We start from the raw sequence: 143352 nt of genomic DNA, 5'->3' as shown, positions 1-143352 counted from the left end.
TTCATCCCGGTTTGCAAATAATTTCATATTTCTTCTAGCTCCCTGACCTAATTATTTGACTGACTTAACAGTTCTTTTTCGTGATTTTCTCTTTTCCACTGTGTTTATAAGGGTCCTAAGGACCGCAGCGTCACTTTTTACGGTTCGAAATTTGAGTTTAAAACGACTTCGCAGTCGTTCCCGAGGAGGTCACTCATCGCTGTGACTCTCGGCTCGTTTAACCTCTTATGTTCTGTTTTTCTTATTTATAGTTAACTAATTAAACATTATTAATTATTTGTGTTTATGGCTTCTCAAGTTGTCTTAAGTGTGGCCCTAATCCCATTAATTGTCCGGACCGACACCGGTCACCAGAACAGTGAAATATACCAGGCTATACCAATAGGGGTGTTACATATTGATTTTAAATATAATTTCTATAATTATCTAAATCTAATACATTCCTATGCATGAAATACAACATGTTCACATACTTCAAACAATTCAACCAATATTCGCATAAAAGATAACTTAGAACACGCACGCATCCATGTATCACATGAATACATATATGGAAACTGATTCCCTATACAACTTTCTTAATCCAATATCTGCCAATGAGATTAACTCAAGCCAGACTTTTGCTTAATAATTCAAGTGTGGGGGCCAGCGAGATCAACTCAAAGCCGTACTCAACTCGACTTATCATATATAAGGATTGAGTCCCAGTGAGTCAAACTCTAGCCATAACTACCCATCCTACCTATATCCATATCCACACCATATTCATGCTAACACATACAGCTCCAAGTTATCTTAAAGTGACATCTACAAACAAATTCAATAACATATGCAGTAAAGGAGCATGCCTAGTATTTAATTAATCATATACATACATATAAGTGAGTGCATGAGCATGCATTAAATATGAATTAATAATATTGAAATTATAAATAAAATCAATATTAAACTCACAGTGCAACCCAATGCTTATTGGTTCTGCTGAGAAGAATAAAATTATTGATTTGGATCACCTAAGCAAATATACCAAATAACTATCAATAATAAATCGATAATAATTAATTAAAGAAACAAAAGACTTCCTAGATTTGTGTTAAAAATTCGGCAGAGTTTCCTCTATACCTAGGACCTAACCTCCCTGCAAGAAAATTTTCATTTATATCTCAACAATCCAAAGGACTCAGGCCCACAATAGAATACAACACAACACAATGGCAATTTGGGACTTACAAGCATCCTAAGCTATAACCAAAACTCTAATCTCCGGCTCAGTTCCTGAACTCTTTTACGGGCCAATTAAAACCACAATCTCAAAAGCTCTTACTAAAATATCATAATATAATTATAATCAAGTTAATCAATAAAATTTCAATTCCATATTAAATTTCTAATGAATATTATACTAAATTTCCTATCACAAAACTCAAATTTACCATTCAATAATCATATCAACTTATACAAATTCCTAACTTATATCTTCATACAATTATTAATTCAAACAATTCATACTCAAATCTAAATTAAAATATTCTACAATATATTCATATCACCAAAAATCCAACTAAACATTTATATTTATTTCCCAAAAATATTCTACAATGACTTAAAAATTTATTAAATACCATATACTATCTTAAAATAATTTTAGTTCCATCAAAATAATATATGGAACTTAACCCAATTCTTAATACCAAAATTGACAATTTGTCCATTCAAATTTATATAAAATATTCTAGCTATTAGATAAATTCCAAATTTTAATCATATGTCCAAGACATCAAAATATAATATCAATAAAAATTTTAGCGTCAAATTATCACTACATCATGAGATATCAAAATATCTATCAAACCCTTCAAATTTTGAATTTTTTAGAATAACTCTTACTCAGATAACTTATACAAAATAATTTATATCTCATAAATCACAAGTTTAAAATTCATCAAATTTTACCACAATAGCCTCAATATTCTAAAGATCATCATTGCCAAATTTTATAATTTTCTAAGTATTCTAACTATTTATTTTTCTCAAATTTCAGTAATCAAAATTTAGAATTTTAAATATAGACAATTATATTCAACAATTTATTTCTCCAAATCTAATTATTGAAAAATTATCAAATTTAACTATAACTTCTAGACATATAAACCTTAAATATATCAAAAAAATTAATGGTGAAAGATACACCAAACTCACCTAGATGGAAGACAAAATTGTTGCCTTTGCTCAATCCCTTTTTTTGCTCCTATTCATCTCCTTCCTCCCTTTCTCTTCCTAATTTCTTAATTTTCAGACCACTCTCCCTCTTTTCCCTTTGTTGACGTCCATCTTTATTGGAAAAATCTAAAAAATTCAGCTACCGTCTCCCTTATTCCCTTCTTCTTCTTCTTCTTCTTCTCTTTCTCCTTCTCTTTCTCCTTTCTTTTCCTCTTTCCCGGTTCTTCTACTCTCCATTTTTTTTTCTTTTTTTTTATAATCCTAGAGAAGGGACTGCCAGCTGTCCCTATTTTTAAACAAATTTTATTTTTGGTCCTTGAATTCTCCAAAAATCATATTTTCCACTCCAAAACTTTTAAAAGTTTACTTTTAGGTCCACAATTAAATTAAATTCTTTTCCCCAAAAGTTTATAAAATATATTTCCATTCAAATAATAATCATACTTAATATTTCTTCAAAAATTGGGGCGTTACAAAAAACTATAAAAAATATTATATGTCAAACAAAAATCAATAATATTGAAACTTATTGATATAAGTGTCAATAGATAATTTTATCAAATAAAATTAAAAAATCTAATAAAAATTAACTAGAAATTTAGTATCATATGAAAATTTACTAAATTGACTTTATTTTACTATTATATATATGAACTTTTAAATTGTGTTAGAAAAAATTTAAAAATTTTCACGCTAATTACTTATATATGCTTTATAAAAAAAATTATATAATACTAAAAGTTAATTAATCTTGATAAACTCATGTATTTCATTATAAAAAAAATTAACATGAAAATATATGAACAAAAAAATAATAAATAGTTAAATTTATATATTTATAAAACACTTATAATTGTAAAATTATATTATAATAATAAATTTTTCATAATAAATTTCATCAAAATAATTTCTTATTTTATTGATATACTTTTATTTTTATTAACTTAATCTGCAAATAATAAGTGCACATACAACATAAATGCCATAAAGAATGAATAATACTAATAATAATAATAATAATAATAATATCATATAAAATTAATAAAAAATTATATATAATAATATTAAATTACGATACATATAATGACTACAAAAAATATGCAACGCACAATTAAAAAATATCTAATATATATAAAGTATAAGTATTGCCAATACTTATGGATTTATAATGAAGTAAAATTACCAAAAAAATTTTGAAATTTACATGTTTTATAAAAATATATTTGTTCGTTATAAAGTAATTATTTTATGAAAAATATTGAATTAACGTAAAAATAGTAACATTTGACACACACATGTATATAAACATAATATTTTTCATAAAACCAATATAATTAGAAATTATAATAAATTAGTGATGAATAATTTAATTTATATTTTTAGTATTAAATGTCAATAATTCAATTCATTATTATTAATTTAAAAATAATATTTTATTATATTATATTATTAAAATTAAAATTATATTTATTTAATTTTCATGAAGTTTTTTTTTGTTAATCTAATATTTTTTGTGAAATGATTATTTTGCAAAAATAAACATCTCTTTTCGTAAATATAAAAAAATAAAATATAAAAAATTTAATAAACTTATTTTTTTTGAAGTAAAGTAAATATGTTATAGAAGTTAAAATATTATTTTTTAATGAAGTATAACTATTTATAAAATAATTTTTTTAAAATAAATAATTATTTTTACAAATTTCATGAAATAAAATATATAAATATCATAAGATTTTAAATTTTTCTGTAAAATAAAATCATCTTATTTTATTTTAAAGCAATATAATCTACGCAAAGAATAGCCACGATAGAAAACCATACAGTACACAAAATTCTGATGGCCCATTTGGCATTGGGCCTATCTGGACAATGACATATTAATACCTTAGATCTTTTCTTTTATCTGCGGCAATGATTGTCCCTGGGGAAGAAATGATTGGCCATCCACCATCCGGCCAGCTTTACAATTCCATGCTGTAGAGCGGAAGGACACTTTTTTTTTTAACCAGAAATAGCATTTCATTGGTTAAATATAGTCACATTATTCAAAGCCCATTTACAATAGACATCGTAACTAAATAACAGCCCAATAAAGAAAAGGAGTCAAGTCCCTAAGAAGACAATAAAACTGCTCCTTATTCATCACATAATTTAGCATTGGCTTTTGGTGAATCGTGATATAATATAATATAATTAAATTTTTTATTAAATTTTAATAAAAAATTTAATTACATTACACTGCAATAGAATAATAAATGTATTAAACGTAATAAGATTTTACCACAGGAACAGTGCAAGAGCAAGTATATAAGAGATGATTCCAAGCGTTCAAAGCAAAGTTCCAAATATCCAATCGAAGGGCTATTATCATAAATATGAGGTAATTTTTATATATCATTTATTAAACATACTGTATACTATATTTAATGTATTTCTATTATTTGTATTTATAATTTTTAAAATTAAAATAAATTAAATATTATATTTAATAATTTATTAAATAATTAAATGATGTTAAATATATATTTCTTTAAAGTATAGCACAGCATTTCATAATGTTTGTCCAGTCATATTGATTAAACGTCGCATATGTCAAAAGGCATGTATAATATTTTCTTATATAGTAGTGTAATGGATAAAGCCTAAAACACATGACGCTGCAATGCCACATCTGATTCAATTACATATGACTTATAATTGGTTATTAATTATATGTTAATTCGTTAATGAATCCTAGTATGATTATGGTTGATTAGGTTTCGCGGAGAAAGAGGTGGGTAAGTGACTACAATCCTTTTGGATTTTACATCGAAAACATTGTGGATGAATATGTATGTATACTTGTAAAAGTTAGTGCACATTGAAAAGTACATTCTTTGCCTGAACTTATGTGGAGACTCAAACAGGATCATTGATTTTCCCTAAGCCACAAGAAGTGCGTAACAATCCGATTTATTTTTCTTTTATATATATATATATATATATATATATTAAAATTTTGATTATAATTTATTTCTATCTTATTTAAGGTACTAAATTAATATTTTCATAATAAAAATATTTCACTTTATGAATGTTATTTTTACATGTATTATTATTATAATTATTTAAAATTATTATTTGTAATTTGTCTTTATTAAAAATAACTTAAAGTTAAATTTATTAAATTAAAATAAAAATAATTAAATTTCTTTAGAGTATATTTATTTTTAATACTGCTAAAGTTTTATTAAATTTAAATATAATAAAAGAATTTTTGACCTAATAAAAAATATTTAAAAAGTTTGAGGACCAATAGCATAATTAAAAGTTAAAAAAAAAAAACCAGTTGCCTTTTTCTCTCTCCTTCTCCTCTCTCTCCCCACCCCCCCCCCCTGCTCTCTTCTCTCCTGTCCACTCTTTTCCCCCTCCTCCATTTTTCTGGCCACCCCCTCAACCACCGCTGTCGGCCAAGACTCCTAGCTGCTCCAGCAGGTCTAGCGACCTTCCCAGCTGTCACGACCCAACCTATGGGCCGGACCGGCACTAGGACCTGGGCCAGCCTAAAGCCCCCGAGGCCCGTAGTAAGCCTTAACTATTCATTAACCCAACTCTAAGGCCCATTTGGGCCCAATTTCAAGAAAACAAACGGACAGAGTCCGGCCATAAAATGGACTTTCCAACGGGGAGTTTTTGACTCACCCGACCTGTAAACACAATAAATACTCAATTGGGGAGCTCAGCTCACCCTCCACATACTCATCAACATAAAATAAATGGGAGCTCAGCTCCCTCATCCAATCCATCAACATGCATAACATATTTAAGTTTACAGGTCCAACATGATAAAAATATTACAGACCAATTTCAAATAAATCGCTAACACATGCGGAAATTCTAGGAGTAATTAAAATTACACAATATTGATAAACAACCTGCGAGGTAGAAAAGCAGGTTAACCCAGAACAAAATATCCTCCTGTGGCCTGTAAAAATTTTTGAACAGGAGTGAGCGTTCGACTCAGAGAGTAAAATATCAATCTTAACTATAATCTCTATAACTATCTGAAACTAATGCAACCTGTAGAGTGAAATGCAACATCAACATCATATTCACATCATAGCATCAAAAAGGTAATTTGGAGCACTCACGCACCCTGTCACATCATTCATAATATATGGAGTGATCCCTATACGACTCTCTTAAATCCAACTGTGCCAGTGAAGAACTCATTTCGGACTTCCACTTAAATACCAAATCGGGGTCCCAGTGAAGAACTCAAGCCGTGTCTACCCGAAGGACCGGTTCCCAGAAGAACTCAAGCCGTGTCTACCCGTCCTATCAATAGTCCAGACCACATCACACGCACGCCAACGCTCGCACACTGCTCCATATTTCCACGACAACACTCATGGCACATTATGAGGTATCATTGCAACATAAGTCGTGCCTAGAGTTTAACTACTTAAATTTATGCATATAAGTGATGCATGGACATGCTGAACATATAATAAAATCGAAATTATAGTTAAAATTAAAATTTACTCACAGACTTGACGACAAATTCGTGGCGGTGGGCGGAGGAAGAAAGGCATCTGACTCACGACAATTACATTACATCTATTTAATAAATTTGACTCAATACAAACAAAGAAAAATATCAAGTACGTCCTAAGTCGTGCCGAAAATCCGGCAGAGTCTCCCCTATACCTAGGACCTACCCAACCTGCAAATGGGCTAAAAACGCATTTCTATATTCACAATCCATATATCAACAGTTCAATCATATCACACTGCCCCTCCTGGGCCCATCAACTCAATCACCCATCACAATAGGCAAAATTTCAATTTAGTCCTTATTATTGATCATTTTTGCAAAGCGCCCAAACAAGCTCTAAAAATTGTAAAACTTTGCCCCGCGGTCCTTAGCAATATTACTAATCTATTGCAAAAAGATTCGTAATTTTCTAAGCTACCAAGAATATTTTATGGATTTTTAATCCTATTTAAGCACTAGAAAATAAAGTAAAAACAAGCTTCGGCTTTACCTTTGCCGATTCCGACTTGAGGCAGCGCTGGGGCGTCGACAATGGGGGCTAGCCAAAACCTCGGCCCAATTCGGAGACTTTTCGTAGCAGTGCATGCGGCGAATTTTGCGGACGATCAAGCCGAATTTCCGCGAATCGAGGATACCTACGAAGCCCATAACACGGGGTTAGTACATAAAATTTTCAGAATTTTCTAAGCTCATTTAATGCTCGAAAATACACCGCGGTTCCGTGGGACCCACCAAAAGCGGTGTCGGAAAAATTCGAAATTTATGTCGTTGCGAAGCTCTCGACGAATGGAGCGTGCTGGTGGCCTCGGTTTCCTCGTGGGATTCACGGTTTTTGAGAAATTTAGCCCAAAAGTCGAAATGGGCTAAAATCTTCCTGAGCTAAAATCGGACAATCCGCTCGATGGATTTCGGCGTTCTTGGTGTCTATGGAAAGCTCTTGCCGAGTAGATGGTTTTGGACACAAGACCCGGTCCAATCGGTGACCGGATCGGCCGGATTTGGCCGAGGAAGCTGAAGCGGCCTTGGCAGGGGAGAATCGCGCGCGTTCCGGCCGTTACGGCCGCCGGTGGCTGGCTGGGGCGGCCGGCGAGGAGGCGAGGGAGGCGGTGGCGGCAGGAGGAGAGAGAGAAAGAGAGAGAGAAGGGGAGTCGTCGCGCGGAGGAAGAGGAAGAAAAAGAAGAGACCGTCCGATTCGGCCGGTCCGATCCGATCGGTTCGAGTCTGCCGGTTCGATTCAATTTACAAAATTGTGAATTTTTACTCGCCTCGGGACCAAGCGAGGTCAAAATTCGAAAAATTCCAGAAAATTCAGAAAAATACGTAGACTCTAAATATATTTTTATTTTTGCCACGTGGTCTTTAAATTAATTTTTAAAAATCATCAAAGTTTATATTTTCGGAAAATCGAACCCGATTTTTAAAATCCGAAAAATCTCAAAAAAATTCCTAAAATTCAAATAAAATTAAAATGCCAAAAATACTCATAAATAATAAAATTTGGGGTGTTACACCAGCCATCGTGAACACCAACCAGCAACTCCCAACAACCAGCAAATCGAAGGGAGATGAGAGAGAAAGGGACGAGTGACCCGCCCACTTTGCCTGCCATTTACGGTTGTTTTCGGTAGCCATACTGCCGGCCATGGGTGGCAATGACTTCCTCACACAACTAGCTTTCAATTCCAACCAGCCTCGCCTCCAATAGTAGCCAGAGAGAGAAGATTTGCTGAGGAAAAGTTGAGAGAAAATGATATGCGTTTCACCGCTTTTTGACCACTTTTTTAGTGATTCGACTGTTTGATTGACAATTCGAGATTACCGTTGGACTTAGGACAACGAAATCTTCGAGATGGGACTAGCCTCGCTCTAATTGGACACCGTTTGAAAAAGGTGATCATCAGACTGTCCAGATCGCTTGGTGAGATTTTTGGACTTTTTCAATTCCTAAAAATTAAAAATAATTTTATGATAATTATTAACAATTTTTGGGATTAGTTTAGGTGTGATCAGATCGATGATAGCTCATCAGTGCTTGGGATGGTGTTTTCGGCCATATCCGGCTGCCCAGTAGCTCGTTTCAGAACGTGGCCAATATTATAATCAATCCTCATATTTTCAAATGCTCTGGACACGTTTCAAGCATCGGAATCAGCGTAGGTAAACCCAAACTCTAAATTTCCTTAATTACCTAGTATCAGGTTTAGAATAAAAAATTCATAAAATATTCATGGGTGATTAGGAAATTAAAATTCATTTTGAAATAGTCTTATAACCTTGTTAAAGACCGCAGAGCAAAATTTTAGAATTTTTAGAGCTAGTTTGAATGATATTTGCAGAATGTTAGTTTTAGGGGCTAAAATATAATTGTCCAATTTTATGATTATTGCATGGTTTGGAGGGCCCAAGAGGGGCCATATGATATTGATAGGATATAGATTGAAGTGTATGATTTAGAAGTGTTATTTGAGTCCTTTTGCAGGTTGGGTAGGTCCTAAATACAGGAGAAACTCTGTCGAATTTTCAACAAAATATAGGTTGTTTTTAACTCTTTTAAAGTTTTATTTTAAGTAAATATTGATGAGTTTGTAATATAATTATTTAAGTAAGCCGGACCAGTATTCCTCCTCTATCCAGCAACCGCAGTGACTTGTGAAGTACTGTGAGTAAATATTGATTTTACTTATAATTTTAATATTATTATGTATTCAAGGCATGTTCATACATTACTTATAGATATATGTACATAGTTATTTGTTAGGCACGCCTTGTATTGCATTGTATTTGATGACATTACTGTGGATGTTACTTTATGGCCATCTGGAGCTGCGCGTATGAGTTGGTGTGCATGTGGTGTGTATATGGATATTGGTAAGACGGGTAGACGCGACTAGAGCTTGATTCGCTGAGACCTAATCCTTATTATGGATAAGTCGGGGTAGGCAAGGCTTGAGTTGATTTCGGTGGCCCCCACATTTGGATATTAAGAAAGAGTTTGGCTTTGAGTTGATCATGCTGGCAGAAGTCAAAACTAAGAGAGTTGTATAGAAGATCAGCTCCCATATATATATATATATATATATATATATATATATGTGTGTGAGTATGGATTTGACACACGGGTGTGTGAGTGCTCCAGATTGCCTTTAGTGTGACTATGACTTGACTTATTTGAATTGTGTGAAGATGTTATATTTTATTCTTAAGGATGCACTAGACTTAGATATTTATAGAAATTGTATGTAAAATTAATATCTTACTCTATAAATCGAATGCTCACTCCTGTTTACCTCATTTTTCCAGGTTATAGGAGGGTTTTTTTTTTCTTGAGTTTAGCCTACTTCCTTCCTCGTAGGTCCATTAGCTGCTACATCAATATTTTATGTTGTTAATTTGAACTCTAGAATTCTACATGTGCTAGGATTATCTTATGTGGTTTGGGAATGGTAAAAGATTGTTATTTTGAAATTGTAAACTTAATATTATGCGTATATATTGAATGGAATAGATATTTATGATGGATGACGGAGCTGAGCTCCCATTAGACTTCATTGATTGATTGACTATTGTAAAGGTGAGCTAAGCTCTCCAAATTTGTATATTTTGTGATTACAGGTCGAGTGAGTTGAGAACTCCCCATTGGATAGTTCAATTATGGCCGGACTCTATCCCGTTGATTTATTGAAAGTGGGCTCAAATATGGGCTTTATGATTGAGTTAGAAATTAGTTAGACTTACTACGAGTTTTGGGGGCCTTTTGCTGAACTAAGTCCTAGTACCGGTTCGGTCCGTGGGATCTGGTCGTGACAAAATGGAAACCAAGGAAAAATCATTTTGATAATGAGAGTTACACTTGAACATGATCATTGGTTTTCCACACTTGAACATGATCATTGGTTTTCCACATTAAATAGTGGAAGAAGATGAAATAGATTTTTTTTTAATTATTATTATTACATAATCAGAGATAGGGTGGAGTTAAACCTGAATCTCTCAAGTCCAACCTATATGCAGTTATTGCTGGCCATGTCCACCATTGCAAAATACTTTATCGTCTCTAAATTTAGGTGGATGGGACTGTAACTAAAGTTGAATAATGGGTGGAAATAGAGATGGGAGCTGGCTAGATAGCAATTGTCAAAAAGTAGGTTAATTAAAAATCAAACACATTGTCAATGGGTTGAAAGAAGATTCATAAATATATGAAGAGATCGCCTTTTTCTTTAATTTTCTTTGCATCTTTGTTTTTGGACAGTGACAAATCCCAGAACCAAAAGTAGTGAGATACAGGAATTGATAAACCCTGCCATTAGAAAGTAAAATTTCAATGTTCCTTTCGTTTCTTTTATGATAATATATAGAGCAGGAGTGAGCCTTTTCTTTTATGGACTTGGTCCTGTTAAGGTCAGATCCTATCCTATCCTATCTTATCAAAACTCATATATCAGATTCAGAGGAATTTATGTGAATAGAGCAGCAAAACTGCTTGAGAATGCTTGGTTACGTTGTTATCGTTTCTTTTATTTAAAGTTACAGTTGTCTTCAATGAAAAAGAAGGTATGCACATACGTAGTTGTAATTATAGCAGTGCTTTGCTCATCTATATTTCTATTAATTTCATTTTTCTTATTTTTTTTGCATCAATTTCTCTTGTTCGTTGATCAGCTATGTACACTAATTAATAGCTTAACACCATTAAATATTCTCCATTCTTGAATTCCAATTATAATTATAATAATTCAAAACATATTATGTATTTATTTTTATCCATATACTTACTAAAAAAAGTTTTAATTGTTCAAACTTATTAATTAGTAGGGAAAGCCTGTGCTGGACCTTAAGTACAGCTGAATGCCCGAATCATGCATTAAAGAAATTGTTGTGGAGAATATATAATGATATGTTTGCAAGCTGGTGAGCCTTTGGATAATCTCCACATAGCTTAAAAGGTCACTGAATGGACGTAGACAATTTGGCGAGAATTATAAGATATTTTTGGTGTACTACCTCTTAATGCATCAGTCACTTTTATAAAGGGTAACAGTCATTTTTATGGGCTATTATGGTTAATCGACGAGGGAAATTTTTATTTAAAATTAATTTATTATAAATTTAAAAAATATATATTTAAAATTTATATATTTAATAAATAAATTTTATTAAATATTTTGTGTCTTGAGTCATATGTAATGAATCTAATTTATATAAGAAAAATTTGAATCGATGAAGTTGGGTATCTTAACAATAAGGGGAGGCTAATAATGATCTTTCAGATTTATCACTTTGATGCTTAGGTCAGTGGTAGATAATGGAGTGTGAAATAAATGTAGGAGAATATAAGTAAGCTAGGAAATCTAGGATTGGTTCACACCTAATATATATCTCAAGGCGTTATATAACTCGGTCCATCCAATAAGATGTTTTCAATTGGCTTCTTAGTGCATGTGGACATTGTGGATGCATATACTGAAAGCGTCTTGTCTCTTGCCACGCCTACTTTGTAGTAGGGTAGCCAGGGGTGTGCAGTTTTCGGTTTAAACTGAAAAATCGAACCGAACTGATTAATTTGATTTAATCGGTTCGATTTTAAAATTTAATCGGTTCGATTCGGTTTATAATTTTGATAATTTCGGTTAATCGGTTCGGTTCGGTTATTTTCATAAAAAAATAAAAAAAATCGAACCGAACCGAAATTATTAATATATATAGGAAATCAAAAAAATCGAATCAAATTGAATCAAACCGAAATCAAAGAAAACCGAACCGAACCTAAATATTTTTTAGTTTTGATTTCTAATTTTTTTTGTTTTTATGTTTTTATTATTTAGATTTAATGTTAAAAATATGAAATTTTATAAATTTCGATTTGATCGGTTTAAAATCGAACCGAACAGAAATTTATCGGTTCGATTCGGTTCGGTTTTCTCTTATCAATCGGTTCGGTTCGGTTTTTAAAATTTTCGATTTTCGATTTTCGGTTTTATCGGTTCGGTTTGGTTCGGAACCGAACCGACCGTTTGCACACCCCTAGTAGCCACTGCTCATCACTCTAGGTGTCAGTGCTATTTTGGGATCAATGTCTAACTCTGGATGTCAAGGTTTGTGAAAGCATGTGCTCCTTTAGCTTCTCCCTATTTGAGGTAGCCAAACGATCTAAGATGGCTTTGTATACACAACATCTCAAGCCTGGGTTCCAAACTCTACTAGAAAGGATCAAGCCATTTACAAAATGTTTAGATAGAGTGTACGGATATTTTTAAAAAGGGTAAAATAAGATATCAAAACCTTCACAACTTCACCGGTTTGATGAGTTGAAAAAGTGAAATTTTTGAAAATTTTAAACCTTAAAAAACCTTACTATTAAAAAGATCCACTATTTTAAAAATTATATTTTACTTTTAAAATTTTTTTCCCAACTATACTTTTAAGTAGGATTATACATGAATCGATTTAGATAATTCACTGTATTTTGTAAAATTAAAGTCGATTTGATAGCATCAAAACTGAACCTAACAAATTAAATTACAAAATCATATATGTTCAGTTTTCATATAGAGATGTGAAGAAAGATCTACACATGGTTTTTATTGATTTAGAGAAGGCTTATGATAGTGTTCCAAGAGATGTCTTATGGAATGTGTTAGAACAAAAGAGGGTATCTATTAGGTAATACAAGTGTTGAAAAACATGTATGAATGAGCAACTACTATTGTGCGCATAGTGGGAGGGGACGCAATAGATTTTCCGATCTCAATTGGATTACACCAAGGATCAACCATAAGCCCTTACCTTTTTACATTAGTTTTAGATGAATTGACGAAACATATACAAGAGAGTATTCCTTGGTGCATGATGTTTGCGGATGATATTGTGCTGATAGATGATACACGAGAAGGAGTCAATAGAAAGCTAGAGCTTTGGAGAAGTACTCTAGAGTCAAAGGGTTTTAAGTTAAGTAGAACGAAGACAGAATACATGCATTGCATGTTCAGTGAAGGCCAAACTGGTGATAGGGAAGGAGTTAGTTTGAATGGAATGGTACTGTCCCAAAGTAATCATTTTAAATATCTAGGCTCAGTCCTTCAAGTAGATGGGGGATGTGAGGAGGATGTTAGTTATAGGATTAAAGCCGGATGGTTGAAGTAGAGATGTGCCATGGGAGTTTTATGTGATCGTAAGATTCCCAATAAGTTGAAAGTAAAATTTTACCGTACAGCCATACGACCGGCTATGTTATATGGTGGTGAGTGTTGGGCACTGAAAGAGTCGTATGCGTCTAAGATAAGAGTTGCAGAGATGAGAATGTTAAGGTGGATGAGTGGCCATACTAGACTAGATAAAGTCCGTAATAAGAGTATTAGAGAAAATGTAGGAGTGGTGCCAATTGAAGATAAGTTGAGAGAAGTGAGATTGAGATGATTTGATCATGTGAAGCGTAGATATATGGAGGTTTCAGTTAGACAAACAGAGCACATTATATTAGAGGATAGAAAGAAAAAAAGGGGTAGACCTAAATTGACTTGGAGGAGAGTAGTACAACATGACCTAGAAGCATTACACATTTCTGAGGATTTAACCCAAAATCGTTTAGAGTGGAGAAAGCGAATTCATATAGCCAACCCTAAATTTTTGGAATAAAAGCTTAGTTGAGTTGAGTTGAGTTGTATATATTCAGTTTTCACATTAAGTGAATTGAGTTCAGTTTGGACAGTTTTTACTTAACATTTTTTAAACTTTTATAATTCAACTCTTATTAAATATTTTTTATATGCATATTATCATAAACTAATTAAAAAATAAATATTAATTCAAAATATATTATTTAGTTAAAAAATAAAAATAAAAAATAAAATAGATTATAAACTTTTATATATATATATATATATATATATATATATATATATATATATTAATATATATATATATATATATATATATATATATATATTAATTTTTTTACAACCTCATCCCCTTGAGCCGTATTAGTCATTTTTTTTATAAGTCATGAAGTAGAACAGATGTCATGATCTTAAGTGTTCTATATGTTCTCCTTATATCATATAACAATTTAATTATATCGACACCAGATTTATTCCTATTTTAAGTATTTATAATATTTAGGAAGTTTATATTAGAGTCTTGTATCCCATTATCTTAGGAAGTTTGCTAGCCAGTCTTTGTATAAACAAAAGCACGTACATGGTTTTATTTCTAAGTTTTTCCAGAAACTAACACAAATAATTAAGATTCAATCCAAACTTTCATAGTTTTTGCTAAATTATACTCAATCTTAATTTATCTGATATAAGTAACTAAAAAATATTATTGCATTTCTTTAAGCTAATAAAGCATGTTCATTTATGCACAAATGAGCTTCTAAAGTTCACAAAATACAAGGCTTTAAAAATTCTGAGTGGATGGTGCTCTCTCTCTATATGTATATATAATTTTAGTGGAATCTTCCCTCATTCTTTCTTTCTTTTTAGCTATTTGATTATGATTGAAGACTGTTAAAAAAAAAAAAAAGAAAGCTTGATTATGATGGAAGGCTTTACTTGCATTATTGCACAAACCTTGGTAAAGTAATCCATTCATGGTACCACATCAACTAGAGTAAAAAAATAATATTCAGCTTTCATATCCTCAATGCAATTCTTGCAGACTTCTCTATTTGTATTGGAACTTTACAGAATACAAGATTGAAAGAAAAAGAAAATAAAACGTTTCATCACCTTTTTTTTTTTTAACGTGAGTTTTCTTTTAATATTGATTTTTATCATCATTGTGGAAATAGAAGTGGCTATGATTTAAATGGAAAATTTTAATTTTTCTTTCTTAATTTATGAAGATCAAGAGAAAACTTAAAGATTATACATAGGTGATACTATTAAATTTTGGGACAGTGGTGATGGTGTTGTCTCCATTACAAATTCAACCTCAGAGTTCTTTAAACTTAAAAAAAAAAATATTGGTGGAGACACTTTCTTGACACAAAAGACAACAGTGCTACTCCCTCGCTATTATATGTACCCACATTTTTAGAAGTGGGCAACCAAAATTTGGACTGCCTAGCCCCAAGCAAAGGAAATGGAGAGCCAAAACCAGCTTCCACAATCACAGCGACCTAGCAAAGGCACCACCTTCCTTATGACTTGTTTTAATGGAATTAATACTTTAGCTGGTCTCTTCTCTCTTTCTCTCACTCTTTATTTGGGTGACACCCAAGTTTACTTGATCATTTTTCTGTGATATATATGCATCTACTCATTGCTAGGATTTCAAGAAATTATCTTTTTCCAGTTTTTCCTTGCTACTTATTTAGTACAGTGGCCTCATTTTTCCTGTAATGACTCCATTCTAGGCCTTAGAATTTGCTTTCCATTAGCTTTATCAGGATTCTGATTTAAACCCATCATTGTTTTTGAAAGTGACCAATATTTTCTAACCAATTTCTTATATTTAGTAATTAAGAACAGTGTTAACATATGAACTCCTGCTAAAAGTAGTATATAGCTGATTAAGCATAAATAATATCATTGTCCTTTCTTGCAGGTGTTGGGATCCTAGCAATTCCATATGCACTTTCTCAAGGGGGCTGGCTGAGCTTAATACTTTTGTTTCTGCTAGCAATTCTGTGCTGGTATACAGGGTTACTTCTGCAGCGGTGCATGGATGAAGATCCAGCCATCAAAACCTATCCAGATATAGGGTTGAGAGCCTTTGGATACAAAGGAAGAGCTCTAGTATCCATCTTCATGTATCTTGAGCTATTTTTGGCAGCAGTAGAGTTTCTGATATTAGAAGGTGACAATCTAAACAAGCTGTTTCCAAATATGGGTTTCAGAGTTGCTGGACTGAAAATTGAGGGTAAACAAGGCTTTGTTCTGCTCACTGCCCTTGTAATCTTACCAACAACATGGTTAAGGAGCTTAGGAATGTTGGCTTATGTTTCTGCTGGTGGGGTTTTGGCTTCTGTTGTGCTGCTTGGTTGTGTTTTATGGGCTGGTGCAGTTGATGGTGTAGGGTTCCATGAAGGAGATGTGCTTTGGAACTGGGGAGGTTTGCCTACTGCTATAAGTTTGTTTACCTTCTGTTATTGTGCTCATGCAGTTTTCCCAACATTGTACAATTCCATGAAAGATAGAAGCCAATTTTCTAAGGCAAGAGTTGGTGTTGAGATCTCTCTACCCAAAGTAACATCCATATTAAGTACAACAGTTATCTAACTCTCTTTGCCTCTCTCATTGCAGGTTTTACTTGTCTGCTTTGTTACAAGCACTGTCACTTACGGATCAATGGCAGTTCTGGGTTACCTTATGTATGGAGAACATTTGAGGTCTCAGGTGACGTTAAACCTTCCCATCAGAAAAATTAGTGCAAAAATAGCAATATACACCACTCTAGTAAATCCCCTGACCAAGTATGCAGTTATCACTACTCCAATTGCTAAAGCTATTGAGGACACATTTCGTTTAGGAAGCAACAAATCTCTCAGCATCCTCGTCAGAACACTAGTTGTGATCAGCACATTGGTTGTGGCATTAACCATTCCATTTTTTGGCTATGTAATGGGCTTTATTGGTGCTTTTTTGAGTGTCAATGTCTCAGTGTTGTTCCCGTGCCTCTGCTACCTAAGGATTAACAAAGCTGCTCGACGATTTGGGATAGAGCTGGTGGTAATTGTGGGGATCTTGATATCTGGGTCTTTTGCTGCCATTGTAGGTACATACACTTCTATCAAACAAATAATAAACCATCTCTAAAACTAACATTAATGTAATTGTTTTGCATAACAAAGAATGGCAGAAAGTTATGCAAGTTGAATGAAATTAAATGCAGAAAAAAAAATAAAACTACAATAAGTGTCCATCTTCATTATAATGACTTTAATGAAATTGCATTTCCTGAGAAACTTTCTATTCTGCTAGTAGAAAAGCTGAAGAGAAGAATCTCTTTCTTTGTTGGATTTAAAGAATATCCTAAGGAGAGCCAATATGAGTTCTTTTTCCATGAAAGTAATGGGTAAATTACAAGTTTTTTTTTTAATTTTTTTATCCATAAAGAGATAGAAAATAGATGGGTCAGTAACAGAAGTGGACCGCTGTTAAAACTATTGCAATTTTACCAGAGTCCTTATTTCTATATAATCCACACATATGCACACTTTACATTCGATGTGAGAATCGGAAGGACCAAATTACAAGTTGTTCCATTCGGATTTGTCAAAAAGCACACGCCATTCGATTAATCCTTCCATCTAAATCTCTGTTAGTGAGAACTAAAATACCTAAAATAACCCTAATTAATGTCTTTCCCTTTCTCTCTTGCTCGTTTTGCTATCTCTACCACTCTCCTTCTCCCTGTGCCTTTCTGTCTCCCCAAAATCACAATAACAAATCAATAAAATTCATGAATCCAACTAACAATTTTATTCAACAAATGCATAACATCACAATAACAAATAAAAAACTGAAACAATAAATTCACAAACCCAACAAATTCACAAAAAGGTAGGGAGAGATTAAAGTTCACAATCCAAAAGGTACAGAAATTCAATTAAAGTAAAAATTCTTCTCAATCAAAAGCCAAATTTTAATATTTTAATTTAAAAAAAAAAAAGCAAAAACCAAGAAATTGATCCTTAATTTGGGACAATCGAAGGATAACATGGAAATTCGATTGAAATTTAAACCCTCGCTATGTTTTCTTCCCTTAATCATATTAGCATGTCTTTCTTTGATTTGCTTGGGAAAGATAACATTGAAAATGAGCTGGCTAAGAAATAAATTAGTGTCGGTGTGGAGCTCACAGCCGGACGAATGCAGGGAGACAACAGTAAGGGAGAGTCATGTTGGGTAGCAAAAGCAAAAGGGGATTGGGGATTGCTAGGTTCACGACAGGAAGATTGAGTTGATTGGTTCTCGACGAGGAGGGCTAAGGTCTGACGACCACAGGGTGAGAAACATGGATTAGGAACAAACAGTCCACCTTCGGTTCCAGGCCCACAAAGGGTTGGGGATGCAGAGGGGAAGACTGTTGCGGCAAAGCTGATCCATGGCTTTGTTTTCTCTCTTGCACAGATTATTGAGAGAGGAACCAGAAAGGAGAGGAAGAGGCGGGCAAGTGAGGAGGGGACAGAGACCATTCTGTTAACAGAATGAAACTTGAGTGATGCAATTGTTTCAAATTAGAAAAAGAGGGACTATCTTGTGGTTTTTGACAAATCTGAGGAGGCAGTTGTAATTTACCCCAACATAATTATAACCACAGCCCAAAATAAATTTCGGTAGCACCGTATGCACTTCATGTTGCTGAATGAGATAAGCAGGAGATTGACATGATAACTTATGCAATCATGATTCTGCTCATAAATTCAACTTTGCCAACTCAAGTTTCAGCCAACATCCTATAAGAGGAAAGTTCGTTTGTCACCAAGGCTCTACTGTGCTTTTGATATATTCACCATCACAAATGATGCAGTTAGATATCAACATGACGTAATTCTAAGCCACAAATCTAGGCAACATATGGCTGTCACAAAAAAAAATGGCCAACCAAAAAGGTAAAGAATAATGACAATGGAGATCAAAGCCGTGCAGCGACAATACTTCCACAATTACATTAAAGGTCAAACTACGAGTGTGAGATACCTGACTATTCATCCTGTCACATTCATGTAACAAAGAAAATCCTACTAACATGCTGCCATCCCAAACAATATCAAAGTACTGTCCTGTATACTCAAAAATCTTCTATCGTAAACCCATGAGGGCTAAATGTAGACTTTATGGCTTTCTCCTTTCGTTGTTTGAGTTTGAGACGCACTGCAGTGGCTTTGGACTGTTAACCACTATTGGTCGTGTTACAGTTGTGTTCTGTTGGATCTGTTCAGCAGCATCCAAATCAATTTAGATTCCAGACAGGTACTGGAACATGATAGCATGTCCATATAAAAGTTGAAAATTTCCTTCAATTCAAATTCTTATTCTGAATATTTATGCAGTAAGAAACCACAAATATTATGCACAAAATTCAATGAAGACACATACCCTTATGGAAATTTTAAAAATGCCAACTGTCTTAAATTGTTCCAACCACAGCACAACCAATTAATACAAAGCAGCCAACTTTGATCACAATTTATTCAATAGATACATGATATGAACTCTCACGCAGCCATGGTATAGCAAATAGGTGGTAATCTTTTAGTTTCTACTAATTCAGTTTTGCAGATTCTTTTACTTCAAAGATTTAAAAGGATTATTACTAATAGTAACAGTAATGAAAAACGAAGATCCTAGAAAGCTGCAGTAACCTGTGGAAGAATGAGACAACTTCACAACTCCTCTTGAATATCATTGCACTTCAAAACTAAAGATTTCTAATATGATTACTGTTCATGTTCGCCAGCATTGCTGAATCAATCACATAAGAGATGCAGTTCTCAGGTCATGGAATTTGGAACATTTTCCTGTCCCAAGATCCAAAGTTCCAAACTCCAACTCTTGTTCACGATACATGTACAGCACCTCCTTAGACTGACATTTGACAAGGCCATTTACTGTTTTCCCCAAGATATCCTCCAAATTGCCAAATAATGAAAGGAACATAACAGTAGTTTTAGGAAAAAAAATCCTTCGTTTTATATGTCCAAGGAATAAACATTTAATTTATAACAGGAAAAAAGAAAAAGCATAATCACCTCTATCCAATGTTTTTCCCAGACGAGCTTCGTGTCTTAACCGACTCAATCGCAGTCTTCCTCTCACTGAGATTGTCTTGTCCAGAAATTCATTGTTCACTGTGATGACATTGAGATATGAGTCAAACACCAAATATTTCAATTCACAGTAATACTAGCTAAAGATTAAAGTATGCAAATTGATCAAATTAATTAATGCATACCAGGTACTGATAGATCAACTCCCCCACTTGCAATATATTCATGCATACTATCAACCTTTGGTGGATGTCGATCTGCAACTACAAATTCAGAAACTGCAAGTTAAGAATATTGGGAATTCACCCAATCAAAGAGTGTGACACAAAATCCAAACAATGAAAATGATTAAATGAAATATCAGCGGCCTTTTGGCAGTATTCAACTTTCAACATAGATTGTTAAGGCTACATGCAAAACATCCATGATCCAACACTTGGATTTGTGAGGCAGGAGAAGAGGCTATCATATCTAACTCCAGGACAACACGTTCAAGTAAATGATTAACGCACAGCAACATGAATTATAAATTTGTTATCCTGACATCAGAAACAATTGGAAAGTCAGGTCAAGGGGGAAACAGTGAAACTACAAAATAAAAATTTTTGAAGTTTGCTTCAATGCCAGAAGATATTCCCACATGCATAAAACAATAAATTCATGATATAACATAACTGTCACAGTTCATAAGATAACTAACTTCTCTGTATCAGATACTGAACAAACAAATGTAAAGTTAATGCTTAACACCCACCAAGTATGCTGTTTCAGGAATTTGTTGTCATTTTTTTTTTTGTTTTTTTTTGTGGTGGGGTGGGGGGGGGGATAAGGCTTAGGGGTTCACTACTTCAAGCAAACAAGTTCAGACCTATGATGCCAGATTTACAGTTCTATTAATACTGAATGCATCAACATCAACAATGCCAAACAAGAAATAAAAAAGTAAAATCTACAAAAGTTTAGAAAATCTTATTTGCAAATTCAAAAGATATTAATGTTACAATGAGTAAAAAACAAGACTAACCTGCTTTGGGGCCATCTTCCTCTCCAAATATATCTGCAATGATTCTTTTTCTCTGATTATCTGGCACAAATGCTGCAGATTTGACAAGATATAAATAAAAATGAACCAATTAGTAAATTTAAGAATTATGATAGAATAAAGATGTTAAATTAAGATTGTATGATAGATATGGACAGGACAAGTGAAAAGTGAAAGAAGCAGTTTTTTCAAGAGTCCATCCCAATATTTGACCACGTCTAGATAGCAGCATCAGCTCAAAAAAAGAAAATACTAAGGCCATATTTGTTTTACTGAAAATAACTTATGTAAAACCATTTTTTTATGAAAATTTTTTTCTAAGAAATTGTTTTCCATGAAAATATTTTCCATTATTTTGTTGCAATGTAAAACTAATGGTATGCATTTAATCACACATATATAAGTATTTTCCCTTCGAATAAGAAAATATTTTCTGTTGACTTATTTTCTGAATGCACCCAAACACTAGAAAATGCGAATATTTTCTAAGAAAATATTTTTCGCAAAACAAACGGAGGCTAAGTATAAGCTTGTAATTCCCTCAGTTACCCCCAAGAAATTCACCTTTATAGGTTTGGCAGTCCAAATGCCTATGCACGTGATCTTCAATTGCCTCTTGCACTGATGAGTTACATTTGGATCGAGCCTGACGCCGCAATTCACTCAAACGCACTATTCTTCCCTGCCAATCCTCACTTGAATATCTTTGTGAATGATTTTTGGACCGAGCTTGGTGTCGAATTTGAGTCAATCGGATTCTCCTACCTTGCAAATGCCCAACTGTTGGCTCCCAAATCCTCTGTCGCAGCAATAAATTGCTTTTTGACCTAGCTTGACATCGAATTTGACTCAAGCGCGGAGTTCTTCCTTTCCAGTTGAATCTATCCCCATCATTTCTCACATGATCAGTTACAGGCATTCCTTCAACTTGTTTTCCAGGAGACTTAGGATCTGGAAAGGGTTGCTAGATAAGCAAAACTCTAAAGGCAGAAAATGTGGGAATTCAATTAGAAGCAAAACTGACCTGTAACTCTGACATGGCTTACAATTTCTGATAAATGTTGAGCTAGTGGAGCAATCTGAAACCCTGATTATATAGCTACTGACATAACATCAGTGAAATACCTAACAAATTAGAACTGACTTCACAAACTCTCAAGCACTAACCTTCATGGTTGTGATCATTTTCATGTGTACCATCTAAGCTATCAGATTCCAACATGAGCTCAGCAGAGTCAGCAAGAATCAACAGATGATCATTGCCTCCACCAGAGTTATTCTCCACATTCACATGCCCTTTATTTAACTGCCTTTGTTCACTTGAATAGTTTCCTTTCCCTTCCACTTTTCTGTCCTGACTAGATTGTTCAACATATTGGCTGTGCTTACCAACTTGCTGTTGATGCGAAGCAGCATGCCACAATGTCGGCCACAACTTCTGCAAATTGGAACTTTGAAGCAACTCTGCCTCTGCCGTCTCACTCACTTTTCCATTCTTCTCATCGAAAACGAAAACTTTCTTCTGTTGTGAAAAGTTATCAATGTTTTCTCTCTGCTTGATGGTCATCTTCAACACTTCATGTCTCCAAAGAAAATGAAACCTCTCCAACTGTCACTGCCATCTACTTTCAGCACCGTAGAAAATAGGGAAAACAAAAGAAACAAAAATATATGTCGATATGCACAGAAATCTAGCATTACATTGCACACATTTTGCTAAGAATGCCATGCCCCCCAGTTATAAGTGGAAAAAAGTCCAGTGGGAGCATAGAGATTATAAACCCAAACAATATCGAAAATATAAATTTCAAACTTGAAGAATAATGAAACTGTCAAGTACAATATATGCAAAAGAGCTCACCTTAAATTGTTGAGTGGAGAACTAAGAAACCAAGCAAGAAAAAAAAAATAAAAAGATTAAAAAAGTAGAAAAATAACACCATTAGAAGTCCCGAAAGCTAACGGCATCTGGGTTGATATTAGATTTAGAGGCATCCATACATGGAACCCAGTTCAAAAGGTTAAAAATATATGCATCCTGTTAAGGTTTCCAATCACACCATTCATAGATTAAAAAGCAAACCAACATTCCATATGTGAAGAATTAAGCAATAGCAAAACCCCCAAAAAAAAAAAAGGAAGAAGAGGACACAGCACTCAACAGTGGCTAATCGGCAAAACAAAACGTAGGAAAGCAACAAAAGTAAATTAATAAATACTAAACTAATGGTAATTAAAGAGTGGACAGTGGGCTCACCGGAAAGTACAAAACTACGAATAGCGTCTACTGCAGAATGAAGAGACAGACAAGAAGAGGACGAAAAATAATATCTGAAAAAGAAAAACCCTAAACGGAATCAAAATCTAAGTGGGGTATGGCTTCGCCTTTTCAATTTCGAAATCAAAACCTGTGCTGCAAGCTCTTTTAAGCTGTAAATGCTTAGACCCAACAAAATATTCTTTTCTTCATCACTTGCTAATCCTGTCCCTCGAGCGTGCCTGCATTATAGCGTGCCTATAATTTCAGGATAAATTTCAACTGTTGAGGGCACTGTAACAATTTATTGTCCTGAATTTAATTTGTAACATAACACATATTTGAATTTAATATTACAAAACTATGCTCTTGTACGTGATAATCAATTTTCCGGTTGCAAAGCTATGTGTACGGATGATAAATGCCCAGGTTTTGCGGATATTAATACGATGTAATCTTAATGGGCAATATATAACAGTGTTTAGGTGTGATTACAATTTTTTATACTCTTCGAGTGAATGATTTTCATACCAAATTTATTTATCTCTCTTGAAGTATTAGACAATGAGACCATCTCTCTATTTATCTTTTCTTTTTTGATGCTGAATGATTATTTTATATAATTAGAGCATTAAGTCTTTTTGGTCAATTCATTTTTCGATGAAGTCCTCGTATTACTCATCTACTATTTGCTAATGACTCCATTCTTTTTTTCACAGTAACTACTCATGAAGCTGACTTGATTGATACTATTTTAAAGAATTATGGTGAACTTAGTGGCCAACTCATTAATTTTGACAAGTCTACCCTGATTTTTAGAAGAAATACTTGTAGTATTTTTAAACCTAATATAGCTGTCATCCTAAATATCAAAAATATTTCTCGTCATGATTGCTTTTTAGGCTTGTCCACTTTTCCTTGATCTAAAAAGGATGTTTTTGCTTTAATTAAAGAGAGGATTCAACAAAAAATAGCTAGATGGAAAGAAAAAATTTTATTACAAGGAGAAAAAGAAGTTCTTATCAAAGCAGTGGCTCAAGCAATCCTGATGTATGCAATGAGTTGTTTTAAACTTCCTGCCACTCTTTGCCAAGATATTAATAGTTTGGTAGCTAATTTCTAGTGGGGCCAATAAGCTGAGGAACGGAAAATGCATTGGATTTCTTGGCATTTGATGTGTACTCTTAAGGGCAAGGGTGATCTTGGTTTCAAAGATTTGCAAGACTTTAACCAAGCATTATTGGCTAAACAGGGTTGGCGTCTTATTTCTCAACCCAACTCTTTGTTTGCTAGAGTCATTAAAGGTAAATACTACCCTTACCCTTCCTTTTTAAATGCGAATGTGAATACAGATGCATCTTTTGGTTGGAGAAGCATATTAAGGGGTAGGCAAGCATTATAAAAGGGTATCAGATAGCGCATTGCTGATGGAAAATCTATTTTTTGTAAGCAAGATACTTGGATTCCTAAATCCTTCCCTCGTCCACCCCAAATCACATGTTCCACCAATCCATCCATCCATTGGGTTGTTGATTTAATGAATCCCACTCAAAGTTCCTCGAATATTCAAGCCTTGAAGGAAAATTTCCAACCACATGAAGTTGCCAATATTCTGTCTATATCAATTTCTCTATTCAGAGAGGAAGACAAGCTAATTTGGCATTACAACAAGATGGGAATTATAATGTCAAGTCCAATATTATGTTGCTCGATATCTTCATAATGATTCATCTAGACATTTGAGAGCAAATCCATGTCCAACCTCTATTGCTATGACTGACAACTTTTGGAAAGATTTTTGGAATATTCAATTACTTACCAAAGTTTCTATTTTCTTATGGAAGCTTTTTCATGAAAGACACCCTTGTGGAGAATTAATACATCGCAGAATTTCAAATATTCCAGCAGAATATAAAACTTGTGAAACTGTGGAATCTTTGCAACATATCTTTTTCCAGTATCCTAAAGCTATGAAAGTATGGATTCATTCACCTTTTCGAGTACGATCTCTTTTACTCCGTAGTAATCATTTAGCTGATTATTGGCTTGAGCTCTCTGATGTTATTCGACAACATGCTGATGCTAAAGCTTTATTACAACTTCTTGCTTATATTTTGTAGTACATTTGGAAATGTCCTAATGCCTTGGTATTTGAATATGTAGTTTGGCGTTTCCAAGATGTTTTTATGAAAGCTTCCACCTCTTTGGAAGAATTTCAAATATCTATACATTCATCATCTCCTCCACAGCATCCTCCAGTCCACCGTCCATTCGCTTGGACTCTACCTCTATTTCCTCAAATCAAAATCATTTTTGATGTTGCAGTCAACAAGCATTGTGGCTTGGAGCTATTGCAAGTATTGCTCGCAACAATTTCGGTCACCCTATTGCTTGGTTTTGCACAAGGATAATCAGTAGTTTTAGAGTCGCTTGCTTACCGTGAAACTGCTTTCTTAGCTAAAAACAAATCCTTTCATTTTGTTTATTTCGAAGGTGATGCTCAATTAGTGATCCAAACTACTAAGGGTGGTATTATTCAAGATGATCTTCATAGTATCTTTAATGATATTGCCATTTTATATTTTGAACTCTCTGATATTACTTTTAATTGTATTTCTAGAGCTTGTAATAGTGTTGCTCATAACCTTGTTAAGAATATGCTTTAGGATGATTCTTTTGCCTGTAATCTTTTAGAGTAGGCTAATTTTATACTTTTCTCTTTAAATCAATAGATATCTTATTCTATTTGGCAAAAAAGAATATATTACTATAATAATATTTATATATTTTATTTATATTATATTTTAAATAAATATAATTTTAGTTTTTTATTAAATTATTAATTTTTAAAATATAAATTATTAATTAAAAATATTTTTATATTAAATATTAATTAAAATATATTAAATTAAAGAATTTAGGGTAAACCCTTTATAAGGATAGTGCCATGAGAAGTACTTCGGATTCGGAATTATCATAGCTTGACACTGGCACTTTTAACTGAATCTAGAATAACGTCTTATATATAAATATTAAAAGATGATGATGGGATTTAAAATGAAATTAAATAAATAATGTGAATATTAATTAAATTTATACGTTATAGATAAAATATTTATAAAAATTATATTTAATTATATTTTATATTATTATAAAAAAATATATTTTATATTTAATTAAATATTTATAAAATATGCCGTACTTAACCTGAATTTGTCGCGGACACTATTTTTCAAATCTGAACTTCGGTCGGAACAATCAGCAAAAACAGGATGGATCTATCACTATCCCTACACTTTGTCATCACTACTGCCTGTCAAGAATTTAAAATTGAAACTATTGTTTACCCTCAAATAAAAACCCTAACCATAAAATATATACTCCCTTTCTTCTCCACCCACTCAATCCTGTATCTCCTCCAGATCCTCAAAATCATCGCTTTTGCATCATCTCCTTCCCTCTTTGTCTCTTCCCCACTCAAGCCAATCTCTCCCCTTTCCATTCCACCAGCCCGGTACATGCTTTCTTCTCGATCTCTACCCCTCTCCTCTTTCCACCTCCAATTTTGGAAGTAGTTTTATATTTCTCTCATTTGGCACTTTGGTTTGTAAGGACAAATCCCTATTCATTTTTTGATAGTTATACCATTGGATAATTGAACTCCGCCTAAGTAGTTTGCGCTTAGCCGGTCCCAAGCCCGGATAAAGGAGGAGGGTTGCGGTAGGTGACAACCAGCGTAAAAATTTCGTCACACCCTATGATATGGATTCAAATGATATAAACGTTGGGGCGTCCTCTACTAACGACGCGCTACATCGGAGCCCGGGTGTAGTGATAAATATGCAAGGGTGTAGGGCGTTCACCGAAAGCGACGCGCCATGCCGGCGCCCGGGTGTGGTGTTAAGTGAGCAAGGGTTCCCACATCATGGACGGGTGTGGATAAAGAAGTTAGTCCATAAGACAGATAATAGAACAAATAGTGGAACAGAACACAAGATAGACATAGAAAATAATAGAAGATATCATAGAAGGAGACCAATTAGGAAGGAGCAGGATAGGAGGAGGATCAGGGTTGGTACTTGGAATGTTGGATCACTTACAGAAAAATTAATGGAGCTTGTGGATACCTTGGAAAGGAGAAGGGTAAATATTGCTTGCATTCAGGAGACTAAATGGGTAGGAGAGAAAAGTAAGGAAGTGGGTAATTCAGGGTACAAATTGTGGTTTACCGGAAAGGAGAGAAACAAGAACGGAGTGGGTATAATCATAGACAGGACATTGAAAGACGCAGTAGTAGCTGTGAAAAGAGTAGGAGATAGAATTATACTAGTAAAGCTAGTACTAGACGGAGAAACAATAAATATATTAGTGCTTATGCCCCACAAATAGGACTAGACAGTGAGAGTAAACAAAGGTTTTGGGAAGATATGGATGATTTAATGCAAAGCATACCGAATGAAGAGAATATTTTCATTGGTGGAGATTTGAATAGACATGTAGGAAGTGATAGGCAAGGTTATGAGAATGTTCATGGAGGTTTTGGTTTTGGCAGTCGAAATGAGGAGGGCAAAAGCATCATGGATTTTGCTATGGCATACGACCTAATACTAGCAAATACCTACTTTATAAAAAGAGAGTCACATTTAGTGACTTTCAAAAGTGGGCAACATAGAAGCCAAATCGACTTCCTCTTAACCAGGAAGACAAATAGAGCTCTATGCAAGGATTGCAAGGTCATTCCAGGAGAAGCTTTAACAAGTCAACATAGGTTGGTGGTCTTGGATGTCAAGTTTAGGAACAATTCAAGTAAGGTCAGAAGAAATAGTGTAGCTCGAACAAAGTGGTGGGAGTTCAAAGGAGTAAAGCAAGTGAAGTTCAAAAATGAGCTTCTTGAGTCCGAAGTATGGAAGCTAGATATGGAGGCCAATGATATGTGGATACAGATGGCATCAAAGATTAGAGAAGTAGCTAGAAAAGTACTTGGGGAGTCTAAAGGACACGGACCACCCTCAAAAGAGAGATGGTGGTGGAATGACGAAGTACAAAAGGCAGTGAAGAGAAAAAGGGAATGGTATAAGAAATTACCTAAATGTGATAATAATGAGGCATATGAACAGTACAAGATAGCAAAGAAAGAGGCAAAAAAGGCAGTTAGCCAAGCAAGAGCACATGCCTTTGAAAAGTTATATGAGAAACTTGGAACTAAAGAAGGGGAGAAAGATATTTATAGATTAGCAAGGAGTAGAGAAAGGAAATGTCAAGATCTCAATCAAGTTAGGTGCATTAAGGATAAAGAAGGAAAAGTGTTGGTGAAAGATGAGGACATTAAAGAAAGATGGAGAAATTATTTTAATGATCTCTTTAATAATAGTCAAAATGGAAATAGCGTGAATATAGATTATAGAACAATAGAAAAGAATGTAAATTATACTAGAAGGATTAGATCTTTAGAAGTAAAGGAAGCACTTAAGAGAATGAAAGTAGGTAAAGCCTGTGGAAACGATGAAATACCAATTGAAGTGTGGAAGTATTAGGGAGATATGGTAGTGGCAAGGTTAACTAAATTATTTAATAATATTCTAAAATCAAAGAAAATGCACGATGAATGGAGGAAGAGTATTTTAGTACCTATTTTTAAAAATAAGGGAGACATCTGAGTTGCTCAAACTATAGGGAATTAAACTCATGAGCCATACTATGAAGTTGTGGGAGAGAGTTGTGGAGCATCGACTTCATGATACTTCTATCTCTCTCAATCAATTTGGTTTCATGCATGGTCGTTCAACTATGGAAGCGATCTTTCTCATTAGAAGCTTGATGGAGAAATATAGAGATGGGAAGAAAGATCTACACATGGTTTTTATTGATTTGGAGAAGGCTTATGATAGTGTTCCAAGAGAGGTCTTATGGAATGCGTTAGAACAAAAGAGGGTATCTATTAGGTATATACAAGTATTGAAAGATATATATGAAGGAGCAACTACTATTGTGCGCACAGTGGGAGGGGACACAAGAGATTTTCCGATCTCAATTGGATTACACCAAGGATCAGCCATAAGCCCTTATCTTTTTACATTAGTTTTAGATGAACTGACGAAACATATACAAGAGAGTATTCCTTGGTGCATGATGTTTGCGGATGATATTGTTCTGATAGATGAGACACGAGAAGGAGTCAATAGGAAGCTAGAACTTTGGAGAAGTACTCTAGAGTCAAAGGGTTTTAAGTTAAGTAGAACGAAGACATAATACATGCATTGCAAGTTCAGTGAAGGCCAAACTGGTGATAGGGAAGGAGTTAGTTTGAATGGAGTGGCACTGTCCCAAAGTAATCACTTTAAATATCTAGGCTCAGTCCTTCAAGTAGATGGGGGATGTGAGGAGGATGTTAGTCATAGGATTACAGCCGGATGGTTGAAGTGGAGACGTGCCATGGGAGTTTTATGTGATCGTAAGATTCCCAATAAATTAAAAGGAAAATTTTACTGTACAGCCATACGACCGGCTATGCTAAGGTGGGCACTGAAAGAGTCCTACGCATCTAAGATAAGAGTTGCAGAGATGAGAATGTTAAGGTGGATGAGTGGCCATACTAGACTAGATAAAGTCCGTAATGAAAGTATTAGAGAAAAGGTAGGAGTGGTGCCAATTGAAGATAAGTTGAGAGAAGGGAGATTGAGGTGGTTTGGTCATGTGAAGCGTAGACATACGGAGGCTCCAGTTAGACAAGTAGAGCACATTAGGCTAGAGGATAGAAAGAAAAAAAGGGGTAGACCTAAATTGACTTGGAGGAGAGTAGTACAGCATGACTTAGAAGCATTACACATTTCTGAGGATTTAACCCAAAATCGTTCAGAGTGGAAAAAGCGAATCCATATAGCCGACCCCAAATTTTTGGGATAAAGGCTTAGTTGAGTTGAGTTGAGTTGTATACCATTGGATAATTGCAGATTTTGGTCACTACATGCTATTATTTTTTGCCGAATCACTACGTGCTCTTCTTTCCTTGAAGTTCTGTTTTGCATGCTCAATGCTTGGATTTATCTTCGTTTCTATAGTTTCATTATGTTAGCTGCACTTTATTTTTCTTTTCCATATTCCTATTGCCTGCTTTAATACCCTCTAATTATAGAGCAAAAATGAGTTATACACCACGAAACATGAGATTCCTACATTGTACCACTTGGTGATTTTGCAGATAAATGAGATTCTTAAGGCTGCAATTTTGATGCTTGCCTACCAATATCTGCTATAACTTCATGGTGATTGGCGAAGACTTGAATTAAAAATCATGATAATGTAAAGGTAGACTTGAGGCTAGCTCAAGTGGACAGAATTTAGGTGTTTTAACTCATCTATCTTGTGTAGAAGTTATTGGGACTGCGGAAAAAAAAAAAAAGGAACAAATTGAGCAAGTTTCATTGGAGAGATAAGAGAGCTTGTGAAATTATGTCCTTAGCTATGTAACTGGTAAACTAGTTATAACAAGTTAGAAGGATTTTATGTTATTCAAATAAAAAATTAAAGAATTTATATTATAAATTAAAGTTTAAGGACAATATTGTTTTAGTACCTTAAGTTCAAGGTAAATAGGTGAAATTTAGCTATGATTTCATTTAATCGCTTTTATTTTTTTGTCTATGTTGTTAGGAAAGGTAAGATTTTTTTTTTCAAATATTTATTATAATTAATAATTAAGATACAATAAGTTAAATTTATGTACATTGGAAAGTGAAAAGTTAAGTACATGAATTAAGATAATTAGATAATGACTCAAGAAATTTGTACAATATGTTTACTAAAAGATATATGGAAAGGGAATGGAAAAGATTATGAAGACAAAGTGAATGGTTATAATTTTGCTATTTTATTTATCTTATTTCTATCTTTTTTTTCCTATCCTTCTTTCCTATCGATCTATCTATTTTGATTTAGTTAACAATTGGTATCACAGCATAATTTTTAACAAGTGGTATCAAAGCCCTCTTCTTAAGAGACTTGTGAGTCATCAAAGGAATGTTTTTTAAGTATTCGTAAGGAGAGAAATCAAACACTTTAAGGGAAAAAGAGTGAATGGGCTTGCTAATAACTTTGCAGGCCTAGACCTCCAGTGTTTGCATGTAAAAATTATCACATATGGGTGATAAAAATAAAAGCATATTTGAAGGTTTTAAAACTATGGCAAGCGGTTGAAGTTAGTGATAGTGCTTTCCACAAGGGATAGATCCATACACTGCTCAAATTAAAATTCATGAAGAGATGATGACAAGGAAACCAGTGGCACTCACTTGTATTCATTAAAGGGTGTCAAAAGTCATTTTCACTAGGATAATGGCTTGTGAAACTCCAAAGGAAGTATGGGAGAAGTTAAAAACAGAATTTTAAAAGAATGAAGAATGGAAATTTGCAATGCAAGAGTTTGGATCTATTGAGGAAAATAATACAATAGGAGATGGTGGATTAAGTCCAAAAATGCCTTAGAGGTTAAATGGATGTCAGGGAACCAAAATGTAGCTCAATCAACAACAGAAGCAAAGTACATGGACGCTGTTGTTATTACCAAGCAAGCTATTTTGCTTAGCAAAGTTCTTAATTATTGATGTCAACATCAACATGGAGGAGTTATCAACATGAAAATAGAGATAAAATGAAAAGATTATAGAAAAGAAGTGAATGGTTATTATTTTGTTACCTTACCTATTTTATTTTTATATTTTCCTTCTATCTATAAATCTATCTATTTTTATTTAGCCAACAAGTGATATCAAAGTATAATTGTCAATGTAAGACTTTTTTTTTTCTTGTTAGTATGTAATTATTTCTTTCTTTTTCTTTATATAAATTACTATTTTGATATTAGACAAATACTAAATCACTTTAATAATATACCTAATAATATTTCTTTTATATATATATATAAACAGATAGATTCATATGCTTTGATTCAGTATTATCTTTAGAGTGGTGGAGTCTCAAAAATAAATTATACTGTATATTCATAATTGGAGCTCTCCTTCCCTCCTCCATACACATGGTGTGTACAGGCTGACTTTCTCAGAGGCGATGGGTTTCCAATGTGAAAGAATGGAAACAGCAGAAAAGCAAATGGTGCCAAACACAACTCTCTGTTACATACGTCTCTCCATATTATTGGTTAGCTTAGCCCATGTCACGCTAATCTGCAACAAAATCACTTTGACTTGCACGTTGCTCCACCACCAACCTACTTGTGAAATTATTATCATCATCTTCGCTTATATAATTTGGATTCTAATACTTTAATAAAACCTTAATTATAGTTAAATAATTCCAATTTCAACCCAATAAACTAACATAAACCACCTTCATTGTTAGTTTTCTTGCGTTCAGATGCAAGAAAATTTTGATCTAATGCAAAATGATTGTCCGCCAAGGATCAAGATTAGGGTCAACTTGATCATGATATCTTAAAAATAAAAGTAAAATTGAAAACCCATGTAGAGAACAAGGGAGAGCCGACATATGATAATCATGAGGAAATGTTCACACGCGTATGTGAACAATGCAGATTGATAAAACTGGCAAGTATATGCTATTGTAGATACTGATCTCCACAATTAATCTTCCTTTTTGGCCTATAAATACTGCCAGAAACAGCATTGCATTTTCATACCAAAAACCTTCATACTAGAAACCGATAATAATCTTTGAAAGTTGAGCGAGTATGAAAACCCACAGTTCACTCTTGATTAAGCTTTTGGTGGCTCTGTCCCTATCACTCCTATGTGCTTCGCAAGATTTTGATTTCTTCTACTTTGTTCAACAGGTAAGTAAATTAATCAGATATTGGTTGAGCCTCATATCTACTGAATTAATTTGAGTTTCTTTTTTAATGAAATTATTGTTTGTGATTGTGATACAGTGGCCAGGATCATACTGTGACACAAAACAAAGTTGCTGCTACCCAACCACTGGAAAACCTGCAGCTGATTTCGGCATTCATGGGCTTTGGCCTAATTACAATAATGGGAATTACCCTTCCAATTGTGATTCTGGTAACCCCTTCAATCAAAATAAGGTAATACCCTACCCTATTTTTAGATATTTTTTTGGTGGGGTGAATTTGAAAGCACAGTGTCTCAGCCCATTCCCTCCATCACCCACGAGATTGCTTTCGTTCGTCGAAAAGGAAAAAGAATCCACTTTTGGTTCTCTCTTTTTCTTTATTAGGTATCTTTCTCCGTCAAAGTAGCCCCTTCAGTTCACCGAGAGAGTTATTTTGTCTGCTCTCTCTCTCTTTTTCCCCAAATGTATAAGCAAAGAAAGCACGCTAATACCCATATCTTTCCTTGTACGTTGTGACAAATGTGGTCTGTGTATGTGCTTTAAAAAAAAATGTGCTCTGTCGATGCGTGACGCTTCTTAACGGAACTGAGGAGCACCGCTTTCTTGGGAAGAAAGCTCAATTTTGTCGTTGATTGTTTGGTTTATGTCTTAATAAATTTCTTTTTATTTTAATTAATTCATAATCTTTTTTAAAATTTGAATATATTTAAAAAAAAATAATAATTTTTCTAGTTAAATATATTAACATTTTATTATTAAAAATTAGAAAAATTATTATTTTAAAAAAATAAAACTCGTTGAAGTTAAAATATACAATTCGTTGATTCTACCCTTGAAGATCCTTTTGTGCGATGCTAATTGCCAATGGCCATTTCATTGTTGTTGAAATCTTCTCCCCTGCATTTTCCCCCATAATGATTCAATTCTCTTCAAATGGTATATAGATTTCAGATCTAAGAAGCAGTATGGAAAAAAATTGGCCAACACTGGCTTGCCCAAGCGGCAATGGATTGACCTTTTGGTCACATGAATGGGAAAAGCATGGTACCTGCTCTGAGTCGATCCTTGACCAACATGGCTACTTCGAGGCTGCTCTTGACTTGAAAAAGCAAGCAAATCTCCTCCAAGCTCTTCAGAGTTCAGGTAATTAAATCTTAATATAAACAACTTGCATATTTTAAGAGGCTAATCATTCTCATTAACAAATTAATTAAGAATTTTTTAAAAATTTGTAACAGGAATACAACCAAATGGGGGAACATATAGCTTGAGCAGCATCAGGAGTGCAATACAAGGAGCGATAGGCTATACTCCATGGATAGAATGCAATACTGATGAATCAGGCAACAGCCAGCTTTACCAAATTTACTTGTGTGTGGATACTTCTGGATCAAACCTCATTGAATGCCCAGTGTTTCCAAGTGGAAAATGTGGCTCAGAGATTGAGTTCCCCTCCTTTTAGAATACCAAATTGTCAATTTTTCTCTTTTATTCACTAATTTTCAGTTCATTTCAGTCCTTAATTTGTCTCTCAAGTGAGCATTGTAGCTTCCTGGAGATAATAAAATCATTAGATATGTCCATTATTCAGTATTTATCAACTGTTTTCGAAACAATTAATCCCGAAATTCCTTTATTTTCAATTTTGGTATCCAAACATAGTATATTTAGATATGTCATCTGAGGCTCAAACGAACAAAAATTTGAACGGACAATCTCATTTTACTGTTAGTGACACTGAGTTTTAATGAATCATTCTGTGGGAATTCAAATTAACTGAATTTTTATGTTTTAAAAGATAAATAATACAAGAATTTAATTCTATTAATTTTTTTTATAGGAATTGATTTTAAACTTAAAACAAATCAGGCCAATTTTGATAAGATTTTGTAAGAAATTATTTTAATTAAGGCTATTTATCCTAAAATTACTTAACGTTACTCAAGGATAAAAATTAGGCACGTGTTACGTCTATGCCCCTCACATGGGCATGTGTTACCTCTAATTAATTAGAAGTAAATAAAATTATTAAAAATAAATTAGAATAATAATTACAATTTATTGACTTTTTTTTAAGAATTTAATTTTATTTGATATTGAGAATTATTATTTGATGAGTCTATGATTGATATTAAGAAATTTATTATGTTATTTTTGTTAATTTTGGACAAAGCAAGAGAAGTCCATCTTTCTTTTACTTGAATTTCTAAAAAAAAAAACTCAGATTTTTAAAATAATAGTAATTCAAAAAATTTATTCTAAATAGGGTATTGTTTTGCAGATTAGCAGAAAACAATGGCCAAACAAAGTTTACTTTCCTAAATTCAAATGATAAATTGAAATTATGTAGCTAGGGTTCATAGATACATTTCCCTGTTCAATTGGCTGGCATTATTTAATTTCGAATAAATTAAAGGATATATATGAGTCCATCTTTATCAATCTGAAAGCAATTCTAAATTAATGTGAAACTAAGAAAATTAATTTATTTTAGATAAATGTTTTGGATTAAACTAATCCACATTTTTCAAACCATATATATAATATTGGGTTAGGTTTTAATTAATTTCTTAGCTTTCATAATGTACTAGTCATTATACTTTTATAAGTGAATATTTTTGTTCACATATATGTCATATCTCTAAACTAATCAAATGAAATTAATTAATAACTTATCAACCAAATTAATAAAATTAAAAATATGTAATATATATATAATTGAAAATATTATGCATATCCCCAGAAAAATTAACTTACGGATTAAAGATTCTGATTTTTTTTTTATAAGTATGATTCAGTTTTTAATACATTCCATTTTGAGTTTGAATTTCATTGACTCCTGTTAAAATTTCTTATGAATTGGCAATATGCAAGTGATTTGTTGGCTCTACCTAACTTACAGTAAATTTTTATTACTTTGTAGACTCTGCCTGACCTTATGAGGATAACTATTCCTGTGCTACCTTTAAATTTTCTCTATGATTGAAAAAAAAAAAAAAGAAGATATTTGTACACAAATAATTATGTATAACAATTAACCAGCCTTAGAAGGTTGGTCATATTAAGCCAGAGAAAATTATACAATAATCTCAGCGTACCATGTCATCAAGTGATATGATACACCTAATTAATAATAATACAACACATTATATGTATTACTTGATAAAAAATTATTTTATTTTTATGATAAATTTTTGACTCTTTTTTTATAATTGATGTGTTGTTATTTATTTGATTTAGTGTATTAAATTATGCCTATGATCTGATACATCGAGACTACATAATAATTTCTCTCAAGTCAAGTCAAAGCAATACCCCACGCCACAACCACCTCAAAATACACAATCCACCATACGTAACGCCATACCATAAAGGATAAAGCTTTAAGCGCTTACCATTCCTTGGACGATAATCCAAGCCACCCAAAATCAATTTTATTATCATTAGCTGATATCGTGGATATCAATTAATATTTTACATATAATTTATGTTCTCTAGTCATATTCATTTTGCAATGCAAGCCAAATTTGTTCATGAAAAACTAAGAAATTAAAACTTAATAAAACAGATTTGTCTTAGAACTTGCCATTTTAAGTTAAAAGAGGGAATAAATTAAAGAATACATTATATGGTTGATTTTAGTATAATTTTTTAAACTCTCACAATATTAATTAGATGTGGAGATCTCTCATTTCTTGCACTTTCAAAATTATATGATTATTAACAAAAAATTAAAGAATTATTGGAGGCAAGATTATTAAAAAATTAAAGAATTATTGGAGGCATTTATTAAATTTTAGTGTTTATTACGCTCACGTAAATGTTATCACCTTTATAAATTATAAGATTTTTTTTTTTTTTTAAAGAAGTGGTGGGGAAGACGTTGATCGTGCAACTAGCATGTAATAAAAAAAAGACGCAGAGGCGTATTCTTTCTTGGATACTCTGCTCATCAGCTGTCCAGCTCAGCTATATAATCAGTATACACCAACTTTTCTCTATTGCCTCAATAATCTCATCCTCAGCAACCAACCCCACGGAGAGAAAGTTTGTTACCAAAATTTAATTAATTTATTAAAGATGAAACCTAACTCTTCAATCCTTATCAAGCTTTTCATCTTACAATACCTTTCAGTTCTTTGCCTTTCTCAAGATTTTGATTTCTTCTACTTTGTCCTACAGGTGTCTATACGATTATTCTTCCGATTCCAAACTCTCCTCTTCTTATTCTTCTAGTATTTATTCTTGCGTTTTACTATATACAGATGCAGTTCGTTCTTGTCTGATATACATTTATTTATCTGTTTCTTTAATTCTTGATCCTGTAAATGATATGTGCAGTGGCCAGGATCATACTGTGACACCAGGCATAGTTGCTGCTATCCAAAAACTGGGAAACCTGTTGCTGATTTTGGCATTCATGGGCTGTGGCCGAATTACAATAATGGAGGCTACCCATCAAACTGTAATCCTGACAGCGTTTTTGATAAATCTCAGGTGATTATACCTTTTTATGATCTTTGTTGGATTTGGATAATTTTTTTTTTCAATGTCTTAGTCTCATGCTTTTGGTTTTGGTTCTTATCAAGGTACGTAGATAATGATGTAATTAGAGCTATTAATTAATTAAATAAATCGTTGTCCTCTTAACTACTATCAAATTGCAACTTCTAAATTAGCTCTAAAACTAATATATATATATATATATATATATATATATATATATATATATATATATATATATATATATATATATATATATATGTTCAGATCTCAGACTTGATGAGCAGTTTACAAAAGAATTGGCCAACACTGGCCTGCCCCAGCGGGGATGGCAACAAGTTTTGGTCTCATGAATGGGAGAAGCACGGGACCTGCTCCGAGTCTGAACTGGACCAGCACGATTACTTCGAAGCATCATTGAAGCTCAAGGAAAAAGCAAACCTTCTCCAGGTTCTGAAGAATGCTGGAATTAAACCAGACGATGAATTTTATGAATTGGATAGCATTGAAGAAGCTATAAAAGACGCTATTGGTTATACCCCAGGGATAGAGTGCAATGTCGATGGATCCAGAAACAGCCAGCTCTACCAGATTTACTTGTGTGTCGATACCTCAGCTTCAGAATTCATCGAATGCCCAGTGCTTCCCAAGGGAAGATGCGCGTCTCGCGTTCAGTTTCCTAAGTTTTAATTTCTCCTAAAAAGTGGGTGCAAGCAACTAATAAATTAAATGTAAAAGAAGGACTTTAAACTAATTAATCTTAATTAATTAATTAAGATTAATTAATTCATATTGTTTTGTTATGTTGTCTTTTTTGCGCACAAATAATGCATTCTGATATGATTATTATTACTACAATTTTATTTTTTTTAATTATTTTAATAATAACTAAGCAATAGCACAACCATCTGTCCTTCCTCGTTCAAAACGACAATTACCCTACGGCCCTAGTGTGACAGCTATGCCTGTCCTTGCTACCTTAATGCCTTGGCATTCTACACTGTTTTTTCTTGCTACATGGGCCAGAAAATAGTAAAATATTAAATTTAGTTATTGTATTATTAAAAAAATTTAATTTAACTTATTTTTAATCTTTTATTTAATTTAATTTGATATTTTTAATTTAAATATAATTTAATTTAAAAATTAAAATTAATGAATTAAATCTTTTAATTTAAATAAAAAATTAAAAAGTTTAATTTTTTATTTTAATATTAATTTTTTATTTTTTATTTAAGTCTAAAAATAAAAAAAATTAATTTTTTATCTTTTATTTTTAAATTAAATTAAACTTGAATTAAAAATTTTAAATTAAATTAAAAAAAATTAATATTATGTAAAATTAAACTTCTTCAACAAATATTAAGTCTAAATTGAACTTTAAACTGAAAGAACATGTGCATACTGTGATTAAAAAAAATTCACTTACCTATTCCGCGTAAGCGGTTTGAAGTTGAGGTTGGGTGTTGACAAAATATATTTTTTTAAAAAAAATACTATTTTAAATATATAATTACTATACATTTAATTTTATATAACAATTCTAATAATTTGTCAATTGAATGAATTTTAATATGAATTTTTCATTGTATGATTATTAGACTCATTTTTATATAAAATTAAGTTTATATTAAATGTAATTTATTTTAAATTTTTTATATTAAAAATAATTAAATTTAATTTTAAATTAATTATTAATATTTTTAATTAATATATTTAATAAATTACTTTTTTTCAAAAATAGCTTTCAAATTAATGTCAAATATATTATATATAGCTTGTTTTCTTTATATCCTATAAAAAAAAAAAAAGAATTTAGTTCTCCAAAGGAACATGATGCTAGAGGATAGACGTAGCCAAGTGTCGATTTAGAATCCAACTTAATTAGAAATCCATCAAACAAGATTGATAAAAATTGATCGATTCATTTAATGTTACTTATTAAATTTGATCAAATAAAAAATAAAACAAGAATCAAATCAAATGAGAAATATAAGTATATGCACTTTCAATTCTAACCTCCTTTAGTTTTGAAATCAAATCACTAATTTCAAATCAATTTTAGTCTAATTCAACCTGATGTCTCAAAAAAGTACAAGAATGGAGAATTAGACTAATGTAAATTTTCAGCTCTTACTCAAAACTTTTTAAAAAATTGTGGCATGTTTCACTTGAGTTCTATAATGTGAAGTGTGTGTGTATAAATAACCAAATAAACAATTGATACAATTGAAATTAAGCAAGTTCAGTATACTATTTTAGCAGAATAAATCAGTACTCAGTAAATGGAGCAGCAAACTGAATTAAGTTTTAGCACAGTAATCAGAGTAGAAGACAGGTTATATAAGTTTTCAGCAAGCACACCAGTAAGTAAATTATACTAGTTTTTTAGCAGAAACAACAGTAACAAATAATGTCAGTTTATAGCAAATATAACAATAAATTGTATCAGTTCTTAATTTAGCAAAATCAACTCAACCAGAAAGTAAAATGCAAGAATTTAGAGGGTAAGGGTTGACAGAATTGAACACTGAATTTTTATAGTGGTTTAGCCTAACTAGCCTACATCCACTCTCTTAAAGATCCCACTTTGAGTCTTCATTTTATTATTTTTATCTTTTAAAGGCAAGAGACAAAAGCCCTTTACAAATTATCACACTAAAGCTTTTACAAGTAGCTTCACACTTCTATCAAGTGTTATCTTAAACACTTAATACCTTCAAGCTTCAATAGGTACTTGAAATACTTCTCATAAATGATAACAGGGTGTTTAAAACTCACTCTCACTTATTACAATAGAATCTATAAAGAAATGATGAGTAAATAAGCCAATGATGACCAATAAAAACAATAGGAGCACTTTGAATAAAAGCTTTAATGACTTTAAGAGATTTGGAACAATAGAGCAACTTTCATTAAGTGTAAAATGACCAAGAGTGAGTGTATTTATAGCCTTGAATCATTTTTGACCATTTGAGAACTCATTTGAACGTTATAATTTCAAATTTCAAGAAAATAACTGTTATTTTATTGTTTCTTGCGATGTTGCAGAGTTGAGTCAGTTAGCAAACCAGTTTGTTTACCATGAGTAGTAGCAAATCAGTTAGCATACCAGAAAAACTTTTCTGCTTAACTTTGAAAAATTAAAACTTTGCATCAAACCAAAATAAAATACTTTTAAGTCATTCAATGATTTAAAACAAGTTCTAAAAACTTAGGATAAAAATTTGAGGAAATAAAAATGATTTCATTGGCTCTACTCCTCAATGTTTTTCAGAAATATTAACTATTCTCAAAATATATGTACCTTCAATTTTGATCTTGAATGTAGCTTGGAAGGTAGCCTTTCTTTTCTTTGTCTTCTTTGTCTTTGATTCATCTTGTGTTATCTTAGGATGTCATCATTTCTTTAAAACACAAGTCCATCATCAATTTCATGTAAACATAACACTTAAAGCAATGTTAGTTTGATTCTAGTTGAGTTTTGTTATCATCAAAATTCATACTCCTTTGAGCTCATAGGGTCAACAATCTCCCCCTTTTTTATGATGACAAAACTCAATTGAATCACCAAATAAGAATTGAAAAGTGTGAGTATATATATATATGAAAATAACTCCCCCTATGTGTATGTACCTATATCAACACATATTAACAAATATGCATGATTATACACAACAACTCCCCCTTAATGAAATATTCATAAGCACTTTAGCCACAAGGGGTTTCAAGTAAAAACATCAACACTTATGTACATAATATACACAATAGTATTTATAATGTCAACCAAATATCCATAAACTATCAATTTGTCAAATAGGCATATTCATCTAAGTATCATAATCCACAAAATATCTATCAGAAATTCAATATCAACCACTTCTCCCATTGAATAGACCAATTCATTCACTTCTCCCCCTTTTTGTTATCATCAAAACAATATGAGAGAAAAGATTCACATAAATAAGGATATACTAAAATTCTATTTAAGTGCAGTAAAAATAAATAGGACAGCAAACTAATTAAAGTTCAGATACTTAAAATTAGCAAACAAAGTAGCAGATTAAAAATAGACTATTCAAATAGAATAAACTAAAGTCAGTAAAGTATCCCAGCAAATTAATCCTAACCCTTCAGCCTAGAACTTCTTTTGGTTGGTTTAGGTCTATTGGCAGCCATTTTCTTTCTTTTGGATTTGGCATGCTCACTACTTAGAGTTTGAAGAATTTCTGCAGCCATAGCAGCACCAGGTGTTAAAGGTATAATAGTGCCAGGAGCCAATTCAGTTGTGGAGGGAACATCAGAAGGTTCTGCAGTAGGCTTTTTGCCAATTTTGGCCTTTGTGCCAGATAGTTTACCAGTTTTTGCTTTCTGCTTTCTTTTTGTTCCTGTCTAGCTGATTTCTCTTTTCCTTTAGTAGGTGCAGCAGGGGTTGGAGTCTTTGGTTCTTCTTCACCATCAGAACCAGATGCACTCATGGCATCTTCACTTCCTTCTTTGCTGCCACCTTGAGAACCACTTTCATTGCTGGATTTTTCTTTAGCTGATTCTTTTTTTTTTTTTTTTTTTTTTTTCAGATTCATCTTCTTCCTCTTCTTCTTTAGTTTCTATTTCTTTTTCTTCTTCCTCATTTTCTTCTTCTTCTTCTTCTTCTTCTTCTTCTTCTACTTTTTCCTCATCTTCCTCTTCTTCACTTTCAGCTTCCTCTTCTTTGTCTTCTTCCTCTTCTTTTTTTTTTTTCTTCTCCTTTTTCTTGGACAGGACTAGTTGTAGTAGCCTTACTGGTTTCTCCAACTTCAGTACTTGTGAGACCTAGATGGACTTTGATTTTTGTTAACTCATCCATAATTTTATACATTATCATTGGAGCACCATCAATTTTAGAATCAAGTGCATTCATAAGAGTAACTTGGAATGAGCAAAATTGCCTTAGTTCTTCACTTTAGAGTTCAGAAAATTGCCTTAAATTATTAACTTCTTCTAAAATTTCTTCCATATCATAGGCAACACTTGCACTCTCCTTAGAACTAACACCTTTCTCAAATCTCATCTTCATACCATCATCATCTTTCTGTAGGCTTATGATAGGGATCATATTTGTTTCAAGTTTTTCATTTTCTAAGGGTATCCCAAAATCCCTAAACAAACCATTGAGAAGATGGGCATAGGGTAGTTTATAAGGTGGTTTCTACTTCATGATTTGTTTTAGCATAAAGTAGGCAAGGTTAAACTCAATTTCATTTACAATATGCCATATTATACAGAGATCAAGCGTGCTTAGATAATTGGGACTGCTTGTTCTAGGGTTAATCACATAAATGACAAAACTGTGCAGAATCTTGATGTGTTGGTGAGTATGTGTGATGCTAGTTTTGCCTTTGACTTCCCCTTTAAACACTTCATACTCAAAGTCTCTTTTATTGAAACCTCCTATAGTAAACACTTCTTTGTGGGAACAAATTTTGTTACGACTATTTGGGATTTCTAAGGCTCTAGCTAACCTTTCCATAATTACTTCATAAACCTTTCCTTTCAACTTCACTTTAAATGAGTCATCAAATTCAACATCTTTAACTCTTAAATTTTTATAGAACTCTTGAACTAAATCCACAAAAGTTCCTTCAGCATTTGAAAATAACTTGTCCCATTTTTGGAATTCAAATAAAGACTACAAGGGGATTGAGACTTCATTAAAAACAGGCCAATGGATATACCTAGGTTCATGAAAGGCTCTTTCCATCAACACAACAGGGGCTTTGAAAGTTTCTCTGTTTAGCACTCTTCTCCTAAACAGGTTCACTGACCCTTTTCTTAGACTTTTCTGGTACTTTTCCAATGACCAGAGGTCTTTCTCTCTGTGCAAGAGGTAGAGGTGGAGGAGCATCCTCATTGTTAGAATTTGTAGTTGAATAATGGTGAGAGATTGCTTTCACTTTTGATTTAGCCATGACCAACCAAACCAAAATTTGTTGGGCAATAGGGATGGATACTGCTAAGATAACAAAATACGCAATATGAGCACCCGACAAAGATATGAAGAATAACATATATAATATAGGAAAAAAAACTATATAGTCATTTGAAAATCACAAAAAAAATCATGCATTTAACAAACTTTTTGAAATATCATGATGGATCATTCAAATTTGCAGGACAACGAATAAAGAAAAAATTAGGGTTTTAGAAAATTATTAACAACATATTCGAAATTTTGACATATAGTGCATATTGTTGTCATGAGAACACTTAATATAAGAAAACCCATCAACTAATTTCAAGAAGAATTGAAAGTATATCATGTAAACTAAAAAAAAATTGTAAAAGCCGCAATAATTTCACAAAACAAAATACCTGTAATGTAACAGTCAGGCTCAAACCACTAGAAGAATTGTCCGCTTTGGCCGTAAGCCTCACGGTTTTGTCCCATAGGTGGAGTGGAGAACTTTCCAGGAGGTCACCCATCTTAGGATTTCTCTCAAGCAAGTACACTTAACCCTGGAGTTCTTCCAACTCTCCAGGCTATTCCACTAAAAAGCGTTTTTAGTGATTAGTTTCCCTATTTTATATATCATTACTTACCACTCTCATTCCGATGTGGGATGTGTTTTCCATCTTTCAGGGAGCTTTTTGCTATGTCCAATGGAATCACTGGGGCACTGCCTTAAGGCCTTGTGGCCCACCAGCTTCCACCACAAGTGTCCTCACTTGTCGCACCGTACTGAGGGAGCTTTTGGCTCTGATACCAATTGTAACGGTCAGGCTCCTACCACTAGAGGAATTGTCAGCTTTGGCCGTAAGCCTCACAGTTTTGTCCCATAGGTGGAGTGAAGAACTTCCCAGGAGATCACCCATCCTAGGATTGCTCTCAAGCGAGCACGCTTAACCTTGGAGTTCTTCCAACTCTCCAGCTATTCCACCAAAAAGCGCCTCTAATGATTAGTTCTCCCATTTTATATATCATTACTTTCCACTCCCATTCTGATGTGGAATGTGTTTCTCATCATGCGGGGAGCTTTTCGCCGCGTCCAACGGAATCACTGGGGCACTGGCTTAGAGCCTTGTGGATTGTAACGATCAGGCTCCAACCACTAGAGAAATTATCTGCTTTGGCCGTAAGCCTCACAGTTTTGTCCCATAGGTGGAGTGGAGAACTTCCCAGGAGGTCACCCATCCTAGGATTTCTCTCAAGCGAGCACGCTTAACCCTGGAGTTCTTCCAACTCTCCAAGCCATTCCACTAAAAGGCGCCTCTAGTGATTAGTTCCCCTAGTTTATATATCATTACTTTCCACTCCCATTCCGATGTGGGACGTGTTTCCCATCTTTCAGGGAGCTTTTTTTCGCATCCAACGGAATCACTAGGGCACTGCCTTAGGGCCTTGTGTTATATTTATTTGATTTTCTCCACAACGGCGAAAAGCTCCCCGCATGACCGTTACATTCTATCTAGCTTAAGACTACTCCGAGGCCCAGTATGCTGGCCTATGTCAAAGCCTAGTCTTGTGGCTGAATCAAAAGATGTGTTTGATCAGAAAACCAGCCACAAGTATTGGATAGATGTGCAGCTCAGATAGGGTGACTATGACTCTTATGATATTGAGCGGAGTCATTGCCAATGTCATTGACCAAAACTGAGCAGCAGTCGGGGCACCCGGTATGGTTGGGAGCCAAGTGAACTTCAAGAGGTGGTCACTGACATTAAGATTGAAATTAGTAGTCCTCTTGTCCGAGAACGGTCTACTGATTGTACCGATAGACTGACTCAAGATCGGCATGGCCATCACTTTCGATCTTGATCAATAAATTAGTCTGATTCCCTCACTGTCATTAGATGACGTTCTCATAGCTCTTCGATTGCTGGATTCATAAATTTTTAGGCGAAGGGCGAAGGAAACAGTCTGAAAAATATCAAAAGGGCCATCATAATTAGAATTCTCACCGGAAAAGCTAAAATTGGGGAAGGGGTGCATTGAAAATTAATTGAAAAGGAAAAGTGAAGTGTGAAGGTGATTTCCTATTATTGCATATATATAGGGCCTTGGCATTTATTGCATACAGAACCCGAAGCGGATGCATCGGTAACTGAAGAATTTATTGCGTTGACCAATGCAAGTCAGATAAAGAGGAAAGATCCGGAATGAGAGAGATCGGAAAATAAGAGGGGACACAATGCAAGAGATAGAGATCAAAAAAGGGGATGGTCATGATAAAACAGGAGGCGACCTATAGAGATCGGAAAGTGCAGAAGGGTTAAGTAACTTCCGATCCGAACTTTCAACTAACTCTCTTCATTGTTAGATTTGAGTTAGTTAAAGCATTGCAGGCATGATCAGATTCTCACCACACATCTTATTTGCAAGGATGCCCACCTAGCTGCCAGACGCTAAAACAGTTAAAGCAGTCCTGTACATTTCGATCTCCACCATTGATCACAATCGTAAGGATGGATCTAGAGCCCTCAAATCAAAAAGTAGACGATAGGTTCGGTGCTTTTTATTTCCAGCCTTTGGATCCATTTTGTAAGGCAATACCTCGAGCCGTTGGATTAAGAAGAGAAATGACGGATATTCTGAACAGGATCCTGGCCCTCCATTTGGATTCTCTTTAATACTCAGACATCAGATTATATCCTTTTGAATCTAAACCCTCCATCTCCCCCTGGCAAGATCCTGACCCTTCATTATGGGCCCTGGTTCCCTATAAATACCTGCATGCAATACTGTAGAAGGGACAAACCAAAAAAAAGAAAAAAAAAGGTGGTATTATCGTGGAAAGACTCTGGATTTTTATTCAGTCTTGCTACTTGCCATTTTGAGCTTTCGAAGTATTGAGAAACTTTAGAAACTAATTTTCTGAAGTATTTCACTAAAAAGAGCTCTAAATCCTGACATTTTCATTGTTAGTTCCTCTGCACCACCCTCTGAAACCATCTTCATTACACCTCGTTCCAACCACTCTAGTATCTGGCATTACCTTCCGAGTTCAATTTCGTTCCAACCTATTCCCATTACTCTGGGTAAGTTCGAGTCCTACGACCTCCAGCTTTCACTTCTGTAAGATTTGTGGATATTGGAGTCAGCTCATCTGCCTCCTCAACTTCCCACAGGTAAGCGTCTAAACTGTTATTTTGTCGAATATCCTCATTTCGTTTTCCCCAGTTTTCTTTTAAAATTTCTTTTACATCCAGTCGCAATAAATCTCAAAATAGATTATCTAGGCCAATGGTTATCTCTTGCGTCTTCTTTTATTTCATTCGTAAATTTCATTTATCTTCACTTAATTTTCATTCCTTTCGAGAGTACACATTCAAGTCATAGGCAACTTGTAAATACTCTAAAGAATATAGACAATGGTGTTTTAACATGAGAGTTTTGGGTCGGAACAAATAAAAAAAAAATGATGATAAAGAAAGATAGGTGTAACAAAAGGTCGAATTGATTGGAAACGAGAATAGGTCAAATAAATAAGTTATGAGATCAGGCCTCGGAACGAACCTAGCCGATAAAACAATAGATCGGGAATTAAAATAAGTCCGGATCCTGGGCGAGCGGCAAAAGAGATCGAATCAAAGAATTCTGATAAGGCAATCACGTAGAAGATCGGCAAGTAGTTCAGTCTTGCATCCACCATTTAGTTATAGGTTCTCGTAGGCTAGGAAAAGCTCTACACGAGTCTTTTGCATCCTCGGTACTTCATTCCCACAAAAGGGGGTCAAGAGGGACCCTTTACCAAAATCCTTAGTTCCAAGTTCTTATAAAATGCCATTCTAATAAACACATTAAGAGTTCGGGGGAGAGTTCTTACCCGAACTCAGTTTAATTTTTTTAACACAAACACATTAAGAGTTCGTGGGAGAGTTCTTATCCGAACTCAGTTTAATTTTTTAACGCAAACACATTAAGAGTTTGGGGGAGAGTTCTTACCAGAACTTAGTTTAATTTTTAACATAAGTACATTAGGAGTTTGGGGGAGAGTTCTTACCCGGACTCAGCTAAAATTTAACAGAATATATTAAGAGTTCGGGGGACAGTTATTACCCAGACTCAGCTAAAATTTAACAGAATACATTAAGAGTTCGGGGGAGAGTTCTTACCCGAACTCAGTTTAATTTTTAACATAAATACATTAAGAGTTTGGGGGAGAATTCTTATCCAGACTCAGTCTAATCTTTAACGGAATACGCTAAGAGATCGAGGGAGAGTTCTTACCCGAGTTCTCAACTAAATTCTTAAAACTAAGAGATCGGGGGAGAGTTCTTACCCGAGTTCTTAACTAAATTCTTAAAATTAAGAGATCGAGGGAGAGTTCTTACCCGATTTCTTAATTAAAATTCTTAATGCGTAAAGGAGATCGGGAGAGAGTTCTTACCCGATTATCGGCCAAAATCTTAATAAAATACGTGGAGATCGGAAAAGAGTTCTTATCCTAAATCTCCAGCTTAAATTCTTAACAAAATACATCAAGAGATCGGGAGAGAGTTCTTAAACAAATTCTCTTAGCTTAAATCCAAACTAAAAAATCACAACCTCAATATTCAAATTAACCCCTAACAAAAATCCCTTATACAGCACCTACTCACTAAGGGTCATCTCATGTACTCATGTTCTTGGGCAACCCAAAATAGTGAAACATCAAATATTCCTTTTATCCGTCCAAAGGATTAATATCACCATTCCAACCCTCTAATTATCAATTTTAATATATAAAGAGCATAACATTAAATCCGTTTACCCTCGTTGAGGTACGAGGTGGAGTGCCTAATATCTTCCCCACCCGTATACGAACCCCGAACCTAGAATCTCTGTTTTCAAAGTGGATTTCAATATTTTAAAATGGTTTTTTTTTTTTTAATTTCTCTCAAAATTAAAGTGGCGACTCCTCACTTTTCCCACTTCGGTGAAAACTCATCCAGACGACCACAAAAACCCTTGCGACAATCAACTTCATGAAAGCATAACACTTAAAGCAAGGTTAGTTTGATTCTAGTTGAGTTTTGTTATCATTAAAATTCATGCTTCTTTGAGTTCATGGGGTCAACATAACCCAATAGTTATCTCTATTCATAATTATTAAATTTGGATCGAATTAATAGATTGAATCGGTGAATTGACATTTAAATCAGTTTGACTTTATAATTGAACCAGATAAAGAAGTGATTCGGTGTAACTCGGTCAACCCAGCAGTTGAACAGGTGAACTAATGTGACCCAATTGACCTGACCAATTTAATTATTTAATAAAAGTTTTTTCTTTTTCTTTTAATATTAGTATAGAGAATTGAATTCAAAATCTCATAAAAAGTCTTTAAAATCAAAATCAATTGAGCTAAATTTATAATTATGTGTTTTTTCATTTCAAGATATTTATTTTTTACATATACTTAATATTTTATAAATATTAAAAAGAGAATTATACATTTATATAAATTTTTATACATTATGTTACTCGAATATTTTTATATAAAATTTTAAAAACACTATTAAAATTTATTAAATATAACTTAATAAATGTTAAAGTTTCATTCAAATAATTAAAATTTAATTAATTATATTTATTTATTTGTTTATGTTAATAGTTATTATATTTAATTAATTTTAATTAAATTATATATATTTAATTAATTTTTAATGACTCACTGGTTGAACTATTAACCCACTGGTTAAATTACTGACCCATTCACCCGATTCCTTCGTCGGGTCAACCTCTAGGCTGGATTTAATCACACTGTATGTATCAAGTGAGTCACACCTCCACCTTCAACAACTCACACCAAGGGAAAATTACTATTTACTCTCTGTATTTTAATGAAATTAATTATTTGATTTATGTATTTTAAAAAATATACTATTTAGTCCCTATAATTTATATCTGTTAAACTATTTAATCCCTCTACTAAATTTTTTATTAATCAATACCTGTTAAACTATTATTTAATTCCTTTATTTTAGTAAAACTAATTAATTTATCTTTATATTTTGAAAAATACTGTTATTTAATGCCTTTATTTAATGAAGCTAATTGGTTAGTTTCTGTATTTTGAAAAACATATTCTTAGATGAAAATGAAAATTTTGCTATGTAGAGGTTAAATCTAAATTTGCATTTTTAAAAATTGTTCAAGTATTTTTCATTCAATTTTCTAAGCGTCATTTTTGTGCTTTCTCTATTGGAAAATAATTTTCCTAGATTATCACCTATGGGCAACGAGGTTTTCAACTAGTTTAGCTCCATCTTCCCATAACACACGATGAAACTTAGATATAAATGCTTTAAGATGTGAAAGCTTGACTGGAGTCACCACCCAGATGATACCCGGGATAAATACTTTAGAAGGAATGTGGATGATGGCTTTATCTCTCACAGAGATCCACTGCCCTTCTTTTGTTATGAGCTCAATAACTCAGGTTCAGGATAGTGAATGTGGAAGAAGAAAGTGCTAGGCATCCTCCCTCTTAAGCTTACCTCTAAACGAGGGCCAACCCCCTATTTATGTTTCTTATAGCATATCTTATCATTATTATTATTATTATTATTATTATTATTATTATTATTATTATTATTATTAATTAATTAAAGTTCTTAATCATAAAATGCAAGTCTAGATTAAACATATACATATTATTCATTTAAATATTCAACACCCATCACATGCGCATATATGTAGGCCTAAGTCATGCATGCTTGGTTCCCATGTTTAACTTATTACCTCATTTACCTTATTGCCCTATTTACCATATTTCTAATTTAATTTATTTTATGTCTTGGTGTTGGTTTGCACATATTGATATAAATAAGAAGATAAACGATCCCTAAACACACATCTCATGTCTCTATCATGCATAGCTTGTTTTATTCTAACTTTTTCCCTAAGTTATCTTACTAAATTATTTACATGCAATTTGGTTATTGAAAGCAAATAGATAAACCATGCAAAGAAAGAATAAAATTTACCCTTTCTATTTTAGAGGTAGCAACAAAAAGAAAAAATAAAATTCACAAAATTATATTATTAAAATTTACCCTTTCTATTTTAGAGGTAGCAACAATAAAAAATACATAAAAGGCAAATGTGCATAACAATGGATGAAATTTTGTACTAATGATACTAACACATCAATAAAGAACTTAGAAAAAATAAATAACAAAAAAGAATAACAAAAAAATTAAGTTCAAATTTAGAGATGTTGTTTACATCTACCCAGATCCTATTATAATATTTAAAAATAAGTTTTGCATACAAACCTGTACAGAATTAGAGAAAACTCAAAACATAAAAGATTTAAAAGACGTTTTGAACTCTAATTTAAACTCAATAATCACCTAAAAAGGTAAAGTCATCACTGAGTTATGCCCTCTTGAAGTTTTGGGCCTTGCAAAAACATACATAATCAAATAACAAACTTGAAAAAAATCATATCATAAAATCTACAAATCAAATCAAGATGATAACCTATGAAAGTTGCATAATTTTTCATGAAGCATTTGGGAAAAATAATTTTTTGACTAAAAGATCTACCTAATTATGGCTTATAAGCTAAGTAGAATCAAAGCATCTTGAAGAACATAACAGATTTAATGGGTTGCCCTCAAATAATTTCATTACAATCATAAAAAGAAACTCAAGAATACATACACATGCATGAAAAAGATATCATATTAGTATTCTACATGATTAAATTATGTGTTCTTCTATGTCTCACTTTTATAACAAAACAAAAACTAAAGAAAGGTAGAAGAGAGAATTGGGAGAGAGTGAAGCGTGTGGTGAGAAAGTAAGGGAAAGTGTGATGTGTGTGGTGGCTGATGGTATTTGCTAGGTTTGAATAAGTCAGAATCAGTCAGAATGAGTGTGAACCAGTGCCTCTTTAGGAGAGCTAGAAGTGTATTTATCGGCACATTATTGTATAGGAAGATTTTACATAGGTTTATTTAGGAAAAGATTTGATTTTACTACATATTTCTTCCTATTTCATTCAAGAGAGCAAATTTCTTCCTAGTCATCTGAAAAAAAGGATCATCTTCTTATTTTTCACTCTGATATTTGGCCAAGAGGAGATACTAGCTACCTTCTTTGTATTTTTTATTTTATTTTTTAAATATTCTCTTCTATTTTCTTTTTTTTTTGGTATGATTTCTTCTCAAAGAATAGAAAGAAGATCAAATTCACTCACTTTCTCTTCATGTTGGCTGAATATGGGCCGGAGCAAGGTTTTAATGATAAATATCATACACGATCATTCAACTTTATGAGTATTTTCATAAAAGTTACTTAACTTTAATTTCTTTCATAAAACTCGATAAATTTCAATTTAATTTAATAAAAGTCATTGTGACTAGAAAGGTTTATAGGTTAACCTAGTGACCTATTAATTATTTTATAAATAAAATTACGTTATTTTATTAATTAAAAAAAAAAGAAAATAGGATGCATTATGCATCCAGCTGCCCCTCTCATCATTAAACTCATATATTTTCTCTATTTATTCTCCATCAGCAATTACTAGTTAGGTAATTTTATTCGTAAAATAATTGGTAAGTCAGCAGGTTAACCTCAAAACTTTTAATTTTCATTTATAGTGAATTTTATAAAATCAAATTGAAATTCAGGGAGTTTTATGAAAAAAATTAAAATTTAATAACTTTTATGAAAATACTCATAAAGTTGAGTAAACGCATATGATAATTACCTAGATTTTAATGGGTTTTGCTCTAGTTGGCACTGTTTGGGCTTGCTTTGATTTAGTGTAGCATTGAATTTAATCCAACTGAAGCACATAAGGTCCATGCTTTGCTGCCCTACAATACTCTTTAACCTATATTAATATATATATATTTTTATTTTCTTTGTAAAACCATTTACTTTTATATATTTTTTTTATTTTAGTCATGTAAAATATCATATTTTATTTTTTCGTGAATTTCAGCATTTCTGAGACCTTTAAAATTTTCATTATTAGCTCCTTAAATGCAAATTAAATTTTATTAAAATTTTGAACATTAATATCATTACCCCGTCATTGAATGATAAAGGACGTGAATGAAAATGGGCATTACCATGGTCAATTCTACTTTTATTACTTTATTTTTAAACAAATGTGTTTTTTAGTCTAATACTAATATTTAGTTAAATAAAATTATTACATCAAATATTGTCTGATAATTAAATTTATAATTAAAGAAGATAAGCTAAAATATATTTTCAACTCAACTGAACCTTATTTGATAGAACTAATTTTATTTTGAAAATTAAATTTTAAATATTTTATATTTTAAATAAAATTATTATTAATTAATGGTGGACGCAATGGCAAAATTTTGATATATATATTCTAAATGGCATTCTCCTCCAACTTCTAAAATTGTCTAATATTTAAAATTTAAATATTTTATATAATTAATACTTAAAAAATGATATTTTTGAATGATTAGATATGTGAACCATCTAATCAAATTTTTTTTCAATAAATATCTTTTTTTTTTAAGTTTGAATTTTTTTATAACTAATAATTAAAAGAAGGTAAGAATTTTTTTTAAAAGATAAGAAATTAGTTAAAATAAAAATTTAAATATTTTTTACTATTTAAATTCTAAATATTTCATATTCTTTTTTTTAAAGAAGATAAGTTAAAATTAACTTTTAGGCTAATCTAATAGAATTAATTTTATTTTTAAAATGAAATTTGAAATATTTATATTTTAAAATAAAGTTATTATTTTTTTAATGGTAAAATATATAAATATATATATTATCTTTTAAATCTCAATCCCCTCCAACTTTTAAAATTATTTAATATTTTAAATTTGAATATTTTTTATAACTAATAATTAAAAAAATATTTTGAATGATTATATAAATGAACCATCTGATATTTTTTTTCAATAAATATATTTTTTTATTTTTTATAATTTAAAATATTTTTTCTATAATTAATGATTAAAAGAAGTTTTTTTTTCAAAAAATAAAAAGTTAGTTAAAATAAAAATTTAAATATTTTATTTTTTTAATTAAATAAGATAAGTTTAAATGAACTTTGAACTCAATTAGGCCTTATCCAATAGAATTAATTTTATTTTTAAAATGAAATTTCAAATATTTTATATTTTTAAATAAAATTATTATTTTTTAATTATATCAAGTGTTAATTAATGATGGAAGCAATTAAAAGAATATATATATATATATATTCGTCTCAATCCCTTCAACTTCTAATATTTTAAATTTGAATATTTTATATAACTAATAATTAAAAGAAGATATTTGTAAATGACTAGATTAACGAACTATCAAAGTATTTTTTTTAATAAATATTTTTTTACTTTTTTAAATTTGAAATATTTTTTTCATAATTAATTATTAAAAGAAGATAAGAAGTGTTTTTTTTTTAAAGATAAAGAATTAGTTAAAATAAAAATTTAAATATTTTATACTATTTAAATTTTAAATATATTTTTTAAAAAATTAGCTTAAATAGTGGCATTCTTTGCCGAGTGTCATATATGTCAACATATATTAATAACAGGTGTACTAAGAAAATAACATATAGCAAAACTTTAAGTTACTTTCTTAAACACAATTTGACTATTTTATATTACTAATAATTAAAAGAAGATATTTTTAAATAATTAGATAAATGAACAATCTAATTTTATCTAATATTTTTTGTTAATAAATATTTTTTATTTGTTAAATTTGAAATATTTTTTTATAACTAAAAATTAAAAGAAGATAAGAAGTTTACTATTTAAATTCTAAATATTTTATATTTTTAAATAAAATCAACTTTGACTTTTGTTTTAATATATATATATATATTTATAGAATTAAAAATTTTAAATTTATATAAATTTTAAAATTAATTTAAATAATAAAAACATAATTTTAATTAATTTTAAAAATAAAAATATTTTTAATAAATCCAATGTTACTCTTTCCTTTTATACATTTATATATATATATATATATATATTATAATCTTATATTTCTAACTTTCATAATATATATATTACAATCTTATATTTTTAAATTTCATAATTGAATGCTTAGCTCCAGAAGAAGCCACGTGGTCCTTAAAAATGAGACGTCAACTATGATATGCGGCCTCTGTCCGCGGTTTTTTTGGTCAAACACAAACAGTCAAACACACGCATATATTTAATTTATTTTCCTCCTTCGGTGATCAAATAAAAAAAATTAATTTTTCTGTGATTTTCTCTGGAGTTTCACTTCACATATTTAATTTATTTTCTGCGGAGTGCACTAGTCCTATTCACATCTAAGGGAACAGTTATCCTTTCCTTTCCTTTTTCCCACCCTTGAAGCATAGTTCAATTCAAAAACCAAGTCACCTCTCTCTCTCTCTCTCTCTCTCTCTCTCTCTCTCGGAAAAGCATTTTCTCTCTTTCTCTCCGCCATTGTTTCTCTGCAGATTCAGGCAGGTTAGTTTAGCTTCTCTTCAAGCTTTTCAACTGCTTACGCTGTTTTTCCTTTTGCACTCGCCGTTTTCCTTTAATTTTCGTATGTTCAGAGCTAAATTCGCTTCCGTTTGTCGCAATTGAACGATTGAGTCTGGATTCGGTGCACTGTGCGTGGATCCGTCTCATGATTTTTTGCTATTTATCTTCTTCTCTTTTTTATTTAAGTAAAAGTGTGTTTGGTTCGGTGTCTGAGAAAATTGAGGAGAAGAAAATGAACGAGAAATTTAGTAGACTTTATTTAAAAAAAAAAAAATCTCTGAATTACGAAAATTTGACCCAGCCAAGCTAAAGCTAATGCTCTGTCTCACGCTTGAATGTGTAAAAGATTTCACAAATGTGAGTTTATCTTATTTTTCTTCTTGCATTTTATATTTGCTTTTTATTTCTAGAATTTATAAATAAAAAATAAATTTTCTGCTCTCCTCTTTTTTTTTTTTCAATTATTTTTCCGTGTCAACGGTGGCTTGTTGACTCATTCTGGTCAAGGCACTAGGACGACATTTTCTTTTACATCAGCAGGAAAATTATCATCCAAGGAAAAAAAGGGGAATTACGCCTTGATTATTTGGCAAAGTTGCACTATAATGAAACAGAAGTGAACAGTTTGGAGCTTTCTATTTGAGAATTGTGGTTGTGATTTTGCTTAGAAGTGGACCGTACTTCATTATTTTTGTTGATCTAACTTCTGTTTTCTTAATATTGTTGTGTGTTTACCATTGGATCCTTCTAGATAATGCAATCATCACCACAGAATTTTATATAGCTTTCGTGCTTGTTTAGTCACGTATGGAAACACTACACCCGCTGAAAGAGGAGAACAACTGCTCCCTCTAATTTGACCAATTAGCAACGTGCTAGGTCAGGCATTGACAGTATAGACTTATCTGTTGAATGCGCCTGCAAAAAATAATATAAAATCGCAATGTTTTCCCCAAAAGAATTTTAATTTTAAATTGATGGTTAATTTGGATTTTTATATGGGAAGAAACTTATTGATGCTCTTTAGAAATGGTTCAAGATCCAGTGTCCCCTCATAAACTCGATACTACTTTTTGATGCTTTCCGAGGAAACTCAAGTCAGAGCAAATCAATTCAGGAAGCCTTGAATTCCAGTTTTGTGTTTAAGAAATAATTTCTGTGAGTTTCCTGCTGTATGTTTTGCTAAAAATCATCTCTTTGATTATGTTCCAAAGTCCTGGCGCTGATGTTCTTGTAGTATGATGACAGTATGCATTGCCATAATTTTTTTTTTCCTGTTAGCTTATTTTATAGTTTTGTATTAGATGCTTTTGTTTCATGATCATTGACTAAACCATGAGTTTACTTGATCTTTTGCTATACGCATGCAGCGTTTTAGAGTATTGAATTGTAAAAATTTCCTGGCTTGTTAATGGATTGATGAATTTGAAATATCGATACAGCTTGAATAGTTCTGTGCGATACTTTCGATGAAAAAGTATGTAGCTGAGTTGGCATTGAGTTAAGAAGAAATTGAGCTGCAGCAGGAGCATGTACTTTCAGAGCTTGATAGTTGGCTCAGTCAGGTAGCTAGCTGATAATAAGAGGATCTGATCCTTCTACATTTTCATCTCCACTCTGTTTCTCATCTTTCTGAAGACGTCAACTGTTTTTGGTTGGATATATTGATTCTATTTTCTTTATATTAGCATGACAGCCTGTGGAGACTTACAAAAATTGTTCTCAAGAGATTTGTTCAGTGTTCGCATAACAATTACAGGCTGGAGGGTTTTGGTTCTTTAAAGCTCAATCAAACCCAAAATCAGGATCGAATATTTTAATGCATTCTTTTAATCAACAGAATGAAGAGATGGTTTGGTGGTGTTCTGATTGCATCCTTGTTTATGTTGCTGATCCTAAGATTTGCTCTCATGAAAAATCCTATTGGAGAAAGTTATTTGATGAATGCTTTCTCCAATGCAAGTAATCCTCTTGAATGGGTGCAAGCGACACTTCCACCAGCATATAAAAATCCAGAGAATTCTACTCAAGTGATTTCTAATGATGCCATAGTATTCAGTTTGTTTGCTCAGAGGAATATTTCCAATGAAGAACAAGAATCTTTGCACACGTGGAATCTACTGAAACACTTGATTGATCAAGCTCAATTTTTACCCAATGGAGTAGAGGCTATTAAGGAAGCTGGGAATGCATGGAACAGCCTTATGGCTTCAATTGAAGAGGAAAGACGTGGTTCTACAAATGAAAGTTTAAATAGGAGAGCAAAAGAAAAACAGTGTCCTCATTTTCTTAACCAAGTGAATGCCACATCACTTGCCAGTAGTGGCTTCAAGTTGCGACTTACTTGTGGCCTGACTCAGGGTTCATCCATAACAATTATAGGCATTCCAAATGGTCTTCTTGGAAATTTTCGGATTGACTTAACAGGGGAAGCACTTCCTGGGGAGCCTGATCCACCCATCATTTTACATTACAATGTTAGGCTGCATGGCGATCAGATAACTGAGGATCCAGTTATAGTTCAAAACACCTGGACTGCAGCTCATGATTGGGGTGAAGAGGAGCGTTGCCCATCTCCTACTCCTGAAAAAAGTAAGAAAGGTAGAGATATATGCCACATTTTTATTGTTTTTGATGAAATATGTTTGTAGCTTGGTTTTGTATCTCTACATGTATCTCAGTATATGCATGTGGTTTTGTTTTGTATCTTCAAAAAGTATATTTCTTCTGACCCATTGTTAGCAATTGGAATAGGTTTTCCGAGCCCAATATATTTATTTCCCTCCAGTTGGTGTTCCATTTTTCTTTTTTTCATTTTCTTTTCTTTTTGAAGTCAGAGATCCATTAAATTATAATTAGTGTTGCATACCAGCAGCTTGTCTCTTTTTTTCTTTTTATTTTATTTTTTAAAATATTCTTTTCTTTTCTGGGCTTATTTTTATTTTCATTGTTCGCTCTTATAAGCAGTGATAAACCTAATAATTTTATATGCCAGTGGATGAGTTGGATCAATGTAACAAGATAGTGGGTAGAAATGATACTTTGGTGGCTAGCTTGCATTCAAAAGGTTCAAGGAGGTCTTCAATGGTTCAGGATGGATCTAAAAGAAGAAGATATTTTCCCTTTAAGCAAGGTTATTTATCTGTTGCAACACTTAGAGTGGGATCAGAGGGAATCCAGATGACAGTTGATGGAAAGTACATAACGTCTTTTGCATATCGTGAAGTACTTTCTTGACTTTGTTATTTGTGGTATTTTTATAATTTTTAAAGAGTAGAAGTGTCTTTGTATTTATTTCCTCTCTTGGTTTCTTGTCCATTCAGACCTTGGAACCATGGCTGGTTAGTGAAGTTAGGATCTCTGGAGACTTGAAGCTGATTTCTGTTGTGGCTAGTGGTCTGCCTACAGCAGAGGATTCAGAACGTACAGTTGATCTAGAAGCACTCAAATCAGTTCCTCTCTCTCCTAGAAAACCACCACATCTCTTTATTGGTGTTTTCTCCACAGCAAACAATTTTAAACGCAGGATGGCTGTTCGAAGAACTTGGATGCAGTACGCTCCAGTTCGGTCAGGAACTGTAGCAGTGCGCTTTTTTGTTGGTTTGGTGAGCTTTTGCAAGTATTCCCTTCTATTTTTTGTTCAGCAATTTTTATGGTGCTCATGTTTTCTGGCTATATTTAGTAGAAAGGAAAGTTCTCCCAATTTATATAGTCTCATGTGGTTGAACCACAATCTAATTGATCTGGCCATGAAATGCATCTTCCTGATATGGCTGGGTCCTAAGATTTCTATTTGTAAGCCACATGTGATGGAGGTGTCAGCTTGTGTATTTGGTAATCCTGAGCAACCAGCCAAGTTAAAGGTGTAAAAAGTCAGTGTAGTCATGCAGATCTTTTTGCTGGGTCACTTACAATTTTGAGGTGTATTGCAGCATAAAAATCAATTAGTAAATGAGGAACTTTGGAATGAAGCACGAACATATGGAGACATACAGCTGATGCCTTTTGTTGACTATTACAACCTCATCACTTGGAAAACTTTAGCCATCTGCATCTTTGGGGTAAAGTCCTCTCGCTTATATAGACATACAGATGGCTGAATCATTATCTTACGGACCTCATCTCTTAAACAGACAGAGGTTGCATCAGCAAATTATGTCATGAAGACTGATGATGATGCATTTGTTCGAGTGGATGAAGTGTTAGATTCTTTAAATAAGATCAAAGTGAGCAATGGCTTGCTTTATGGACTTATCAACTCAGATTCCAAACCTCATCGGAGTACTGATAGCAAATGGTATATCAGCCTTGAGGTAATCCTCTAGTCTTGACAAACATTTAAACACTCTAGTTTTGATTCTATCTGGGCTCTGTTTAGCAATATTAGCTGTTCTAGTAGCTGTTAGTTATTCTAGTAGCTATTAGCTGTTTTACTAGACCTTGTTCAGCAATATTTGTTGTTCTAGTAGTTGTTAGTTGTTCTAGTAACTGTTAACTGTTTTACTAGTTGTTAGATATTAGCCGTTAGTGGTCAGCTTTTTATATAGTTATTTAAAACAGAAGTGATCAGTAAAAATAGCTGTTAAATATAAAAATAGTTATATCATCTTGTTGATTCTAGTTAAAACGCTCTCTTAACCTCTAAAAGTTAGGAGTAATAGTTTTTCATGAACCACTTCCTCAACTACTAAATACTACCGAACCATATAAATAAGAGATGTAGTATTTTGATTATAGTCAAAACACTAAGCGCTACTTTATAAGTTATTGTCGAACAGGGTATAATCATGGAAGGCTCACATATAATTCTGAGATGTCTTTCAACTGGTCACAAATAAAACACATACCTAATAGGTTCTTAATGATTTGGTTCAAGGAGGGAGAATTTAGAGATGTTTCTATGTACCCTATTAGCGTTTTCATGTAAATTTGCTGCACTAACATTTCGAAACTGCACCCTTGTGGCTGCAAATTCAAGACTTATGAGTGACCAAAATGCACTTGGAATTTGTTTGCTGGTTCCACAAATGCAGAAATCACACACGGATAGATATCATACATAAGCAATTGGGCAAAATTTTGGCTCTCTTGTTGGTAGGATTGAGAGGACGTCCCCTTGAGTTTACGGTTGGTTTTAATTGCTAGTATACAAAGATGCATGCTGTTTTCATAGTTGCCTTTTATTTTCTGATTATGACAAGTAATTTGTGTATTCATTATCGCTTTATCTTTTTCTCTTCATCGTCTTTGCTGAAAAAAAGGAGTGGCCTGAAGAGAAATACCCACCTTGGGCACACGGTCCTGGTTATGTGGTCTCCGGCGACATAGCAAAGGAAGTTTACAGGAGATATAAAGAAGGTCGTTTAAAGGTATAATAGTAGCTGTACATTTTTTTTCCTCCCTGACTGCAATCAACAATGTATAACGATTCCTCTGCTAAAACATATGGACTAATAATCTACTACCAAATGAATGGACGTGGCCACTGAAATTTTCTGTTTGATGTTTTTATGATTGATATTGCAGATTTTTAAGCTAGAAGATGTGGCAATGGGCATCTGGATAAACCAGATGGAAAAAGAGGGATTAAAAATTAGGTATGAGAACAATGAAAGGATCTATAATGAAGGGTGCAAGGATGGTTACATTGTCGCCCACTACCAAGGTCCTAGGGAGATGCTTTGTCTGTGGCAGAAACTTCAAGAAGGAAATGTTCCTAGATGTTGTGGTGATAGATAAGCATATATTATATCGTTCATGTTGGGCTCCTGGCGCTTCGCAAAACCTCAAGCCCGAAGAGACTAATCTTAACCAGATTTTGAGATTTTCCTGACCAGGATTGAGCATATACATACGAGAGAAGGAACTGCAGCCGGGCTTTTTAGTCACTATAGTTTCTATCACCAATTTATAATTATGATTTACGAGCAAGGTCGTCACATCTCAATGACTTCCTGGGATGCGCCGTGTTAGTAGATGGCATTGTATAGAGTCTATCTAGTAATAGGCTATACGAATTTATTTTCCCAATATGATTAATTTTTTATGCCTATCACTCAACATGCAATTCTTTCTACCATTTCATCCCTTCGATCTTTACTTGTGATTTATTTTCCGCCTTGAAAATCTTCTTTGTTTTGTGCAAATTCTAAATGGCCATGTGTAAATCAACACCATCATGAGGGGAAATTAAATGGATTTCTATCTTCGTAATGCGTAGAGATGGATCTATAAGATCTTGTTCCTGAGGAATTATTAGGTGCATTCGGTGCATATATACTTTCTCTCACAATCAAGTGGAATTCACTTCCTATCCTATATAATAGGAAGGATTCACTTTCTGTGAGAGAGAAGGACTCACTTTCTGTGAGTGAGAAGTCATTATTTTTTAGTGCTCCTGGTGTACCTAATAATTAGCCCTTGTTCCTTGATCTTAGCAAGATTAAACTAGCCTTACTGATGCTTTTGCATGCAAAACTACATAATAACATGAATTAAAATACAAAATGTATTATAAAAAACAACAATGATACTGATATGTAAATTACTGACAGTTTGATACGGCAAAAACTGATAAAACACGAACAAATCCTAAACTGAGTTACAGAAGCACCATAATCAAGTAGCCATGCAACCTATTCCATATCGAGTATTAGGGAAGACCAGAAACAGGCCACTGCAGACTATACCAACCATAAGAGGAAAACTCTCCATCACTTGATCCATCTCCTTAACGTGACCAGGAAACAGACAATCGGTTACCCTATGATCTGAGAAGGCAATCGCCACAAAGACCATGACAGACATCATAGCATGAACGAAATCAGTGAATCCAACTTTATACCTCTCATCTTTAGGCACTTCCACAGCAAGTCCCGGCTTGAAAACAGCCAACCCTTTTGGAGTAACAAAGCCATAGTAAACTTTCCCGTCAGGGCCTTTGAAACTGTCTGTGAAATGAAAAAAGAAGCAAGAAACAGCGCAGAGGCCAAGAAGGACAAGAAGCATCAGAATAGAAACATGAGTACACTCTCCATTCTTGATTACAGATGGAAGAATCATTTCAAAGGTTAAAAGGGTTCCTGTAGGAAGGAAGTTTACGAGCATTGAAGTTTTTGAAAGAGTTTTTTGGACTCCTTTAGCAACGGCTCGCCTTTTGGCGCCTGGTTCTTGAGGGGCTTGAGGAATATTGGAAGAAGAAAATGGCACTGGATCATTTCTGGGGGATGCAGTGTAGATTTTGATTCCAAAATCTTCTCCAGTTTGCTCCATGAATGCTAGACAGGAACGATAATTAAGCCAAAGTAAGAGAACTGAGAAAAATTTTTATGGATGCAGAGGGCGCAATTTTTTTATACAAGTACTTATCCAGTAACTGCTTTTTCTAACCATGACAAACGGTTAGTAACTGCTTCTGGGTAAGCCCCAGTCGCTGCCGTTCACACTGATTCAAAATGGGGATTTTATACATGTTAATTTGGATTCAAACAGATTTTAACTCGTAACTTATTGTGCAGTTGCATTTGACTTTTAGAGAAGATATGGCCACTGGGGGATATTATTTATTTACGAAATGCACTGAGGAGATTATTAAAGACCAGATGGTAATCATAATCAACCAATTACATTAATTTTTTTTTTTAAATTTTTGAGGGATTTGTAATTTTGGATTCTATATTCCACAAACCATAAAAAGGAGAAAGATAAGTAACAGTAGAGAAAAATGTAAGAGAAATTTTGCTATAAAAAGCCCAAATTTAAATTTAATTTCTTTCCAATAGTCACGTCTTAACACCAAATAAGTTGGATCAAAAAAATAAAATTTTTTTGGTCCTCCTTTGCAATTTTATGTGGAGATTACATCCACTTTCCATAGTGCATAAAAAAAATTAAAAAAAAATTACTGCAATATGTATATTCGTTACATAACTATCTTGGTAAGAATCCATGCCGGGAAATTGCAATCTCAAACGCTTGTATTCTTTCCCCTCGAGGATAACCATTGCAATCATAAGATGATATTTCATTAATATTAAGATTTACACAAGCCTTAACAAGTTCTTCACCAAGACATTCAGCAACTTCCTGTGAACAGAAAAAGAATAAGCAGCAATGTGATGAAAAAAAGAACTAGAAAGAAACAAGCCTTTAAGATAACCACACTGTACCAAATGGATATCAAAATTAAAGTGGTGGCTAAGATAAAATTTCAAGCAGCAACTGTAAGTGCTACTGGATTTCTATTATTTTCTGATCCTCTTATCCCCGGGTTTTTCAAATCTTGATGGAGTACTTACCATTTTGCTACGAGGGGGATTGTCACGCAAAGATTTCTGCAAAGTGCTTCCATAAAATAAACACTTCTTGTTTTGGTCATCTACCAGCATAGCGTATAACTGCTTAGTTGAACAGAACACTGACAGCCGCGGTTTTGTAGATGTGCCATTAAACTGGTGTAGAAATTCCAAAGTCAATACAATAACAGATAGGTAACAAGTTGGACCAAGAAAAAAATTTCCAGGGAAAACTTGCCAACAGGAGGTCAACCCATTGTGAACATAAATTACTTAATGCTATACAGTGATACAGCCGCACACTGCAATGACTGAGAGAGAGCAAGGACTTGAAATCACAGTAGGTAACCATATTTCAAACCATTAAAATCAGAAAGACCCACCATTGTGAAAATGCTATAGAACAGATAGATCAAGAACTTTTCCACTTTTCCATGGTTCAGTCAAAGTTTCTCAGCAAAATATTGATTAATCAGATCTATGCTTTACTTCTGTACACTAAATCAGGATATCCTAATACCATAGTTATCTTTAATAATATAGTATTATATTGACTTAGATCATCACCATTTTGTTTATTATCTTCTGGGCAGGACCTACTTAATATGGATTATTAAATAGCATGACTTCGAAGCATAAAAACGCCACTAAAAGGATAATGGCATAACTGTTTGCAAGGCTACCTTCTTTCGCCTTCTTATGTTTATGGTTTTTGCAGTTTCTTTCCGAGTATTTGCCCTTCGTTTCGCCACCAACGTCATCACCTGAAAATCTACCATGAAAATTACATATTAAAATTTGACAACAAAAGCTAAAATCCTATTTAAAACAAAGAATGATTGAAAGATGAGAAAATCTTCTAACATCCAAGCATAAACCCAGAAACATTAATTTACCACGTACTCTATACATGATCAACAAAGAATAATCGAGAGTAAGAAATTTGAAGTCTTTCCACTTACTGGTAGTTCGTACAGGGAGAAAGTTAAAAGCTTTTGAGTGATTTCCAAAGATATCACAAGTCATGAATTGGAGAGCAGGAACACTCACAAGAGCCATACTGCGGAGATTTTGAAACATAATAAATGCCCCAGAGCAAAAAGCAATAACGCTTACATCGCAACAACAAATCTGCAAAAGATGACCATTTCTAGCAGGTAAAAACAAATGCACAGCTTGCTGAGTAAAGCAAACAAATTTTCTTAGAGGAATTTCATCAAACAGTTGGTGTGCCGAAAGTTAACCTTCAGACGCTATTCATTTGTCAGTCTTCAACTGTAATTTTGACAAGTGTTGGGAAGTACAGAAATTTAATACCTTATATATTATATATATAAATTTAAATTAGAAAAATAAAGAAATTTGAAGTCCAAAACGATGCGTTTTAAAGTACTTCGACGGCGTATTATGCCTCTAAAATATCTTCTCATCGATCGTGTGGTGAGAGACGGGCTTAGGTGACGAGGTAAACATCAATAGCGGAGCAAAGTAAGGAATATATTGTAGCCAACGCAGATTCCAGATCTTTCTACTACCTTCTTGTCTTCTCTGTGGCCGCCCGTCTTTCCTCTTATATTGTTCTCCTTCTCCGTTACTTCATCTGGTATTGTCTCCCCTCTCATTATTCAATTCTAAATTCTTCATCTTTCTCTCTCCTTTGTCAAGATTTCTAACATGGCCTCTGAGACTCAACTACCTGGATCGTCTTCTGCTTTTGAGAGGATGTTAAGGCATAGAGATCTCTCTTTGTTTTTGCCTTTCTTCTTGGGCTTTGCAGGCACTGCCACCCAGAGTGATCCAGGTCAAGAAACGCCACAGACAGCCACCCCACATGAAAGAATCATCCTTATCAACCCTTTCACTCAAGGCATGGTGGTGATTGAAGGATCTGAGAGCTTGGATTCTCTTCTTAGAGAGTTGGCTACCAAGAATGGTCAGCCTCCTGCCTCAAAGGCATCCATAGGGGCCATGCCTACTGTGGAGATTGCAGAAATTGGAGATAAGGAGGGCGAGTGTGCTATCTGTTTAGAAGAGTGGGAGCTTGGTGGGTTGGCAAAGGAGATGCCCTGTAAACATAGGTTTCATGCTAATTGTATAGAGAAGTGGTTGGGGATTCATGGGTCTTGCCCTGTTTGCAGGTATAAGATGCCTGTTGATGAGGTGGATTTAGGCAAGAAAAGGGAGGAGGAAGAAGAAGGTAGAGAGAGGAGAAGATTGGAAAGAGAAATTTGGGTTAGTTTTTCTTTCAATAGTAATAGGAGAAGTGAGGATTCAAATCAACCTTCAAGTAATTCTAATGATGTCTTTTCTTCAAGTCCAGGACTTGATCAAGAAACGGAGGGCTAGAGTCGGATAAATTTTTGTAAGGTTTTTCTTTGTGTGTTACCTTTTTTAATAGCATGTGCATACAGATCATTTGTGTTTCATCTTCGATAACAAATAAAGATGTATATTTTTTTGTCCTTATTTATAGCAGTTTTCATTTCATAATAAATTAAATCAAAATCTTGGAAATTCAAACCATTAGGAAGAATCTAATGATGTAATATTGCCTTTGTAAATTTGGGTTTAGTCCAACAAAAATTATGCAGCTCAGATTGTGTAAAAGGGAATAAAGGTTAGTTATATTGAATTGATTCCAAAGAACCGTGCTTGCCAGGAAGAGAAGATAATATTAAATATTCTTTCATGGTGATGAGTACAGCTGAGGCCAAGTTTTTAGCTATGGGTGTTCTTGACTAGTAAATACAGAATCATTCTCTCGCTCTCTTATAATCTTGATCCCTTGATACCTTCCCAGCATTAACAGGGTAGCCATTGGGTTTGTGCCTGGGGATTCGAAGAAAGTTGATCCATCTATTACCCTTAAACCCTTCACTCCATGGAGTTTGTAATCCTTGTCAACAACTGATCCAACAGTACAACCACCATGGTAGTGATAATAGGTCCTAACGTTCTTCTTGCAGAAATTTCTCAGCTCATGAGGAGTGGACATCAACTTGTTCTTGGTTACAGTCTTCAGGAACAGAGCAACTGATTCAGAACTTGTCACCCTTTCAAGCACTTGAGCCATCTCGGTGCATCCATCCATGTCGTTTTCCTTAGCTAGATAGTTGAATTGCACTGAAGGGTTTTCCCTGGGGTCTGTGCTGTTCAATTTCAGCCTCCCTTTAGATTCTGGAAATGCAAGCTTGATTGCAATTGGCATCCTTGTTGCATTGAAGCTTATAGGTAAGATTCCTCCTTGTACTATGAATTTGAAGTCTTTTGCAATGCCTGCAACTTGAGGCGTATCTGGCAGCCGATATTCTGCTTTTGTGTCTGCTAAAAGGGAAATGGCAGGGTTGTCTTTCATCTCTCGTCCTACCCCTTTCAAGTCCAACACAACTGGGATACCGAAATTCTTGAGGTGCTTCTGTGGTCCTATGCCACTTAACATTAGGATTTGGGGACTGCCTAATGCTCCTGCTGACAAAATGACATCTCCCCTTGAAATCGAATTCTCCGGTTGGTTAAGGTAAGCTTCGTAAGTTTGATCACTGCTACCGTCGCTCTTGATGAACCTAATGCCACGAGCTGCTGTATCGTTCCGTTTACCTGCATCATTGGAAGAGAGCATATGAGAATCAAGAGATTTAACGTCAACCTCTTTGAGCACCATCTCTACTTACGATTGCTGTAGAAAATGATATTCTGTACTGTTGCAGTCAACAGAACTGTGATATTTTCTGGATTCCCTGCACCCAGAAGATCAGCTGATGTGTGCCTTATTCCAAATTCATCAAACATAGTCCCACCAATCTTTGTTCCCTCAATATGTTCCCAGCTGAACCCATTGTAAGGAAGAAATCCGGCTTCAAGGAGACCAAATTCAACAACAGATTGCCATATCGTCAGCTCAGGCTTGGAAACAATTTTGTACTCCACCCATTCATAAGCTTCCTTTACAAGCTCTTCATCCCACCCAACCCTTTTAACAAAATCATCACTAGCTCTGCTATAGAAGCCTCCATTTATGGCTGATGATCCGCCAAGTACTCTTCCTCTGTGTCCAATAACACCATCCTTTGATATGAAGCTTTGAGCCACTGATGAAAATTCATCAGTTTGGAGCAGTGAGAAACCATAGTACATCTTATTTGCCACCAAAGGGTTTCCATAAGGGGAGCCTCCTCTTTCTACCACTAACACAGAGAATTTCTCTGAAAGGGTTGCTGCCAGGGAGCAACCCGCTGTGCCTCCCCCAACAACAATGTAATCAAAGGACTTTCCTGAGACCTCATTGACATCTGAAGTCATGAGGGGGAAGCTTTTTCCTACATTTAAGGAACAAGATAAAAGAAATTACGATCAATGTTTCACGTTACTAAATAAAAGCCGTAATAAATATTGAGTTACCTTGAAGCAGTGGAGAAGATTCGGACAAGTTAACGAGTAGAAGTAGAGAAGCTGCAAGCAGCCGATGACCATGAATGATCAGAGGATGATCCATCTCTTGAATTTTCCAATTCCCCTTACACTGAGATTGCTTAAGAAAATAAAATGGTTGGCTGCATATATTGGCCATTGTGGTCTGTTAAATTATTTGATTTTGCAGGCCTAGCAAAAGAAATTGAATCAAGTTGCTTGAGAACTAATGCACTTATCCATACGCATGGTTTAGCTAATGATTCAATCTTTGTTGGGTGCTTAATGATTCTAGTAATGCCATGATGATTTCTTCCTCTGGTATCCTGCTGCTGCTTCTTGTTAACTTTTTTTTTTTTTTAATTAACTAGATATTTTTCTTTTTGTATACTTTTCTTCTTTTGGGATGTGTGTTATTTTCTCTTTGAAAAGAGTATTTTTTTTCTTACAAAAATCTGATCTATTATAAATTTAAAATATAAAATATATAGAAAGATTCACCTATTAAATATATAAATTTTACATATTTAAGATGAGATGAGCCGGTCCTGTACAAGAATTTACCAAGAAAGAGCGTGGATAATTTGAGCAACGTCACCGTTCTTCTACTGTCTCTTGCCAGAATTAGTAGAAGTCTCATCTCATGTCATTACCGGAATAATCAGCGGTAGAATGGTTGATGCAAATGCTGTCAACATGTAGCTGACAAGATTGAACTTTGTGTCATGAGCCCTTTGTAGACATCCAATAAAATCGGGGGCATTAGGCACATGGATGGATCAAATATAATTTAATCCATAAAATATTCCCTAATTGCTCAGGTAACCCAACTCTTTTTACCCAAAATAGGATTTAGGGTTGTACAGCAACATTTGGAACTCTATGACCACTGTAAGCATTTTCCTTGCTAGTATTAAGCATTTCAAACATAACATGCTGCTGGAGAGAGAGAGAGAGAGAGAGGAAATGGAAAAGGCTACACAAAGATGCATCCACACAATACATATTATACCATCTTTTGATATGGATATACCGTGAAAAGTTCCAGGGGCTCCATACAAATACCACCAATATACATAGTTTATAAACAAAGATTTTAACTCTAACTATTAAATTTCTCTGCAAAGACCAAATTACTAAAACCCTTCCAGTACAATGCTCCCAAAACTCTAGAGTTGCCCATTCACTTGTTCAATTCCCTTGCAATTCAGGTCTATTGTTTTTGAACCTGATTCGAAGTCATTCTGATAATGGCTATTGAGATCTATTCTCAATTTGTCACCACTTCTTGATCTTTTCGCCAGTGGCTGCTCTATGCAGATGCCATCAGAAATTGTGCTGCAACTCTTCTTCACTTGATCGCTTGTGTGATTATTCCATGGCTTTTCTTGAGGGTGAATATCCATTAAAGGAAGCTCAATGAAAGCAGGATCGGACTTATTGTTGTCACCCAACTCACTCTTTTGTTTCATATCTTCCTTTCTCCCAGAGCTCTCAGATGATGTCGAGGAGCTTTCCATTGAACAAAATGTGCCTCTCGTTTGTTTCCTCTCTGTTTCTTTTAAGCATGAAACTCCAATTTCTGTCAATTCTGAAACTGAAGAGCTTTTACATCCAGTGCTAACCATTGAGACTAATCGAGATAGTTCAGCTTTTGCAAGTTCTATTCCCAAAGAAGAACTATATCCAGAAAGTGTTTCTTGTGCCTTTTTCAATACCGACTGTAAGTATTTCCCTTGAGCTTCTATTCTCAGTTGTAAATGTCTTTGTACCTGAAATAAGATTGCTAATTCAATTGATTTCTTTCTGATATATGAACTAACAAATAGCTATGTACAGTCTGGGAGAAAATGAAGATTTCCTGGTCTTACCTCAATCTGTTCATGAAGTTTCCTCTGCACTTCCATTTGCATTTGGAGAGCCTGAGCAATCTGAAAGCTTCTGTTGAACACAGCACTTTGAATCAGTCCAAAATTATGATCATATCAATCCAAATTCCTGCTCATATCAATCCAAAATCATCCAATAAGAAAATAGAGATTATTTCAAACTATTACTCATTAATTGGATTTTGATTTCCCTCAGAAATTCCTGCTCTTAGATCACGATTACTACTTTGGATCTCTTTATAATCTGCATCAAAGAGAACTATAAAAAAAGCACCCCAAATAAGAACACAAACGAGAAAAACAATAATTCCTATACCTTAATCTAATTCATTGTTCATATCTCACCTTCCTTCTTATTCTCATTGCTGGCCTGAGACAGAGACGGAGACTGAGACCGTGACTGTGACTGTGATGGCTGGCTCTTACCCAGCCTGTACTTCTGGGAAAAAAAAAAGCACAAATACAATCACAATTTTGCATTCCTATATTGACAAAAGCAAGAAAGATTAATCCAGTCATTGTGAAGAGAAAATGCCTGTAAATGGCTCTTGAGGTGGTACAAAGTAAGTCCAGGAATTCCCATCACCCGCATCAGACTCTTTGGTGTTGCCTCTGCTCACATAAAAGCATGGAAAAGATTAGATTTTACAATTACAACAGAAAGAGAAAATTTCTACAGAAACTTAACTGTCTGCTCCTCCAAGTTGCCTGACAGCTTCAGCAAACCTTTGATGTAGCTCTGGAGTCCATTTTAGCCTAGGTTTAGCATCAGTGGACAAAACCAAGTTCATGTCCTGATTTTGAAAATTTTGGAGACCCATTGTTTGGTTTTGTGGATGAAAGGGTAAGTAGAAGAGTGAAACATAAATATGGGGTGGCGATCCTTTTTGGCTATGGTTCAATAGAGCGGCAGCTGTGTCCTTCTCTTTATAATTTTGGAGTTGTTGGCTGTCCTATGTTCTCACTCCATATCTGGAAACATGAGTGGGGTTATGTTGGAGGGGAATATATGCCCATGAGCTGTGGCTCTTCCTTTCTCCCACCACCCATTTCATACTAACTTTTCTTTATTAAAATTTCCTTCTTTCTTCTTTGACTTGAAAGGGGGGAGGTGGGAAAGAATCTATGATGCAGCAAAAACAGAGAAAGCAACACAGTTCAATTTGGATCTCTCAAAAGGAGAGAAAAGAAGAAAAGTGTATGGTTTGTTTTTATCTTGCTGTTTTTCCACCTCTTTCTATCCCTCTCTTTGATTCCATGATGAGTTTGGTAGCCCCACCATGATGAATAATGGGTGGAACTATCCTAACACTCTGAGAAGCTTTGAGGAAAAAATAAAATTGTTTGATGGGTAATTCTATAATGGATATTTCTTTCTTTTTCAATTTTCTCTCCCTTTTGCTTTTATTATTTTTCATTTTGAGTAGGGTGTAGTGTGATTGGCAGATTCTTTTTGTTCTTTGTAGGCCTGGAGGAATCAAAGAATCCAACCTTCGATTTTAGGACCCAAACTTATCCTATTTTTCTTATAAAGAAATACTCCAGAAAAGGTGAATCAAATCATCTATCTTATTAAAATGAAGATAAACTGCTCCCACGATTGAAATTCTTCTCTGGAAATTGAACCAAAAAGAGACATACATGTGTGAGATTATCCACTTACAAGGGAATCTAAGGCTCCCAGTTTCAAACACAGACTGTCAATCGGCCCTATTACATGACATCTCTTGGTTAACATACGGCACTAATACCACAAGATGTACCATCAATCACGAATGAAAACCTGCCTTTTAAGTATATCTTCTCTCACAATTATCCTTCGGAATCCAGGAAAATCAAGTGTCTTGCACATTTACTCATTCCCTCTCCCCTCATCCCCCTCTCCCAAACCACACCCCCAACACACCACCCCCAACCACACCACCCCCCTCCCCCCGCCCCCCCCCCCCCAACCCCCAAAAAAAAAAAAAAAAAAAAACAACTTTAAATTTCTTTTCTTTTTCTTTTTTTTTTTCTTTCTTCCTTTTTCCTTTTTTTTTTTCTTATATAAAGAAATTCCCCTTCAGGATCATGACTGATGAATAATGGTCTAACTTGCTTTTGAATTCTGCAAGTGACTGCATTCAATTCAATTGCAAAGGAAACTAGTGTTGCATATTATTTTGTCTCAGATACATAACAAGCTAAATTAACATTTCCATGATGGATTTGATAAAAAAAAGAAAAATAAAAAAGCTGAAACTGAACCAACATCTTATGGTGGTTGCGATATAATACAAAGCAACACAACTACCATCTAAGAGTTTAACAAGATTGAATGTGGCGTGTATGTGTGTTTGTGAGAGAGAAAGGAATACACAACAATGAATTTAGACAAAAGGCCCACATATTTCTGGTTGAATACTTTTATTATATGAAAGCAATCAAGTCTCTTAAAGAAATATATTCCAAAGGGAATGTTAGCTTTAACTCTGTAATCCATATCTAAGCTGAAACTGAGAAAAGAAATTTTCACCCAGAAAAGAAAAGAAAAGAAGAAAAGAAAAAGGGAAGCCAAAATGGCCAACAACAAATCGTAAAAGTCAGTCGAATCAGATCGATCTTCAGATTTCTTGGGTTTCGGTTAAGAATTTTGATCATAGGGAATCAAAAGTCAATGATTGATCTCCCAAAGCAATGCCATCTCGGTGCCATACATTCAGTTGGTCTGCTGCATTTACTTTCCCAGGATTCAAAAGTGAAGAAGATTAGATACCAAGTAATATTATAAACAGATTTTTAGAAGAGTAATTGTCCTATTTAAATAACAGAAAAAGTAGAAGAAATCAGGATGGAAGTCTTTAGGAGAGTCTAATTGCTTGTTATCACTGAAAGATTTCAATCAGTTGATTCAATCCCCATTTCATCAGCTGCAAGTTGAATATAAGACGGTGAAAATAGAGTGAAAAATTCCATCAATCATGCTTTTACTGCCACCATTCCCTTTGATAAAAACTTAACTAAAAAACCAACACAGTGGACCCAATTAGAGGTAGGTCCAGTTTAACAGGCAACAGCAAGTTCTTCCTAACAAAAGCATCTGCTTGTGTCCCAAAACTATAATTCCTTGGTGGCAAACTCGTAAATCATATTTAAAGAAAGGAATAAAATTATTGACAGGTTTTTATGGCATGTGGCCCGAATGTTTGAAAAACAAGAAAAGAAGGAAGAGTTATTACCTTTCTCTTTAACCAGCTGCTGTACTTGAAGGCTCCTTTCTTGTTTTAATATATTCCATAACAGGTAAAGGAGATTCTAGGATGATGCCAAAGAAACCTGGTATTTTTTAGATCAGTAAGAGAAGGTCCGGTGAATCAAAAGTCATTTAAGCAAAGATGCCTCATTAATTATTATTCTTTAAAGGGGCCCATTACAGGAGATTTCACAAATTCAAAAGCATGTAAAGAAGATGAGAAGAATATAGCCTGAGGAATCAGGAAAAGAAAAACAAAAGGAACTAGTCACCATCCCACTAAATAATAGACTTATTGATGCAATTTTATGTTGAACACACGCCGAAAATGATGTGAGCAATATGTCACTACTCTATTTATTTCTATACACACATAACATGAGTAAGTGATTGCGGGCTTTATAAAGGGAAAAGACTAAGCACTTAGCAATTCTATAAAAATGACACATTTTTCTTGCAAATTAGTGTAACAGTAAAGTGAAATGCAAATTTAAAAGAACAAACAGATGTACACAGTCTCACATATTATTGATGCTGGTGTGTGCAATAAATAAAGACATATAACACCACACATTACTGGTGCAGGCCAGTTCAATACAAGATGTCCCTAACCTTTATAGCATAGTTAATAACTAGGTTTAATGCACATTGCCAGCTGCAGTTTTATTACCGGTCCAGTTGCAGTGGTACACCTGTGCAGACTGAAGTCATTTTAGGAGCTTCAGCACTGTGCAGCAAGGGGGAAGGCAGAGGGCTGCGGCTGGGGTTGGGTTCCCATACAGCTAAAAGAATCGATAAAGCAATACACATAAATGCGGAGAACATTCGAACTTGTGCAAAGAAAAGCAATTCCATCTTAAAGTGAAATGTCACCCTCTTGTGGAAGGGCAGTAATAACAGATAAACTTGTCTTTTTTTTTTTTTTTTTTTTTTTTTTTTTTAAATAACAGATAAACTTGTTATTGCAATAAGAAAGAGGAAAATAAAATTCCATCAGAGCATATGAACAATCATAATTTAACTTGAAAAGCAACACCTCACATATCTTTAAACTTTAATATTCAAATGTGAATCACTTAGGAAAATGAGCATGCGGAAGAATCAAATTAGCTGAATGATCAAGAATCTAGACCAACTCAATCAGTCTTGGCTCTTGCAATTTTAAATCACCTAGCAAACCTTCCATTTTACCCAATTCAAATAGTAAATAGAAATTCAACATATACATGTCAGAACTACCAACTAGTCACATCATATTTGAATCCCTGTACAAGATGGTAAACCAACAAATGAAGACTGAGGTTCATCTAACGTCTTGGAATATGGTGAAGTTCTGGATATTCAATACATGTGAGTTTAATGTGGTACATGGTTTTATTAGTAGTAAACATAATTGCTTTCTTCACTAGAGCAGTTAATGTCATACACTCATACTTTCCAGTTGCCACATTAAGTGATGTCCAATTTCTAGAATCTTTTTGAGGCACATCTTTGTCCAATATCTAATGACTTGATTGAAAAAGACAAAGTGGAATCTTACAAAGATATTCCCTCAAATAATTCAGGCAAGACTAAGTCATTCCTGATAAAATGCCACATTTAATGATGAACTACGTGACTGAACCCAAAAATCAACATCATTTTACTGCATGGAAAAGGAGAGGGGGGAGGGGGGTGGGGTGGGGGTTTGAACTGTAGAGAGATTAGGACAGTAAAATGCAGAAACCTCACTTCAAGCTAACAATAAGAATTAATTTCAATTTTGTGTCTTAAATCAATTATTGAGAATTTGTTACTACTTACTGTTGAACTTGAGAAAATATAAGAACAGGGAACAGTAATAACAAGCAAACTTTCTTCTTGCCGTTCAATTTTTTTTTCCCTTGAGTTCTGGTTAATTTAAACCGTTCTTGAAGTTCAGATCTTTGCACTTTCCTACTCTCTTCTTCTTCTTCTTCTTCTTTTTTTTTGGAGATTATCCTTCCTCCTTTTTCCTGTTAGATAGTTTTCTGAATCTTATCTTTGCTAGTATAAATAACAGGAAAATAATTGTTTCTTTTTCCCTCTTCTGTTCTACATTTCATTGGCCTTTCTGTCATTCAAACTCTATATATGTATATTCTGATCTACAAATAAAAGTGAGTAGAAGTTGAAGCTTAAAAATCTTTGATGTCTCAAGATCAGACCCATTCAGTATTATCTGAGCAATTCTTCCCAACTAAATAACAATTAGGACCCAAGTTTAGGAATTTTGAGGTCGGATTTTCTAGAGATTCGACCAGCACAATGTCAACTCAACTCAATTCAACTAAACCTTTATCCCAAAAATTTAGAGTCAGCTATATGGATTCTCTTTCTCCACTCTAAATGATTTTGAGTTAAATCCTAAAAAATGTGTAATGCTTCTAGGTCATGTTGTACTACTCTCCTCCAAGTCAGTTTAGGTCTACCCCTTCTTTTCTTTCTACCCTCTAACCTAATGTGCTCTACTTGTCTAACTGGAGCCTCCGTATGTCTATGCTTCACATGACCAAACCACCTCAATCTCCCTTCTCTCAATTTATCCTCAATTGGCACTACTCCTACTTTTTCTCTAATATTCTCATTACAAACTTTGTCTAGTCTAGTATGGTCACTCATCCACCTTAACATTCTCATCTCCGCAACTCTTATTTTAGACACATACGAGTCTTTCAGTGCTCAACACTCACTACCATATAATATGGCGGTCGTATGGCTGTACAGTAAAATTTTCCTTTTAACTTATTGGGAATCTTGCAATCACATAAAACTCCCGTGGCACGTCTCCACTTCAACCATCCGGCTTTAATTCTATGACTAACATTTTCCTCACATCCTCAATCTACTTGAAAGACTGAGTCGAGATATTTAAAGTGATTACTTTGGGACAGTACCACTCCATCCAAACTAACTCCTTCCCTATCACCAGTTCGGCCTTCACTGAACTTGCAATGCATGTATTCTGTCTTTATTCTATTTAACTTAAAGCCCTTTGACTCTAAAATACTTCTCCAAAACTCTAGTTTTCTATTGACTCCTTCTCGCGTCTCATCTATCAGAACTATATCATCTGTAAACATCATGCACCAAGAAATACTCTCTTGTATATGTTTCGTCAATTCATCTAAAATTAGTGCAAAAAAGTAAAGGCTTATAGCTGAACCTTGGTATAATCCAACTGAGATAGTAAAATCTCTTGTGTCCCCTCCCACTGTGCGCACAATAATAGTTGTTCCTTCATACATATCTTTGAACACTTGTATGTACCTAATAGATACCTTCTTTTGTTCTAACACTCTCCATAAAATATCTCTGGAAACACTATCATAAGCCTTCTCCAAATCGATAAAAACCATATGTAGATCTTTTTTCACATCTCTATATTTCTCCATCAAGCTTCTAATGAGAAAGATCGCTTCCATAGTTGAACGACCGGGCATGAAGCCAAATTGATTGGGAGAGATAGAAGTATCATGATACAGTCGATGTTCCACAACTCTCTCCCACAACTTCATAGTATGGCTCATGAGTTTAATTCCCCTATAGTTTGAGCAACTCTGTATGTCTCCCTTATTTTTAAAAATAGGTACTAAAATACTCCTCCATTCATCAGGCATTTTCTTTGAGTTTAGAATCTTATTAAACAATTAAGTTAATCATGCCACTCTCATATCTCCCAAATACTTCCACACTTCAATTGGTATTCCATCGGGTCCATATAGGGGTGAGCAATCGGTTCAAACCGAACCGAACTGAACCGAATTAAATTATAAAAACCGAATCATCAATTTTAGAAACCGAACTGAACTGAAATTGGTGAAAAACCGAATCGAATCGAACCGCTTTATTTCGGTTCGGTTCGGTTTAAACCGATCGATTTGATTTTTTATTGATTTTTTAATTTAGACTTGATTTTCAAGTTATTTGATCTAATTTTAACTTTGGTTTGAACCTAATAACCATTAATCAATGAAATTAAACAATTAATATATATAAAATTAAATATAATTCATAAATTTTCCATAAAAATAAATTAATTCAAAAATCGATTCGGTTCGATTTGACTATATAAATCACTATTCGGTTCGGTTCGGTTTAACTGTTTTTTTCTCTTCAAAACCGAACCGAACCGAAATAACCAAAATTTTTATAAATTAAAACCGAACCGAACCGATTAAATTTTAAAACCGAACCGATTGAACCGAATTGACTCGGTTCGGTTCGGTTTTTCTGTTTGAACCGAATTCTGCTCAGCCCTAGGTCCACAGGCTTTATCCACTTTCATTTTCTTAAGAGCTTCCTTTACTTCTAAAAATCTAATCCTTCTAGTATAATTCATATTCTTTTCTATTGCTCTGTAGTTTATATTCACGCTATTACCATTTTGACTATTATTAAAGAGATCATCAAAATAATTTCTCCATCTTTCTTTAATGTCCTCATCTTTCACTAACAATTTTCCTTCTTTATCCTTAATACACCTAACTTGATTGAGATCTTGACATTTCTTTTTTCTCCTCCTTGCTAATCTATAAATATCTTTCTCCCCTTCTTTAGTTCCAAGTTTATCATATAACTTTTCAAAGCCATGCGCTTTTACTTGACTAACTGTCTTTTTTGCCTCTTTCAAATTGAAAATAAATATATCATTAGTTCTCAATGAAAATGGCCAAACACACAGTATAATGACCTTTTCAATTTTGCCCAGAGACAATGTAGCCTCCTATAAATATTCCTAGAAGGCAAATAATTCCCAAAATTATGATGCTTCAAAGGAATTTTATAAATTGTTGATTTTGGAATTATTGTCACAAGATTATAAAGTCACCTAATATTCAATAATCACCTAATATGCAATAATCATTAGAGAAGACAAAACTCACCTAATATGCATTAAAAGGTTAATCTACTCTTTTATTTGATTCAAAGTTTCCCAAAACAAATTTCCTTTCAATCCAAACTATGAATTACCCAAATGAAAAAATTGGTCATTTAGCAAACACACTGAAACAAAGTAGAAAATAATTAAAAAAAAAAAGATTCCCATTTACCAATTGAAAAATAGGAAATTTATAAAGCTGGTTTCAGAGGCTAGAAACGAGTAAGCTCCCAAATGTACCTGGCCAAAAAGATTTATATCTCGGCGCAGGTTCCAGCCAACGCGTTACCGTTTTAACATTTTTGGCGGCTAGCCGTCGCCGGGAATCGGAAGTTGGTGGCGCTGCGCTCTTGTAAGGATGAAGCCGCGAAGGGACTGTGGATTAATTTAGAATAAAGTGATTAATTAAGCCAATTTTGGAGCAATGGGCTTCGCGTCCAACGCTAATCCAGTTTAGAATGCCTGACTGATCCGCTTAAGGCTTTCATTTGAATTTCAACATTTGCTAATCTTTCTTTGCTAATTTTTATATTTAGTATTTTATGCATTGATAATTTTTGAATGTGCTTTCTAATGTTGCTTAGTTCCATATAAAATATAATTATTTTATTACAAAAAATAAGATACTTTACATTAATTTACATCTTATCTTTTAAGATTTTTGTAAAATAATTATTTTTTTAAAATAATTAATTATGAAAATTTTATTAATTTAACAAAAAAAATAAAATTTCTTCATGTAAAAAAATGCATATAATATTGTTTTAAAAATCTAATAAATAATATTTAATAAATCTAAATTTATTTCTATAATTTTTGAACAAAATTTATCATACATAATTCATCTCTTAGATTTTAAAAAAAAATATTATATGTGCTTTTTTTAAGAAAAATTTTTTTTATTAAATTAATAAAATTTTCATAATTAATTAATTTATAAAAAAATTATTTTATGAAAATCTAATAAATGAATGATAAATTTACATGAAATTTTCTTATTTTTCATTATAAAGTAATTATACTTTGTATAGAATCAAGTAATCATAAAATTTTCCATTTATGAAATAAGGTTATGCAAGGTTTAAGGGTTGAAAAAATCCAAAACCGGCTTGAAATTGTGTGTTTTTTTTTTTTTACCATAATTTATTTCCTTTTCTATTAAAAATATCTTTAAATTTCATGTTTATAGCTTAATTAAATTTAATTAAATTATATTATATTATTTTATATTTCATTTAATTAACATAAAAAAGTATGAGTTTTATCAAATCATATAACTTAGTTAGTTTTAATTAATTATATAACTATGTAACTTAAGACGTGTTTAAATTTCGCAACCAATATTTTATAATATTATGTATCTTATTACATTATATTAATTAGAACCTTTAAATATAAATAAATATCTTCATAAAAGAAAATTTTAATTTAATTGATTTAATGTGTTTATAATTATAAATTAAAAAAGAAAATCAAAGGAATGAAATATTATTCTGGGAACAAATATTAGAATTAGTGGCAAAAATTTTACGGTAACATTAATTTTATTATCTATAAAACTAATAAACAATGATAACATAAATAATTACTGCTAATAGTACATAAAAAAAAAACGATAAGACGGTGTATTGAAATTTCTTTCAAATATGCACCGGTAAAACAAATAATAAATGGATTAGAAGTCTACAGATTTATTTTCAATGAAAACACTTTAATATTCAAGTCATAACTGATATAAAAAAATAATGTATCAAATTAATTAGAGAGAAAATAGATTTCTCTTAACTAGAGACAATCTATTTATTATCTATTTCAGGTCCATATATATAAAGAATATCTATAGATGACAACAATGGCAATTGTTGTTGTCATTAAAAATTTTTTATAACAAAAATTGTTACTGCCAATAATAATTTTTTTTATAATAACTATAATTTTGTTATAAAATTCTAACAATCCTAATTTTGTAACACTAATATGGAATAATTTATATGTTACTGCTATAAATTTACAATAAATTTTATATTCTAAGCAGTAAAAAATGTTGCTATATATATTGAAATTATACATATATTTAAAAAATAAATATTATTAAAGTCTAAATTTAACATAGTGTTAAATGTATATTTAAAAATTATAGAAAATCATACACAATCGATCTTTTTTTTTTTTTGTTCAATGTGGTGTGATTTTAGCTCAAAAATTGATAAATAACTAAAATTTATTAAAATGGTAAAATAAATTTAGTCAATACAGTCAACTTTTTATAATATTGATTTTTGTTTTCGATTTAATTTTTCAATTCGAGAAACTATATACATTCAAAAATTAAGTATATAGATTGAAATTCATTTTGATTTTAATACAATTTGCCGTCGGCATATATAACAAGTTTTATGAAATTAAAAGTACAAAATTCTAAATCAAAGCTTTGAGTTTTAAACAAGAATGCACATTTACAAAAATTTTATGGAATACAGCCTCTTAATTTTCAATTTCATTTTATAAAAAAATTACATATCAATTGTGGAATAACTTCTTATCATGAAATTAAATTAAAAAAATTTTGCTTAATTGTTTTATTCAAAAATTTTCTGAAAAAAAAAATCTATCAAAATCTAGCAATCTACATAAAAATATAAATTCACAGTTAGCAACGATACTTAAATAAGTGATAAATAATTTTAATATTGATCAAGTGGTAAGATGAATGAAAAGAATTATAACTTGAGTGGGTTAACTTTACCCGCCCTTTATGAAGTGAGTGTGTCAATAAACTAATAAATATTATTAGTTTTCAATAATCATTCAACTCTAAATCCTGCCTCCCATTTCCAAGCTATGTGATTCTCAGTTTTCACTGAAACCAAAATTTTTAAAATATTACGTAATTTCAAGAAATGAAGAACAGTAGTGATGCTTGTTCAAGAAGAATATGTATATAAGATCAACAATGGACAAAAGTTTGTGGAATTACTTGAAGTTGTTGGAGCAGCATTCTGGCAGATAATAAACTGAGAAAAACCAGTAGAATTACCGGTTGATGGAGGAGATTAATGCTTGCCATTTTCTAATTTTTGCTGGTGTTTAGATACTAAAACCTAAACTAATGAACCTTAACTATACAATGCATGTTCATTTAAAAAAAACTATACGATGCATGTTGTTGGCTTTTTTATTGTATACTTTGGGTGGGTTGTTGGAAGAAAAGCACAGCCACCATATTCAAGAAGGCAGGGGAAAAATACATTATTTTTTGGATTTTGGAAGATTACCAAACTTTATAATGGAGTGACTTGGATTTGTAGTTTTAATTTTTGTTTCATTGATTTAAATATGTGGAATAAAAAAGGAAAAAATAATATAATAAAAATTAAAGTGGTGAACATGATCGAGTGATAACTATATTTATTAAATTTGAAAAACTCATGTTTAACTCTCCTAACAAAAGTTAATATCTTTATTTTATTTTTATTCTATTGAAACAAATTAGCAACATTTTCTAATAGACAAAAAATTTTGCTTTTGTTTCATGGAAATATCAATTTTAATAGATTTAAAGAAAAATAATAAAAATAAATAAATAATTTAGATGTACATGACAAATCCACCCTATTTTTCATTCAAATATTTTCTCAATTTTTGTTATAACTTTCATATTTTTTATTTCCTTTTTTTATCCTTCAATATTTTCGATTTCTCTTCTCTCCCCCTCATAGTAAGACAAATCCACCGTGATTATTAATCAAACATTATGATACTTACTTCTATAGTTTTTTGTAATTATTTTTTTTTTACTTTAAATTAAAAGTATGCTAATTTTCACACACCATCTTAAAACTTTGGGGGTTGTATCATTATCATTTCTGAACTTCAATTTATATCATAAAAGTCATCTAACTTTAATTTTATATTAGCTAAAATCCTTCTGGCTGGATTCTGTTAGGAACTTCGGCCAAAAGGTAACTTGAACATACCATGTTGGCATTAACATAATAAAAAAAATTTCTCTCTCTGACACATGGTATTTTAATAATAAAAATTAATTTTCTCTCTCTCTATTATCTGTTTATCCTCTCTATCTCTCCCTACATTTCATATGATAAACCAAAATCAATAATAAATCAAAACCACACATGTTCCAATCAAACCCAATGCACACAAAAAATTTAAAAAAAAAATGCAATAAAAATCTTCATTCAACACAATACACAAATAAAAATATAATTTCTGTATTCCAATCAAATAAAAAATTCCAATCAAACCTAGACTCACAATACCCAAATTAATGCATGAGAGATAACCTAGATTCAATCAAACCCAAATTCATTTAAATACCAAGATATATATATATATATATATATATATATATATATATATATATATATAAGCAAGGATCCAAGCACCAAAATTTGATCACAATACCTAGATTTATTTGCTGATGGAGACTGCAAGAACCCAAGCTCCCAAATTCTTCACAAAACCAAGATTCATAAGCCTATCTCATGAACACGGATCAAGGTCCCAAAAGTGATGAGGCCAACAATGGAATTTTCCGGGAGGAGGGCGATGGTCTAGGACAAGGCAAACTTGAGGAAAGCCATCTCCTCTTCGATGATATAAGTGTCAACCACCTAACAAAGATGATGGTCTAGGACAAGGTAGACTTGAGGAAAGCCATCTCCTTTTCGATGATATAAGTGTGGACCACCAACATTAAAACCGACAAAGATGATGGTCTAGGACAAGGCAGACTTGAGGAAAGCCATCTCCTCTTCGATGATATAATTGTCGACCACCAACATTAAAACCGACAAAGATGAACACTTCTCTCTAGGAGTCTCGTACTCGATGGTGGTGATATTATTGTTGACCACCAACATTAAAACCGACAAAGATGAACACTTCTCTCTAGGAGTCTCGTACTCGATGGTGGTGTCCTATGGGAAAAGCTTTGTAGGAAGGTTATCGTCATTGATGGAGGAGTAATGAGGAGGGAAGTGGTTGCATTGGAAGCAGAAGGGGAAGATCCAAATCTTGGAAACAAATCGCAAATGGAGATAGAGTTAAGTATGGAACAACAAGTGTGGCAATTGAGGGGAGCTTAAAAGAGGACAAGCAATTTGGGGAAGGGTTTGATCGGAATGTAAATGACGAAGACATGATAGAGAGATAATGATGAGAGAGAGAGAGAGAGGATACAAGGATAATAGAGAGAGAAAAAAAATTAATTTTTATTATTAAAATATCACGTGTCAGAGAGAAATTTCTTTTTTTTTTTGTGTTAATGCCAACATGGCATGTACAAATCACCTTTTGGTAGGAGTTTCCAACAGAATCCGGCCAGAAGGATTTTAGCTAATATAAAATTAAAGTTAGATGACTTTTGTAATACAAATTAAAGTTTAGAATGGTATTGATATGATCTCAGAGTTCAAGGATAGTGAGTGAAAATTAGCCATGGAAAGTATCATCGCCAATGAGCAATGTTTGATTATACAATTCTTTTTGAAATTACTTTTTTGAAAAAGTATTTTTTTTAAAGAAAATTAAGAATGTAATATTATTATATTTAGTTATCATTTTAATTTTCTTTAAAATTTATAATTTTCATAATTAACAAAATTATAAAAAAGTAAAATAATAAAATGAAATAAATTATCACAATATCTCTAAAGTGTGTGTATATATATATATATATATATATATATATATATATATATATATATATATATATATATATATATATATATAGTAGCTACACTAATACAAAATATAATTACCATTCAAAAACATTTGAACAGATATTATATATATTTTGTATAAAATATATGATTGCAAACTAAAATTAAAAAATAAAAGATAGAATCTGTTAAAAATCAACTAAGAGTCACTGAAATTTTTTTTAAGCTACTCATCACGTAGATCCTCTTGTTGGCAGGGTTTTGTACTTGCATAGATTGTTCTTTTAAAATGTTATTATAAATAAGGGTATTAATGTTTATATATATATATATTTTTTAAACACAGAGAAAAATACTCACAAGTATTGAGTGCACCGATAAAATTTACTATACTCTTAAGAGGAGAATTCATGTTTAATCACCAGAGAAGATATTATTAAAAGAGGCGGCTATGAATCCCGAAATGATTAGTCTTCTGTAGATGATAAAACGGACATGAAAAAATATCCAAATAAAAAGAAAAAAAAATTGTAAAAAGATAATTTCCTCATCCTTTGAGATGGATTTTTGTAGTTGTTTTTTAAATATTATTATAAATTTATTAATCTCTACATTTTTTGAATTTTCAATCATATCACGAGAGTAATTTTTTCACTCTTAAAAAAAAAAAAAAAACTTTTCCATGTATCTAAAAATTAAATACAAATTGAAAAACGAACTATAGTGTTATTAAACGATAGAACTTAACATTCTTATTCACTTTTCTAGCGGATTTCAATAACCAAAGGCTTCGTAAAGGCTGGTCATGGAACTCTTAAGACTTTTGGTAAAAGGTTCCATATTCATTCCGTTTGTATTATTTATCTATTTCTTGGTTGCATTTTTCTATTTTTTAATTATACTACCTGTGTGAGAAGCTTCAACTTTAGTCCAGAATTCCAGGTACAGTTCATTCTTCCAATAAAAAACCTATCACACCAAGGGAGAATTAAAGGGAGAAGATCAAGATTGAAGAGTTTCAAGCAATAAATCAGCAGAAACCCAGTTCGAATCAGAGTTCTTTATTTTTTCTTGGTTTTTCTTGTTCTATTATTTTTAATGTTTAGCTTTGATTCTTTAATGTCTTTAATTTGTTCTATAAACATGAGAGAATAGCTTTCCTCCTTTTAGGATTTTGCTTTTTCTGGCCATGGACCAGTTCCTGTTAATTGAAGGTATGAACTTAAATCGACTTTTAAGGCCCTCCGATTTAAGTTTCAATCCGATTTATTTTTTATCTAATTTAATGGTCTAGATGTTTTTTTTATTTTTTTTTATTTTTTAAATGAAAATTTTAATTTTGGCCTAGAATCGGGCCAATTCAGCTGTATATTAATTAATTGATAATTATCAGCCTTGATTTCTACCTCACACAATACAACTATACAGGCTTCAATTTAAAGTGCATATCAGATTACATATTTAACATCAGAAATAAAATAAAATAAAATAACATTATATGAGCTGCTCCATTATTACTAAGCATCATGCTTATTGTCAGCCTCACCCAGATGTAGGCGCAGGGGGAGTATGGCGATTATTGGCTCCTGATTCTGAATAATCATTCAGCTCTAAATCCTGCCTCCCATTTCCAAGCTTTGTGATTCTCTGTTTTCCATGAAACCAAAATATTTAAAATATTATTGGATCAATTCATCTACATCTTCACATACGCATACATTCACAATGATTATTACCTGGTGGGTGTTCTTAGAAGATAACACATCTTCACCACCATGAAACAGATCTCTAGCCCCTGTAATTTCAAGAAATGAAGAACAGTAGTGATGCTTATTCAAGAACAATATATACATAAGATTAACAATGGACAGAAGTTTGTGGGATTACTTGATGTTGTTGGGGCAGCATTCTGGGTGATGATAAGCTGAGAAAGAACCAGTAGAATTACCAGTTGATGGAGGAGATTAATGCTTGCCATTTTCCAATTTTTGTTGGTGTTTAGATTCTAAAACATAAACTAATGATGCTTAACTATACAATGCGTGTTGTTGGCATGTTTATATTGTATAATTGGGTGCGTTGTTGGAAGGATAGCACAACCATCATAGTCAAAAAGGCAGGGGAAAATACATTATCGTTTGGATTTTGGAAGATTACCAAACTTTATAATGGGGTGACTTTGATTTGTAATTTCCATTTTGTCTTATCGAAACAAATATGGATAAAAGGGGAAAAAAAGATAATATTATAAAAGCTAAAACAGTAACTGAATATATATTGTATCTGAAAAACTCAAGTTTAATTTCCCTCTACTATATATGTAATAAAAAAAATAATAAAAGTTAATATCTTTATTTTATTTACTTTTTTTTTTCAAATTTCATAAATATCTTCAACTCTAATAGATAAAGACTAATTTTATTTATGTCAGGTCGACTAACTATAAGGTAAAATATTTCAAATAGGTATTTTCTCCATACATAATGACAAATATTAAATACTCTACCTCATTTAAAAGATAAAAATGTTAAACTACTCATATCAAATACCCATTTATTAATCACTATACTTTTCATTAAAATATTTTCATAATTTTGTTATAACTTTTCATATTTTTTATTTTTATTTTTATCCTCCAATATTTTTTATTTCTCTTCTCTCTCCCCCTCATAGTAAGACAAATCCATCATTATTATTAATCATTATGATACTGCCTTTTATTCTCCTTTCAATAATTTGAATGAAAAGAATCATGGCCAATGAGCAATGTTTGATTATCAGAATTTAACATTTCTATTTGAAATTACTTTTTTGAGAAAGTACACTTTCAAGAAAATAATCTTAAGAAAGTAATATTATTAAATTTAATTCTACCGTTTTAATGTTCTTTGAAATGTATAATTTTCTTATTTAATTAAATTATAAAAAAGAAAATAGTAAAATGAAATAAATTATCACAATATCTATAATCTAAAATATATCTTATAAACATATATATAATGAAATTTATCATAATAGCTACACTGATACAAAATATAATTACTATTTAAAGAAATCTGAACAAATATTATATACTTTATTTAAAATATATGATTAAAAAGTAAAATTAAAAAATAGTAGCGGATTTCAATAACTAAAGGCTCCCAATGGTAAAGGCCGGTTATGGTGTTGTCCATTTCATTACAATAAATTTAGGTTTTAAATAATATTTTTTTAACATTATTTTTTATATAATATTAAAGTAATAAATAAAATCAATATAATACATTTAGATATTAAGATAACGTATAAATTAATAAATAATATATATAATATTATATATAATAGTATTATAAATTAATATAAAAATATTATTAAAAATTTTAAATTGTGGTGTTTGTACGCATAACCAGGTGTTTACTGAGAATTATTATTTATAGTATGATTTAAATTTTTAATAGCATATAAAACATGTTTGTTTAGTGTTTATTGATAAATTGTATTATTTATTTATTTATTTGTTGCATTCATCTATTTATTGATTAGACAACCTGCGTGAGAAGCTCCAACTTAGTCCAGAATTCAAGGTAGAGTTCATTCTTACGATAAAAACCTATCAGCATGGAGAATTAAAGGGTTGAAGAGATTCAAGCAACAAATTTTCAGAAACCCAGTTCAAAGAGTTTCTTCTTTATTTTCTTGGTTTTTCTTGTTTTATTATTTTTAATGTTTAGCTTCGATTCTTTGATATCTTTGATTTGTTCTACAAACATGAGCAAATAATTTTCTCTTTCTAGGATGAGGGATGTAGCTATGTTTAGCCACAATCTGGCTTTAGTTCATCGATAGTATGAATCTAAATTGGCTTAAGGTCCCTTCCACAATTCTGATTCTTGTTTTTCATTCGATTTTGATCTAATCCAATTGTCTATTTTTTTTTAAATAAAAAAATTTAATTTTAATCCTGAACCAAACTGACGGATTTTCAGTTTAGTATGACTGCATATTAACACTTTTCTTTAATTCAATTTTAATATGCTTAACGCTTGTGATGTATTTGGCATCATATTAGCATGATTTCAGATATTAAGCAAAGAATTAAAATATGTGTTATAAAAGCCACCGTAAATTTAAAACACATATAACTATATAATCACATATAGGAAAAAAAAATAATACAGAATTTACGTGGTTCAATCATAAGATCTACATTTATAGGTAAGATGAGAAAAAATTCCACTATGATAAAAAAAAAAAGAGTAAGATATAATCACTTAAAACTCTTAAACCATAATTTCAGTACATTTCCTGAATATCTTATAAATTTACCATAAAGAGTAAAATATTACAATATTTATAGTAGTCCATACCGTGAGAGGGGCATTGGCCCATACCCTCCACTATCACTACACAGATTTCTTTTTTTATTCTAATCAGGTGCGAAACTTTCAGATTATGTCACAATTCGAGTATATAAAAACATATTTAAAATTTAAGCCACATAATAACAATATGAAATCTAATATTGAAATTTCCAGTAGTTGAACTCAGAAATTTTAAATTGGAGATAAGCTTAATCCATTGAGGGCTTACTGAATTATCATAAAGATTAATAGATTTTCAATTAATTGAATACCATAAAAATAGATATTATTTTAATTTTAATACTTTTGTTATCTTAAAATATGATAAACCATTTTAAAATAATTCACCTTGAAAAGCAAGGTCTTCATGATTAAAGGAATTATAATTTCAGTCATAATAAGTTGATGTAGTGAAATTCTAAGTCATAAAGCTTTTATCCGTTAGTATTTGTTTTGTTGATTTTGATTGCTTAGTCGTTAATTTAGTTATTAGTCTTGGTATTTAGTCTATTTAGAATTCAATTATTGTTATCAATCGTCTAGATAATTAAAATTACTAAACTTTAGCATTCAACCCAATTTTTGTTAAAATGATAATTTTGTTATTACTTAAAACGACTCGTACACTTACAATAATTATTGAATAATAAAAATTGAGATAATAGTGATAATAATAAAAATATTTAAAAGAAAATTAAAAAATTAAAAAATATTAAGAAATGAAATATTTTTGTCAATTATAATAATTAATAAATCCTAAAATTTTAATTTTATTTGTATTTAATTATCTCATTTTAAATTAAATTATTAATTCCTTGAAAATTAGTTTATGATAAAAAAAACAACCATGATAAAAATATATGCATATTATGATATGTGTGAGTATTAAAAAAAATAATATTATTGTTATTTTTTATAAGATAAAAAATTATATAATAAATTTTTAAATAATAATTTTGATTAGGGAGGTTTTGAGATTTTACTATCAATTATTGAAGAAAACAATCATTAAATAATGAAAATTGTGATAATAGTATGTGATAATAATAAAAATATTTAAAAATTAAATAAAAAAATATTACTTAACATAAAAGACCATGACTATTATGATTATGAAAAATAACAATTTCTATATAATGAGTGATACGTGAAAACACTAATAAAAATCTATTTACACGGTAATACCCTGAGAAGAAATTATCTACTTTATATAAATAAATTGATTTACTACATTCATTTCATATATAATAAATACATTTTATTTATTGATTATGATAAGATTCTCATACAATCTATCATAATCAATATTATTACAAAATCATTTATATGCAAGGAGTGCACACCTTAAAACATATTTAAATCAGAAATTTGAAAAAAAAAAAATTATGTATCATTTTTATCAGCTGCTCCATTATTACTAAGCATCATGCTTATTGCTTAGTTTCACCCTCAATCAGATGTCGCGGGGGGAATGGTGGGGGAGTGTGGCCATTATTGGCTCCTGGATCTTGATAATCATTAAACTCTAAATCCTGCCTCCCATTTCCAAGCTCTGTGATCCTCTGTTTCCATGAAATCAAAAATTTTTAAAATATTATTGGATCAATTACATCTTCACATACATATATATTTTCACAATGATTATTACCTGGTGGGTGTTCTTAGAAGATAACACATAATGACCACCATGAAACAGATCTCTGGCCCCTGTAATTTCAAGAAATGAAGAACACTACATAGTGATGTTTATTCATGGAACAATAAGATTAACAATGGACAAAAGTTTGCGGGGTTACTTGTTGTTGGGGCAGCAATAAGCTGAGAAAGAACCAGTAGAATTACCAGTTGACGGAGGAGATTAATGGTTGCCATTTTCTAATTTTTTTTTGGCATACAATGCATGTTTATATATATTGTATACTTGTGTGAGTTTTTTTAAGGAAATCACAGCACTACAGCAATAAAAGTTATCGTTTTGTAATTTTCCCATTTGTAATTTCCATTCTCGTCTTATCGAAATAAATGTTGGATTTCTATGGAAATAAATATGGGATAAGAAGGGAAAAAAAATAACATGATAAAAGCAAATTATTTATTTTATTTTCCTTCTATTGAAACCAAATAGTAACAATTTTTCTATAAACATAAAATTTTAATTTTTTTTATTAGATTTAAAGAAAATTAATATAAATAAATAAATAATTTAAATGCACAAGATAAATCCAACATATAATTAAAAAATAAAATTAAAAAATTAAAAGATGAAATTAACTATTAAAAATCAACAAAGAGTTATTGAAATTTTTTTTAATCTACTTATCATCTAGAACCTTTTATTGGTTAGGTTTGTCGATAAGATTTGTATTTGTTTTTTAAACTATTATTACAAATAAGGGTATATAAATTAAAAAAAAAAGAATTAAATATCAACCACATTTAGAAAAGAAATGAAAAACGACTAAAGAAAGGGAAAATCAAATATGAAAAAAAGAAAAGAAAATGGAAAATATGGAAAGATGAATATATGGAAACATAAAAAAAAAAAAAAAGAAAAACAGAAAAAAAAAATGTTGCCATACGAAAAATATGGTTGATATTTATTTGACATTAAATTGCTTATTTATTCTTAATTTTACAAACATATAAACGAGAGATAATGGTGTTATTTGGCAATATTAGCTATTTTCGTAATTGTTCGTTGTTTTCCCAATCGTTAATCGTTAAATATTAGTTATTAATAATTAATTATTTATATAATGATTTAAAGTAAAAGTGATCCATATAAATAATTGTTGAATTAACTATTAAATGTAAAAATGCTCTCGTAATCTCTAAAATTATGAAAAATAATTTTTCATGAATCACTCATTTAATCTCTAAATACTAATATAAATACTATGTTATCGAACAATATAGATAAGAGACATAATATTTTAATTATGATTAAAACACTAAATACTAACTTAAAAGTTATTGTCAAATAGGATAGACATACATTTTAATATATATATATATATATATATATATATTTTTAAATTAAAAAAATTAAATTCTTTTACTTATTAATAATCCTGTAATTAACTATATTATTACCGTTTAAATAAAATTAGCGGTTGCTAGCTAAGAGTTTTTAAGTGGAGCTAGAAATTGTAACTGAGCGTATTATTGCTAGCTAGTTCATCCTGCAAATGGTGGCAAGTAATAACTTTTTCTTTGTTTTCAACACATCTGCTATTGACACGCCCCATCTTTTCCATCATTATTTGCAGTCAAATTAATCACTTTTACAACCGTGTTTTATCCTTTATATTTGGTCGGCCAAAAACAAATTTGAGAAGTGCATGCCTACGCCTTTCTTTATTTCTTCTCTTTTAAAAACCCTAATTGCCCATTGCACCAATTGAGTACTTCCTTCCAACTTCTAACATGCATATCCTTTGCATATATATATATCACATCCGCAAAAGCTATTTCCACGAGTTTTTTTGACGTTTCCACTCATGTCACTCCTTTTTTAACCCACTTTGTAATAGTTTTTCTTTCTTTTCTTTTCACTTCGGTTTCTAGGTTTTTTTTTGTATTTATTTTTTTATGAATTACTATTGTCCCTCTTAGGATAAGTCAAAATAACTAAAAAGCTCTTACCATTAATTTCAAAATCATACTAAAGCAACTTTTCCTCAAGTTTTGATTTACTTTTATATTAATGAATTAAAAGATACTGAGTAGAAATTAATTTTTTCTTTGGGGGTTCACTTTAAAAGAGAAAAGGTTAAGATGGAAAATAGAAATGAAGGGTGGATCTGTTTAGTATTACTGTTGAAGTTATTGTTAAAAAAATATTTTTTTCAAATATGCTAGATAGTTAAGAACTATTGAAACAAAATAGTAACAATTTTTCTATAAACATAAAATTTTAATTTTTTTATTAGATTTAAAGAAAATTAATATAAATAAATAATATATAATTTAAATGTACAAGATAAATCCAACATATAATTAAAAAAATAAAATTAAAAAATTAAAAGATGAAATTAACTATTAAAAATCAAGAAAGAGTTATTGAATTTTTTTTTAATCTACTTATCATCTAGAACCTTTTATTGGTTAGGTTTGTAGATAAGACTTATATCTGTTTTTTAAACTATTATTATAAATAAGGGTATATAAATAAAAAAAAACTAATTAAATACCAACCATATTTGGAAAAGAAACGAAAAACAAATAGAGAAAGGGAAAATCAAATATAAAAAAGAAAAAAGAAAATGGAAAATATGGAAAGCTGTCATGACCCAACCCATGGGCCGGACCGGCATTAGAATCTGGGCCAGCTTAAAGCCCCCAAGGCCCATAGTAAGCCTAACTATTCCTCAACCCAACTATAAGGCCCATTTGGGCCCAGTTTCAAGAATTCAACTGGACAGAGTCCGGTCATAAAATGGACCATTTAACGGGAAGCTTTTAACTCGCCCGACCTATAAACACAATATATAATCATCTGGGGAGCTCAGCTCACCCTCCATATAATCCTGATGCCATAAAAATAAATGGGAGCTCGGCTCCCTCATCCAGTCCAACATAGCAATTATATTACAGACCCAAATCAAATAAATATCTCTAATACATGCGGAGTCTAAGAATTTTAACCCAATAGAAAAAACATATTTAAAACTATCAATAGACCTGCGAAGAAGAAGAGCAGGTTAGGCACAACAAAAATCCTGCTATAGCCTAAAAAAATAAATGAACAGGAGTGAGCGTTCGACTCAGAGAATAAAATATCAATTTTAACTATAATCTCTATAGCTATCTAAAGCTAATGCACCCTGTAGAGTGAAATGCAACATCGTCATAAATTTCATACAAATCACATCAAAAAGGCAATTTGGAGCACTCACACACCTGAGAGTGTCAAATAATACATATATGGGAGCTGATCCCCTATATAGCCCTCTTAATCCAACCTGTGCCAATGAAGAACTCAAGTCGGACTTTCACTTAATAAACAAAATCGGGGTCCCAGCGAAGAACTCAAGCCGTGTCTACCCCGAAGGACTGGGTCCCAGCGAAGATCTCAAGCCGTGTCTACCCGTCCTGTCCATAGCCAATACCATACCACACGCACGCCAACTCACGCACACTGCTCTAAATTACCACAATAATATCCATGGCACTTTAACAGTTGTGAATGCAACATAAAACGTGCCTAGTGTTTAACTACATAAATACATATTTATAAGTGATGCATGGACATGCTTCAACATATAATAATATCGAAATTATAATTAAAATTAATATTTTACTCACAGTACACCGAGGACTATTGTGATTGCAGGATGGAGGAAAATAGTTGACATTGATCACCTAAATAATTAAATTATAAATTTATTAGTACTAAGTCAAAATAAAGCTCTAAAGAGACAATAGAAAGCCTAATTTATGCCGGAAATTTAGCAGAGTTTCCCTTATACCTAGGATCTACCCAACCTACAAAAGGCTTTAAAATACACTTCTATATCTACCAATCACACAATCACAACTCAATCACATTACAAGGCCCCTCCTGGGCCCACCCAAACAGTCAACAACCACAATTCGAAAAATTACAATTTAGCCCCTATAACTAGCCCCTTTGCAAAAACTATCCAAATTTTAAAATTTTGCCCCGTGGTCCTTAATAATATTATAAGGCTATTGCAAAAGGAATTATAGTTTTTTGATCATCCACGAATATTTTATGAATTTTATTCTGAATCGATATTAGCCGAAAATGAGTAACTTGGAGTTCGGGTTTACCTATGCTAATTCTGACACCTGGAACGCGTCCAGAACGTCTGAAAATGCTAGGATTGACTATAATATTGACCACGTTACGAGGCAGTCGCCGCAGATTGCGGATCGAAACGCGGTCCTGGCGCTAGTGAGCTATCATCGATCTGATTGCACCTAAATTAAGTCCAAATTCTGTTAATAAGTATTATAAAATTATTTTTAAATTTTGGGAATAGAAAAAGTTCAAAAATCTCACCAAACGATATGGACCGTCCGATTATCGCCTTTTTCAAACGATGTCTGATCGGAGCTGGATCGGTCCTATTTCGAAGATCTCGTCGTCCTGAGTCCATCGGTGGCCTCAGATTTCTGATTCGACAGTCAGATCGCTGGAAAAGTGGCCGAAAAACCACTGCCATCACTTTCTCTCTCCTTTTTCTCTCTCTTTGAAACTCGCCGAAAACCTCCATGGAACAGAGCACTGCCGGTCAGGATGGGAAGCTCAGGGTCCCAGGCCCAGCCGAAAATGGCCGAAAACGGGCCTTGGAAGTTCTCGCCGTCGCTCTCTCTCTCTCTTCAATTATCTATGCCGCCGCCGTCTTTCGTCGCCATTTTCTGTCCACTGGTGGTCGCCTGGTCACGCTGAAGCCGCTAGGGTGGTCATCGGCAGCCGGTCCCTTGTTGGCAAGAAGAAAAATGAGAGGGAGGAGGAGAGTCGGGGAGAAAGAGAAGGAGAGTTGGGGGAGGGGGGGTTCTGCCGTGTTTTTGGGTTTCTTTTTTTTTTTTTAACTTCTAATTATATTATTAGTCCCTCAACTTTTTAAGGGTTTACAATTAGATCCAAAATAATTTTTATTATGTTAAAATTTGATAAAATTCTAGTAATGATAAAAATAAATATAGTCTAGGAAAATTTAATTATTTTATTCTCATTTACTAAATTAACTTTAATTAATTTAATTATTATTACTTTATTTATTATTATTATCCTTCTTTATTTTAAAATCAATTCAAATAAATTCTATGATATTAATAACATAATATTTCCTTTTTTTATTTTATTTATGATTTAAAAATTTTTGGGGTTGTTACAAAAGCCATATGAAAAATATGGTTGATATTTATTTGACATTAAATTGCTTATTTATTCTTAATTTTACAAACATATACTATGTTTGGTAACATTAGATATTTAAGTAACTGTCCGCTATTGCACTATTTGTTAATTATTAGATATTAGTTGTTAGTAATTAATTATTTATATGGTGATTTAAAGTAGAAATGTTTAGTAAAAATAGATATTGAATTAACTGTTAAATATAAAAATAGTTATATTATCTTATTAACTTTGGTTAAAACGCTTTCTTAACCTCAAAAAATTAGGAAATGTAACCCTTCATGAATCACTATCTCAATTTCTAAATGTCACTATAAATATTATGTCATTGAACAATATAAATAAGAGATGTAGTATTTTGACAATAATCAAAATACTAAATGCTAACTTAAAAATTGTTACCAAACAGGATCGATATATATATATATATATATATATAACTAAAATTCTCATATCATTAAATTAAATTTTATATAAGTTTATAATTTTTTATTTAATTTTTTATTTAATTTTTTAAATTGAAAAATTAAATTCTTTCACCTATTAATAATTCTATACTTAACTATATTATTACCCTTTAAATAAAATTAGCGGTTGCTAGCTACGAGTTTTTGAGTGCAGCTAGAAATTGTAAATGAGTGTATAATTGCTAGCCAGTTCAGCCTACAAATGGCGGCTATTGACCTCTTAACTTTTTCTTTGTTTTCAACACATCTGCTATTGACACGCCCAATCTTATCATCATTGTTTGCAGTCAAATAGCAACTTTACAACCGTGTTTTATCCTTTATATTCGGTCGGCCAAAAACAAATTTGAGAAATGCATGCCTACCCCTTTCTTTATTTCTTCTCTTTTAAAAACCCTAATCGCCCATTGCACTAATGGACTACTTCCAACTTCTAACATGCATGTCCTTTGCATATATATATATATATATATATATATATATATATATATATATATATATATATGTGTGTGTGTGTGTGTGTGGTTCATATATCACATCCACAAGAGCTATTTCCACTAGTTTTTTTAACGTTTCCATTCATGTCACCCCTTTTTTAACCTACTTTGTAATAGTTTTTCTTTCTTTTCTTTTCACTTCGGTTTCTAGGTTTTTTTTGTATTTATTTTTTTATGAATTACTATTGTCCCTCTTAGGATAAGTCAAAATAACTAAAAAGCTCTTACCATTAATTTCAAAATCATACTAAAGCAACTTTTCCTCAAGTTTTGATTTACTTTTATATTAATGAATTAAAAGATACTGAGTAGAAATTAATTTTTTCTTTGGGGGTTCACTTTAAAAGAGAAAAGTTTAAGATGGAAAATAGAGATGAAGGGTGGATCTGTTTAGTATTACTGTTGAAGTTATTGTTAAAAAAATATTTTTTTCAAATATGCTAGATAGTTAAGAACTATTGAAACAAAATAGTAACAATTTTTCTATAAACATAAAATTTTAATTTTTTTTATTAGATTTAAAGAAAATTAATATAAATAAATAATATATAATTTAAATGTACAAGATAAATCCAACATATAATTAAAAAAATAAAATTAAAAAATTAAAAGATGAAATTAACTATTAAAAATCAAGAAAGAGTTATTGAATTTTTTTTTAATCTACTTATCATCTAGAACCTTTTATTGGTTAGGTTTGTAGATAAGACTTATATCTGTTTTTTAAACTATTATTATAAATAAGGGTATATAAATAAAAAAAACTAATTAAATACCAACCATATTTGGAAAAGAAACGAAAAACAAATAGAGAAAGGGAAAATCAAATATAAAAAAGAAAAAAGAAAATGGAAAAGATGGAAAGCTGTCATGACCCAACCCATGGGCCGGACCGGCATTAGAATCTGGCGACTTAAAGCCCCAAGGCCCATAGTAAGCCTAACTATTCCTCAACCCAACTATAAGGCCCATTTGGGCCCAGTTTCAAGAATTCAACTGGACAGAGTCCGGTCATAAAATGGACCATTTAACGGGAAGTTTTTAACTCGCCCGACCTATAAACACAATATATAATCATCTGGGGAGCTCAGCTCACCCTCCATATAATCCTGATGCCATAAAAATAAATTAGAGCTCGGCTCCCTCATCCAGTCCAACATGGCAATTATATTACAGACCCAAATCAAATAAATATCTCTAACACATGCGGAGTCTAAGAATTTTAACCCAATAGAAAAAACATATTTAAAACTATCAATAGACCTGCGAAGGAGAAGAGCAGGTTAGGCACAACAAAAATCCTGCTATAGCCTAAAAAAATAAATGAACAGGAGTGAGCGTTCGACTCAGAGAATAAAATATCAATTTTAACTATAATCTCTATAGCTATCTAAAGCTAATGCACCCTGTAGAGTGAAATGCAACATCGTCATAAATTTCATACAAATCACATCAAAAAGGCAATTTGGAGCACTCACACACCTGAGAGTGTCAAATAATACATATATGGGAGCTGATCCCCTATATAGCCCTCTTAATCCAACCTGTGCCAATGAAGAACTCAAGTCGGACTTTCACTTAATAAACAAAATCGGGGTCCCAGCGAAGAACTCAAGCCGTGTCTACCCCGAAGGACTGGGTCCCAGCGAAGATCTCAAGCCGTGTCTACCCGTCTTGTCCATAGCCAATACCATACCACACGCACGCCAACTCACGCACACTGCTCTAAATTACCACAACAACATCCATGGCACTTTAACAGTTGTGAATGCAACATAAAACGTGCCTAGTGTTTAACTACATAAATACATATTTATAAGTGATGCATGGACATGCTTGAACATATAATAATATCGAAATTATAATTAAAATTAATATTTTAGTCACAGTACACCGAGGACTATTGTGATTGTAGGATAGAGGAAAATAGTTGACATTGATCACCTAAATAATTAAATTATAAATTTATTAGTACTAAGTCAAAATAAAGCTCTAAAGAGACAATAGAAAGCCTAATTTATGCCGGAAATTCAGCAGAGTTTCCCTTATACCTAGGATCTACCCAACCTACAAAAGGCTTTAAAATACACTTCTATATCTACCAATCACACAATCACAACTCAATCACATTACAAGGCCCCTCCTGGGTCCACCCAAACAGTCAACAACCACAATTCGAAAAATTACAATTTAGCCCCTATAACTAGCCCCTTTGCAAAAACTATCCAAATTTTAAAATTTTGCCCCGTGGTCCTTAATAATATTATAAGGCTATTGCAAAAGGAATTATAGTTTTTTGATCATCCACGAATATTTTATGAATTTTATTCTGAATCGATATTAGCCAAAAATGAGTAACTTGGAGTTCGGGTTTATCTATGCTAATTCTGACACCTGGAACGCGTCCAGAACATCTGAAAATGCTAGGATTGACTATAATATTGACCACGTTCTGAGACGGGCTGCCGGGCTGCCAGATCTGACTGAAAACGCGGTCCTGGCGCTAGTGAGCTATCATCGATCTGATTGCACCTAAATTAAGTCCAAATTCTGTTAATAAGTATTATAAAATTATTTTTAAATTTTGGGAATAGAAAAAGTTCAAAAATCTCACCAAACGATATGGACCGTCCGATTATCGCCTTTTTCAAACGGTGTCTGATCGGAGCTGGATCGGTCCTATTTCGAAGATCTCGTCGTCCTGAGTCCATCGGTGGCCTCAGATTTCTGATTCGACAGTCGGATCGCTGGAAAAGTGGCCGAAAAACCACTGCCATTACTTTCTCTCTCCTTTTTCTCTCTCTTTGAAACTCGCCGAAAACCTCCATGGAACAGAGCACTGCCGGTCAGGATGGGAAGCTCAGGGTCCCAGGCCCAGCCGAAAATGGCCGAAAACGGGCCTTGGAAGTTCTCGCCGTCGCTCTCTCTCTCTCTTCAATTATCTATGCCGCCGCCGTCTTTCGTCACCATTTTCTGTCCACTGGTGGTCGCCCGGTCACGCTGAAGCCTCTAGGGTGGTCATCGGCAGCCGGTCCCTTGTTGGCAAGAAGAAAAATGAGAGGGAGGAGGAGAGTCGGGGAGAAAGAGAAGGAGAGTTGGGGGAGGGGGGGTTCTGCCGTGTTTTTGGGTTTCTTTTTTTTTTTTAACTTCTAATTATATTATTAGTCCCTCAACTTTTTAAGGGTTTACAATTAGATCCAAAATAATTTTTATTATGTTAAAATTTGATAAAATTCTAATAATGATAAAAATAAATATAGTCTAGGAAAATTTAATTATTTTATTCTCATTTACTAAATTAACTTTAATTAATTTAATTATTATTACTTTATTTATTATTATTATCCTCCTTTATTTTAAAATCAATTCAAATAAATTCTATGATATTAATAACATAATATTTCCTTTTTTTATTTTATTTATGATTTAAAAATTTTTGGGGTTGTTACAAAAGCCATATGAAAAATATGGTTGATATTTATTTGACATTAAATTGCTTATTTATTCTTAATTTTACAAACATATACTATGTTTGGTAACATTAGATATTTAAGTAACTGTCCGCTATTGCACTATTTGTTAATTATTAGATATTAGTTGTTAGTAATTAATTATTTATATGATGATTTAAAGTAGAAATGTTTAGTAAAAATAGATATTGAATTAACTGTTAAATATAAAAATAGTTATATTATCTTATTAACTTTGGTTAAAACGCTTTCTTAACCTCAAAAAATTAGAAAATGTAACCCTTCATGAATCACTCTCTCAATTTCTAAATATCACTATAAATATTATGTCATTGAACAATATAAATAAGAGACGTAGTATTTTGACAATAATCAAAATACTAAATGCTAACTTAAAAATTGTTACCAAACAGGATCGATATATATATATATATATATATATATATATATATATATATATATATATAAATTAAATTTTATATAAGTTTATAATTTTTTATTTAATTTTTTATTTAATTTTTTAAATTAAAAAATTAAATTCTTTCACCTATTAATAATTCTATACTTAACTATATTATTACCCTTTAAATAAAATTAGCGGTTGCTAGCTACGAGTTTTTGAGTGCAGCTAGAAATTGTAAATGAGTGTATAATTGCTAGCCAGTTCAGCCTACAAATGGCGGCTATTGACCTCTTAACTTTTTCTTTGTTTTCAACACATCTGCTATTGACACGCCCACTCTTATCATCATTGTTTGCAGTCAAATAGCAACTTTACAACCGTGTTTTATCCTTTATATTCGGTCGGCCAAAAACAAATTTGAGAAATGCATGCCTACCCCTTTCTTTATTTCTTCTCTTTTAAAAACCCTAATCGCCCATTGCACTAATGGACTACTTCCAACTTCTAACATGCATGTCCTTTGCATATATATATATATATATATATATGTGTGTGTGGTTCATATATCACATCCACAAGAGCTATTTCCACTAGTTTTTTTAACGTTTCCATTCATGTCACCCCTTTTTTAACCTACTTTGTAATAGTTTTTCTTTCTTTTCTTTTCACTTCGGTTTCTAGGTTTTTTTTGTATTTATTTTTTTATGAATTACTATTGTCCCTCTTAGGATAAGTCAAAATAACTAAAAAGCTCTTACCATTAATTTCAAAATCATACTAAAGCAACTTTTCCTCAAGTTTTGATTTACTTTTATATTAATGAATTAAAAGATACTCAATACAAATAAATTTTTTCTTGATGGTTTACTTTGAAAGAGAAAAGGTTAAGATAAGAAATAGAGATGGAGAATGGACGTATTTACTATTATTGTTTGAATTATTATTTTTAAATATGCTAGATAGTTAAAAGTTATTAAAAACTAATTTAAAATTAAATTTAATATATATTATAGTCATAAGAACTCTAAAATGATAAAATAATTTTTTATAAATTATTTTTTGATAATATTTAAAATAATTTTTTTCTGAGAATCGCTTTTTTATCAGAATCTTAATGCTAATCATGGTTGATATAAGTTTGGTACAGTATGAGAGAATTTTTTTTTTTGCCTTAATTTTTTTTTTAATTTTGGTTATTGCACATTTTTATTATATATGGGTATTTTATTTTTTAACTAATGAAGACTTGCTAATGCTTCTTATCTGATCACAGGATGTAAAAGTAATTCGCTATTTTTTTTTTCATTTGTTCACTTTTTTTTTAATTTTTCTATTTTATGAATTTAAAAATATTAAAATATATATAACGATACAAAGTTTAATTTCCTATTAAGATGGAAACCAGATGTAAATTTTTCGTCAACGTGGAATGAAATTGCCATCTATAATCATTAAGTTAATGATTGATGAATATATAATATATGTTGAATATTAATTATTAAATTAAGGATGTTAATGAGATATTTTGTAGGAAAATATTTTTCTGGTAGAAAGTAGTGTAAGGTGGAGAAATAGAATGGCCAAACTTTTATATGTTTGGATAGAGGAAAAAAAATATTGAGTGGAAAATAAAAAGGTAATAATTAAGGAGAAAATTAATTTTTTCCATTTTATGTTTAGATATAAACGAAAAATATTGAGAAAAAGTTATTTTTTAAATAATAAAATTATAATTTTACTCTTAAATATTTAAAAAGAACCTAAAAAATATGGAGATATTTTTATAATTTCAAACATTTTCCTCTCACTTTCATTACATTTAGAGAAAAAATGTGAATGGAATCTAACATTCTTAAAATTTTCTTTCCTCTCTATTTTCTTTTTAACCAAACATAGATTGAGTGAAAAATAATGTTATTTTTCCTCTAAAATTTTCCTTCCTCTCTTAATTTCCTTCAATCCAAACACAGTAAAAGTGGGTGGTTATGTGTTCAGTTGTCAAAAAAAAAAAAAAACGACGTGGTGTGTGGGTGTGGCCTTCCCTTCGTGGGTGTTCAAGCTAGTGGAGGATTAGTATTTTGAAATCTCACGTCAATTGTGGACAAGTGTGTGATATAAGGCTTAATACACTTTAACAAAATTGTCATGATCTTGTTAAAAAGTGTGTATCTTCCTTATCTATATGGGTGTGATTAATTGTTCAATTGTTAAAAAAAAAAGAGGGAACCAACTCGGTCAGACCATGAACCAATTCAGCCCCATAATTGAAATCAGACTGATAGTTTCAATTTTAAAGTCGGCTTATAGACATGAGAATGAGAGAGGCAAGAGAGAGCTCTAGGAGACAGGAAGCAAATAAAGAGGCAATACAGAGCTGAGAGATAGAGACATTGAGCGAGAGTTGGAGGAAGAGAACCAAGAGTTGTATTTTTAAAATTATATAGGTGATCAACTATAATTAAATTGAATTTAATTTGAACAAAATAATTGATTTATAAATAAATTCAAACTCCAAAAAATTTCAAACTGAAAATTAAAATTTTTACATATGATTTTTAACAAATCTAGGGGTTCAAACTTATAATTTAACGTCCAACACAATCCAAATTAGTAATTACAGTATTACATAGTGGTTATTTTCATCTCAGTAAGTTACGTGAAATAGCAAGTCAATATAAATTTAACACATAAGATATTACAATTATAAAGTTGATTAAAAAAATTGTAAGGTAGTTGTATTCTTATAAGGCCTATTTATATATATGTATATAATTTTAATTGACTTATTATCTCATGTAGGATTATCTATGTAGAATCACGATTGTATAACATTATTTCTGTCTATTTTTATCTGTGATTTTTTAAAAATTATTTAATCTAAAATTATTTATTATTTTGAAAATATTAAAGGGCATTGATTATTTTTTTAATTTTATTCTCTTTTATGTAATATAATATTTTTTTTTATATTTTTTATAATTCATTTTACTATTTTTATTTTTTAATTAGGTGGTATAAAAAATAATTTAATTAAATTAAAAAAATTTTATTATAGTTAAATGATTTAATTATTTTTTTAATTATTATATATAAAATTCTAAATAATAAATAAAAGTAGAGGAACGAAAGTTGTATGGGAGATGCAACTAATTATTAATATATTAAAAAATAATACCCTCTTACTCATAAAAAAAAAAAATTCTCCAATAATATAAAAAGTAAAGCTTTTATGATCGTGATTAACATGCGTGGGGTATATCTAATAATTTTTCATGGGATGTTCCTTCAACAGTCAACATTGGGTGACACGTGATCAGTTATATATAATTGGTTGAAGGAACGAATGGTTGGGATTTGTCAGAAACCTTTTTCACTTCGTTTTTTGTAGGTGGGACCATGGAAAAATTCGTTGATGTGTGGCGGGAGGCAAGTATTAAATGGAAGTGGTGTAGGGTGGGTCACTGCCCACGTGATTACATTGCATGTGGGGACTATACAGCTTTGTACATTTCGAGATTCGACAATCGTTACCAGAAATCGGCTTTAGCTTGATGGCCAATGCTGAAATACTGTAAATCTATATCTAATTGATAAATGAAGAATTGTAAAGCCGTCTTAGCTCAGCTGGTAGAGCGCATGGCTTTTAACCATGTGGTCGTGGGTTCGATTCCCACAGACGGCGTAATTTTGAAATCTTGAGATGGTAAGCTTTGTCGTTTAATATTTTTTTTGTTGCACTAATAAATTTTGATTTATTTTTTATTTATAATTAGAGATATTTTTCAATTAGTTTTATGCACTGATAATTTTTTTTCAAGTAATTTTAAAAAGTTTAATTTTACACATTAACTCATTGCATTTATGATAAATAATTATGAAGTATTTGCATTAATTATCAAGATAAACACTATATGGAATATAAAATTTAATTTAATGATAATATTTAAATTAATTTAAAAATTTTGAGTTTTAATTATAATTAAAGTTAAATAAAAAAAATTAATTAAGCAACTAATTGTGCAGTAAATTACCCCCCAAACTAATGGGTTGTAAAGTACACTTCATCATATCAGGTCAAGGAAATATGGCTAATTGTATATTATCTGATGCTGCTGTGGCTTTGTAGACCACATGATGGGTTACCGGTAATCTGCAATAAAAAGAGTAATGATATTGACAATCTAATGATAGTCACTGCAATGCACAAGGGAAAGATAAATTGAGAAAGACGGTACGGCAATGAACAAAAGTGTGTAAAAGCATATATTAAAAGATATTCTTAATCTATTTATAGCGTTAAAGTGATCATTAGCACTATTGCAGGATTTTTGTTGTAACACCCTAAATTTTTTTTTAATTTTATTATTTTTAGGTAAATATTGATATTTTATTTTATTTAAATCTTTAAAAATTATTTAAAATTTTTTTTATTTTAGAAATTAGGTTCGATTTTTTGAAAATATAAATTTGATGATTTTTAAAAATTAATTTAAAGACCACGTAGTAAAACTAAAAATATATTTGAAGTCTATAAATTTTTCTGAGTTTTTTGGAAATTTTTTTGGAATATTTGGACATCGTTTTCGATTCCAAGGCAGAGTAAAAATTCAAAATTTTATATTTCGAATCGAACCGACCGAATCGAACCGGACCGGATCGCACCGGTCGAATCGGACCGGCCCCTTCTTCTTCTTCTCTTTTTCTCCCGCGCGTCTTCCCGACCTCTCTCTCTTTCTCTCCCGTTTTCTCTCTCCTCCCTCCTCCCCTTGCCGCGCGGCCGTCTCCCCTGCCACCCCAGCCCGCCGGCGCCTGTCCCCAGCCAACCCAGCTCGCCGACTACTACTTGGAACGCCGGAAAAAGGCACCCGAAGCGACTCGACGCGCAAGCGCGCCGCTTCGTCTTCCCGGCCGAAATATGGTCGATTCGGCCACCAATCAGACCGGGTCTTATGTCTAAATCCATCTACTCGTCGAGAGCTTTCCATAGACACCAAGAACACCGAAATCCATCAAGCGGTTTGTCCAATTTTTGCCCGGGAAGTTTTAGCCAATTTTGATTTTTAGACTAGATTTCTCGCAAACCGTGAACCCCCCGAGAAAACCGAGAGTACCAGAGCCCTCCACTCATCGAGAGCTTTGCGGCAATATAAATTTCAAAATTTTTCGACACTGTTGTTCGGTGGGTCCCACGGAACTTCGCAGTGTTTTTCCGAGCATTAAATGAGCTTAGAAAATTCCGTAAAATTTATGTACTAACCCCCGTGTTGTGGGCTTCGTGTAGGTATCTTCAATTTCCGAAAATTCGACAGTTGTCCGGGTTTGTGAATTTCAGGCTAGACAGACCGATTACTGGAAAAGTCTCCGAATTAGATCGAGGTTTTGGCTACCCCACCAGTATCAGATGTCCCGAGCGCGTCCCCGAAGTCGGAATCAGCATAGGTAAACCCGAACCTTACTTTTTCGTAATTTTCTAGTGCTTAAATGAGATTAGAAATCCGTAAAATATTCGTGGTAGCTCAGAAAATTATGATTCTTTTTGCAATAGCCTAGTAATATTGATAAGGACCGCGGAGCAAAGTTTGAGAATTTTTAGAGCTTCATTGGGCAATTTTTGCAAAAATGATCAATTATAAAGACTAAATTAAAACTTTACATATTGTAATGGATGACTGATTTGATGGGCCCAGGAGGGGCTGTATGATGTGATTGAGTTGTGGATATATGAATTGTGAATATAGAAGTGCGTTTTGAGCCCTTTTGCAGGTTAGGTAGGTCCTAGGTATAGGGGAGACTCTGCCAGATTTTCGGCACGACTTAGGATGTATTTAGTATTTTCTTGATTTGTATTAAGTCAATTGTATTAAATAATTGTAATGTAATTGTCAAGTGAGCCAGGACAGCCTTCTTTCTCCGCCCAGCGGCCACAGTGATTGCTGTCAAGTCTGTGAGTAAAATATTAATTTTAATTATAATTTTGATATTATTATATGTTCAAGTATGCCCATGCATCACTTATATGCATATATCTATGTAGTTAAACTCTAGGCATGATTTATGTTGCATTCATAACTGTTAAAGTGCCATGGATGTTATTGTGGTAATTTGGAGCAGTGTGCGTGCATTGGCGTGCGTGTGATGTGGTGTGGACTATGGATAGGACGGGTAGACACGGCTTGAGATCTTCGCTGGGACCCGGTCCTTCGGGGGTAGTCACGGCTTGAGTTCTTCGTTGGGACCCCGATTTAGTATATTAAGCGAAAGTCCGGCTTGAGTTCTTCATTGCACAAAGTTGGATTTAAGAGAGCTGTATAGGGGATCAGCTCCCATATATTATGATTGATATTACTGGGTGTGTGAGTGCTCCAAATTACCTTTTTACTGTTATGATATGAATTTATTGCTGATGTTGCATTTCACTCTATAGGGTGCATTAGTTTTAGATAGTTATAGAGATTATAGTTAAAATTGATATTTTACTCTTTGAATCGAATGCTCACTCATGTTCAATATTTTTCCAGGCCACAGGAGGATATTTTTGAGGTTAACCTGCTTTTCTCCCTCACAGGTCATCTATTTATGTTTGTGTAATTCTATAAACTTCTAGAATTTTCACATGTGTTAGAAATATTTATTTGATTGGGTCTGTAATATTATTATCATGTTGGACCTGTAGACACATAACTTTATGCATGTTTGATGGGCTGGATGAGGGAGCTGAGCTCCCATTTATTTTATGATGATATGAGTATGTGGAGGGTGAGCTGAGCTCCCCAGTTGATTATTTATTGTGTTTACAGGTCGGGTGAGTCAAAAACTCCCCGTTGAAAGGTCCATTTTATGGCCGGACTCTGTCCGATTAATTTCTTGAAATTGGGCCCAAATGGGCCTTAGAGTTGGATTAATGAATAGATAGGCTTACTACGGGCCTTGGGGGCTTTAGGCTGGCCTAGGTCCTAGTGCTGGTCCGGCCCATGGGTTGGGTCGTGACAAATGTAGTATCAGAGCTTAGGCTCCAGATTCTTAGGGATTGTTTGTCTAAAGTGTTGGGAAGAGTCTACTAGGAGTCACATGCGGAAAATAGGGTCCATATTCGTCTTGCATTGTCATCTTTGCTTCAAGTCTCTGCTTCACATAATTATGTACAAATATGAGTCTATAGAGCTGTGTAACATGTTGTTTTGAATATTGTGGGCTAATGTTGCTGAATTTCAGGAAAATGCGTAGAAGCAGGAGAGCTGCCACTGCACCAGAACCAGATGTGCCTGACGAGGTGTCAGCACAAGATGAGGCGCCTGCCCCAAGGAGGTGGGGTAGGAGGCCTAGAGCTGCTAAAGTAGAAAAGCAGCTGCCAACAGTTCAGGATCAGTCTTTTATGGCACAGGGTCCCATGGACCCCATGGCAGCTACTCTAATTGGGTTGCAGAGAACCATCGACATGATGGCGCAGTATATGGTTCACCCTCCACAGCAGCAGCAGTCCACCGCACCAAGAGGAGAACCTTACAAATAGATAATCAATTTCAAGAAGTTGGTGCCTGGTACTTATGATGTGTCAGACGATGCATATCGGTTTTTGGATTCTTGCAGATAGGCAGGAAAAGAATTGCAGTTGACTGATAGAAGACTTATTGAGTGTGTGCAGCATGTCATGGGGCCTATGTCAAGACAATGGATGAATGACTACATATTACCTCGAATGGAGGGTTTGTCGTGGACTCAGTTTGTGGAACTGTTCATCAACCGGTTTGTACCAGAAAGTTTCAGAGATCAAAAGCAGTGGGCCTTTGAGGCCTTAAGACAGAATGGCAAGTCTGTAGATGAATATGCTACAGAATTTCTGGAATTGAGCAGGTATGCCCCTACAGCCGTAGCTACAGAAACTATGAAGGTGAAGAGGTTCTTAAAGGGGCTTGACAGGAGGTATGCAAACCTGGCCATGATGTCTGATCAGTCTTTTGATGTGGTAGTTGATCGAGCCAGACAGATAGAGATTAGCTATGCTGTGGTTGACAGCGGAAGAGCAAAGAAAAACAGAGCAGAGGGTTCTTCAGGTGTTCCCCACATGGGTACTCCAGATAGTGGTGGCCAGAGTAATTATAGAGGAAGAAGTAGGAACAAGAAGAGGGGTTTTAGACACAAACCTCGAGGGTTCAGACCAGGATACGGATCTAGCAGTGGTCACAGTTCAGGGTACAGCAGTTCTGGGTCTGGTTCAGGATCCTCCTTAGCACTTTGTGCACAGTGTGGAAGAGGACATTCAGGACCTTGTATGATGGGTTCAGGAGTATACTTCAGGTGTGGCCAACCAGGTCACTTTGCTAGGGAATGCCCCGTGTTCAGTGAGTCACAGATGGGGTCACAGGGTTCTATTGCAAATGTTCCTCGTCATTTGTATCCTGGTGCTTTCAGCATGGCAAGCAGTCAGTTCAGTGGCCAACAGGGCCGAGGACAAGGGGGACGTGGATTTGGAGGCGGTCACAGTAGAAGTCGATGTGGATTACGCCACTCAGGGTGGGGGTCAAGCTCGGGTTTTCACCCTGACCCACCGGGATACTCAGGCTTCCAATGCAGTTGTGGCAGGTATTCTTCTAGTCTGTTCCTATGAGGCTCGTGTTTTAATAGATCCGGGTACTACGCACTCATTTGTCTCCCCTGTGTTTGCCATGAGATTTGGTAGAAACCCTGTAACTTTAGAATGTCCTTTGTCTGTAGCTACCCCACTTAGTGACAACATAGATGTAGATATGGTTTTTTCAAGTAGCCCAGTAGTAGTGGATGGAAAGATTCTCCTAGCAGACTTAGTTCCTTTACCAGTAATGGATTTCGATATAATCTTGGGGATGGATTGGTTGACAACTCATTATGCCACTTTAGACTGCAGGAACAAAAAGGTGTATTTCCACATACCTGGTGTGGAGGAGTTTAGCTTTGACGGTGACAGGAGCGTGGCTCCATATAACTTGGTGTCAGCAATTAGTGCTAGAAAAATGTTGAGGCGTGGATGTCAAGGGTATTTGGCATTGGTGAGAGATACCTCTGTAGAAGGTGTCAGCATGGAAAATGTTCTTGTTATCAGAGAATTCATGGATGTCTTCCCTGAGGAGCTTCCAGGGTTGCCACCAGGAAGGGAAATAGAGTTTTAATAGAGTTTTGCATTGATGTTGTGCCGGGTACAAACCCCATATCAATGCTGCCTTATAGGATGGCGCCAGCAGAATTGAAAGAGCTAAAGGAGCAACTACAGGAGCTTCTGGACAAGAGTTTTATACGTTCGAGCACTTCACCCTGGGGTGCTCCTGTTCTATTTGTGAGAAAGAAGGATGGGTCATTGAGGTTGTGTATTGACTATAGACAGCTGAACAAGGTGATTGTGAAGAACAAGTATCCACTTCCTCGGATCGATGATCTGTTTGATCAGCTCCAAGGGGCTAGATTTTTTTCCAAAATAGACCTGCAATTAGGCTACCATCAGTTGAGAATCAGGAATGAGGACGTGTCCAAAATAGCATTCAGGACAAGATATGGTCATTATGAGTTCTTGGTGATGTCTTTTGGACTCACTAATGCACCAGCAGCCTTCATGGACTTGATGAACCGGGTGTTCAAGCCATTTTTGGATCGTTTTGTCATCGTATTCATAGATGACATTTTGGTATACTCTCGGACTGAGGAGGAACACGTGTGGCACTTGAGAATGATGTTGCAGACTTTGAGAGAGCACCAGCTATATGCCAAATTTTCAAAATGTGAATTTTGGCTAAAAAGCATCTCATTCTTGGGACAAGTGGTTTCTAGTGAAGGTATTCAAGTGGATCCCAAGAAAATTGAAGCTGTAACTGATTGGCTTAGGCCTACAACAGTCACTGAGGTGCGAAGTTTTCTAGGTTTAGCTGGCTACTATAGGCATTTTGTGCAGGATTTTTCTAGGATAGCGGCTCCCCTAACTAAGTTGACTCGGAAGAATATTCCATTCATTTGGATAGATGACTGTGAGGAGAATTTCCAGAAGCTTAAGGAGTGTCTAACCACTGCCCCTGTGTTGACACTACCTATGAGTGGTGAAGGATACACCGTGTATTGTAACACCTCCAGAGTTGGCTTAGGGTGTATTTTGATGCAGAATAGAAAGGTAGTGGCTTATGCTTCAAGGCAGCTGAAGAGGCATGAGCAGAACTACCCCACCCATGATTTGGAAATGGCAGCTGTAATCTTTGCACTAAAAATCTGGAGACACTACCTGTATGGTGAAGTGTGCGAGATATACACCGATCACAAGATTTTGAAGTACATCTTCCAACAGAGGGATTTAAACTTGAGACAAAGGAGATGGATGAAACTTCTAAAGGACTATGATTGCACCATCCAGTACCACCCTGGGAAGGCCAATGTAGTAGCAGATGCTTTGAGCAGAAAATCTTCTGGCAGTTTGGCGCACATTTCAGCAGAGAAGAGACCGTTGATTCGGGAAGTGCATGAGTTGATGGATCAAGGTTTAATCCTAGATCTTTTAGATGAGGGGATGTTATTGGCTCATTTTTCAGTGAGGCCAGACTTGCGAGACAGAGTTAGAGTTTCCCAGCACAGAGACCAACAATTGATGAAGATCATAGAAAGAGTACAGCAAGGTGAAGATGGAGAGATTGGATTTGCCAATGATGGCGCCCTTATGCAAGTTTCTAGAATATGTGTGCCCGATGTAGACAACCTCAGAAATGAAATCATGCAAGAGGCATACTATACACTGTACAATATCCACCCAGGCTCCACTAAGATGTACCATGATGTGAAAGATAGCTATTGGTGGAATGGCATGAAGAGAGACATAGCAGACTTTGTGTCCAAGTGCTTGACTTGTTAGAAGGTGAAGTTTGAACACCAGAGATCGTCAGGGAAGCTGCAAGAGCTCTCTATCCCAGAATGGAAGTGGGAGATGATTACTATAGATTTTGTGACTGGGTTGCCTCGTACCATGCGAGGATATGATTCGATATGGTAATTGTAGACCGCCTAACCAAATCAGCTCACTTTTTGCCTATGAAAACTACATATTCTGTGGCACAGTACGCCCGACTTTACATTAGAGAAATAGTCAGATTGCATGGAGTTCCTGCTTCCATAATATCTGATAGAGGGCCCCAGTTCACTTCTCGGTTTTGGAGAAAGTTACAGGAGGCACTTGGCACACTGTTGAACTTTAGTACTGCTTTCCACCCTCAGACAGACGGACAGTCTGAAAGGACCATCCAAACACTGGAAGACATGCTTCGCATGAGTGTTTTAGATTTTGGAGGTCAATGGGATGATCAGCTAGCTTTGGTGGAGTTTGCCTACAACAACAGTTACCATTCCAGCATAGGGATGGTACCCTATGAGGCACTATATGGAAGAAAGTGTAGGTCTCCTCTGTGTTGGATGGAAATGGGAGAAGGGAAGGTGCATGATGTAGACCTAGTACAGTACACTTCAGAGATAGTTCCTTTAATCAGGGAACGATTGAGAACAGCTTCCAGTAGGCAGAAGAGTTATGCAAACCCCAGACGGAGGGATGTGGAGTTTGCAGTAGGCGACTACGTATTTCTGAAGGTTTCTCCGATGAAGAGAGTCATGAGATTTGGAAAGAAGGGCAAGTTGGCACCTCGGTATATTGGACCTTTTGAGGTTACTGACAGAGTTGGAGTAGTTGCCTACCGGTTAGAGCTACCACCCAACCTTTCTCATGTTCATCCTGTGTTTCACATCTCCATGCTCAGGAAATGCATTCCAGATCCTTCTCATGTACTACAGCAGGATGTAATAGAGCTAAAAGAGAATTTGACGTTTGAGGAGCAACCTGTAGTCATAGTGGACTACCAAGTGAGACAGTTAAGATCAAAATGGATCCCTATGGTTAAGGTTTTGTGGAGGAGTCAGTCAGTGGAAGAGTGCACCTGGGAGTCAGAACGGGACATGCGTAGCAAGTACCCTTATCTGTTCAATGTGTAATTCTGTACTTTATTTTGCCTTGTGTAAAATTCGAGGACGAATTTTCTGTAAGGGGGGAAGAATGTAACACTCCTAAATTTTTTTTTAATTTTATTATTTTTGGGTAAATATTGATATTTTATTTTATTTGAATCTTAGGAAATTATTTGAATTTTTTCAGATTTTAGAAATCGGGTTCGATTTTCTGAAAATATAAATTTGATGATTTTTAAAAATTAATTTAAAGACCACGTGATAAAACTAAAAATATATTTGGAGTCTACGAATTTTTCTTAGTTTTCTGAAATTTTTTTGGAATTTTTGGACCTCATTTTCGGTCCCAAGACAGAGTAAAAATTTAAAATTTTGTATTCTGAATCGAACCGGACAGGATCGGATCGGTCGAATCGGACTGGCCCCTTCTTTTTCTTCTATTTTTCTCCCTCGCGCGTCCCGACCTCTCTCTCTATCTCTCCCGTTTTCTCTCTCCTCCCTCCTCCCCTTGCCGCACCGCTGCCTCCCTTGCCACCCCAGCCTGCTGGCGCCCGTCCCCAGCCGCCCCAGCTCGCCGGCCACAGCCTGGAACGCCGGAAAAAGGCGCCTGAAGCGACGCGATGCCCAAGCTCGCCTCTTCGTCTTCCCGGTCGAAATTCAGCCGATCCGGCCACCAATCGGATCGGGTCTTGTGTCTAAATCTATCTACTCGTCAAGAGCTTTCCATAGACACCAAGAACACGGAAATCCATCGAGCGGTTTGTCCAATTTTTGCCCTGGAAGTTTTAGCCTATTTTGACTTTTGGGCTAGATTTCTCGCAAACAGTGAACCTCACGAGAAAACCGAGAGTACCAGAGCGCTCCACTCGTCGAGAGCTTCACGGCAATATAAATTTCAAAATTTTCTGACACCGTTTTTCGGTGGGTCCTACGAAACTTTGCAGTGTTTTTCTGAACTTCGCAGTGTTTTTCCGAGCATTAAATGAGCTTAGAAAATTTCGTAAAATTTATATACTAACCCCCGTGTTGTGGGCTTCGTGTAGGTATCTTCACAGTTGTCCGGGTCTGTGAATTTCCAGTCAGACAGACCGATTACAGGAAAAAGTCTCCGAATTGGATCGAGGTTTTGGCTACCCCACCATTGTCAGACGTCCCGAGCTCGTCCCCTAAGTCGGAATCGACATAGGTAAACCCGAACCTTACTTTTTCGTAATTTTCTAGTGCTTAAATGAGATTAGAAATCCGTAAAATATTCGTGGTAGCTCAAAAAATTATGATTCTTTTTGCAATAGCCTAGTAATATTGCTAAGGACCGTGGGGCAAAGTTTGAGAATTTTTAGAGCTTATTTGGGCAATTTTTGCAAAAATGATAAATTATAAGGACTAAATTGAAATTTTACATATTGTAATGGATGACTGATTTGATGGGCCCATGAGGGGCTGTATAATGTGATTGAGTTGTGGATATATGGATTGTGAATATAGAAGTGCGTTTTGAGCCCTTTTGCAGGTTGGGTAGGTCCTAGGTATAGGAGAGACTCTGCCGGATTTTCGGCACGACTTAGGACGTATTTGGTATTTTCTTGATTTATATTGAGTCAATTGTATTAAATAATTATAATGTAATTGTCAGGTGAGCCGAGACAGCCTTCTTCCTCCGCCCAGCCGCCACAGTGATTGCTGTCAAGTCTGTGAGTAAAATATTAATTTTAATTGTAATTTCGATATTATTATATGTTCAAGCATGCCCATGCATCACTTATATGTATATATCTATGTAGTTAAACTCTAGGCATGATTTATGTTGCATTCATAACTGTTAAAGTGCCATGGATGTTGTTGTGGTAATTTGGAGCAGTGTGCGTGTGTTAGCGTGCGTGTGATGTGGTGTGGACTATGGATAGGACGGGTAGACACGGCTTGAGATCTTCGCTGGGACCCGGTCCTTCGGGGGTAGTCACGGCTTGAGTTCTTCGCTGAGACCCCGATTTGGTATATTAAGCGAAAGTCCGGTTTGAGTTCTTCACGCAGAGTTGGATTTAAGAGAGTCAGATAGGGGATCAGCTCCCATATATTATGATTGATATTACTGGGTGTATGAGTGCTCCAAATTACCTTTTTGCTATTATGATGTGAATTTATTGCTGATGTTGCATTTCACTCTATAGGGTGTATTAGTTTTAGATAGTTATAGAGATTATGGTTAAAATTGATATTTTACTCACTGAGTTGAACGCTCACTCCTGTTCAATATTTTTCCAGGTCACAGGAGGATATTTTTGAGGTTAACCTGCTTTTCTCCCTCGCAGGTCATCTATTTATGTTTGTGTAATTCTATAAACTTCTAGAATTTCTGCATGTGTTAGAAATATTTATTTGATTGGGTCTGTAATATTATTATCATGTTGGACCTGTAGACGCATAACTTTATGCATGTTTGATGGGCTGGATGAGGGAGCTGAGCTCCCATTTATTTTATGATGATATGAGTATGTGGAGGGTGAGCTGAGCTCCCCAGTTGATTATTTATTGTGTTTACAGGTCGGGTGAGTCAAAAACTCCCCGTTGAAAGGTCAATTTTATGGCCGGACTCTGTCCGGTTGATTTCTTGAAATTGAGCCCAAATGGGCCTTAGAGTTGGATTAATGAATAGATAGGCTTACTACGGGCCTCGGGGGCTTTAGGTTGGCTCAGGTCCTAGTGCCGGTTCGGCCCATGGGTTGGGTCGTGACATTTGTCAACTAATTCTAAGCATCATGCTTTTTTACAGGTACAATCTTGTGTTGTTCAGCTGTTCGCTATACGTACTAACCGATTTATTTTTTGTACTAATTTATCCTATTACAAAAAATAATTAATTTTATAACTAATTATTATAACAGACTGAAACCGATTATTGTTAATAACTAATTTAGTAATCAATTTGTGCTTTCAATTTTTTTTAATAAAATAATTAATTAAAAAAAAATTTAACAATCGATTCAAAAATTGAATGTTAAAAATCGATTGTTATTAATAATTAATTTATAATTAATTACTAAAATCGATTGCTAATAGCGAACGATTTATAATTGATTGTTAAATCGGTTGGTAATAGCAATCGATTTATAATTGATTGTTAAATCCGTCGCTAATCGTTATTACCAAAAACTTAAATATATGATTATAACCGATTTTAAAATCGATTGCTATTAGCAATCAATTAAGAAATCGGTTGCTAATAGCAATTGATTTAAAATTAATTACTAACAATAATTGATTTAAGGAGTTGATTGCTAAATTAAAAAATTATTTTAACTGACACTAAAGTTAACAATCAATTTGCAATCGATTGTAAAAATTAGCAATCAATTTTTGAAACCGATTAAAATTTGTAATCGATTTTTTCCTCCCAAAAATTTTTGTCCATTTTTTATTTTGATTTGTAACCGATTTGCAAATCGGTTGTCACTACCAACTAGTTTTTGCAACCAATTGAAATAGGTTGCTATTAGTAATCGATTTTGCGACCAATTATAAATCGGTTATAAAATTTTCCCTCTAAAAATTTTCGCCCAATTTTTAAAAGAAATTAACAATCGATAATCGGTTGCTAATTTATTTATATAAACTATTACTCTTTTTCTTTCCTCACTACTCATTTTCTTCCCCAACGCCCTTTTTTTTTCTTTTTACCCTTTTCTCTCATTTTCTTCTTCTTTTTTTTTTTTCATTCTAATCTTTTTATTTATCATCTTTTTTTTTTCTAACATGTTTTCTTCATCATTTTTTTCTTCATGTTCCTTTTCTTTCTCATCTTTTTTATATAATTTATTTTTTTTGCATAAAACAAAAATTTTTGTACAAATATATTTTTTGTTAGTAAATTATTTGTAGTATTAATTTTTAGTAATTTTTTTGTTATAATTTATATATATGGTATTTTTTTAATGATTTGTCTTATAAATATGTTTTTTTATTTAATTTTTTGTTAATATTTTTTTATAATAGTTATTATTAGTAATCTTTTATAATATCTTTATATTAATTTTTAGTATTAATTTTCATTAATAATTTGTTATTTTAGCAATTTTGAAAATTTTATTTATTTGAATTTTTTATTTTTATTTAAAATTTAATTTTTATAATTTTTTTTTAAATTAGTAACTGATTTTTCTATTGTTAAATTAATTGTAAATAACAATCGATTTATAAATGATTACAAAATTATAAAATTAAAGACGCTAAATTTTTTATAACTGATTATATTTGAGTTATTAAATCGGTTACTACTAGTAATTGATAGTTTTTTTTTATCAAAAATTTTATTTTTTTTTAAGTTTAATTAATTTAGAAATCGATTTGATTGTCGGTTGCTATTTGCAATCAAAATTATTGTAATCGACTGAATCAGTTATTAAATCGATTAGCAATCGATTTTAATAAATTAGCAATCGATTCGATCGGTTGTTAATCCTTTTTTTTTTTGTAATGGTATTTAACTGAATTTTTCTTGTATCCATATCATATCGAGTTTGCGCCATGTTGAGCTCCCCTTTTAACTAAATTGACATTGTGTTGAACTCCAGCTTAATAGAGCTATCAGGGTGATTCTGGCGAGAACCATGCTTTCCTCATTTAACTAAATTGTCTTCGTGTCTATGTCATGTGTAGCTCAGGTCTGTTGAACCTGCGCTGTGCTGAGATTCCCTTCAACCAAATTGATGTTGTGCCAAACTCCAACTTAATTGAGCTATCAAGACAATCTCCATCCTTTGAGTTGAGCTTCATCATCACTGAGTGAAGATCGGTCGATCCAAAATCTAGTTCATCGGTTTTGACTCGATTATTCACTATATTCAATTCAATTATTGGTTAGATCTTAAGACAAGATATATTATAAACAGAAATTCCATGGATGTAATAATCAAAGAGCAAAAAGAAATTGATTAAAACTTGTTAGCTAATTTGACTAAACAGTCAGTTAAACATTTTTTGCAATCATAGAGGAAAAAAAGATTGACTACAATGAACCATTTTTGCGGAGTCTTAAAAAAAAATAATTGACCATGACTTAGGAAGGAAGGAAGAGGAAAGAGCGAGGATTTAACACGAGTAAATAAGAAATCGGGAAGGGTGGAGTGCTGACGTGGCGCAAAAAAAGGAGGGGACAGCATAGCACCATCTTTATAAGCAAGAACGGGGAATCAAACTGCACGAAAGATCTCAAAGCCCGCAAACTTGTGGCTCACAAAATTTCCTCCTTTGCTGATGTGGCATTCTCTGCCTTTCTTTATTTACCTACTATGACTTCCATCTTCCAAGTCCTCTTCTTTCCTCCTGCTTCTCGATCCATCAACGACTACAAATTCAGGACTCCACTGTCACAACTGCGAGAGAATGTCGGATTTGAAGGACTCTGCTATAAAGCTCTTTGGCAAGATGATTCCATTGCCGCTTTCCCACCGCCAAGACTTTTCTTCTGCTAATGAGTCTTGTTCAGCAGCTGCAGCTCCTGCCTTTAAGGACTTCCCCGATGAGAGTACTGCTTCTCCACTTGACAATATGTTTGGGAGGGAAAAAGAAGCCCAGGAACGCAACAGGGTCAGGGTATGTTCTTTCTCTGTGTTTGGCCTGTTTATATATAGGATTTTGCTGCAATTCTCTCTGTGCTATATCTGCGCGTAAGCATTTGCAAATTTTATAGGTAACCCGTCCCTCTTCTCTCAATATCAAGTTTGATTTTTAGTTTGTGTTTGGATACTTCTTAATTATTGGACATATAGGACTTTCTCATCAATCACAATTAATTGGTGGTCATTTTCGCTCTTGGATTTTTTTTTTTTTAATCAAACTTCAAGTTTTCCTTTTTCTAGTGGCTGTAATGTCTGTGTATTGACTTCAAGCGAATTGGTTTCATTTTGAGTTTTAAGAATTAGGAAAATCAGAGCTTCTCTGCAGCTCCCCTATAAGTTCGTTAGAGCTTCTCTGCAGCTCCCCTTTAAGTTCATTTCTTGTTTGGCAATTGCTGTGTACAAATACAATTCTTGAAGATTACCACTTTAGCAGACTGGAAAGACCTTGCTATGCATTCCACTCTCTTAAGTTATATCTCAATACTAGCACCTCTTTTTGCTTTTCTCTCAACTCTAAGACGCTTGAGAGAGACTTCAAAAAAAAGAAAGTTGATTGTGATAATTTAACAAGTGATCCAAACATAGACTTAAATGTTACAGAATATTTAGAATTTGTAGCATACAACTTTCTTATTTTGTTAGGGTAAGAAGATTTAATCAGAGTTCATAGCTTCTGACAATTAGCAAGATGAGTATTTTTTTCCTAATTTAAGTTACTACATGAGCTTCCTATATTCCCAAATGTATCAGTGTTCTGCTTTTTTCCTGTTTCTTATTAGAACATAGAGTTCCACATTGAAACTGAAATTTACCCTTTCTTTCTTGCTCTTTTTTTTCTCCTTACTGGAACTGTCATTTGGAATTTTAGGAATCATCAGGAAAAGAAATCACCGATGATGAACACGAAGATAGTACCTCAAATCATGTAACTGAGGACTCAAAAGATCCAACAACATCATCAGACATTTATAAGAAACCCACGAATTCCTCAGCTGCGAGAGAAACTTCACCCCAGAAAAGCTCTAAGAATGGAGAACAAAGCGACACAAGTATCTCACAAGAAAAGACTCTGAAGAAGCCTGACAAAATACTTCCATGCGCTCGATGTAATAGCATGGATACCAAGTTCTGTTATTACAACAACTACAATGTCAACCAGCCCCGTCATTTCTGCAAGAACTGTCAGAGATACTGGACTGCTGGAGGAACTATGAGGAATGTGCCTGTTGGCGCTGGTCGGCGCAAGAACAAAAGCTCTTTTGCTTCACATCACCGTCACATAATGGCATCAGAAGCTCTCCGAACAGCTCAAGTTCATGCAGTGAATGGGGTTCATAACCCCTCTTTAGGAAACGGCAGCACTGTTCTTTCCTTTGGCTCAGATTCTCCTCTTTATGAATCTGTGGCTTCTATACTGAACCTTCCGGAGAAAAAACAGAACAATGTTAGAAATGCGTATCATAGACCTGAACAGAGAATTCTTATTTCTTGCGGAGGAGCAGGTGATAGATTAAGTGGATCTTCTGTCACAGCTTCGATTTCATCTAAGAAGGGAGGAAACTGTGGCTCCAAAGAAGTTGCAACTAATAATCATCAAGGCTTTCCTCCTCAAGTACCATTCTTTCCAGGGCTACCTTGGTCTTATCCATGGAGCTCTCCAATGCCTCCTTCTGCTTTTTCTCCTTCTGGATTTCCAGCATCACTTTATCCGGCACCAGCTTACTGGGGTTGTACTGTTCCAAGCCCTTGGAATGTAGCACCATGTCTCTCCCCACAATCGCCTTCTCTGAATCACTGTGCCGCAAGCTCGAGTCCTACTTCTCCATTAGGGAAACATTCAAGGGAAGGTAAAATCCTAAATCCTGTCCACTCAGAAGATCCCTCAAGAGAGAGCAACTGCTCAGAAACAAGTGTTATGATTCCAAAAACTTTGAGAATTGATGATCCCGGCGAAGCTGCAAAATGCTCTATGTTGGCAACACTTGGCATAAAGAGTACAGATAAATCCAGTTTGAATGGAGGAGGGCTCTTTACGGGCTTCCGATCTAAAAATGAAGACTCAAACTACATGGCTGAAAAGTCTCCACTTTTGCATGCGAACCCTGCTGCCTTGTCCCGTTCTCTCAACTTCCATGAGAGCACCTAAAATGAGGCAATTGAGATGTACACTGGCAATTAGGTGGAATGGAATTTCAATCAGTTCAGCTTTCTCACATCTGACAAAATTTGTGCCCCAAGAAGGCCCTGATACTGACGTCCTTAATGCTGATTGCTGGAATCAGTTGGGAAGGTTTCCAATATAGAGGAAAAAGCCCAAAAATGGATATCCTAGCTATTTTACCTTGTACCAGAGCAGTGCAGAGCCACCTCTCGCTGGCTCCTATAGCAGCCTTTTAATCTGCTTTGTAGCATTATGAACAATAGGTGTATAGATATCTCGAACTGTAAGACATATATGTGGCTTGAAACAGCACAGAATCTTTGGATTTTATGCAATTCAAATGTTGCAGAATAAATTGACATATCTTCTTCATCAGCAACTCTTTTATGGCTCTCACTAAGAAGCCTGCACTTCATTTTTGCTTTTGCAGATTTTTAACCTGACACAGCCTCAAGCTTCTTTAATAGATATTTTGTCCAAGGTTTTGCTTCTAGAAGGCCTAAGACCATTTTAAAAAGCTGCATTTCATGGATTCTTTTGGATTCAGAGAAGATCACAATAATTTTCTCAAGCTATATCATCTGATATCATACTTTAATCATATTGGGTCCAACAGCCTCTCAGGAGTAGAGCTAAGTGTATTGATTTTCCTTGTGTGAGTTAAGACATCCTTTTTATATGCCATGGAACATTTACATGGGAATTACAGCTTTTGTGGTGGTAGAGAATTAAAAATCAGCCCTCACAGTTTATCCAAACATATACTTGTCATATGGTGCCTGCACTGCACTAAGCCACTAAGCTACAGAAAAGGGCCAAGCTGGAAATAGACATGGAAATGAGGGCAGATTCAAAAGATGGAAAAAGGTTCCTGTAGGCCCTCACTACTGGAATGGATAAAAGAATCAATCCACAAAGAATCCAAACAACTCAACCAAAAGGTGGAAACAGGAGGAAAAAGTTTTCTTTCTCTTCCATCTTTTTGTCTGCTTTTTCACCTTCTTTCCAAAATTTTCTGTTGCTCTCAAAATGCAATAAAAAAAGAAAAAGAAAAGAGAAATGCAGATGCTGCAACAACCATAAAGATACATATTAATTAATGTGTATTTATTTTTCTTGATTGATAAAAAATCAAAATCTGTTAGATATATATGTGTCTTTGATCTATCAGCTAGGGTGAAACATAGAGATATGTCATTGTTCTTATGAATACTAGCAGGCCACAGGTTGATGAACAAAATATTGGTTGTTATGGGTCCCACGGCATGTGATTCCATCTTCCTATCAAAAGATTGTACCACATATAATCTTTACTTCTTTTTTCCATTTCTTTTTTTTGTGCCTTTTGCTCTTGTATGGAGACAAATATTCTTGTATTTTTTCCTATTAGAATATTATCTTCTTTTAATCTTTGCTTTTATGATCAATTACAAATCTATGATAGGAGCTCATTTCCAATTTTGCATGATAGAAACCCCTCAAAAAAAAAAAAATGATCTCTCTCAATCTTGTGGCTGTCCTTGGAGAATAACTTCTTTGTTGTGTGTCAACTTCAACTCTTAACTAAGCCTTTCAATTATATGTCTAATCCTATAGGTACCTGATATAATATGTGGAAGCCATTGATGCTCTATGGAAAGCCCACTAAAATCTCCTTTTGAAATAAATGCACCCCCTTTTCTTCAATCTCATGGTCATATCAGCTTCCTAGTATTATTTTAGTCCACAATGTCAACAAGTAGCAGTAACTTGAACTCCCCTTTACACTGTAGAGAATCGATGGTAAAGCAGATTGATTGATGACCCTCTAAAGTCAAGCTACACCACTCCAAAAAGGTTTACCATTGTTTATCAAAATATCAGCTTGCTTTTGAAGTGGATATTAGCATGCTTTATATGAGGATTAAACTATTTAAACATTTAGGTGGAGGATTAAAATGTGCTTAGTAAAAGAGATTCATCTTTCACTTCTTTATACAGTGAGAGATAATTATTTGTTTTAATAACTCTCACCATAAAGATACTAAATTTCATAATTAATACATGTTCAAAATCTCTTCACTCTTAACAATTTTAAAGGTAAATTTCTATTTCATTTTGAAATATAGTTATTCATTAATTTAGTCTTCTAATAATTAAATCTTTCACTTTTTGTAAGATTTCAAGTTTAAATTCTCGAAATTCCATTGTAAGACAAATAGACAATTGGGTAAAATGTTAAATTAGATGAACTATTAATTAAAATAAAAAAAGAAACACATTAAAGAGTAAAATGAAAAAACCATAAATACACTCTAATTAATGGTCCAAACGAGGAAAACTTCTATATTTTTCCCCTTCAATTTTCAATTAACCTCACATCAATGAAAAATTTTAAGATGACCTTACTTTTAACAAACTAAAGTTTACTCACGATAACAAATTTTTATTACCAAGTGTATAAAATTTGCTGCCATAAATTTATAACAATAATATGTGAATCGTTGGCTGTAAGTATTTTTTAATAAATTTGTAATTATTGCGATATTTACAATAATAACTATTGTTGAAAAATTTTTTTAATTATTAGCAGAAAGAATACAAGTGATGATGGAAAAGATTGTGTACATGTATGCTGTCTTATTTACAGAGATACTATATTTATTTATACATGAGAATATAAGCTAATTTTGACAAGAATAATAATTGTTGTAATTATGCTAAACTAATCTCCTATAATCATGCTAATTGTTGTAATTATGCTAAACTAATCTCCTATAATCATGCTAATTGTTGTAATTATGTTAAACAAATCTCCTATAATCATGTAAAGACAGGTTTTTCTATAATCATGCTAACACCCCCTCTCAAACTTAAGGTGGTAGTACGGGTGCCAACTTGAATTTGTTTAAAAGATCCTGAAAGCGAGTGAGAGGATGCGTTTTGGTGAATATATCAGCGGTTTGGCTGACAGAGGAGACATGAATCAAACATATGGTGCCATGAGCAACATGATGATGTACAAAATGACAATCAATTTTGATGTGTTTGGTACGCTCATGAAATACATCATAATGAGAAATCTGTATGGCACTTCTATTATCGCAATGAAGCATTGTGGCAGAAGAATGAATGACACCCAAATTAGTTAATAACCACCATAACCAAAGTAATTTAGATGTAGCATCAGCAAGAGCACGATATTCAGATTCTGTGCTAGAACGTGCAACAACAGTTTACTTTTTGCTACGCCCAGAGATAAGAGAATCGCTCAAGAAGAAACAATAACCAGTTGTAGAGCGACGGTCTTTCAGATCACCAGCCCAATCAGCATCAGAGTAGATAGATAATACTAGGGAGGAGGTAGAAGAAAAGTGCAAACCATGAAAAAGAGTGCCTTTGATATAACGAAGGATTCGAAGTACTTCAGAGAAATGAGTTAAGCGAGGAGCAGACATAAACTGGCTGACCAGATGAACAGCATATGAAATATCAGGTCGAGTAACTGTGAGATAAACAAGACTCCTGACAAGCTGTCGATATAAAGTAGGATCATCAAGAGGAGTGCCATCAAGAGGTGTAAGTTTGCAATTAAGCTCCATCGGGGTTGATACTGTTTTGCTATCAGTGATGCCTGCTCGAGAAAGTAAGTCGGATGCATACTTGGCTTGAGAGAGATAATAGCCATTGAAATTTTGAGAAATTTTAAGACCCAAAAAATAGCTGAGCGAACCCAAGTCTTTCATTTCAAAATGCTGATTGAGATAATATTGTAACTATGAAATCCCAGATGAATCATCTTCTGTTTTTATCATATCATCAACATAAAGCAATAGAAGAACAATACCACTGTTAGTTCTGCGAGTGAATAATGCAGAATCATGTGGACTAGAGAGAAAACTAAGTTGAGCAAGAGTGGAACTAAATTTGACAAACCAGGCTCTAGGAGCTTGTTTTAATCCATATAAGGCTTGCCGAAGTTTGCAAACCTTATGAGGAGAATGATAACTAGGAGGAGGATGCATATAAAACTCTTCTGTTAAATCACCATGAAGAAAAGCATTTTTGATATCCATATGAAAAAGTTTCCATTTACGAACTATAGGAATATCTAAGAGACTGCGAACAGATGTTAATCGGGCCACTGAAGCAAAAGTTTCTTCATAGTCGAAACCATACTCTTGAGTGTACCCTTTGGCTACTAAGCGAGCTTTGTAGCGTTCAATAGTTCCATCAGAACGGATCTTGATTTTGTAAATTTATTTGCAACCAATAGGGGTCTTGTTTGGTGGAAGATCAACTAAATCCCAAGTATGAATTTTCTCTAAAGCCTAAAGTTCTTCAGTCATAGCTTGCTGCCAAAGAGGGTTAGTACTTGCCTCACGATAAGAATGAGGCTCATGAAGGGTTGCAATAGTAGAGTAACAGTGAAAATCATAAAGATAATAAGGAGATAATCTCTTACACAGGTAGAACGACGAAGAGTACTGTTAAGAGGAAATGTAGCCGTAGGTACTGGATCAAACTTGGTGCAGGTAATGGATCAACAACTGGTGAAGGTTTAATAAGGGCAGGTGGAGTTGGGCTAGTATTAAGCACATCAAAATCACTTGGATCAGGACTTGAAAACAGCTCTTTGGAGGAGTCAGTGAAAAATAGAGAGTCAGTATTGACACAGTGATGAAATTTGGAAAGAGAAGAGAACATAGTATTGTCTCAAAAGGTAACATGATGAGAGATGCGTAACTTATTAGAAATAGGATCCCAACAATGATACCCTTTGTGTTCAATGCCATAACCAAGAAAACAACATAGACGAGCACGGGGTTCTAATTTGGTATGTTCATGAGGTTGTAAAAGAATAAAAGAAACACATCAAAAAGGTTTAAGGATGGAATAGTCAAGAGGTTGTCCAAATAACTTTTCAAAAGGAGATAAATTATGAAGAACCAAGGTAAGAAGACGGTTAATAATATAAACAGCATGAAGAGCTACTTCTTCCCAAAATTTTTCTGGACATGAGGCAAAAAGAAGAAGAGTACGAACAGAATCAAGAATATGGCGATGCTTGCGTTCGGTTCGGCCATTCTGTTGAGAGGTGTGAGGACAAGAACATTGAATAACGGTGCCTTATTGATTAAGAAACTGAAGTAAAGAAGAATCCTGATATTTCATGGCATTATCTGTTCGGAGAATTTTAAAGTCACAAGAAAACTTAGTTTTAATCATTTTTACAAATGTGATGTAAATTTGTGATAACTCAGATCGATGTTTCAAGAAATATATCCACGTAAATCGAGAATAATTGTCAATAAATATCACAAAATAACGAAAACCATTTATTAAAGAAATATGAGAAGGGCCCCAAATGTCAGAATGAATTAAGCCAAAAGGAGTGTCTGAAGTAGCATTATTATGAGAAAAAGATAATGCAGGTTGTTTTGTAAGCTGACAATTTAAACAATTAAATGACTCAAACTTAGTAGATCCTAATAATCCACGGGAAATTAAAGGTTGGATTTTACTGGTAGAGGCATGACTAAGATGAAGATGCCATTGGTGAATGAAGGAATTGGAGATTGTAGCTGCAGACACAAGTGTCTGAGGAAGATGTAAAGATGCAAGCTCAAATAATTGACCCACCCTACGACCCATCCCAAGAACCTGTCCCATTTATGGATCCTGCACCTGGACACCATGGGGAGAAAAAATAACATTTAGTCTTTTTTCACACAACTGACAAACATAAATAAGATTGAGTGCCAAATTAGGGATATAATAGGTGTCAGGGAGATGAAGATTTGAGGTAGACACTTGACCAGTATGTGTGATGTTCATTTTAGTACCATTTGCAGTATGGATTGGTGGTAAGGAAGATACAGGTTTTATAGAAGACAAGAATTTAAGATTAGTGGTCATATGATTACAACATGCAGAGTCAAAAAGCCAATAAGAATTACGCGGAGTGGCAGACATGGCAGCAGGGGAATTAGAAGAGATAACCTGTTTGAATAGTGCTTCAAGATCACTCATGGTGATGGCAGCAGAACCCTCAGTAGCAGCAACAATAGTGACAGAGGAAGATCCAGGCTTTGAGACATTCTTGAATTTAGAATGCCCTCCTTTTAGTCTTGGAGGGCGTATGGGACAATGTTCAAGAATATGACCGTAACCATGATAATATTTGCATTCTATAGTAGGACAATAAGCAAAAGCATGACCAATTTGATTACAATTCTTACAGAGTTGATTGCCAAATCTCTAATGTGAGGATTGAGTAGTTGCAAGAGCTGTTTCAAATTGAGGAGTTTTATCCAAACTGAGATGAGTCTCTTCAAAAATAATCTCTTGAATAGCAGTATCTAATGATGAAAGTGGATTTCGATGTAGCAAGGACGCTCGAATGGTCTCATATTCTGGTCGAAGAGCCATTAGAACATGAATAAGATGAAGATAATCTTCACTGATTTTGGCCTGAGATATTTGATTCCAAATGGGTTGGACTTGGGCAAGAAAATCATTCACAGATTAACCTGCTTCTTATTTCAAATTATGAAGAGTAGTCCACAACTGATAATAGTGGCTAAGTCTAGTGGTCTGATATCGATTAGCTAAAAAATCTCAGATTTCTTTTGCAGAGTCATAATCAACAAATTGGATGTGAATGGACGGGACAGAGGCATTGCGAAACCATGTGATGATCTGATGATTTTTACTATCCCAATCCTCAAGACGGTCAGCAAATTTTGCATTAGTTTCATCGTTCTCTTTTGTCGGCGTAGTGATATCTCCAGTAACAATACACCAAAGCTTATGACCTATTAAAAAACTTTTTATTCCTTGAACCTAAAGATTATAGTTGGAACCAGTTAGAACCGTTGTAATAGATTTTGAAATATCAGATTTCTCCATTGGTTTTTTGGTCTGTAGTAGAGTGTAGATTGATAACAAAATGAAAAGAAAATGTGGTATAATAACAAGAATGAAAGAATGAACCAGAACAGGTTGTAGAGAGAGAAGAGAGACTCTAGAAACTAGGAATAAAAGCCTTAAGGCTCTGATACCATATTAGCAGAAAGAATATAAGTGATGATGGAAAATATTGTGTACATATATGCTATCTTATTTATAGAGATATTACATCTATTTATACATAAGAATATGAGCTAATTTTGACAAGAATAATAATTGCTATAATTATGCTAAACTAATCTCCTATAATCATGCTAATTGCTGTAATTACGCTAAATAAATTGTAAAGACAGATTTTCCTATAATCATGCTAACATTAATGATAACAACAATTATTATAAAAAATTTTCAATGATAACAATAATTATTGTCATATATTTTTTATATATCATTAGCAATTATTTATTTTATAGTTGGCGTATATTAACTTTATAGATAATAAAATTATTATTGCTATAAATTTATTATTAATTTTAACATTTGTTGCAGTGAATTTCTTAATACCCTTCTTTGAAGAGTAAGAAAAATCCTCTCATATCCTTTTATTATTATTTTAACTCATTGTTTCTATTTAGTTAATTAATAAGAAAAAGATAATATATTTGATTGACCCATCACTAACACATTTACAAAATAAATAACTGTTAAATAACTTATTAATTTTGTGTGGAATTGGAAATTCCATTTTAGATAAGTCAAGACCAATCATTCACAGAAACGACTACATATAAAAATGGGGTTTGCACTCTTTCATGAATTTAGCATTATATTTACGCACTGAAGTGAGGTCTTTTGAGATGTTGGAAATATACCCTGCAATGTTATCTCCTTTTTTTCCATGTTAATTATTCAATGGACAAGGTAATCAAAGTGATTGCAAAGTAAATCATAAGAACTTACAATATCAACAAAATTTATTTAAATTTCATATGTTAACAATTTAAGATATAAATATATGAATTTTATTTATTTTAGGCAAAATCTATAAATTCACCTCTAAATTTTACTAAAAAAATTTTGTAACATCTGAAACTTTTCAAAGTACACCTCAATTTTTATAAATATCTCATGACACATCTTAATTGCATTAAAATACGCTTCAGATCCTTATCAACAGATTACTATATCAGTGTGATTGAAATTTACGTTTTTTATTTTAAAAATTTTAAGATATCTTAATTTTATTTTTTTAGTAAAATTTAAGTATGAAATAATGCATTCAACTTTTTATTTTATTTGATTTATAATACACGAAGTCTACATAAAAATTTTTCTAATTTTGAGATAGACATGCAATAAACAAGTTGCAAAGTTTCCTAGCTTGTTCATGCTAGTGGGAGACACATAATAGATAAGATAAACACCGAAAACAATGTGTAGTATTTTAGAGATGCAACTTGTGAAACTATTATGATATATAATAATAAATTAAAAAAATACCAAGAATTTCACAAAATGTCAGGGCAAAAAACATTAAATAAGTAATGAAAGTGAAAACAGTATTTAATTATTTAATACTATATTAGGTGTAAAGTATATATACTTTTTAAAAGTTAAAAAAAGTAAACAAGTTGTCAACTTATTTATGTTATTATGGAGATGGCGGCTACCGCATCTTCATTATAATAAACACACACTTGTTGGATATTAATTACTGCAATTTAAAACAAAATAAAATATATATCAAGACATTGATAGGAAGAGTATTTAATTATTTTTTAAAAAATAATAAATTAATTAATACTAAAATAATATATTTTACAATTTTTATTAGGAAAATTTTATTATTTATTTATTTATTAGTAAGAGAAATTTCTTTTAGGAGATATTAGTAAGTTAAATTAAGAATAAGGAAATAATATAAAAAGTTGATTGCACCATAACACTATTCTTTTGCCTTCAATTTTATTAACAAAATTTTGCTCTTCTTCACAATTTAATGTTCTCTTTTTTTTTTCTGTTTTATTTTTTATTAAAATTTACAGGATATTCTACTGGACTTTTTGTTTTATTAAAATAATTTTGTCAATAAGCAATAGATTAAACATAGGTTTTGAAAAAGGAAATCACACATTGGGCCAATTTTGGGCCTGTTTAAACAAGAAATGGGCTAAGAATGAAGGTGTGTTAGGAGTCTTTAGGCCCAAAATTTCTCCAAGGTAGGCATGGTCTCTTTTGATTACAACCCAGTAAGGTTAATGCTGGATTTCACTCCTAATTGAATTGTTTAATTTAATTTATTTTTAATTTTTTAAATCTAAATTAGTCATTAAGTTTCAATAAACTCAATTTATCTTAAGAATAAAAAAAAATGTTTCTATATTTTTATGCTAAATCAATAAATTTAATTGAAAATTAAGAAATTAAATTTTTTAATTTTTATTTAAACTAAAAAACAATAAATTTAACTTAAAAATTTTAATTTTTGACTTAAATTAAGTCTAAATTAAAAATTTTAAATTAATTTAAATAAAATATTAAAAACATGGTAAATTAAATATTTATTAAATATATGAGTGAAATTAAACATTTAACTGCCTGTTAGTATATTTTAAACTGCCAATAACAATTATCAAATTTCAATTTATAAAAGAAAATCTATTTTCTTCTTAAATAAAATATGTATTTTGACAAGAGCAAGTTAATTTTTAAGAATTATAGAAAAAGATCACAAATAAAAATATACAAAATTTACATGGTTGGATTAATGACTTTGTAACAGATATTAGATGTTTTTTTTAAGTAAAGAACTTATATATATATATATATATATATATATATATATATATATATATATATATATATATATATATTGTGCATTATAAATTATAATATAATAAAATTTACATATAAAATAAATAAATTTATATATTTATAATTTAAATTCATAATTAACTAATTCAGGATAAAAATTTCCTATGAATTAACAACGAATTTAAGAATAAAAAAAAATATTTCTATATTTTTATGCTAAATCAATAAATTTAATTGAAAATTAAGAAATTAAAATTTTTAATTTTTATTTAAACTAAAAAACAATAAATTTAACTTAAAAATTTTAATTTTTGACTTAAATTAAGTCTAAATTAAAAATTTTAAATTAATTTAAATAAAATATTAAAAACATGGTAAATTAAATATTTATTAAATATATGAGTGAAATTATTCTGCCTTGTGTAAAATTCGAGGACGAATTTTCTGTATGGGAGGAAGAATGTAACACCCCAAAATTTTAAATTTTATTATTTTATGAGTATTATTGATATTTTAATTTTATTAAATTTTAAGAAATTATTTGAGATTTTTTTCGGATTTTAAAAATCGGGTTCGATTTTCCGAAAATATAAACTTTGATGATTTTTAAAAATTTATTTAAAGACCACATGGCAAAACTAAAAATATATTTGGAGTCTACGAATTTTTCTGAGTTTTTTGGAATTTTTTTCGGAATTTTTGGACCTCATTTTCGGTCCCGAGGCAGAGTAAAAATTTAAAATTTTGTATTACGAATCGAACCGGCCGAATCGAACCGGATCGAATCGGACCGGCTCCCTCTCCTTCTTCTTTTTCTCCCGCGCACGTCTCCTCCTCCTTCTCTCTTTCTCCCATTTTCTCTCTCCTCCCGCCCCAGCCCGACGGCCAGCCACCTCCTCCGCCACCGCAGCTCACCGACGCGTCGCCCCACCCCTTCCCCAAACGGCCGGAAAACGCGCGCGAACGCCTCTCCCTTGCGCGTGCGACCGTTCGACTTTCCAGCCAAAATCCGGCCGATCCGGCCACCAATCGGACCGGGTCTTGTGTCTAAACTCATCTATTCGTCGAGAGCTTTTCATAGACACCACCGAAATCCATCGAGCGGTTTGTCCAATTTTTGTTCGGGAAGTTTTTGCCCATTTTGACTTTCGGGCTAGATTTCTCGCAAACCGTGAACCCCACGAGAAAATCGAGAGTACCAGAGCGCTCCACTCGTCGAGAGCTTTGCGGGGATGTAAATTTTAAAATTTTCCGACACCGTTTCACGGTGGGTCCCACAGAACTTCGCAGTGTTTTTCCGAGTATTAAATGAGCTTAGAAAATTCTGAAAAATTTATGTACTAACCCCCGTGTTTTGGGCTTCGTGTAGGTATCCTCAATTCGCGGAAATTAGACAATTGTCCGGGTCTGTGAATTTCCGGCCAGATAGACCCGTTACCAGAAAAGTCTCCGAATTTGACCGAGGTTTTGGCTACCCCCCCATTGTCAGACGTCCCGAGCGCGTCCCCGGAGTCAGAATCGGCAAAGGTAAACCCAAACCTTGCTTTTTCGTAATTTTCTAGTGTTTAAATAGGATTAAAAATCCATAAAATATTCGTGATAGTTTAGAAAATTATGATTCTTTTTGCAATAGCCTAGTAATATTGCTAAGGACCGCGGGGCAAAGTTTTAGAATTTTTAGAGTTTGTTTGGGTAATTTTTGCAAAAATGATCAATTATAAGGACTAAATTGAAATTTTACATATTGCGATGGATGATTGATTTGATGGGCCCAGGAGGGGCTGTGTGATGAGATTGAGTTGTGGATATATGGGTTGTGAATATAGAAGTGTGTTTTAGACCCTTTTGCAGGTTGGGTAGGTCCTAGGTATAGGGGAGACTCTGCCGGATTTTCGGCACGACTTAGGACGTATTTGGTTTTTTCTTGATTTGTATTGAGTCAATTGTATTAAATAATTGTAATGTAATTGTCAGGTGAGCCGGGACAGCCTTCTTCCTCCGCCCAGCCGCCACAGTGACCGTTGTCAAGTCTGTGAGTAAAATATTAATTTTAATTGTAATTTCGATATTATTATATGTTCAAGCATGCCCATGCATCACTTATATGTATATACCTATGTAGTTAAAATTTACGCACGATTTATGTTGCATTCATAACTGTTAAAGTGCCATGGATGTTGTTGTGGTAATTTGGAGCAGTGTGCGTGCGTTAGCGTGCGTGTGATGTGGTGTGGACTATGGATAGGATGGGTAGACACGGCTTGAGATCTTCGCTGGGACCCGGTCCTTCGGGGTAGTCACTGCTTGAGTTGTTCGCTGGGACCTCGATTTGGTTTATTAAGCGAAAGTCCAGCTTGAGTTCTTCGCTGGCACCAGGTTGGATTTAAGAGAGCTGTATAGGGGATCAGCTCCCATATATTATGATTGATATTATTGGGTGTGTGAGTGCTCCAAATTACCTTTTGCTGTTATGATGTGAATTTGTTGCTGATGTTGTATTTCACTTTACAGGTTGCATTAGTTTTAGATAGTTATAGATATTATGGTTAAAATTGATATTTTACTCTCTGAGTCGAACGCTCACTCCTGTTCAATATTTTTCCAGGCTACAGAAGGATATTTTTGAGGTTAACCTGCTTTCTCCCTCGTAGGTCATTTATTCATGTTGGTGTAATTCTATAAATTTCTAGAATTTTCGCATGTGTTAGAAATGTTTATTTGATTTGGGTCTGTAATATAAATTGTTATTTTGGACCTGTAAACTTAATATTTCATGTATGTTTGATGGACTGGATGAGGGAGCTGAGCTCCCATATATTTTTATGATGATATGGGTATGTGGAGGGTGAGCTGAGCTACCCAATTGATTATTTATTTTGTTTACAGGTCGGATGAGTCAAAAACTCCCCGTTGAAAGGTCCATTTTATGGCCGCACTTTGTCCGGTTGATTTCTTGAAATTGAGCCCAAATGGGCTTTAGAGTTGGGTTAATGAATAGTTAGGCTCACTACGGGCCTCGGGGGGCTTTAGGCTGGCCCAGGTCCTAGTGCCGGTCCGGCCCATAGGTTGGGTCGTGACAAATGTGGTATCAGAGCCTAGGCTCCAGATTCTTAGGAAATGTTTGTCTAAAGTGTTGGGAAGAGTCTACTAGGAGTCACATGCGGAAAAATAGGGTCCACATTCGTCTTGTATTGTCATCTTTGCTTCTAGTTTCTGCTTCATATATTGTGTGTAAATATGAGTCTATAGAGCTGTGTAATGAGTAATTTTGAATTTTATGGGCTAATGCTACTGAATTTCAGGAAAATGCGTAGAAGCAGGAGAGCTGCCACTGCACCAGAACAAGATGTGCCTGACGAGGTGTCAGCACAGGATGAGGCGCCTGCCCCGAGGAGGCGGGGTAGGAGGCCTAGAGTTGCTCAAGTAGAAAAGCAGCTGCCAACAGTTCAGGATCAGTCTTTCATGGCACAGGGTCCCATGGTCCCCATGGCAGCTATTCTAGCTGGGTTAAAGAGAACCATCGATATGATGGCGCAGTATATGGTCTACCTCCACAGCAGTAGCAGTCCACCGCACAAAGAGGGGAACCTTACAAACAGATCATCAATTTCAAGAAGTTAGTGCCAAGTACTTATGATGTGTCAGATGATGCATATCGATTTTTGGATTCCTGCAGACAGGCAGGAATAGAATTACAGTTGACTGATAAAAGACTTATAGAGTGTATGCAGCATGTAATGGGGCCTATGCCTAGACAGTGGATGAATGATTACATATTACCTTGGATGGAGGGTTTGTCGTGGACTCAGTTTATGGAACTGTTCATCAATCGGTTTGTGCTAGAAAGCTTCAGGGATCAAAAGCAGTGGGCCTTTGAGGCCTTAAGACAGAATGGCAGGTCTGCAGATGAATATGCTACAGAATTTCTTGAGTTGAGCAGGTATGCCCCTACAGCAGTTGCTACAGAAACTATGAAGGTGAAGAGGTTCCTAAAGGGGCTTGACAGGAGGTATGCAAACCTAGCCATGATGTTTGATCAGTCGTTTGATGTGATAGTTGATTGAGCCAGACAGATAGAGATTAGCTATGCTGCGGATGACAGCGGAAGAGCAAAGAAAAACAGAGCAGAGGGTTCTTCAAGTGCTCCCCATATGGGTGCTCCAGATAGTGGTGGCCAGAGTAATTTCAGAGGAAGAAGTAGGAACAAGAAGAATGGTTTTAGACACAAATCCCGAGGGTTCAGACCAGGGTACGGATCCAGCAGTGGTCACAGTTCAGGGTACATCAGTTCTGGGTCTGGTTTAGGATCCTCCTTGGCACTTTGTGCACAGTGTGGAAGAGGACATTCAGGACCTTGTATGATGGGTTCAGGAGTATGCTTCAGGTGTGGCCAACCAAGTCACTTTGCTAGGGAATGCCCCATGTTCAGCGAGCCACAGATGGGGTCACAGGGTTCTGTTGCAAATGTTCCTCGTCAGTTGTATCCGGGTGCTTCGGCATGGCAGCACTAGTTCGATGGGCCAACAGGGCCGAGGACAAGGGGGACATGGATTTAGAGGCAGATCAGGAGGTAGAAGTCAGTATCAGGGTTCTGCCACTCAGGGTAGGGGTCAAGCTCGGGTTTTCACCCTGACCCATCAGGATGCTCAGGCTTCAAATGCAGTTGTGGCAGGTATTCTTCTGGTCTATTCCTATGAGGCTCGTGTTTTAATAGATTCGGGTGCTACACACTCATTTGTCTCCCCTGTGTTTTCCATGAGGTTGGGTAGGAACCTTACAACTTTAGAATGCCCTTTTTCGGTAGCTACCCCACTTAGTGACAACATAGATGTAGATATGGTTTTTCCGGGTAGCCCAGTAGTAGTGGATGGAAAGATTCTCCAAGCAGACTTGGTTCCTCTACCAGTAATGGATTTCGATGTAATCTTGGGGATGGATTGGTTGGCAACTCATTATGCCACTTTAGACTGCAGGAACAAAAAGGTGTATTTCCACATACCCGGTGTGGAAGAGTTTAGCTTTGATGGTGACAGGAGTGTGGCTCCATATAACTTGGTGTCAGCAATTAGTGCTAGAAAAATATTGAAGTGTGGATGCCAAGGGTATTTGGCATTGGTGAGAGATACGTCTGTAGAAGGTGTCAACATGGAAAATGTTTCTGTTGTCAGAGAATTCATGGATGTCTTCCCTGAAGAGCTTCCAGGGTTGCCACCAGAAAGGGGAATAGAGTTCTGCATTGATGTTGTTCCGGGTACAAACCCCATATCAATGCCACCTTACAGGATGGCCCCAGCAGAATTGAAAAAGTTAAAGGAGCAACTACAGGAGCTGTTGGACAAAGGTTTCATACGTCCGAGCACTTCACCCTGGGGTGCTCCTGTTCTATTTGTGAGAAAGAAGGATGGGTCATTGAGGTTGTGCATTGACTATAGACAGCTGAACAAGGTGACTGTGAAGAACAAGTATCCACTTCCTCGGATCGATGATCTGTTTGATCAGCTCCAAGGGGCTAGATTCTTTTCCAAGATAGACCTACCATCAGTTGAGAATCAGGAATGATGACGTGTCCAAAACGGGATTCAGGACAAGATATGGTCATTATGAGTTTTTGGTGATGTCTTTTGGACTCACTAATGCACTAGCAGCCTTCATGGACTTGATGAACAGGGTGTTCAAGCCATTTTTGGACCGTTTTGTCATCGTATTCATAGATGACATTTTGGTATACTCTCGGACCGAGAAGGAACACGTGTGGCACTTGAGGATGGTGTTGCAGACTTTGAGGGAGCACCAGCTGTATGCCAAATTTTCAAAATGTGAATTTTGGCTAGAAAGCATCTCATTCTTAGGACACGTGGTTTCTAGTGACGGTATTCAAGTGGATCCCAAGAAAATTGAAGCTGTAACTGATTGGCTTAGGCCTACAACAGTCACTAAGGTGCGAAGTTTTCTGGGTCTAGCTGGCTACTATAGGCGATTTGTGCAAGATTTTTCTAGGATAGTGGCTCCCCTAACTAAGTTAACACGGAAGAATGTTCCATTCATTTGGACAGATGACTGTGAGAAGAGTTTCCAGAAGCTTAAGGAGTGTCTAACCACCGCCCCTGTGTTGACACTACCTATGAGTGGTGAAGGATGCACCGTGTACTGTGATGCCTCTAGAGTTGGCCTAGGGTGTGTTTTGATATAGAATGGAAAAGAAGTGGCTTATGCTTCAAGACAGCTGAAGAGGCATTAGCAGAACTACCCCACCCATGGTTTGGAAATGGCGGCTTTGCACTAAAAATCTAGAGACACTACCTGTATGGTGAAGTGTGTGAGATATACAACGACCACAAGAGTTTGAAGTACATCTTCCAACAGAGGGATTTAAACTTGAGACAGAGGAGATGGATGGAGCTTCTGAAAGACTATGATTGCACTATCCAGTACCACCCTGGGAAGGCCAATGTAGTAGCAGATGCTTTGAGTAGAAAATCTTCTGGCAGTTTGGTGCACATTTCAGCAGAGAAGAGACTGTTGATTCAGGAAGTACATGAGTTGATGGATCAAGGTTTAATCCTAGATCTTTTAGATGAGGGGGTATTGTTGGCTCATTTTTCAGTGAGGCCAGACTTGTGAGATAGGGTCAGAGTTTCCCAGCACAGAGACCAACAATTGATGAAGATCATAGAAAGAGTACAACAAGGTGAAGGTGGTGAGTTTCGATTTGCCAATGATGGCACCCTAGTGTAAGGTCCTAGGATATGTGTGCCCGATGTGGACAACCTTAGAGATGAAATCATGCGAGAGGCACACTATACACTGTACAGTGTCCACCCAGGCTCCACCAAGATGTACCATGATGTGAAGAATAGCTATTGGTGGAATGGCATGAAGAGAGACATAGCAGACTTCGTGTCCAAGTGCTTGACTTGTCAGAAGGTGAAGTTTGAACACCAGAGACTGTCAGGGAAGCTGCAAGAGCTCCCTATCCCAGAATGGAAGTGGGAAATGATCACTATGGATTTTGTGACTAGGTTACCTTGTACCACGCGAGGATATGATTCGATATGGGTAATTGTAGACCGTCTAACCAAATCAGCTCACTTCTTGCCTGTGAAGACTACATATTCTATAGCACAGTACGCCCGACTCTACATTCGAGAAATAGTCAGATTGCATGGAGTTCCGGCTTCCATAATATATGATAGAGGGCCCCAGTTCACTTCTTGATTTTAGAGAAAGTTGCAGGAGGCACTTGGCACACAGTTGAACTTTAGTACGGCTTTCCACCCTTAGACAGACGGAAAGTCCGAAAGGACAATCCAAACACTGGAAGACATGCTTCACATGAGTGTTTTGGATTTTGGAGGTCAATGGGATGATCAGCTAGCTTTGGTGGAGTTTGCTTACAACAACAGTTACCATTCCAGCATAGGGATGGCACCCTATGAGGCACTATATGGAAGAAAGTGTAGGTCTCCTCTGTGTTGGATGGAAATTGGAGAAGCGAAGGTGCATGATGTAGACCTAGTGCAGTACACTTCAGAGGTAGTTTATTTAATCAGGGAACGATTGAAAGCTTGACTTTGATGGCGGAAGAGTTATGTAGACCCCAGACGGAGGGATGTGGAGTTTGCAGTAGGCGACTATGTATTCCTGAAGGTTTCTCCAATGAAGGGAGTCATGAGATTTGAAAAGAAGGGCAAGTTGGCACCTCAGTATATTGGACCTTTTGAGGTTACTGATAGAGTTGGAGCAGTTGCCTACCGGTTGGAGCTACCACCCAACCTTTCTCATGTTCATCCTGTGTTTCACATCTCCATGCTCGGGAAATACATTCCAGATCCTTCTCATGTACTACAGCCGGATGTAATAGAGCTAAAAGAGAACTTGACATTTGAGGAGCAACCTGTAGCCATAGTGGACTACCAAGTGAGACAGCTAAGATCAAAACAGATCCCTATGGTTAAGGTTTTGTGGAGGAGTCAGTCAGTAGAAGAGTGCACCTGGGAGTTAGAACGGGACATGCGTAGCAAGTACCCTTATCTGTTCAATGTGCAATCTTGTACTTTATTTTGCCTTGTGTAAAATTCGAGGACGAATTTTCTGTAAGGGGGGAAGAATGTAACACCCCAAAATTTTAAATTTTATTATTTTATGAGTATTATTGATATTTTAATTTTATTAAATTTTAAGAAATTATTTGAGATTTTTTCGGATTTTAAAAATCGGGTTCGATTTTTCGAAAATATAAACTTTGATGATTTTTAAAAATTTATTTAAAGACCACATGGCAAAACTAAAAATATATTTGGAGTCTACGAATTTTTTTGAGTTTTCTGAAATTTTTTCGGAATTTTTGGACCTCGTTTTCGGTCCCGAGGCAGAGTAAAAATTCAAAATTTTATATTTCGAATCGAACCGGTCGAATCAAACCGGACCGGATCAGACCGGTCGAATCGGATCGGCTCCCTCTCCTTCTTCTTTTTCTCTCGTGCACGTCTCCTCCTCCTTCTCTCTTTCTCCCGTTTTCTCTCTCCTCCTGCCACGGCCACCACCTCCTCGCCACCCCACTCACGTGCGCCGCCACCTTCCCCATTGCCGGCCGCCGCCTCAAACGGCCGGAAAACGCGGGCGAACGCCCCTCCTTTGTGCGTGCGACCATTCGACTTCCCGGCCAAAATCCAACTGATCCGGCCACCAATCGGACTGGGTCTTGTGTCTAAACTCATCTACTCGTCGAGAGCTTTCCATAGACACCAAGAACACCGAAATCCATCGAGCGGTTTGTCCAATTTTTGCCCGGGAAATTTTAGCCCATTTTGAATTTCGGGCTAGATTTCTCGCAAACCGTGAACCCCACGACAAAACCGAGAGTACCAGAGCGCTCCACTCGTTGAGAGCTTCACGGGGATATAAATTTCAAAATTTTTTGACACCGTTTACGGTGAATCCCACAGAACTTCGTAGTGTTTTTCCGAGCATTAAATGAGCTTTGAAAATTCCGAAAAATTTATGTACTAACCCCCGTGTTGTGGGCTTCGTGTAGGTATCCTCAATTCCCAGAAATTCGACAGTTGTCCGAGTCTGTGAATTTCCGGCCAGACAGACCCGTTACTGGAAAAGTCTCCGAATTTGATCGAGATTTTGGCTACCCCCCAATTGTCAGACGTCCCGAGCGCGTCGTCAGAGTCGGAATCGGCAAAGGTAAACCTGAACCTTGCTTTTTTGTAATTTTCTAGTGCTTAAATAGGATTAAAAATCCATAAAATATTCGTGGTAGCTTAGAAAATTATGATTCTTTTTGCAATAGCCTAGTAATATTGCTAAGGACTGCGGGGCAAAGTTTTAGAATTTTTAGAGCTTGTTTGGGTAGCTTTTGCAAAAATGATCAATTATAAGGACTAAATTGAAATTTTACATATTGTGATGGATGATTGATTTGATGGGCCCAGGAGGGGCTGCGTGATGAGATTGAGTTGTGGATATATGGGTTGTGAATATAGAAGTGTGTTTTGGACCCTTTTGCAGGTTGGGTAGGTCCTAGGTATAGGGGAGACTCTGCCGGATTTTCGGCACGACTTAGGACGTATTTGGTTTTTTCTTGATTTGTATTGAGTCAATTGTATTAAATAATTATAATGTAATTGTCAGGTGAGCCAGGACAGCCTTCTTCCTCCGCCCAGCCGCCACAGTGACCGTTGTCAAGTCTGTGAGTAAAATATTAATTTTAATTGTAATTTCGATATTATTATATCTTCAAGCATACCCATGCATCACTTATATGTATATACCTATGTAGTTAAAATTTACGCACGATTTATGTTGCATTCATAACTGTTAAAGTGCCATGGATGTTGTTGTGGTAATTTAGAGCAGTGTGCGTGAGTTAGCGTGCGTGTGATGTGGTGTGGACTATGGATAGGACGGGTAGACACGGCTTGAGATCTTCACTGGGACCCGGTCCTTCGGGGTAGTCACGACTTGAGTTCTTCGCTGGGACCCCGATTTGGTTTATTAACCGAAAGTCCGGCTTGAGTTCTTCGCTGGCACCAAGTTGGATTTAAGAGAGCTGTATAGGGGATCAGCTCCCATATATTATGATTGATATTATTGGGTGTGTGAGTGCTCCAAATTACCTTTTTGCTGTTATGATGTGAATTTGTTGCTGATGTTGCATTTCACTTTACATGTTGCATTAGTTTTAGATAGTTATAGAGATTATGGTTAAAATTGATATTTTACTCTCTGAGTCGAACGCTCACTCCTGTTCTATATTTTTCCAGGCCACAGGAGGATATTTTTGAGATTAACCTGCTTTCTCCCTCGCAGGTCATTTATTCATGTTGGTGTAATTTTATAAATTTTTAGAATTTCCGCATGTGTTAGAAATGTTTATTTGATTTGGGTTTGTAATATAAATTGTTATTTTGGACCTGTAAACTTAATATTTGATGCATGTTTGATGGACTGGATGAGGGAGCTGAGCTCCCCAATTGATTATTTATTGTGTTTACAGGTCGGGTGAGTCAAAAACTCCATGTTGAAAGGTCCATTTTATGGCCGGACTCTGTCCGGTTGATTTCTTGAAAGTGAGCCCAAATGGGTTTTAGAGTTGGGTTAATGAATAGTTAGGCTTACTACGGGTCTCGGGGGCTTTAGGCTGATCCAGGTCCTAGTGCCGGTCCGGCCCATAGGTTGGGTCGTGACATGTATTTTGACAAGAGCAAGTTAATTTTTAAGAATTATAGAAAAAGATCACAAATAAAAATATACAAAATTTACATGGTTGGATTAATGACTTTGTAACAGATATTAGATGTTTTTTTTAAGTAAAGAACTTATATATATATATATATATATATATATATATATATATATATATATATATTATGCATTATAAATTATAATATAATAAAATTTACATATAAAATAAATAAATTTATATATTTATAATTTAAATTCATAATTAACTAATTCAGGATAAAAATTTCCTATTAATTAACAACGAATTTAAGAATAAAAAAAAAGTTTCTATATTTTTATGCTAAATCAATAAATTTAATTGAAAATTAAGAAATTAAATTTTTTAATTTTTATTTAAACTAAAAAACAATAAATTTAACTTAAAATTTTTAATTTTTGACTTAAATTAAGTCTAAATTAAAAATTTTAAATTAATTTAAATAAAATATTAAAAACATGGTAAATTAAATATTTATTAAATATATGAGTGAAATTAAACATTTAACCGCCCGTTAGTATATTTTAAACTGCCAATAACAATTATTAAATTTTAATTTATAAAAGAAAATCTATTTTCTTCTTAAATAAAATATGTATTTTGACAAGAGCAAGTTAATTTTTAAGAATTATAGAAAAAGATCACAAATAAAAATATACAAAATTTACATGGTTGGATTAATGAATTTGTAACAGATATTAGATATTTTTTTTAAGTAAAGAACTTATATATATATATATATATATATATATATATATATATATATATATATATATATATATATATATATATATATTATGCATTATAAATTATAATATAATAAAATTTACACATAAAATAAATAAATTTATATATTTATAATTTAAATTCATAATTAACTAATTCAGGATAAAAATTTCCTATTAATTAACAACGAATTTAAGAATAAAAAAAAAGTTTCTATATTTTTATGCTAAATCAATAAATTTAATTGAAAATTAAGAAATTAAATTTTTTAATTTTTATTTAAACTAAAAAACAATAAATTTAACTTAAAATTTTTAATTTTTGACTTAAATTAAGTCTAAATTAAAAATTTTAAATTAATTTAAATAAAATATTAAAAACATGGTAAATTAAATATTTATTAAATATATGAGTGAAATTAAACATTTAACCGCCCGTTAGTATATTTTAAACTGCCAATAACAATTATTAAATTTTAATTTATAAAAGAAAATCTATTTTCTTCTTAAATAAAATATGTATTTTGACAAGAGCAAGTTAATTTTTAAGAATTATAGAAAAAGATCACAAATAAAAATATACAAAATTTACATGGTTGGATTAATGACTTTGTAACAGATATTAGATGTTTTTTTTAAGTAAAGAACTTATATATATATATATATATATATATATATATATATATATATATATATATATATATATATATATATATATTATGCATTATAAATTATAATATAATAAAATTTACATATAAAATAAATAAATTTATATATTTATAATTTAAATTCATAATTAACTAATTCAGGATAAAAATTTCCTATTAATTAACAACGAATTTAAGAATAAAAAAAAAGTTTCTATATTTTTATGCTAAATCAATAAATTTAATTGAAAATTAAGAAATTAAATTTTTTAATTTTTATTTAAACTAAAAAACAATAAATTTAACTTAAAATTTTTAATTTTTGACTTAAATTAAGTCTAAATTAAAAATTTTAAATTAATTTAAATAAAATATTAAAAACATGGTAAATTAAATATTTATTAAATATATGAGTGAAATTAAACATTTAACCGCCCGTTAGTATATTTTAAACTGCCAATAACAATTATTAAATTTTAATTTATAAAAGAAAATCTATTTTCTTCTTAAATAAAATATGTATTTTGACAAGAGCAAGTTAATTTTTAAGAATTATAGAAAAAGATCACAAATAAAAATATACAAAATTTACATGGTTGGATTAATGAATTTGTAACAGATATTAGATATTTTTTTTAAGTAAAGAACTTTTATATATATATATATATATATATATATATATATATATATATATATTATGCATTATAAATTATAATATAATAAAATTTACACATAAAATAAATAAATTTATATATTTATAATTTAAATTCATAATTAACTAATTCAGGATAAAAATTTCCTATTAATTAACAACGAATTTGTGTTCACACTTTAATAGGAATATTTCCTATATCTATTCAGAAAACTGAAGTGCGTGGTCGGCCCACGGTCAGCTCGACATGTGTAAGATAATGACATATAAAATTCTAGAAAATTCCTCGAAAATTCTACAAAAGTTCCACTCCCCAAGCTTAATTTGGCTTAGATATTGAGAATTGTTAATTAATATCAGAAGAAAATGACATAAAAGATTCCTAATTCCATTTCCATGGAACATTTCCTCAGAAAATTAAGATAATGACTCCAACCAAAATTCTATTGCGGGCGGGGCTAGCCTGGTTAATGTTATAAGTTTCAGAATCAGTTCCTCAAGAACACCGTCATTTCTAAGTATAATAGTTGTTTTCACTTTTCTTTGCCCGCTGGGTATGACTTGCTTTTCACAAGTTGCATACATTTATTTTCTGCACAATTTCCAGGAAGTTTGATCAGCAATAATTTATTATGATTACACAAAGACAGACGACTTCGCCCCCTGATGGAAGTTAGCTTGTTGACTTGCAGATAAGATTAAAGACAAGGTCTTGTATACAAAATCTCCAAGACTCCAAGCATTTCGTTCCTTCAGCAATGGAGAAGGTAACATCAAATGCAATCTCAACTCGGCTCAAATTTATCCACGACGGCATCTTGAATACTCTTTATGGTATTCTCTCTGATGTCTTCCTCTTTTATTTTCAACCCTTAGTCAACTTTATCCGTAGCAGACTCAAGGCATCCACCAAGATAGCCAAAGAACATCAAGAAAAGCTACTGATCAGTGGAGGAGATATGAAGATGGTGATGGACAGACTAGGAATACAACAATGTGACTCAGATGATGACCTTCAAGAAAGGTACGATGCAAGAGAGCTCTCAAGACTGTTTGAGGAGCATGAACCAAGCTTAGAGGAAGTGAAAGATGCTTTTGACATTTTTGATGAGAATAAAGATGGGTTTATAGAC

General features: G+C 33.4%; 12 protein-coding genes, 1 long non-coding RNA gene and 1 other non-coding gene across 28 annotated transcripts in view; 8 read left to right on the top strand and 6 right to left on the bottom strand.

The window, feature by feature from the left end:
* Positions 1-15778: 15778 nt before the first annotated feature.
* Positions 15779-17616, top strand: LOC110638780 (amino acid transporter AVT1I). The gene is made up of 3 exons (XM_021789463.2): positions 15779-15938; positions 16310-16917; positions 17008-17616. Exons 1-3 carry the CDS (start codon positions 15845-15847, stop codon positions 17518-17520), a joined length of 1215 nt encoding a protein of 404 aa, XP_021645155.2. The 5' UTR covers positions 15779-15844; the 3' UTR covers positions 17521-17616.
* Positions 17617-19318: 1702 nt separating this feature from the next.
* LOC110638771 (uncharacterized) lies at positions 19319-24106 on the bottom strand. Of its 8 annotated transcripts, none has more exons than XR_002491743.2 (8): positions 22687-24102; positions 22544-22606; positions 22084-22470; positions 21502-21573; positions 20663-20740; positions 20460-20558; positions 20073-20337; positions 19319-19641 (listed from the first exon to the last, which is right to left on the bottom strand). XR_002491743.2 is itself a non-coding variant. In XM_058137535.1 (8 exons), the coding sequence occupies exons 2-8, from the start codon at positions 23084-23086 to the stop codon at positions 19601-19603; spliced, it is 1140 nt and encodes a 379-aa protein (XP_057993518.1). In that variant the 5' UTR covers positions 23087-23134; positions 23777-24099; the 3' UTR covers positions 19319-19600. The 8 variants fall into 8 exon arrangements, 7 of the variants coding, with proteins under 7 accessions (XP_057993518.1, XP_057993516.1, XP_021645147.2 ...); XM_058137535.1 differs by lacking the exon at positions 20073-20337 and having other exon boundaries at positions 22687-23134; positions 23777-24099; XM_058137533.1 differs by lacking the exon at positions 19319-19641 and having other exon boundaries at positions 19789-20337; positions 22687-23128; positions 23381-24102.
* A 9301-nt stretch (positions 24107-33407) lies between these two features.
* LOC110638760 (extracellular ribonuclease LE) lies at positions 33408-35244 on the top strand. Its single transcript, XM_021789440.2, has 4 exons — positions 33408-33581; positions 33678-33833; positions 34546-34744; positions 34840-35244. The coding sequence occupies exons 1-4, from the start codon at positions 33480-33482 to the stop codon at positions 35061-35063; spliced, it is 681 nt and encodes a 226-aa protein (XP_021645132.2). The 5' UTR covers positions 33408-33479; the 3' UTR covers positions 35064-35244.
* A 2235-nt stretch (positions 35245-37479) lies between these two features.
* LOC110638754 (ribonuclease 3) lies at positions 37480-38878 on the top strand. Its single transcript, XM_021789427.2, has 3 exons — positions 37480-37783; positions 37943-38098; positions 38372-38878. Exons 1-3 carry the CDS (start codon positions 37682-37684, stop codon positions 38792-38794), a joined length of 681 nt encoding a protein of 226 aa, XP_021645119.2. The 5' UTR covers positions 37480-37681; the 3' UTR covers positions 38795-38878.
* Positions 38879-55330: 16452 nt separating this feature from the next.
* Positions 55331-61634, top strand: LOC110650603 (beta-1,3-galactosyltransferase GALT1). 6 transcript variants are annotated; one of them, XM_058137492.1, is made up of 9 exons: positions 55331-55537; positions 56998-57120; positions 57244-58156; positions 58551-58780; positions 58879-59160; positions 59488-59616; positions 59689-59868; positions 60817-60924; positions 61082-61634. In XM_058137492.1, the coding sequence occupies exons 3-9, from the start codon at positions 57397-57399 to the stop codon at positions 61292-61294; spliced, it is 1902 nt and encodes a 633-aa protein (XP_057993475.1). In that variant the 5' UTR covers positions 55331-55537; positions 56998-57120; positions 57244-57396; the 3' UTR covers positions 61295-61634. The 6 variants fall into 6 exon arrangements, with proteins under 6 accessions (XP_057993475.1, XP_021661351.2, XP_021661348.2 ...); XM_058137498.1 differs by lacking the exon at positions 55331-55537 and adding an exon at positions 55562-55912; XM_021805659.2 differs by having other exon boundaries at positions 56998-58147.
* Positions 61635-62118: 484 nt separating this feature from the next.
* LOC110650604 (protein DMP8-like) lies at positions 62119-63168 on the bottom strand. The gene has a single exon (XM_021805660.2). The coding sequence runs from the start codon at positions 62825-62827 to the stop codon at positions 62174-62176; it is 654 nt and encodes a 217-aa protein (XP_021661352.1). The 5' UTR covers positions 62828-63168; the 3' UTR covers positions 62119-62173.
* A 100-nt stretch (positions 63169-63268) lies between these two features.
* Positions 63269-65265, bottom strand: LOC110650602 (uncharacterized). The gene is made up of 5 exons (XM_021805651.2): positions 65094-65265; positions 64812-64980; positions 64533-64621; positions 63853-64005; positions 63269-63640 (listed from the first exon to the last, which is right to left on the bottom strand). Exons 2-5 carry the CDS (start codon positions 64927-64929, stop codon positions 63485-63487), a joined length of 516 nt encoding a protein of 171 aa, XP_021661343.2. The 5' UTR covers positions 64930-64980; positions 65094-65265; the 3' UTR covers positions 63269-63484.
* A 240-nt stretch (positions 65266-65505) lies between these two features.
* LOC110650599 (protein HOTHEAD) lies at positions 65506-68682 on the bottom strand. The gene is made up of 3 exons (XM_021805648.2): positions 68248-68682; positions 67521-68165; positions 65506-67446 (listed from the first exon to the last, which is right to left on the bottom strand). Exons 1-3 carry the CDS (start codon positions 68414-68416, stop codon positions 66572-66574), a joined length of 1689 nt encoding a protein of 562 aa, XP_021661340.2. The 5' UTR covers positions 68417-68682; the 3' UTR covers positions 65506-66571.
* Positions 65524-66315, top strand: LOC110650601 (E3 ubiquitin-protein ligase MPSR1-like). Its single transcript, XM_021805649.2, has one exon. It carries the CDS (start codon positions 65524-65526, stop codon positions 66193-66195), a length of 672 nt encoding a protein of 223 aa, XP_021661341.1. The 3' UTR covers positions 66196-66315.
* A 551-nt stretch (positions 68683-69233) lies between the features above and the next one.
* Positions 69234-71791, bottom strand: LOC110650598 (myb family transcription factor PHL8). 2 transcript variants are annotated; one of them, XM_021805644.2, is made up of 6 exons: positions 70834-71791; positions 70681-70757; positions 70491-70584; positions 70314-70389; positions 70128-70197; positions 69234-70028 (listed from the first exon to the last, which is right to left on the bottom strand). In XM_021805644.2, the coding sequence occupies exons 1-6, from the start codon at positions 70964-70966 to the stop codon at positions 69426-69428; spliced, it is 1053 nt and encodes a 350-aa protein (XP_021661336.1). In that variant the 5' UTR covers positions 70967-71791; the 3' UTR covers positions 69234-69425. The 2 variants fall into 2 exon arrangements, with proteins under 2 accessions (XP_021661336.1, XP_021661334.1); XM_021805642.2 differs by having other exon boundaries at positions 70314-70404; positions 70834-71771.
* A 413-nt stretch (positions 71792-72204) lies between these two features.
* Positions 72205-78712, bottom strand: LOC131174404 (uncharacterized). Its single transcript, XR_009144678.1, has 3 exons — positions 78518-78712; positions 74048-74159; positions 72205-73460 (listed from the first exon to the last, which is right to left on the bottom strand). It is a non-coding gene; the product is annotated as an uncharacterized LOC131174404 (long non-coding RNA).
* Positions 78713-103639: 24927 nt separating this feature from the next.
* TRNAK-UUU (transfer RNA lysine (anticodon UUU)) lies at positions 103640-103712 on the top strand. The gene has a single exon. It is a non-coding gene; the product is annotated as a tRNA-Lys (tRNA).
* Positions 103713-117179: 13467 nt separating this feature from the next.
* LOC110673150 (cyclic dof factor 1) lies at positions 117180-120261 on the top strand. 2 transcript variants are annotated; one of them, XM_021836195.2, is made up of 3 exons: positions 117180-117574; positions 118469-119752; positions 120192-120261. In XM_021836195.2, exons 1-2 carry the CDS (start codon positions 117365-117367, stop codon positions 119744-119746), a joined length of 1488 nt encoding a protein of 495 aa, XP_021691887.2. In that variant the 5' UTR covers positions 117180-117364; the 3' UTR covers positions 119747-119752; positions 120192-120261. The 2 variants fall into 2 exon arrangements, with proteins under 2 accessions (XP_021691887.2, XP_021691886.2); XM_021836194.2 differs by lacking the exon at positions 120192-120261 and having other exon boundaries at positions 118469-120136.
* Positions 120262-142716: 22455 nt separating this feature from the next.
* LOC110673146 (probable calcium-binding protein CML45) overlaps positions 142717-143352 on the top strand; it is a 1151-nt gene continuing 515 nt past the window's right edge. Inside the window, exon 1 of the mRNA XM_021836186.2 lies at positions 142717-143352. This exon is cut by the window's right edge and continues 515 nt beyond it. Coding sequence (XP_021691878.2) covers positions 142978-143352 — 375 coding nt within the window. The 5' untranslated portion in view covers positions 142717-142977.

The sequence above is a fragment of the Hevea brasiliensis genome, chromosome 2 (genome assembly GCF_030052815.1).
Source record: "Hevea brasiliensis isolate MT/VB/25A 57/8 chromosome 2, ASM3005281v1, whole genome shotgun sequence".
NCBI classification, from domain to species: domain Eukaryota; kingdom Viridiplantae; phylum Streptophyta; class Magnoliopsida; order Malpighiales; family Euphorbiaceae; genus Hevea; species Hevea brasiliensis.
This window is presented reverse-complemented; position numbering and strand designations above follow the sequence as displayed.

What these genes read in the sequence shown, in the direction of transcription:
- LOC110638760 (XM_021789440.2), top strand. Translation starts at nt 33,480, where the DNA reads ATGAAAACCCACAGTTCACTCTTGATTAAGCTTTTGGTGGCTCTGTCC. An exon ending in ACCCCTTCAATCAAAATAAG is followed by an intron (nt 33,834 to 34,545) that starts GTAATACCCTAC and finishes AATGGTATATAG; the next exon opens with ATTTCAGATCTAAGAAGCAG. An exon ending in CCAAGCTCTTCAGAGTTCAG is followed by an intron (nt 34,745 to 34,839) that starts GTAATTAAATCT and finishes AATTTGTAACAG; the next exon opens with GAATACAACCAAATGGGGGA.
- LOC110650599 (XM_021805648.2), bottom strand. Translation starts at nt 68,416, where the DNA reads ATGGCCAATATATGCAGCCAACCATTTTATTTTCTTAAGCAATCTCAG. An exon ending in ATCTTCTCCACTGCTTCAAG is followed by an intron (nt 68,166 to 68,247) that starts GTAACTCAATAT and finishes CCTTAAATGTAG; the next exon opens with GAAAAAGCTTCCCCCTCATG. An exon ending in TATCATTTTCTACAGCAATC is followed by an intron (nt 67,447 to 67,520) that starts GTAAGTAGAGAT and finishes CCAATGATGCAG; the next exon opens with GTAAACGGAACGATACAGCA.
- LOC110650603 (XM_058137492.1), top strand. Translation starts at nt 57,397, where the DNA reads ATGAAGAGATGGTTTGGTGGTGTTCTGATTGCATCCTTGTTTATGTTG. An exon ending in TCCTGAAAAAAGTAAGAAAG is followed by an intron (nt 58,157 to 58,550) that starts GTAGAGATATAT and finishes TTTATATGCCAG; the next exon opens with TGGATGAGTTGGATCAATGT. An exon ending in TGCGCTTTTTTGTTGGTTTG is followed by an intron (nt 59,161 to 59,487) that starts GTGAGCTTTTGC and finishes GGTGTATTGCAG; the next exon opens with CATAAAAATCAATTAGTAAA.
- LOC110638754 (XM_021789427.2), top strand. Translation starts at nt 37,682, where the DNA reads ATGAAACCTAACTCTTCAATCCTTATCAAGCTTTTCATCTTACAATAC. An exon ending in TCTTCTACTTTGTCCTACAG is followed by an intron (nt 37,784 to 37,942) that starts GTGTCTATACGA and finishes TGATATGTGCAG; the next exon opens with TGGCCAGGATCATACTGTGA. An exon ending in GCGTTTTTGATAAATCTCAG is followed by an intron (nt 38,099 to 38,371) that starts GTGATTATACCT and finishes ATATATGTTCAG; the next exon opens with ATCTCAGACTTGATGAGCAG.
- LOC110638771 (XM_058137533.1), bottom strand. Translation starts at nt 23,086, where the DNA reads ATGACCATCAAGCAGAGAGAAAACATTGATAACTTTTCACAACAGAAG. An exon ending in AAATGATCACAACCATGAAG is followed by an intron (nt 22,607 to 22,686) that starts GTTAGTGCTTGA and finishes CTATATAATCAG; the next exon opens with GGTTTCAGATTGCTCCACTA. An exon ending in GGAAGATGGCCCCAAAGCAG is followed by an intron (nt 20,741 to 21,501) that starts GTTAGTCTTGTT and finishes CTGAATTTGTAG; the next exon opens with TTGCAGATCGACATCCACCA.
- LOC110650598 (XM_021805642.2), bottom strand. Translation starts at nt 70,966, where the DNA reads ATGGGTCTCCAAAATTTTCAAAATCAGGACATGAACTTGGTTTTGTCC. An exon ending in GCAACTTGGAGGAGCAGACA is followed by an intron (nt 70,758 to 70,833) that starts GTTAAGTTTCTG and finishes TTATGTGAGCAG; the next exon opens with AGGCAACACCAAAGAGTCTG. An exon ending in AACTTCATGAACAGATTGAG is followed by an intron (nt 70,029 to 70,127) that starts GTAAGACCAGGA and finishes ATCTTATTTCAG; the next exon opens with GTACAAAGACATTTACAACT.
- LOC110650604 (XM_021805660.2), bottom strand. Translation starts at nt 62,827, where the DNA reads ATGGAGCAAACTGGAGAAGATTTTGGAATCAAAATCTACACTGCATCC.
- LOC110650602 (XM_021805651.2), bottom strand. Translation starts at nt 64,929, where the DNA reads ATGTTTCAAAATCTCCGCAGTATGGCTCTTGTGAGTGTTCCTGCTCTC. An exon ending in ACATAAGAAGGCGAAAGAAG is followed by an intron (nt 64,006 to 64,532) that starts GTAGCCTTGCAA and finishes TTTCTACACCAG; the next exon opens with TTTAATGGCACATCTACAAA. An exon ending in ATCCCCCTCGTAGCAAAATG is followed by an intron (nt 63,641 to 63,852) that starts GTAAGTACTCCA and finishes TTCTGTTCACAG; the next exon opens with GAAGTTGCTGAATGTCTTGG.
- LOC110638780 (XM_021789463.2), top strand. Translation starts at nt 15,845, where the DNA reads ATGGAGAGCCAAAACCAGCTTCCACAATCACAGCGACCTAGCAAAGGC. An exon ending in TGGAATTAATACTTTAGCTG is followed by an intron (nt 15,939 to 16,309) that starts GTCTCTTCTCTC and finishes CCTTTCTTGCAG; the next exon opens with GTGTTGGGATCCTAGCAATT. An exon ending in ATAGAAGCCAATTTTCTAAG is followed by an intron (nt 16,918 to 17,007) that starts GCAAGAGTTGGT and finishes CTCTCATTGCAG; the next exon opens with GTTTTACTTGTCTGCTTTGT.
- LOC110650601 (XM_021805649.2), top strand. Translation starts at nt 65,524, where the DNA reads ATGGCCTCTGAGACTCAACTACCTGGATCGTCTTCTGCTTTTGAGAGG.
- LOC110673150 (XM_021836195.2), top strand. Translation starts at nt 117,365, where the DNA reads ATGTCGGATTTGAAGGACTCTGCTATAAAGCTCTTTGGCAAGATGATT. An exon ending in AGGAACGCAACAGGGTCAGG is followed by an intron (nt 117,575 to 118,468) that starts GTATGTTCTTTC and finishes TTGGAATTTTAG; the next exon opens with GAATCATCAGGAAAAGAAAT.